Source organism: Neoarius graeffei, chromosome 19 (genome assembly GCF_027579695.1).
Source record: "Neoarius graeffei isolate fNeoGra1 chromosome 19, fNeoGra1.pri, whole genome shotgun sequence".
In the NCBI taxonomy this organism is placed as follows: domain Eukaryota; kingdom Metazoa; phylum Chordata; class Actinopteri; order Siluriformes; family Ariidae; genus Neoarius; species Neoarius graeffei.
The window spans coordinates 9856739-10000917 of record NC_083587.1 but is presented as its reverse complement, the minus strand read 5'-3'; the positions used below and the strand labels follow the sequence as shown (position 1 = coordinate 10000917).

General features: G+C 43.1%; 2 protein-coding genes and 1 pseudogene across 2 annotated transcripts; all 3 read left to right on the top strand.

Moving 5' to 3' along the window:
- The first annotated feature begins 4319 nt into the window (after positions 1-4319).
- LOC132868137 (5S ribosomal RNA) lies at positions 4320-4440 on the top strand (annotated as a pseudogene).
- A 32229-nt stretch (positions 4441-36669) lies between these two features.
- On the top strand, positions 36670-43359 carry LOC132867664 (uncharacterized). The gene is made up of 2 exons (XM_060900633.1): positions 36670-37840; positions 37928-43359. Exons 1-2 carry the CDS (start codon positions 36670-36672, stop codon positions 40768-40770), a joined length of 4014 nt encoding a protein of 1337 aa, XP_060756616.1. The 3' UTR covers positions 40771-43359.
- A 5557-nt stretch (positions 43360-48916) lies between these two features.
- Positions 48917-143825, top strand: LOC132867693 (zinc finger protein 345-like). Its single transcript, XM_060900704.1, has 6 exons — positions 48917-49063; positions 96021-96192; positions 101428-101699; positions 129998-130065; positions 130235-130413; positions 140272-143825. Exons 2-6 carry the CDS (start codon positions 96033-96035, stop codon positions 141873-141875), a joined length of 2283 nt encoding a protein of 760 aa, XP_060756687.1. The 5' UTR covers positions 48917-49063; positions 96021-96032; the 3' UTR covers positions 141876-143825.
- The last annotated feature ends 354 nt before the right edge of the window (positions 143826-144179 follow it).

Genomic DNA, 144179 nt, shown 5'->3' with positions numbered 1-144179 from the left:
TAGGCTGGCCAGCTCACTTTTGTTAGAGATTACAATGCTGTATGTCTTCATGTTATGCCTGATTTTCTACAGGAGTGGCAGAGTGTTTCTGGTGGTGTGACTGAGTTTGATTTGAGTACCCAGAACTATTGTGACCACTTGTGAAGCGGCTACTATTGAAATGCATTGTGTTGCAACCCAGAATACAAGTCAATGGAATTGTACACGTAAAGTTATTCAGGCAATTCGTTGTGACGACAAGATGTATGTTTAGATTGCACATACCAGCGTGAGGACGTGGAGCGCTCACAGCCAGCACTTGCGGTTCCGACGCCGGTGTCGAAACTCCTGCAGGCGTGAAGTCCGCAGACAGGGAGGGAGTAACGTTTTCGGACTGTTCCGAGGTAGGCGCCAGTTCTGGGGTGGATGCCAGTTCCGAGGCGGACTCCTCCTCAACCAAGTCTGGGGGGAGAAAAAAAGGTGTATGAAAATAAGGCAGAGCAAAAGACACACGTAGTTCTCACACGGCAACACTGCAATACTGCTTGGTATGTACTATCCTATGCATTCGTTGTTGTGTTAAAAACCACACCAATGTGTCCCATACTAAAAAGAACAGTAAAGGACTTATAAGAATTTACCACTGTCTTAGTAGTAAATCCTTATAAGGATTTATAAATAATATATGCCATGTATGATTTACTCCTGAAAGTGGCCCCTTTTGCATTTTCCTCATACAAATTTATGAAAATCTAGTATGTATGAAGTGAACATTGTGCATGGTTTTTACAGATAATGTGTATGATGAATTACACCGTCTTTGTATGCTTCATGTAATGTTTGTAGTTTTAAATTATATTTTACAGTTTAAAATGCATATTTTACATTTTAAACTGTAAAATATAATTTAAAACTACAAACATTACATGAAGCATACAAAGACGGTGTAATTCATCATACACATTATCTGTAAAAACCATGCACAATGTTCACTTCATACATACTAGATTTTCATAAATTTGTATGAGGAAAATGCAAAAGGGGCCACTTTCAGGAGTAAATCATACATGGCATATTTATTTATAAATCCTTAAGGATTTATCCTTATTTATAAGGATTTACTACTAAGACAGTGGTAAATTCTTATAAGTTCTTTACTGTTCTTTTTCGTATGGGGTAATAGCTATTGCTAACTCAAATGGCAGAGCAAAAGACACACACGTAGTTCACACATCACAACACTGCAATACTGCTTGGTATGTAGTATCCTATGCATTTGTTGTTAGTGTTTAAAACCGCACCAAGTCTAGCAGCTATTGGTAACTCAAAATAATTGAAACGTGACTTACCATTATCTATCGCCTCCAAAAAAGACATTGTGGTGTCAAGACCCGTGTCCCTCTGGTTCGCCGGATGGTGGCCGTAGATAGCGTCCATCTGGTCGTACCATTTCCACCGCTTTCGGCTGGCCCCACTTCGTCCGTTGTGGTCCTTCACTTGCCTATATTCACTTTTTAGTTTCTTCAGTTTATCCCGGCACTGAACCACGGTGCGGGGATAACCGTGTTCCGACATCAGCCGGGATATCTCCTGGAACACCCTCTCATTACGCGTAGCACCGTCGATTTTTCTGGATATGCCCCTCAGCCACAACACAGAGAAACGTCTGTGTCTCCACGATGGACCACTGGCTGGCCTTTCCTCGCTTGGGTTGGTCTTCCATCTTCTTTTCTTGCTAATCTTCTTCGTAATTCTTCTTCTTCCGGGTTTACGGTGTTTACAGATGGTTGTTTATTTTACAGATCCCAGCGTGCTCGCAGGGCGTGTGTGGGCGTGTGAGGACACTCCTCCTCACCAATCAGTGCACAGGGGAGTGTCTGCTCACGCCCCTAGCCCCACTCAGCACGGTTTGGCTCGCTTCAGCCCTACCCCAAAACCGTGCGAGTTTTGGGTGCCCAGTAGGGCTGAAGCGAGCTGAGTCATGCTGCTTTGGGCTAGTCGAAACGCGAGCCGTGTCGAGCTGAAGCGAGCCGAAAAAGGGTAGTGGAAAAGGGCCATAAGCTATGGCGGAATGTTGACTCTAAGCATTCAGTTGCCTGATCAAATTCTGCAGGGGCTGACAGTGATCCAATCAAAGTTAATAACTCTGGGAGATCACTGACATGAATGTATGTTTAATACAGTAGCGTGGTGTAATGGAAATTTCTAATAAACACTTCAGAACACTTAGCAGTTGTCTTTTCAGCCATTTATTATGGTAAATCATAAAAAGAAATTTAAGACAGGAAAGAAAGAAAATTAAAGCAGAACATCACCTCTAGTGATGAGAGTACGCGCGTGCTCTGAGTTGTTTTTTTTTGGCTGTTATCTATTATACTTTAAAGGCATTCGCTCACTGCTTGTCTTCACATGATTGGCTCAAGATTTTTGATGAAGCTTTGCTAATGAGTGCACCTGGCATGCTTTGGTACGTGCAGGCAGATGCAAGCAGGGAGGACTCAAGCTCCCTGCTTATCACCACTGAGGTCAGGAGAGGTGGTTACATCATGAGATGTGTAGTTAGGATGAAAAGCACCCTGCTCATTACCACCAAGGTCACAGAAAGGCGATTACAACATTGGAAAAACATCTTTCTCAGTACACTAGGCCAGGGGTTTTCAAAGTGTGGGAGAGTCAGCCCCCCCCTCGGAGAGCAAATAAACAGCGCCCCCCCCTTACAATTTTTGTTGCTATACTTAATGTTCTATTCGTATTTTTTAAAAAATGGTTGTTGTACACGTTATTTTTTTTTCTTTTTCACATTTTAAACATCTGTGCTTTTTAAAACATCTTGTTTTACACATTTTAAACATCCCATAGCATCGTTAGCTAGCATCTCTTGGCAGACAACACACTGTGGCAGTGGAGCATCTTCAGATCCAGTCCATGAAAATCCAAACTTTAAATAATCGTGGTCATACTTCCTTCTTTTTCCAGTCCCCCAGGATTCCGCGGGCCTTTTTTGTGATTGTTGTGGGCTAAAATGTCTGATGTTGCAGGGGGTTTTCCAAAAAAATTGCGATGAAAGTTGCGGTGTTTTTTAGGTTTTTGTTGCGATTACATTGCGGGAGGAAGTGAAAGTTGCGAGAAATTGTTGCGATTCTCTTTTTGTGATTAAAATTGAGTGATATGTTAAATATTAAGTTATTACTGAAAAACTATTGATAAAAAAAAAACAGAGAAATGGTCCTATAAACAACTTTACCAATATAAGATTACCAGGACTACAAAAATGCAGAAAAATAGGCTTTACATATCCAAATGCACCTGTTGGTTCAAAAGTTAAAGTGCATAGAACCTCACAGCACAACATGAAGTTACCTTAAAACATAATATAAATGCCTCAGCTTTTATGTAAGAAAAAAAACCTAATACTAGTACTGTGTGCAGGCAGTCTCTCCTGAAGACTAAATTAAACAATAATTATAAACTAATAAAATAAATGGCTCAGGCTTCATAGAAGAAAAAAACAATTTGAACAGAATCTCACAGTATGATGCTGAAGCTGCCTAAACAATGGAAAATAAAATACCATTTTAGCAAAAATGTTGGCATCCATTAACTTCTTGTATTAAGTAAAAAAAAAAGTGCACACAGTCCTTCACTGTAAACATAACACACTTTCAGTGTTGCCAGATACTGCTGACGTTTTCCAGTCCAAAATATGTTCAAAACCCGCCAAAATGCACTTGAAATCGCCCAATCTGGCAACACGACGCGCATGCTGCTTCTCTTGAACACACGGAAGTAAGGCGGAAGGTAGTTTGTCGACGTCACCTCAAGACGACGCCAACAATTGGTCAAATTTGCGGGAAAGTTGCGGTGATTGGATATAATTGCAACACCGCCCTGAATTTGCGGGGATTGGTTGAATTTGCGCTGAAGTTGCAAATCGCAACATCCTGGAGGCTCTGTTTTTTTGCTTGGCCCAGACTTTGTCTCCTCACTCACTGTAGCTTTAGGTACTAAAAATCGATCCATTTTGTCTCTCACGTTGTGCCCCCCTGAAGAACTCTGGCGCCCCCCAGGGGGGGCGCGCCCCACACTTTGAAAAGCCCTGCACTAGGCCACTTAAGCTCAACACACAGAAACACAGAGAATAGGAATGTTCATCCACTAAATTTCCCCCACAGTGGTGAGGTGGATACATGATTACTCTGACATATTCAACCCTAACCCTGCCTAGGAATACCAGGTGCTGTAAGCATTTTATTTTGCCTTCATGCAGATATCTTTTTGAATTTCCCCTCAGGGTGGCACAAGGCAACCGTTGAAAAAAGCCACATTTCCAGTGAACTGCTGCTTACGGCCAAACCACTCTGATGACGTCTGATCCCGTCTGATCTCACAAGCTAAACAGAGTTGGGCCTGGCCAGTACTTGAGTGGGAGACTGCCCAGGAATGCCAGGTACTGTATAAGCATTTTATTTGGCCTTCTTGCAGATATCTGTTTGAATTTCCCCTCTTGGTGGCGCAAGGCAAGACAACTGTTGGGAAAAAAAAAAGCCACATTTCCAATGAACTGCTGCTTACGGCCAAATCACTCTGAAAGCAGACGGCTTTAATAATGGCTATATTCTGCTGGGTTGTGAGACCTTAAAACATGCTGTATGTCTGACCTCCTTTACAGATCTTAAACTGCCTTGAACCCAACATATAACACACCAAAATAAAGCTCAGACTATGCCCTTTCCAGCAACATCAGACTTGGGCGTACACCAACTCATACCGCTGAGTAATTAGACAATACGTGTTGGCCTAATTAATGGCATTTATAAAGCCCAGCTCAGAGAACTATTTACCCCCGTAGCTCAGGCTTGGAGGAAATTATTTACTGTACAGTTAGGTCCATAAATATTTGGACAGACAACAATTTTCTAATTTTGGTTCTGTAAATTACCACAATGAATTTTGAGCAAATCAATTCAGATGCAGTTGAAGTTCAGACTTTCAGCTTGAATTCAGTGGGTTGAACAAAATGACTGCATAAAAATGTGAGTAACTAAAGCATTTTTTTAAAAACACAATCCCTTCCTTTCAGGGGCTCAAAAGTAACTGAACAAATTAAATAATTGTAAATAAAATGTTCATTTCTAGTACTTGGTTGAAAACCCTTTGCTGGCAATGACTACCAGAAGTCTTGAACTCATGGACATCACCAGACGCTGCGTGTCCTCCTCCTTAATGCTCTGCCAGGCCTTTACTGCAGCGGTTTTCAGTTGCTGTTTGTGGGCCTTTCTGTCTGGAGTTTAGTCTTTTCATGTTTAGATTGAACTTTAGATTGTGCCACTCCTAATATTGTAGCAATTTCTCGGATGGGCTTTTTCTGTTTTCGCAGCTTAAGGATGGCTTGTTTCACCTGCATGGAGAGCTCCTTTGACCACATGCTTTCTTCACAGCAAAATCTTCCAAATGCAAGCAACACCTCAAATCAACTCCAGGCCTTTTATCTGCTTAATTGAGAATGATATAACGAAGGAACTGCCCACACCTGCCCATGAAATAGCCTTTGAGTCAATTGTCCAATTACTTTTGGTCCCTTTAAAAACAGGGTGGCACATGTTAAGGAGCTGAAACTCCTAAACCCTTCATCCAATTTTAATGTGGATACCCTCAAACGAAAGCTGAAAGTCTGGTCTTTATGTCCATTATATAACTACAACTTGAATATGCTTCAGTAAACAGGTAAAAAAAATAGTTTGTCAGTATCCAAATATATATGGACCTAACTGTATCTATAAACCAGATTAAAGGGTACCTTAAGGCTTACCTCGGAGAACATTCTTGTTCATATAGCCCTTCAGAGATCTGAAAGCAGACAGCTTTAATAACTGCTATATTCTGCTCGGTTGTGAGACCTTAAAACATACTGTATGTCAGACCTCCCTTACAGATCTTAAACTGCCTTGACCCCAACGTATCACACACCGAAATAAAGCTTACAATAAGCTTTATTTCTCATATGAGGGGAAGGTCAGCAATAGTGCTGAACCATCCCCGAATGAGTAAATTTGAGTTCCTGGCTTTAAGTGGCTAATTTTTGATTCATCTAAACATATTATTTTAAATGCATTGAGACCATTTTCATTGATCCAGCCCTTGACTTTTCTTAGTGTGGAACACACCTCTTAAACATAAGTGATGCGATTTTTTTTTTTTTTTCTGGCTGATGGCTGTGTGTGTGTGTGTGTGTGTGTGTGTGTGTGAGAGAAAAGCCTTGCTTTCACACTTAACTATTTTTTGTTTTCATCACAATCCCATTTTGCTGTTTCTTTAGTTCATTAAACATTTTTGAAATATCTTGTTTTTCTGATTGAAAGATTGATCGAGGAGCTGGAGCGTCATCACTTGATTGTGACTGGATGCCTGTCCCCTCTGCCCAATGCTGAACCATCTACCAGAGAGCTGCCTGGAGCTGCTCACACACTGCCCAGTGCTACTACAACTGGGTCATCCAACAACAAAACGCCACCAGGATCTCATCACTCACCGCTTAATGCCACTACAGCTGGGCCATCCAGCGACAAAACGCCACCTGGCTCTCCTCACTCACCGCCCAATGCCATTGCTACTACTGGGCAATCCAGGACCACTGACAGTCAAGAGCATGTCAAACACGTAAAGTATTCTCAACCATTCAAGCAGCTCTTAAACAGTTTTTATAAGGAAATTTATATGCAGGTTAATAAAAGATGAAGCAAAACAGTCATGACCAGAAGGTAATGTAACATGATCTCTTTTATTTTCAAGTTGAAAACGTTGCTCAGTATGATGTCAACAGTTTAGTAACTTGTTTGTAAATTAACCTTTCAGCCAAGCTTCTGTATTGTTAGTACATATACATAATTATATCCTTGTACTTTCTCTGACAGATTCCTGGTTTTCCACGCAGTCCAAACCAACCTGAGAAATGAGGATGTGACACTCCATAGACAGTGCATGAACTTCATTTCCTTCATTGGTGCTTTGCAGGAAATGATTACCAAATCTGCATCGGTATTTTCATTAACCTAGCCCACTATTGCCATCTGGTGGTCAGAGCAGGTAAAGCAGGGCCACCTCAGCTTCTTCCCTGGAATGGTCAGCAATGGTGCTGAACTTCCAGACTTGAGTGATCTTAGATTTATTAAATGACAATGTAAAAAAAAAAAAAAATCATATTCTATTTGGGCTAACACTGTACATACTAGGTCAGCAGGTATGCTGAACTTTTCGACTTATGTGAGCTGGGATTTATTTAATGACAATGATGTTTTTTTGTGAGTTTTCTGTCAACATGAACCACTTTTTTTCCCGGCCACTTTGACCAATTGGACACTTGGACTTCTCAGTGTTGGTACTAGCATCGGTAGCGTGCGCTGGGGAAAAATTTTTGATTTTCTGAAAAAAATCATTCATAAATCATATTCATATTCTTTGTGGGCTAACACTGTGACCCTTGGGCCCACTGAGCAGCACCTGTATACTGGCCAATATTCATATAACAAGTTTGGAGGCATTGGGATAGATTTAACTTTTAATTCCATTTTTAAATATTTTTTTTTACCTAATCAGGTCATGGAACTTCAACCTAACTTGCTAACCCAGGCTGCAACCCAACCCCCCACTGTCATATGCTATATTGCCCTACTATACTGTCAGACTGCTGTTCCCATTTACATTGTTCATTCTGTTTATATTGTCACTCGTCACATTTAAATTTATACCGTTAATTCTGTTCACCCTGCCACATTTGCACTTTCTGGGTTGCCACTGTCTTAAATAGTTTTAGCTTGTGTTTGTAAATAACCCCCCCCCCCCTTTTTTTTTTTTGTAAAGTTATATCTTGTACCCATATTTTATATTTCATTTTTATTACTGTTTGCACTGAGGATAATAGGGAAACAATTTCAATTCTCTGTATGTCCTGCACATATGGCATTATTGACAATAAAGTTGACTTGAACTTATTTTGGGCCCTCTGGTACATCAGTCTGCCTGCAAAACCTCACTTTTTTTCCCCCAGGTTAAGTTTATCTTATACTGCTTTGAACCCAACTGTGGCAGTGGGGGCATGGTCAAGCGTCAGTCTGTGACCGGAGGGTGGAGTTAGGGAAGGTAAGTGGCAGAATCACTGCACCTGATGTCTATTAACGTGTTTGTGTGTGTCTTCCCAGTGACCGTGCCCTATATAAGGAGTGAGAGAGTAGAGGAAAGGAGCTCCCCAACCAGACAAGTGTGTGCGCGCGCGGATGACTGGGAGAGTGTGGTTGCAAAGCTGAAAAGCAAAAATAAGTTTTGAGAACTCCGTTCTGGCCTGCCGTCCTAATATGCTCCACCCACCCCTACAGAGTGCAACAGTGGTGCCGAAACCCGGGGCGGAGCACAGAGAAGAACCGCCCCATGGAGTCCTCCCCCTTCGCGGACCTGGTCCACGCCCTTGCCATGGCCCAGCAGAGCCAGCACCAGGCGCTAGTTGCCCTCCTCCAGGAGCAAAGGTTCGAGGCCCTGGTGCTGGCACAGCAGGAAGATCGACAGGCGTTCTGGCACTTCCTCCACTGCCACGGGCCCTTCCCACCTCACCCTAACGAAGATGGGCCCACATGACGACCCTGAGGCCTTCCTTACGTTCTTTAAGCAGGCAGCAGAGGCTTCGGGCTGGCCGGTGGAACAGCACATGGCACGCCTCCTCCCCCTGCTAACGGGCGAGGCGCAGCTGGCCGCGCTACAGCTCCCCACCGACAGCCGGCTGGTCTATGCAGACCTCCACCGGGCCGTCCTCCAGCGTGTGAGGTGCACCCGTGAACAACACCGACAGCGCTTCCGCGCTCTGCGCCTGGAGGAAGTTGGCCGGCTGTTTGCGTTTGGCCAGCAACTCCGGGACGCCTGCTGGTGGTGGCTGAGGGCTGACAACCGCGACGCCAAGGGAATCATCGATCAGGTGGTACTGGAACAGTTCATCACCCGACTACCCGAAGGGACCGTGGAGTAGGTCCAGTGCCATCGCCCGGCGTCGCTGGATCAGGCCATTGAGCTGGCGGAGGACCATTTGGCGGCTGTTCCGACAGCAGGGCGGCAGATCTCCTCTTCTCCCCCTCCTCTCTCTCTCTCACCCTCCCCTTCTGTGTCTCGACTTCGTGGTGGTTCGGATCCCCGACACGCCAGGAGCTGCCCTCAATTGGGCCGGAGCGTATCGCATACCAGTGAGTGTCCAAGGGGATACATATCAGGCGTTGGTGGACTCTGGCTGTAATCAGACCTCAATCCACCAAAGCCCGGTGCAAGACAAGACATTGGGGGGAGCACAATTGGTGAAGGTGTTGTGTGTGCATGGGGATGTTCACAACTACCCTTTAGTGGCGGTCCACATTTTTTTCGAGGGGAAAAATTTAGTGTAAAGGCGGCGGTTAATCCCCGCCTTACCCACATGATAATTTTGGGGACTGATTGGCCGGGATTTCGGGAGTTAATGAGGTATTTAGTGAAGAGTTGGTCCTGCCGTAGTTCAGTAGGGGGAGGTCCCAGTGTGGCATTGGCGGGAGCAGCTGTCACAGAGCCGTCCACGTCATCACTGCGTCCTCCTCCTCCTCTCGGGGAATCTCTTGCAGATTTCCTGTTAGAGCAGTCGTGGGATGCAACTCTGCGGCATGCATTTGACCAAGTGAGAGTAATCAATGGTCAAACGCTCCAGCCAAACGCCACCCCATCCTTCCCCTATTTCTCCATTATGAGGGATAGGTTCTATCGAGTGATGCAGGACACTTAGACTAAGGAGCCAATTACACAGCTTTTGATTCCAAAGAGCCGCTGGGAATTAATATTCCAGGTGGCTCACTTTAATCCCATGGCTGGACACTTGGGGCAGGATAAGACACTAGCCCGAATAATGGCCCGGTTCTATTGGCCAGGGTTTCGTGGCGATGTCCATAGGTGGTGTACAGTATGCCACGAATGCCAGTTAGTAAATTCAGCGGCCATTCCAAAAGCGCCTTTGCACCCTCTACCATTAATCGAGACCCTGTTCAAAAGAATTGGGATGGATCTCGTTGGGCCATTAGATCGGTCTACACTAGGGTACTGCTTTATTTTAGTTCTGGTGGGCTATGCAACGCGATACCCGGAAGCAGTGCCTCTTCGCAATATCTCAGCATGCAGTATTGCGGAGGCGCTCTTCCGCGTCATCTCCCAAGTCAGAATCCCCAAAGAGATTCTGACTGATCAAGGCACCTCGTTTATGTCACACACTGAGGGAACTGTATGGGCTATTGGGAATTAAGCCGATCCACACCAGCGTTTAACAAGTGGACGGTTTAGTCGAACGGTTCAATTGCACACTCAAGAACATAATTAAAAAACTTGTTCGCGAGGATGCACGCAATTGGGATAAATGGCTCGAACCCTTGTTATTTGCAGTGTGAGAGGTCCCACGAGCCTCCACAGGGTTCTCCCCATTCAAATTATTATATGGGCGTAAGCCACACGGCATCCTAGATGTACTGCGAGAAAATTGGGAGGAGGGACCTTCCCTGAGCAAAAATGAAATTCAATAAGTTATTGATCTGCGCGCAAAACTCCACACACACACACACACACACCTAACCCAGGAGAATTTGTGGCAGGCCCAAGAACGGCAAACCCGCCTGTACGACAGGGGTACGCGCCTTAGGGAGTTCACACCGGGATATAAAGTACTCATACTGTTGCCCACATCGAGCTCCAAATTAATCACCAAGTGGCAAGGACCCTTTGAGGTCACATGGCGAGTCGGGGACATCGACTATGAGGTGAGGCAAATGGACAGGGGTGGGGCACTACAGATTTACCACCTCAATCTGCTCAAACTCTGGAACGAGGAGGTCCCCATGGCGTTGGTGTCTGTGGTTCCGAAGAAGGCAGAGCTGGGGCCGGAGGTTCAAAAGGGAACATTGACATTGCGTACCTCTCTGGTCCCCTGTGGAGACCACCTCTCCCTGATCCAACTCGCGGAGGTTGCCCAGTTGCAGACCGAATTTTCAGACGTGTTCTCGCCCCTGCCCGGCCGCACCGACCTTCTAGAACACCACATCAAGATGCCCCCGGGGGTGGTAGTACGCAGCTGCCCTTACAGGCTACCCGAAGACAAGAAAAAAAGTGGTTCGGGAAGAACTCGAGACCATGCTCGAAATGGGCATCGTTGAGGAGTCCCGCAGTGACTGGAGCAGCCCGGTGGTCTTGGTGCCCAAGGCCGACTGGTCAGTCCAATTCTGTGTAGATGATAGAAAAGTCAACGCGGTGTCGAAATTCGATGCGTACCCAATGCCTCGTATTGATGAGTTGCTGGATCGACTAGGCACGGCTTGCTTTTACTCGACACTGGATTTGACAAAGGGTTATTAGCAGATCCCCTTGACTCCACTATCACGAGAAGAAATGGCCTTTTCCACACCGTTTGGCTTACACCAATTTTTACACTTCCTTTTGGGCTGTTTGGGGTGCCCGCTATGTTCCAGCTGCTTATGGACAGGGTCCTCCGCCTCCACGCCACCTACGCGGCAGCATACTTGGATGACATAATAATCTATAGTAATGACTGGCCGTGGCATCTGCAACACCTGAGGGCCGTCCTTAGGTTGCTGAGGCAAGCGGGTCTCACGGCCAACCCAAAGAAGTGTGCAATTGGACAGGTGGAAGTACGGTATCTGGGCTTCCACTTGGGCAATGGGCAGGCGTGTCCCCAAATTAACAAGACAGCAGTGATTGCGGCCTGCCCGAGGCCCAAGACCAAAAAGGGGGTGAGACAGTTCCTGGGGCTGGCTGGCTACTACTGTAGGTTTATACCTAACTATTCGGACATCACCAGCCCACTGACTGATCTCACTAAAAAGGGGGCACCAGATCCGGTCCAGTGGACGGAGCAATGCCAGTGGGCTTTCTCTGAGGTGAAGGCTGCACTGTGTGGGGGGCCTGTTACACTTCCCTGACTTTTCTCTCCCCTTTATGTTACAGACAGATGCGTCGGGCTGGGGGCTGTTTTGTCCCAGGAGGTGGAGGGGGAGGACCGTCCAGTGCTGTATATCAGCAGAAAGCTGTTGGTGCGTGAAGGGTGCTACAGCACCATTGAGAGAGAGTGCCTTGCCATCAAGGGGGTGGTCCTCATCCTCCGCTACTACCTGCTGGGACGCCCTTTCACCCTCTGTTCAGACCACGTGCCCCTCCAGTGGCTCCACCGCATGAAGGATGCCAACGCGCGGATCACCCGTTGGTATCTGGCACTCCAGCCCTTTAACTTCAAGGTGATCCACAGGCCAGGGGCACAGATGGTCGTTGCAGACTTCCTCTCCCATTGGGGGGGGAGTCGGCTGTAGGCCGGACAGCCGCCCAGCCTGAGATGGGCGGTGGGGGTATGTGGCAGCGGGGGCATGGTCAAGCGTCAGTCTGTGACCGGAAGGCGGAGTCCGGGAAGGTAAGTGATAGAATCACTGCACCTGATGTCTATTAACGTGAGTTTGTGTGTCTTCCCAGTGACCGCGCCCTACATAAGGAGTTAGAGAGTAGAGGAAAGGAGCTCCCCAACCAGACAACTTGTGTGCGCGTGCATGGATGACTGGGAGAGTGTGGTTGCAAAGCTGAAAAGCAAAACAGTTTTGAGAAATCAGTTCTGGCCTACCATCCTAATGTGCTCCACCCACCCCTACGAAGTGCAACACCAACATATTAGACACGAAAATAAAGCTTAGACTATGCCCTTTCCAACAATATCAGGTGTAGAGCAGCTCATGTGGCTGAGCAATTAGGCAATATCTGTAGGCTTAGTTATGGAATTTTGAGAACCCAGAAAGTGCCCAAACTCATGGGGGGGGCTTCCCCTGGTGCAATTGGGACGAAATTCGGTGTGGAGGCTCCCAGTGTGTCTTGAGATCACTACTGAAGAAGAAATTCACTTTTGACCTCGTTTCGGCAACTTGTGTGCAATGGCATTGTTGAACTATAGGCTCAGGCTCACGTTTTTGGCAAATTCAAAAAATCATAAAAAAAAATCAAAGGAGCGTCCTGCATGATCACGGATGGATGCGTCGTATTCGGGGCCTCGAGCCACACGTGGATATGCATTTTATGTCAGTGCATGAAAAATTATGCCCTATTATGAAGGGTAAAAAAAAAAAGCCCAAGCAGTGCTCAAAGTTGTGGAAGGTTGCCCCCTGGTGCAATCGAGACAAAATTTGGCACAGAGGCACTAAATGTGCTAAGGAGACCACCACTGAAGAGAAAATGCTGTTTTGACCTCATTTCAGCAATATGTGTCGGCTTAGCTATGGAATTTTGAAAACCCAGAAAGTGCCCAAACTCGTGGGGGGGGGCTTCCCCTAGTGCAATTGGGACAAAATTCAGTGCAGAGGCTCCCAGTGTCTCTTGAGATCACTGCTGAAGAAGAAATTCACTTTCGACCTTGTTTCGGCAAGTTGCGTGCAATGGCATTGTTGGACTATAGGCTCAGGCTCATGTTTTTGGCAAATTCAAAAAAATTATAAAAAATCAAAGGAGCGTCCTGCATGATCACGGATGGCTGCATCGTGTTCAGGGGCTCAAGCCGCACACGTGGACATGCATTTTGTCAGTGCACAAAAAAATGATGCCCGATTATGAAGGGTAAAATCAAAAGCCAAAGCAGTGCCCAAAGTTGTGGAAGTTCGCCCCCTGGTGCAATTGAGACGAAATTTGGTGTGGAGGCACTAAATGTGCTAAGGAGGAGACTACCACTGAAGAGAAAATTCAGTTTTGACCTCGTTTCGGCAAGTTACGTGTGACTCTACTATCGGAGGAGAAAATATAGATGTGATGAAGGCCATTTCAGAAAATCATAAGTCAAAAGAGCGTCCGGCATGGTTGAGGATGCATGCATTACGTTTGGGGGCTCGACCTGAATGTGTGGATGTGCACACGATGTTGGTGCATGGAAAACTACGCCCAATACGGCCGGTCAAAAAAAGTGCCCGAGCTGTGCCTCAGCCCTAAGCCTCGGGCACAGCGGTGCCGTGGAAGGGCGCCCGCCGGTGCGATCAGGACGAAACTCGGCGTGCCGGCTCCCGACAGGCCCAGGAGACAAGCAGCGAAGAGAGAATCGGGTTTCGACCCCCTCCCGGCGAGTTACGGCGGCCGGCCTTCTCGGGCGCAACAGCACGTGCTGTTCAGGGCCAGTGTTAGCAAAAACTTTTCATGTCTGTAACTTGCGGGCTCATCGTGACAGGCGTGACGAGATGAGCAAAATGGTCTATGGGACCCCGGGGCACCCCTGGGGCTGCGAAAGGCTGTTGAGAGTAGTAAAGGCAGCACAGAAGATCATCGGCTGCCCTCTCCCCTCCCTGATGGACATTTACACCTCTTACTGCCTTAGCAGAGCTAAGAACATTATCAAGGACAGCTCCCACCCTGGCTTTGATCTGTTTGACCTGTTGCCCTCAGGGAGGCACTGCAGGTGCGTGAGGGCAAAAACAAATGGATTCAAAAGCAGCTTCTTTCCAAAAGCCATAACCACCCTGAACTCGAATATGCTCTGACTTTATAGTCTAACTCCCTGTGCAATACTACATAATGTGCAATACTTTATTTTATAATTTGACTCTCTTCGTGAAATAATTTATAATGTGCAATACTTTATAATATGCCTCAGGACTGTGCACCTTATACGCTCACCTTTTTTTTTTTTTCTTTTTTTTCTTTTCTACATGCTGTTTGCACTGTTATTGGAGTTGCTTTTAATCTCATTGTACATGGGTATAGTGACAATAAAGGCACTCTACTCTATTCTCTATTTATATTTTGTTGCTGTTATTTTCAATGTTTTTTTTTAAAAAAAGAGCGCACTTGTGTTGCAGGGATAATTTTAGAGTGCAGGCAGCTGCTCCACTGTGTTTAGCAAGTTAATACCCAATAAAAAAGTAGCTTGTGTGGCCATTGCCATGCTACTTGATCAATAAAAGAGTTAAGCTACTGAAAAGCAATTTGATTCAGGAAATAGTGATGTTACTGAGAAATGTACTTAAGTTACTAATGATGCTACTTGTAGCGACATACTGCCCAACACTGAATATCCCCTTGGACAGACACTTTTTGTAGACATCAACAAGATTTTGACAGAAAGCTTCTGGGGCAGGGGGTGGCACGGTGGTGTAGTGGTTAGTACTTATTCACCTGAATAAGTAGGAACAGTATACATATTGCATTGATTACAAGCAGGGACTCTGGCGACTAACTATGACCGCATAACGAAAAGGAGAGAGCCCCGGGACATAAAGCAACAGCCACTACACCATCAACAAACTCGAGTGAGCAGGTGAGTGGGGGACTGACAGCATCCATATATCCCAGCGTACCAAAACACTATGTCTGAGGACCCTCCAGATCTACACCTTTACCTCAAACACCATTAACAAAAGGCTTGACTAAACAGATATGTTTTCAGCCTAGACTTAAACACAGACTGTGTCTGATTCCCAAACACTACTTGGAAGGCTGTTCCATAACTGTGGGGCTTTGTAAGAAAAGGCTCTGCCCCCTGATGTAGCCTTCACTATACGACGTACCAGCAGATAACCTGCACCTTTTGATCTAAGTAGGCGTGGCGGGTCATAGAGGACAAGAAGTTCACTCAGGTACTGTGGTGCAAGACCATTCAGTGCTTTAAAGGTCAACTGTAATATTTTATAATCCATACAAAATTTGATTGGAAGCCAATGCAGTGTGGATAAGACAGGGGTGATGTGGCCATATTTTTGAGTAAGGACTCTTGCTGCTGCATTTTGAACTAACTGGAGCTTGTTTATGCACTTCTTGGAACATTCAGACAGTAAAGCATTACAATAATCCAACCTGGAGGTAACAAAAGCATGAACTAGTTTTTCCGCTTCATGTAGTAACATTAAATTTCTTATATTAGCAATATTTCTGAGATGAAAAAAGAAAGAAAGCTATCTGGGTAATGTTATCAATGTGAGTTTTGAATGAAAGACTGGGGTCAATAATCAGTCTGAGGTCTTTTACTGCTGCATGTGAAGAAACAAAGGCCATCCAGAGTTACTATGTAATCAGAAAACTTACTTCTAGCTGCATGAGGTCCAAGTACAAGTACTTCTGTCTTGTCAGAATGAAGCAGAAGGAAGTTAATAAGCATCCAGTGTCTAATGTCCTTTACACATTCCTCAATTCTATTAAGCTGGTGTCTCTCATCAGGTTTTGCAGAAACATACAACTGTGTGTCATCAGCATAACAGCGGAAACTAATACAATGTTTACGAATAATATCACCGAGAAGTAACATATATAAAGAAAAAAAGCAGTGGACCCAAGACAGAACCTTGTGGAACACCAAACTTTACCTCAGTATGTCTAGAAAAATCACCATTTACATCAACATACTGATAACCACGGGCGCAGATAGAGGGGGGGACGGGTGGGATTCGTCCCACCCAGATTTAAATTCACTTCGTTCGGTCCCCCCCACTTATAGGGAGGAAAAAACATCTATGCTGTCTTTCTTTGCATAAGGCAAACCTCACGGAAAAATCAAAAGACTAATTACCATTCGGTTTATTGAGGTGCACAGCAGTGTATACATAGTTGCAACAACTCACATAAAACAAAACAAAGACTGATATTCGGTTGGTTGAGCTGCGCAGACTGCACAGGTTGCGAGCTCGAGCTTGGTTGCTATGGTAACCCACAAGTTTGACAGGCATATCAGGGTTGGGGTTGGTTTGCTGGCAGCTTTGTCCCCCCCCCCAGTTCAAAAAACGTATCTGCGCCCCTGCTGATAGCGATCAGTTAAATAAGAGCTGAGCAAGGAGAGGGCCATTCCCTTAACTCCCACAACATTTTCTAGTCTATCCAGAAGAATGGAATGGTCAGTGGTATCAAATGCTGCACTAAGGTCAAGCAACACAAGCAGCGAGACACAGCCCTGATCAGACGCCAACAATAGGTCATTTACTACTTTAACCAGAGCTGTCTGTGCTATGATGAGGTCTAAATCCTGACTGATACATTTCATGGATGTTATTCCTATTTAAATATGAGCATAACTGCTGTGCCACAGCTTTTTCAAGGATCTTGGAGATAAAGGGGAGGGTTGATATCGGCCGATAATTGGACAGCTGACAGGGATCAAGGTCGGGTTTTTTAATCAGGGGTTTGATAACTGCTAGTTTAAAGGATTTGGGTACATAGCCAATCCTAAGAGAAGAATTTTATTATTTTTAGAAGCGGTTCACTTCAGGTATTATCTGTTTGAATAGACGTGTAAGTAAGGGATCTAGTACACAAGTTGAGGCTTTTGATGCCAAGGTTAATGAAAGTAATTCAGTTTCTGTAAGGGGAGTAAAACATTCTAATTGCTGATCTGATACAGTTATATTGTTAACTACAGGGTCACCTACATTGTCTGACCTTAAATTAGTAGTTTGAATTTGTCGGATATTCTCAATTTTGTCATTTAAAAAATTCATGAAATTGTTGCTACTACATACTACAGGTGTGCATGTGTCTATAGTGGACTTATTCCTCATTAATTTTGCTACAGTATTAAATAGGAATCTAGGATTATTTTTGTTATCTTCTATTAGGGAGGAGAGATACTGTATGTTGATCTAGCAGCACTAAGAGCTTTTCTATACTTCAGGAAGCTCTCTTTCCATGTGAATTTGAACACTACCAATTTTGTTTGATGCCATTTACGTTCCAATTTTCGAGTGGTCTGTTTTAATGTGTGAGTGTCATCATTATACCAGGGTGCTAATTTTTTGTCTCTGACCATTTTCTTTTTAAGAGGAGCTACATTACCTAAGGTATTGCAGAACGTTGATTAAGCATTCAGTTGCCTGATCAAGTTCTGCAGGGGCTGACAGTGACCCAATCAAAATTGATAACTCTGGGAGATCATTTATAAAGCTCTGTGCAGTAGTTGATGTGACTGTATGTTTAATACAGTAGCGTTGTGAGGTGCATATATTATTACTCAGACATATTTTGAACGAGATGAGATGATCTGAGAACTTCAGACTGTGGAAGTATGACTATATTTTCTACATTTAACCTGAATGTTAGTATTAGATCAAGGGTGTGACCACCATTATGGGTCAGTCCTATGACATTCTGATTAATCCCTACTGAATCTAAAATGGACACAAACACTTTTCAAAGGGCCTTCTGGGTTATCGAAGTGAAATATTAAAATCTCTGACAACTAAAGCTTTGTCTAAGGAAATAACCAGATCTGAGAAAATCTGCAAATTCAGAAAGAAACTCAGAATATGGATAACTATCTTTGAGAACCTGTGCTTGCCTAGGACCCTAAGATTACCTGCTATGTCTGGCACCCTGGCTTCCAGTATACACCTGACTAAAGCTGCTGGTGCTTCTAAAGGCTGAGCTAATTTCATGTGCCGTATGATAGTCCCCTATAACCAGAGCTCTTTCAGGTTTCTCAGTGGGTGCATCACTAAGGAGAGCAAACCTGTTTGACACGCGACATGGAGAGGAGTGGTGCTCCCGTGGGCGAGCCTCAGCGGTAGCTTTGGCTCTACGCTTATGCCGCCGAGTCATCACCCATTCGCCCCGCTGTACGGGCTCTAATGCCGGAGTTGGGGGATTGCTAACTCCACCTAGGGCATCCAGAGTTTCCCCTACAGAAACTACACTGTTCTCATGCTCACTGGCCTTCTCTAAAGCTTGGACATTTGCTTCTAGCACTGTAATCTTCTCCATCAGAGAGCTAACTAATCTGCACTTATCACAAATAAAGCTATTGTTCGCAACGGAGGAAGAATGACTAAACATCCTACACTCAGCACACTGAACAGGCTGACGGTGTGCCATGATGAAAAGATTCATGTACCTTAATCGAAGATCTGTTGATATTAAAGCAGATTTAATGTGGATGTCCTCCACTTTTGGTCTTTACACAGGAGGAGAAAAAAAAGAAAGCTTCCGGTCTTGGCGTTCTTCCAAAAAAAGATAGAGAAAAAAATGGAAAAGTGAAAGTGGAAAGTACAAAAAGGAATGCGACAGTACAATAAAAATGCAGAGGATACTGGAAAATTATTTGTAGAATTTTTTTTTTTTAAAAAGATTAGAAAAGAAATCTGTCCATCTGAGTTATGTCAGTCCTGGGATTGAGATGCTGACCTCTTCTGCTCCTCAGACCTGCCTGATCCATCCTGGTGCCCTGTGTCTGTCTGGTTGGAGTCTCATCGCATCACTCCTGTGGAGGGCGGCCCCATGTGGACAGTTAGGGATCGCGCCTGGAGGACGCTCTGGACTCTTGCAGTGGTGCTTTTGCGGCTGGGGACTGCAGTTGACTTGGGGACTGCAGTTGACTTGCTGACTCTAGGGCTGCGGTTGACTTGCTGACTTTGGGACTGCAGTTGTCGTGAATGGTTTTGCGCTCGAGTTTCCGTCGGTGGGGGGTTTATAGCATCAACGAAACTGACTTTATATTAGGACTGTTAGTCATGTTGTCTGTTGTTGCCCAAATGAGGATGGGTTCCCTTTTGAGTCTGGTTCCTCTCGAGGTTTCTTCATGGCGTCTGAGGGAGTTTTTCCTTGCCACCGTTGCCACAGGCTTGATCATTGGTGATAGATCAGGGATAAAATTGGCTCATATTTTAAGTCTTTCGAATTCTGTAAAGCTGCTTTGCGACAATGTTTATTGTTAAAAGTGCTATATAAATAAAATTGACTTGGTTAGCATTGTTGCCTCACAGGAAGAAGGTCCTGGGTTCGAGCTCAGCGGCTGATGGGGGGCCTCTCTGTGTGGAGTTTGCATGTTCTCCCCGTATCTGCGTGGGTTTCCTCTGGGTGCTCTGGTTTCCCCCACAGTCCAAAGGCATGCAGGTTAGGCTAATTGGGGACTCTAAATTGACCGTAGGTGCGAGTGTGAATGGTTGTTTGTGTCTGTGTCGGCCCTGCAATGACCTGGTGACTTGTCTAGGGTGTACCCCGTCTCTCGCCCATAGTCAGCTGGGACAGGCTCCAGCTTGCCTGTAGAAGGATAAAGCGGCTACAGATAATGAGATGAGATGGTTAGCATTGTTGCCTCACAGGAAGAAGGTCCTGGGTTCGAGCCCAGCGGCTGATGGGGGCCTCTCTGTGTGGAGTTTGCATGTTCTCCCCGTATCTGCGTGGGTTTCCTCTGGGTGCTCTGGTTTCCCCCACAGTCCAAAGGCATGCAGGTTAGGCTAACTGGTGGCTTTAAATTGACCGTAGGTGTGAATGTGAGTGTGAATGGTTGTTTGTGTCTATGTGTCGGCCCTGCAATGACCTAGTGACTTGTCTAGGGTGTACCCCGTCTCTCGCCCATAGTCAGCTGGGACAGGCTCCAGCTTGCCTGCAACCCTGTAGGACAGGATAAGCAGCTACATATAATGGATGGATTGATGGAGCTTCTTGGGCAGTGGTTCCTAATTGGTGCAACAGAAAAGCATTCACCCTATCATCTAGAGATCGTGAGTCCAAATCCTGATGTCAAAAGTCAGGAAGGGAGAGGTGTCAACTGCAACTAACACTAGCCAAATGTCTATGAGTTCATACATATAGAAATTGGTAGACAGCAGGTGTGTGATGCTGTCTGAGCAGCAGTTCAAATAGATGCTGGCTTTATGTGCCTCAGAGGAGTCTTTATGGTGGGGTTTACATTAGACCGTATCAGCAGATCATCAGATTAACGTTTTTAAAACGATTAGTGTGCACACAGCAACGCCAATACACGATTCGCGTGCACATAGCAACGCCAATACACGGATACGCTCGGCTCCGCAGGCATCCTGCGTTCCAAATCACTCCGCCTTGAACAGCGAGTGCCCTCTGGAGGGTGCGCACTCCGGCCCTGCGCAGCTCACAGAGCGCGCGAGTATAGCGCACGAGCAGTGATTTGGGACTGAGCCGCTGTGTGTGTGATCTCAGTGCATGTCGGGCATGCGCGTCACTTACCACTTGCAAGTGGAAGGATGGCAAGCCTAAAGACAATCATAACTACACAATGGGCAGTATTTGCATCAGTATTTTCATACTTTTATACTCTTTAATGAAAGGTGATACAAGGTGGAAGTCCGCGCTGTTTTTCAGCAGTCGCGTCACATGACCAATGCCAGCGAATCAGGAAGGTGGATGTCACAGTCACGTTGTCCAATGACGACGCCAGCTAGAGCTCAGCACAGCGTATCCGCGTATTCTCAATGTTTACACAGCACCGGACCAGACACGATCTGGATTGAATACGTGGACCCTGGCAGATTCCCGTTTCCAGGCGTTTTAATGTAAACGGACAGTGCATCCGCGAAGAAAACAAGACAGATACGGTCTAATGTAAACTTGGCCTATGATTCCAGCCCCAGAGAATTTTAGCTTCTGGCAGAAAAAACAAACAAACAAACCAAAAAAAAGAACCCAATCTGGACATGTTCAGAACAACCAAATGGGTCCAGGCATGCAACGTTACACTATAGAACTCAGAGCGGGTGGGTGGAGCACAGAAGTACGGCAGGCCAGAACTGAGTTCCAAAAACTTTTTTTTTTTTTTGCACTTTTGAGTACCAGCATATACTTTCCCAGCCACATATATATATATATATATATATATATATATATATATATATATATATATATATATATATATATACACACACACACACACAAGTCATCTGGTGCGGGAGAGAGCTCCCTTCCTCTGTCCTCTCTCTCCTTATATAGGGCGTGCTTGCTGGGAAGACACACAAACACAGGTTAATTCACATCAGGTGTAGTGATTCTGCCACTTACCTTCCCTGACTCCGCCCTTCGGTCACAGACCGATGCTTGACCACGCCCCCACTGCCACATACACTTTTTAAAATTACATTACAGTATAATTGTTATTAGTAGAAGTGTGTGAGGGTTAAGCCAGTATTTCACTGGGCTGTGACAGCCTGCGACTAGTTGGAGACACAACAACTGTGATAAAATATGTGAATTAGCGACAATTTTCACTTGGAATCACACTGAACTGATATTCACATATTTTATCGCAATTGTTGTGTCTCCAACTACTCGCAGGCTGTCGCAGCCCAGTGAGATACTGGCTGAAGAACTTGCACTTCCTGTCTCACGGAAACTGACTTGAGAAGGGTTCATGACTGCTTTGTGACACCAGCAATGCATTTGCAGCTAGTTTGAGAGAAATTTTGTCGCACTAATTTTTTGAACATGTTCAAAATATCAGCGATGAAGGAGCGACACTTTGCAACTCATGCAAGGAAATTGAGAAGCCCCGCGAATGTTTCAAGACACTTTTGAAACTCTCTCGCGCATGACATTCGCAATTTGTCGCAAGCTGTCACAGCTCAGTGAAATACTGGCTTTTGGGTTAGGTTGGGATGGGGGGGAGGAGAAACCAGTTGGAGGAGCGTCTGCTTCCATGGAGGGCGATGGCGGATTGTTGGCATAAACTGATTTGTGACTGGGTCTGGATTAGCCTTAGATCATGGGTGATGAGGATATGGAAGAGGATATTGGTGGGGGGAAAGGAAGAGGGAATGGAGTTAGTACTCTGTGGTTAGGTAGTTCTAAAGAGGAAAACGAGGAAAGAATGTGAAAATGAACTGGGAGAGAGGAGTAGAGATCCTGTCTGACTTGAAGGTGATCACTAAGTTTTTAAGGAAGGTAATGATGTTAGAGATATTAGTTTAGTTGCTTTAACTACAGGGTTGAAGAAGGCTTGTGGAGAGATTGAAATGGCGAAGGTGTTGAGGGATGGTAGCCTACTGGTTAAGTGTAAGGACAGTGGACAAAGGGAAAAAGTAATGAAAGCTCAGTCAATCTGTAAGAAAGAAATGGCGGAGGTAAGAAAGTTTGGTGAGCGTGGAGCAAGAGGAGTAATTTCAGGAGTGGCACTTGGTGAAAACTTGGAGGAAATTAAAAAATACATTTAAAGGAGGGTCGGTTTTGGGAATTAAAAGACTGATGGCAAAGAGAGATGGAGCTAAGGTTGAGAGTACATCACTGCTCTTGGAGTCTAAAGAACATCATCTGCCTGAAAGGGTGATGATAGGCTTTGAGTTTTAATGTGCAGGAGTATGTACCCCCTCCAATCAGGTGCTTTAAGTGCCAGCGGTATGGTCATGTAGCTGCAATTTGTAAAGGTAGTCAGAGATATGGTAAGTGTGGAGGTAACCAACGAATCTCTCACTAGAACCAGGAGATCAATGCTAGAATAGGAAAGGCCTCAGCAGTCATGTCCAAGCTCCACACCAGAGTATGGTCCAACAACAACCTCACCATTAGTACTAAAATGCAGGTGTACAGAGCTTGCATCCTGAGCACACTTCTCTACTCCAGTGAAACTTGGACAACCTACTCCGCTCAGGAAAGAAGACTCAACAGCTTCCATCTTCGCTGCCTCAGACGCATCCTCGGCGTCAGTTGGCAAGATAAATTCCCAAACACCGATGTGCTTGAGCACACAGGACTTCCATCTATCTACACGCTCTTTAGTCAACACCATCTTTGCTGGCTGGGCCATGTACGCCGCATGGATGACGGCAGAATACCTAAAGATCTACTGTACGGCGAGTTGTCAGAAGGCTCTAGATCTCGTGGCCGCCCAAGGCTCCACTTCAAAGATGCCTGCAAGCGCGACTTGAAATCCGCCGGGATCAGCATACAGTCTTGAGAGACCACTGCTGAGTCCAGAAGTTCTTGGAAAGCTGCCATTGCGAGCAGGACCAAAAAAGTCGAACTATTACATAGTGTCAACCAAAAGTGAAAGAGAGCAGCATGCAAGTCTTCCCGGCAAGATCAGGAACCATCTTTGTACATCTGTCCTTCTTGCCAAAGAGACTGCCATTCCTGCATCGGCTTGTTTAGCCATGCAAAGAAGTGCTAATCAAGGTGCATCCTATCGTCTCACGAGACGGAAGGTGGCCGACAACGACGAACCGTGAGTATGGCCAGTGCAGGGAGGGAGTGGTAAGAAAGTGTTGTAATTGCGGCTTGCAGCGGGGATCATACAGCTGCTTATGGCAGTTGTCCAGCGAGGAAAAAGGCTGCTGTTGTGCAGCAGGTTAGAGCAACTAAAAACCTCTCTTATGCTAAAACAGTGAAAGAAGTTGACAAGGAAAAAAGGCAAAATTAAACCATGATCAATTCAGAATGTTTAGTGCTATTTATAGCATATGTAATAAATTGCACTGAACAGGCTAAAAACAGGACAGAGAAAATCAGAATTATAGTGAAAGCTGCAGCAAAATTCTTAAATCTCACTAATTTATCTTGGGAAAAGATATATGCAGATCTGAATAGGTTGGGTGAACCCCCAGAGATGATATCTGCACTACCATTCATAAGTCAACCTTAGTGATCTTACAATAGAACGCTAGAAGTCTCATACCTAATGGTCAGGAATTTAAAGGTTTCATTCAAGATTTAAATGAAAAACCAGATGTGATCTGTGTTCAAGAATCCTGGTGAAAGAGTTCATTGGACTTTGTAATTAGGGGTTACTTGAGTATCAGGAGAGACAGGGTGGGGGGGTAATGGTAGAGGGTGTGTTACTTTTGTCAAGAGGGGACTACAATATAGAGAGCTAAAGAAAGGAGATGATCTGGAATATATAGAGTAGGTGTTGAGGTATGGACTAAAGAAGGGAGTGTGATAAATTTTTATAATCCATGTAACCAGATTGAGTTAGAGCATTTAGAAAAAATTTGGAGGGGTTTGGGTGAAAAGGTCATTTGGTGTGGGGATTTTAATGCTCACAGTTCACTCTGGGGAGATAAAAATGATTAAATGGTAGTATAATTGAAGAGTTTTTAGATTAAAAAGAGCTTGTATGTTTGAATGATGGTTCATATACAAGAACAGATGTAGCAAGAGGTAATGAGTCAGCTATAGACCTCACAATAGTTTCTCAAACTTTAGCTGGCAGATGTAGTTGGGAGGTATTAAATTACAGTACACTGGGTAGTGATCACTATCCTGTTGTGGTTCAGTTTGAGATAGAACTGATAAGAGATCAGGTGCTAAGAAATGGGAGATGGATTTTAAGGGAAGCAGATTGGGAAACCTTTTCAGTCATCAGTGAGAGCAGTCTAATGGGTATTGGAGCTAATGCCAGTGTTGACTCCATGTGCTATTCTGTTACAAACAACATAATTAGGGCTGCTGAACTAACCATTCCCAAGTCAAAGTCAGGTAGTAAGGGAAGGATTGTTCCTTGGTGGTCTGAGGAATGTAGTAGGGCTGTCAGGGACCGTAATAAAGCTTTTAGAACTTTAAAGCAAACTCTAAATTTTGGAAACTTGATTAAATACAAACAGTGTCAAGCTGTGGTGAGGCAAACAGTCAAGAATACAAAAAGGGAGTATTGGAAAAAGTTCTGTGATTCAGTAGAAAGAATTCAAAGTGTATGGAACATGATTAAGAAAATGAGAGGCAATGGGAGGGATTTTGAGTATCCAGTAATGATTGATGATCAAAGAGTTATTACAAATAGTAAAGATAAAGCTGAGGCCATAGCGAAGGTATTGGTAAAGGTGCATAGCTCAGAGAACTTCACTTATGAGAAAAGAGGAAGAGAAATGACAATAGGAAAGTACAGGGATGTTTTATTTGAAGAGACAGGAGATGGGGAAATTTTTAATACACCTTTCAACTTACAAGAACTGAATAGTGCATTAAAGAAAGTTGGAAAGTCTACCCCAGGGAAGGATATGATCTATTATGCAATGTTGGAGAATTTGACTGATAAAAGGAAGGAGGTGGTGTTGACCTTATTCAATAAAGGTGTGGACAGAAGGAGTCATCCCAGCAGAATGGAAGCAGTCTGTTATCATCCCTATTAGGAAACCTGGGAAAGATGCAAAGCACCCAAGTAACTACAGACCTATAGCATTAACTTCTCAAATGAGTAAAGTAATGGAAAGAATGGTTAATGACAGGCTGGTCTACTGGTTAGAAACTAGAAATCTATTACATAGCCACAAGAGTGGTTTTAGGAAGGGAAGGGGGACTATGGATCCAATAGTTGCCCTGGAGGACTCAATAAGGAAAGCTCAGGTTAATAAAGAGGCCATTTTGGCCATATTTTTTTGATGTTGAAAAGGCCTATGACATGGTCTGGAGAGAGGGTCTTCTTATTAAGTTGAAACAGATGGGAATTAAAGGAAGAATGTTCCAGTGGGTTAGAGACTTCTTATCTGGTAGGAGAATTATAGTTAAAATTCATGAAGAATTTAGTAATGAGTATATAGTTGAGAATGGTATGCCCCAAGGCAGTATTATCAGCCCAGTACTATTCTTGATCAAGATCAATTATGTTTTTAAAGATTTACAGAGATCAGTTAATGTTGCATTGTTTGCAGATGATGAGGCTATGTGGAAAAGGGGTAGGAATGTTAACTTTGTGAATAAGATGCAGCAGTTAGTGGATGCTGTCCAAAAGTGGGCCCTTGAATGGGGATTTAGAATTTCTATAGATAAGACTAAAACAGAATTTTTTACCAGGAGGATTATTCCTCTAGACTTAAAGCTGAAGATATCTGGTACAGAGTTAGAAAGAGTTGATTGCTTCAAATATTTAGGCCTATGGCTTGATAAGAGGCTAACCTGGTCTGTGCATAGACACAGAAGATGATTGAGAAATGTAAAAAAGTGTTAAATGTGATGCAATACTTGTGTGGGGTGGACTGGGGTGCAAATAGGCCAGCCTTGAAAACTATTTACATTAGCCTCATTAGATCTGTATTTGACTATGGGTGTGTGGCTTACAGATCTGCATCTAAGTCACTCTTAATGAAGTTGGATGTTATTCAACATAAAGCTTTGAGGTTATGTTGTGACGCTATGAAAACTACCCCAGTTAATGTAATTCAGGTTGAGATGGGTGAAATGCCTCTTCATATCAGGAGAGATTAGTTAACCCTAGTTTATTGGGCTAACCTTAGAGGGCAAAAGGAAGATCATATAAGTTATTCTTCTTTAATTCACTACCAAGAGAGAGATAAGTCTTAAGTTAGAAGCTTTGGGTGAATTATATCTCAGAAAGCAAGTGAAATGGGCCTCCAGTTGCTTAATGTGTGTCCATCAGTGTCTTATCCAGCTGTTCCATTGTGGCTATTGAGAGAGCCTCTAGTTGACCTAGACCTGTTAGAATTGAAAATGAATGAGGAAATCAACAGAGATATAGTTGAGTATCATATTAGAGATGTGTATGAAGATAAACTTGTGGTATTTACAGATGCATCAAAGTCAATAGAAGGTAAAGTTGGTGTTGCATTTGTAATACCTAGCCTCAAGATCTGTAAAAAAGAAAGATTGAATAATGATCTTGCAGTTTACACAGCTGAGCTAGTAGCTATTCTTATTGCCCTGTCCTGGGTTGAGAGCAACAGGCCAAGGAATGGGGTGCTAATTGCGTCAGACTCTGCATCTGCATTGATGAGCATCCAGAGTGCTATGTCTCAGTCCAGACAGGACATTGTTTTAGAAATTGTGCAGACGATAAGTAGACTATTAAACTCTGATACAAATGTCAGTTTTTTATGGGTCCCAGCTCATTTAGGAGTACGAGGTAATGAACTAGCTGATAAGAATGCTAAGAAGGCATGTGAATCTCCTGAGATCACTATGGATATTCATTATAGTAAATCTGAAATTAAAACGATAGTCAAGTCAAAGTCCAAGGAAAAATGGCAAAGTGACTGGAATAATGCTAACACTGGTAGGAAATACTACAGTATTCAAAGGTTTGTGGGCTGTACAAGACCAACTGCTAGATCCACTCACGAGGAAGATATCTCGAGGATGAGGTTTGGGCACACTGGTTTGGACAGTACTTTATTTCTTTTAAAAAAGCATGCTGATGGAAAGTGTAGTGTATGTGATGCTGCTGAGACCGTAGAGCATGTTCTAGAATACTGTAGGGAGTTTGACCAGGAGAGGCAGCAACTTATCCAAGAGCGAGAGGCAGAAAGTGTGCCTTTAAGAATAAATACAATTCTTCAGAAAAATTCAGGCGAAGTTTGCTTTAGGTTTTTGTTTCACTTCTTGGAAGAATCTGGTCTGATTAGAATAATTTAGTTTTTTTTTTTTTTTTAGTATTATTTCGATATCCAGACTCACACTCCATTTCGCTAGGTGGCGGTAATGCTTCCAAAAGTTGTTTGCCAACCGCCATTAAAAAGGAAGAAGAAGAAGGAGGTTGGGAGGATCCTGCAAGGCAGAAAACAGCTAGGCAGCAGATAGTCTGAAGCTATAAACATTCTTACTGCGTTTGATGATAAATTGACTTTTGGGACGAGGGGTTTTTTTTTCACACAAGTTTAACAGTGTTTTGAAAAATATCAGCTTATATGATGGTTTTTTGATTTTTTTTTTTTGTGGAATTATGGACGAGTGTAGTGGTGGTGGGGGAGAGGACGAGGCATTTAGGGAACAACTGGATAGCCTGTGGATTAACTCTAGGACGAATGCTAACCAGAAGCAGGGACAGGGGAAAAGATCTTTAGAATCGGATGAGGAAGACAGGGTTGTGAGAAGGAGTGTGTGGCAGGAGAATGAATTAAAAGTAGTTGTAAGGTTCAAGGAAGGGTATGACATTGGTAAAGTTGGTTTGATTTCTTTAACAAATGGATTGAAGAAGGTGTTGGAAGAAATAGAGAGGGTGTATCCAATGTGGGGTGGGAGACTGCTCATCCAGTGTAAAAATAGTGGCCAGAGGGATAAGGCGCTGAAATTAGTCAATTTGCAAGTTGGATGTGAGCGAGGTTAGGGTGTTTGGAGAGCGGGGAGTGAAAGGGGTTATATCAGGGATTCCCCTGGGCGAGAAATTGGATGAGCTTAAGAAAGCCATTAAAGAAGGGACGGTATTGAGCTTGAAAAGATTACAAGCAAAGCGAAATGGTGAAAAGGTGGACAGCACGACTGTCCTCCTGGAGTTTAAGGAGAGAGTGCTACCGGAGAGAGTAATGGTGGGATACATGAGTTTTTACGTGCAGGAATATGTCCCTCCTCCAGTCAGGTGCTACAAATGTCAGAGATATGGGCACATAGCAAAAGTCTGTAAAAGGAAGCCACGATGTGGGAAGTGTGGAGGTGAGCATGAATATGGACAATGTGGGGATAGTGAAATCAGGAAATGCTGTAACTGTGGGGGGGACCATGCGGCAGCGTATGGTGGATGCCCAGTCAGGAAAAAGGCAGTAGTAATTCAACAGGTGCGATCCTTTAGGAACCTGTCTTATGCTGAAGCGGTTAAGGTCGTTCACAGTGAGGGGAAAGAGGGAAGTCAGAAGGAAGTACGTGCGTAGGGTATGTTAAAAGAATCAGAAGGAAAGAGCAAGGGGGGGGGTTGATATCCCCTGAGGAATTGATACTGTTTATAGCATATGTGGTTAACTGCTCTGATGATTTGAAAAGCAAGACAGATAAAATTAAGATGATAGGTAAAGCTGCTTCCAAATTCCTTAATATAGGGAACGTATCTTGGGAAAGAATACAAGTAGCATTGGCTCAGAGTGAGATGAATGAAAAGTCACAACCATTACTGTAATACCTTTTTTAATATTCCAGTGGAACGCTAGAAGTCTTGTGGCAAATGGACAGGAGTTAAAAGGATTCATACAGGATATGGAGCATAAGCCAGACATTATATGCATACAGTACAAGAAACATGGTTGAAGCCGTTGCTGGAATTTGTTATAAAAGGGTATACAACTGTGAGAAGAGACAGGGGGGAAGGTAATGGAGGTGGATGTGCTACATTTGTGAGAAGGGGAACACAGTATAGAGAGTTGAAGAAGGGTGATGAACAAGAATACATCATAGAAGTATGGACAGGAATGGGCAGTGTTAAGGTCATAAACTTCTATAATCCATGCAGGCAGCTGAAGGTGGAACAGCTAGAGGAAGTCTGGGAAAATGTAGATGGTAAGGTGATATGGTGTGGGGATTTTAATGCACATAGTGCCAGGCATGCAAACTGGTCAGGGGTGAAAAAGGTGAGAAGGATGCACGGGGACACGGCACGCGCGCAAAAGTACATTTCATAGTCTACGTTACAAAAAAAATTGCAACCAGTGACATCTTGAATTTAATACAGTACAAAATAACTTTCCATAAACATGTCTTAATAAGTTACTGTTGAGTGGCCGGTAAATTGTACCATTTATTTGTCAGTGGCCGGTAAAGTTTGATATTTTGTGAAGTTAATTTTCACCCCTGTGTACAACACAGTGGGCTATTTACAAAAAGGTATATATTACTGCCTGTGCTATCTAACAGACCTACCCCAGAGGACACACCTGGCCAATCCCTGTCTGTCAATTTTCTTAAAGACATCACCTATGTGAAATCAGGGGCGGATCTAGAAAAATATTTATGGGGTGGCAAGAGGGGGGCAGGAATTTTTGAGGGGTGGCAACGTATTACAGACATGTGTATATATACTGAATTTAATCACAGTTTGACGACAAATAGTATGTACACACTACAAAAGGGCACAGACTGCCATTTACAAACTCATACAGATAAACTTAATCTCATGCTTTTATTGTTCACGAAGAACACACATTCTCAGATGAGGTCTATACCGTTTCTGGACAGTTTTATACTGTATATGCAAAAGAACAGACACTAAAAAACAACAATAACAACACTGCTTCAAGTTCAGCATGATTTAAACCATTTACACCAGTGTCACATTTTATAGTTTTTTTTCCTCACGCTTTGTAAAGGCTCACCAGTGAGCATAACATGAACTTGTCATGCCTACAACAGCTGAATGCGGCGATTTCCATGTTGCTCAGCAAAACGCTTCACAAATTTATCAAGATCTAATGCTTTTGTGCGCTTTGATTCAATGCTGAGTACAGCCAAACTTGATAGTCTCTTTTCTGTCATAGTCAACCGCAAATAAGTCTTTATGAGCCTGAGAGATGAAAAACTTCGTTCACAGGATGCACTGCTCACAGGCAAGACAACCGCTATTTTACACAACCTGAACAACTCAAAAAAAAAACATCATCTTGGTATGGGTCCAAAAACAGTGAACTCCATGAGAGTGGTAGGACTCTCCTGTTCCCCCTTTTTTCTGTCTAGTACTCTCCTCGTCTGATGTAACTCATGTTTAAGATCCTCAATATTTGAATCATAAGCTTCAGCCAATAGCAATGTTTTCCTTCACAGACGGTGAATCAATATTAACTTTTGTGGCCGACTTTACACAAAACTAATGTCAGACCTAGCTAACATTAGGCCAAAAAAAAAAAAAAAAAAAAAGTGTTTCAGGTAACATGAAATACTAAAATAAGGTCGGTAGGTAGGAAATTTTTTTTCTTAATTTGTTTTATTTTGTTCGAAAAAATTAACAAAAATTAACACAGAACTCTATCTTACAAAATAGTATTTTGGCACAGAATCCTTTATACCACACATCATAATAAAATAAGTGTTTTAAATCTTTAAACGAATAAAAAAAATATCGCAAGAGTTCGAGTTATGATCTGCGGAAGCGTATTGCTGCCACACTCAAAAAAAAAAAATTGGCTTAGACTCAAGTAATTACGTGAAAAGATATTGTTAACAGAGTTATCACGTTTTTACAATATATTTATCATGTAATAACATCACGTAATTTCATGATACGAAATTATCACGTTATTTCATGATATTTCCATGTGATAATGTGAAAACACCTTATCAAGAAATAACGTGAAAATATGGTTTAACGTCCTAGGCTAGGCTACTTCCATTAAAAGCAGACGGCCTCGCCTAGCCTACTGTAGAACTTGGGTCGAGCAAAAACATGGCTGAATCCTGAATGACTCCTATTTGTATAAATAGGGGACTACATAGGCGGCAAAATGTAGTGTTTTTCCCTGCCATGGAAGTGCACTTGTATACTGAAGAGGAAGCAATTTGCATTACAGCCAGGAGGGCTGATAGAAGTGGCAAAACATTTTACTTTTTATCGTTTCTTTCACAACTTGAATGCGTTGAAACAAAAAATTATGACAAACTAACGCCACTTACACTAAAATATCGAGGGAAATTTGTAATAAAAATTTACGGTCGGCAATTTCGACGCGGAAATTCTCGATCGGTCGGGTTACCGGAAACACACTTTTTTTTTGGCCTTACATGTATAGTTAGCTAAATAACCTTCTCCAACCTGATTTTTATCCTCTCAAAATCAGCATCGCAACTATACTAGCACTGTTCATTCATTATAATTTCATTTTTTGATAGATAGTTAATCAGCTTTTACCCCTTTCCTCCCGTGTCTCCTTTCCTCGCGACTCCTGGCTCCCTCGCTTCGCGCCTCTCAATTTTCCAAAACGCCAGAGATTGGTTGTCATCTCGTGCTGCATTCGCCACAGTCGGTCCGGACATTGGAAATTCGCGCACGTAAATGTCAAATTGGCCGTAATTTTTCTTTGAATTCGTCGCTGCCAACTGGGGTAGCAGCAGGGGTGGCAAGGCTTTCTTTTAGAGTGGCATATGCCACCCCGGTAGATCCGCCCATGGTTATTCACCCCCGAGCGCGCTGGAAACTGTTCCATTGGTATTCAGATTCAGTCGCGAGATGAGGTTGCCAGATCTCTCTATAAAAAGGTGACTTTGCGGTCTGAATCTGTGGAATATTCGTAAGCGAGGACTGGCAACCAGCAGTGGGTTGTGCACCAGCTGATCAGAACTCCAATGGAAAAGAAGCGTGTTAGTAACTGTTTATCTTGATTGGCTGTAACCTTGTAAGTGAAATGTTTGGCAACAATAGCGTTGTAGCCTGCCTACCCCCCCCCCCCCCCCCCCAAAAAAAAAAAAAAACTCTTCGGATCTACACGATTCACACAAGTGACCTATTTTGGGACCAAAACGGCGAATTTCGCCGAAAGGTGAGGAGTTTGCATGTGTGTAGTGCAATCTGGGGAAATAGGGATGACCATAATGGTAGGGTGGTGGAAAGTTTCATGGAGGACAGGGGGCTGGTGTGTCTCAATGATGGTACAGGCACAAGGATAGATGTGGTGAGGGGCTCAGACACAGCGATAGACTTAACCATAGTCACAAGTGCAATAGCACATAAATTTAGTTGGCAGGTGCACACGGAAAGTGGTATAGGTAGTGACCACTTCCCTATAATGGTCAGTGTGGTTCTGGAGGTGGAGAGGGTAGATGAAGTAAGAGATGGGAAGTGGGTCTTAGGAAAAGCAGACTGGGACAAATTTGGGGAGTTAAGTGATCAAGGGCTGGTAAATATTGATATGCGCCAAAGTGTTGAAGGGTTATGCCTTAGTATTTGTGGCAGTATTATAGGTGCAGCACAAAGGGCTATTCCTATGACAAAGCCAAAAGGTCTGACTAAAATAGTGCCATGGTGGACTAAGGAATGCAGTGAAGCCATTAAACAAAGAAACAAGGCTTTTAGAATTTTAAAAAAGACACATAATTACCAGTGTCTGATAGAGTATAAGAGGTCTCAAGCCCAGGTAAGAAGAGTGATTAAGAGGACAAAGAAGGAGTATTGGAGACAGTTCTGCAGTTCTCTTGGGCGCTGTGAGGGAATTTTTAATGGATGAACATTATTATTCTCTGTGTTTCTGTATGTTGAGCTCAAGTGGCCTATACTGAGAAAGATGTTTTTTCCTATGTTGTAATCGCTTTTCTGTGGCCTTCGTGGTAATGAGCAGGGTGCTTGAGTTCAACCTAGCTTGCATCTTCTCATGATGTAACCACCTTTCCTGACCTTGGGGGTGATAAGCAGGGTGCCTGAGTTCTGATAACTACCCATCCGCCCGAACGCCAGGTGCACGCTCTAACAAAGCTTCATAGAAAATCTTGAGCCAATCACGTGAAGATGCAAGCAGTAAGCAAATGCCTTTAGAGTATAATAGATAGCAGCCACAAAAACACAACTCAGAGAGCGCGCGCGTACTCTCACATCACTAGAGGTGATGCTTAATTTTCTTTCTTTCTTATATACCTTTGTATGATTTACTTTAATAAATGACTGAAAAGACGACTGTTAAGCGTTCTGAAGTGTTTATTAGAAATTTCCATTACAATTTGGCGTCCCCTGGGTGGGCCCTATGCGTCTGATCCTCGGACGACGGAACACTCCCAAGGCTACGGTGTGGAGCTGAGAACTCGGACGAGAGACCAGACCGTCAGGGCTCACCGAACCAGTAAGTGATAACTTTGCATTCTTGTGTAAAGAAATTAGTGGAAACAGTATTTAAAATGATATAAGAGACGGACAGAAGTTTGTCCGAGCTCAGGAGGACTGCTAAACTGTGGTACCATCAATATGTTTGCAGACAACGGATAAAACACAATTTTGAGACAATAAACTGCGAGTAGTTTATTGGGTTGTGTAAGAGAATTATCCGCCTAAGTGACGACTGGGTAATCGCTCGCCTACTTGAGGAGGGGAAGTACGGGTGCGTGTTTCGACGGATTCACGTTCAGCGATTCGTGGGAATTGAATCTTGCTCCCTTTGTTCTGTGTGAACAACTGGCCCGTCTGGGGAACGGGATAGAGAGGTTCGATCGCGAAAACGCAAAGACACACCGGTGTGCACGCAAAATATTGATGAATTAACAGAGTACTGTCCTCCTCCAAATTCTGAAACAGAGAAACAGATTTTGTACACATGCGCGAGTTGTCTTTGAGGTTGTTGTGTTAAATGATACCTACTGTACTTTGGTTTAAGGCAAATGTCAGATAAATTGTTTACTAATAAGAACACACCTAAAAGATTGTGTCGCATTTTTGGACATAGTCCAACCTGTTCTTTTTGTGATCCTGATAAAGAAACTCAGCCGCTATTGTCACAGCCTATTAATATAACGGTGTACAATGGGGAACAGAAGCAGCAAGTTAGAGAAAGGAAAGGAAGGAGCAGGTAAGCCTGAAGCTACATGTGCTATAGTAAGAAGTGGCTGTTCCTATGACAGCCCAAGCATCCAGTTTATGAAAACCTCGTATGGCGAGGATTGTTTGGCACAGTTTGACATATGGGTAAAGGACTTAGGATTCCCTGAGAAGGGCAGTTTTAGTCCCAGGCAGATAGGACAGTTAGAAGAAAAGTTGAAACAGAAGGAAAAAGAAGAGTCTGCAGATAATGTTAAGTTCTTAGGGGACTGGAGGGCGTTTTCTGCATGGAAAGAAGAAACACTTAAGAGAGAGTACAAAAGAGAGAAACGACAGGCAGGGCTCTCACCCTCTTCTCAGTGTTTGAAATTTCAGATGGACCCTGACCTGGAGTCTGCCCCACCACCCCAACACACACTGCCTCTTCAGCAAGGCGGAGCATCATTCCCACAAGCGCCTCACCCACAGAGAAGGGGAGAAGTTGAGACGAAGGAAAAAACTGAGCCTCTGGAATCTCCTCCAGCCTACCAGCCGCCTCCAGCATCAGCACCTCCCCTCGCTTCTCCATCACACACGAGATCCGGTCTTACATATGGCGATGGAAAAGATACTCTCCTGGACCTGACCACGTGCTCACCAGTGGGTCCACAAGGCCATAATCTAAAGTCTGAAGTCCTTCATCTTCCAATGGTGGAAGTGGCTGGAGCTGGTGGCGTGCTTTTAGTCCACAGACCCTGGACGACAGCGGACATGAAGGAAAGCATGGCTTCTCTTCCCAATGTGAGAGAGGTAGGAGGAAAGACATTTGGTAATGAGCTGTTGATATTTTGCAGAGAATTCCGACCGACCACCCATGAACTTCGCCGCCTACTCATGGTCAAGATGGGTATAGATTGGAGCAAAGTTTCCAAAGATTGGCCGGAAGCTGACCAGCGAATGACTACACCAGACTGGAGTGCAGTTGGCAATAGTGAGTATAGAGATACCATCACTGCTCTCTGTGCTCGTCTGGATAGTGCTTTTCCTTTGAACATAGACATGACTAAGATCAGTATGTGTAAGCAAGAAGATGGAGAAGGGGTGTCAGCATTTCTCACCCGTCTCACTGCTGTGCATGAGAAACACAGTGGCCTGACCAGACCCGCGACCCTGGCTGGAGTGGAAGGCACTCCTGAGGTCTGGGAAGCGCACCTGCGGAACAGTTTCATGAGCGGTATGGATCCAGCAGTGGCCAAGTTAGTAAAGCAGCTCTGTCTCCTGTGGGAAACCACCAGTCTCACCAAGATCGAGCAGTACGCTGTGCATGCAGAAAAGCTGCTGAAGGAGAAGACAAAGTCGACACAGAGACCAAGACCTACACGCCGCCACTCTCACTCTTTTCCAGATGGTTCAGCCTGGAGAAGGAGGAAGAGGAAGAGGTCGAGGTAGGGGCCGAGGCGGGACGACCTGGGGCGACCCGTCCTGGATTAAAGGCGTAACCTGCTACAACTGCAATCGGAAGGGACACATTGCTCGAAATTGTCTCCACAGAAGCAGCCAGAAGCCTTGTGAGGAGTACAGCAAAGCAGACTGATGGGCGGACTCCGGGAACGGGCCCCACACAGAGAACAGGGGAGGTAACACACACACACCTGATGATACACATACACATGGACAGGAGCATTCACATAACGTTAAACACATTAGTAGCAGCACCTGCATGCAACAGCAAGATTACACAGAAACGCCCGATATACCAGTCCAAATAAATACACCTGAAGTTGCATTAAGTTTGTTAAAATACACAACTACTCCCTTGTATGCCCCTCACTGTGTGTGGGCATGTGTTAACCTTTTTAGTAGATTCTGGAGCAGCACACTCAGTGATACAACATGGGGTACTTCCAGTAGACCCACCGCTCAGCTCAAATTCTATTCAGACAATGGGCATCTCAGGACGACCTGTAACCGAAACTTTCTCAGTCAACCTCCCGTGTGAAAGCGAGGGAGGAATAGTTACGTCCCACTCATTTCTCATCTCACATACATGTCCAGTAAATTTGTTAGCACGTGATTTAATGTGCAAATTAGGAGTAAATTTCATGTCCACTCCAGATGGGCTAACCATTGAAGTAAGTGAAATGTGCGGTGTGCAGTATGGGTTTGGAAGCCCCCTGTATGTGTATGTCTGGCGGCTCTGCTCAGATCAGCTCACACAAACTCCAAAACACCTTGTACAGCTCGCACGCTTGAACACCTCATCAGTTGACACAGATTATATGAAAGAGGAAGATTTGCATTGTACAGCACATGTTCACCAAGGGCAAGATGTAGAGTTTGAAAAGACTTGGTTTGCAGACCCCCACACGTGTGAAAGATTGACCCTCAAAACTACATATTGGTCTAAACATTATTGTGCTGTGCAGGTCCATTTTACTCGTTGTCCAAACAGCTGCATCAATGCTAATCGCAGTGTTCTCAAACATGTTATGCACGGCCTCAGAACAGAGGACTCTGAGGTTGACTGCTGCCAACATGATTTCTTTGACATCATTGATTCTATACCCCATGTCTCATTAGCAAAACCGCGAGCCGCCCATTGGAGAGACGTGGGGAAGTGGGTCAAGAAGTGTGCAGCCAATGACAATGAATGGTCCCAAACAGAGGACCCTAGTGTGCTGTTTTGTCAAAGGCTTGGGGTCTACAAGCAAAGTCAGGCTGTGTGTGTGCATGTTAAGCGCAGCGTAATACTAGCCACTGATGACCAGGGTCCTGGAGACCCCAGCCGTAGTGGCCTGTTTGTCTCTGTTTCCACAGGCATAACTCCAGCAGAGGTGCACCCCAAATTGGCGGGAGTTCCAAATTCCGTTTGGGCAAAGGGTAAACATGATGTGGGCCTAATAAAGAATGCTGAACCAGTGGTGATCACCCCCAAATCGGATTTCAGGCCTAGGCAGACCCAGTATCCACTCAAACCAGAAGCAATTGCAGGTATAAAACCAGTCTTTGATTCGTTGCTGAAGGCAGGTGTAATTGTCCCTTGCCCGGACTCTCCAGTGCGCACTCCTATTTTTCCAGTTAAGAAGGCAAGAAAATCGTCTCAGCCCGATGAGTGGAGGTTTGTCCAAGATCTGCAAGCAGTCAATGCTGCGGTTGTTCCGCGCGCACCTGACGTCCCTAACCCATACACCATTTTGGGCCAGGTGCCCGCTGACAGTAAGTGGTTTTCAGTGGTGGATCTAGCAAATGCGTTCTTTTCTATTCCTATACATAAAGACAGCCAGTATTGGTTTGCCTTTATGTATGATGGTCGTCCATACACTTTCACTCGTTTGTGCCAGGGTTACTGTGAGTCCCCAACCATATACAACCAGTGCCTTAGAGACAGCCTCGCTTCGTTAACTTTGTCACCGAGATCAGCTTTGCTGCAGTATGTTGACGATTTAATGATTTGTGCCCCAACTAAAGCTCAATGTGAGGATGACACCATAACGCTACTGCGACACCTCGCTAAGGAAGGTCATAAGGCTAGCCTCACAAAATTACAGTTTGCAAAACAGAAGGTGCATTTCTTGGGGCATGATATCACAGGGGCGGGAAAAACGCTGTCTGCGGACAGAGTCTCAGCTATTCAGAAAATTCCCAAGCCGATCACTGTGAAACAAGTTTTGTCATTTTTGGGTATGTGTTCCTATTGCAGAGCATTCATTCCGAATTATTCCATCCTGGAAAGTCCAGTGAGAGAGCTCGTGCACGGTTCGTCCCTCACTGCTTCATCACCTGTCGTATGGACACCAGAAGCTGAAGAAGCATTCCTGGCCCTAAAAGGCGCCCTGCAGACCACACCCACACTGGGACTGCCTGATCCCAATAAACCATTTGTTCAAACTGTAGATGAAAAGAAGGGCTTTATGACCTCTGTTCTTTTGCAGAAACACGGGGATAGATTGAGACCTGTAGCTTACTTCTCCAGCAGGCTGGATCCAGTGGCGGCTGGACTTCCTGTTTGCCTGCGTGCAGTTGCTGCAGCTGAAAAGGCGGTAACTGCCTCCAGAAATATTGTGGGGTATTCTAACCTCACCCTTTTGGTCCCACATGCTGTCTCCCTGCTTCTGTTGGAGAAAAAGACGTCACATTTGTCAGCACAGAGATGGTTGAAGTATAACACAGTCATACTTGATATGCCTAACATCACTGTGAAACGTTGTACTGTTCTGAATCCTGCCTCTCTTCTCCCTACAGAGGACGATGGAGAGCCACATGACTGTGTTGCTCTCACTAACGATTTTTGTTCCCCCAGGGCAGACTTAAAGAGCGACCCTTTGGAAAATCCAGACATGATCCTCTATGTGGATGGTTCAGCCTCCAGAGACCCAGAGACGGGAAAGAACAAAGTAGGTTTTGCCGTAGTCTCAGATCACGAGGTCCTCAAGGCGTCACGTCTGCCCTCGAACCTGTCGGCGCAGGCTGCAGAGCTCTGTGCCCTCATTGAGGCATGCAAATTGGCGGCAGGGCAATCTGTCAATATTTTTACGGACAGTAGGTATGCATTTGGCGTTGTGCACGATTTTGGCACCATTTGGAAACATAGAAATTTTCTCACTAGCACAGGATCTCCCATTGCACATCATAAATTGGTCTCTGAGTTGTTGGATGCTGTTCTACTCCCTAGAGCTATTGCTGTGTGTAAGTGTGCTGCCCATACTAACAATACTGATCTTGTGTCTCAAGGGAATGCCAGGGCGGACGCGGCAGCTAAGTGTGCAGCCTCGGCTTCCAGTTCACCCTCTAACCTTGCCTTTCCTCAGGTTTCTACCCCTTGTTTACAGCTAGCGGACCTTCAGAGCACTGCCACCCAGGACGAGAGACGAGTCTGGAAACAGGCAGGCTGTATCCTTGCAAACTCGGTCTGGGTTTGTCCCTCGGGCCGTCCCTGTCTACCAAAATACATGTTCCCTTTCTATGCAAAATTGGCACATGGGCTCACCCATGTGTCAAAAGGGGGGATGGTAGCAGAAGTAACAAAGAGATGGTTCACAAAGGGGTTTTCAAATTATGCTGCAAAATTTTGCAAGCAATGCTTGATATGTGCACAACATAATGCAGGTCAAGGTATCAGACTAACTCAAGCAGCACACCCAATACCAGACAAACCATTTGATCACCTCCAAATGGACTTTATTGAACTGACACCTAGTGAAGGGAAAAGGTACTGCCTGGTAATAGTTGACATGTTTTCAAAATGGGTAGAAGTATTCCCCACAGCTAAACAAGACTCAGAGGCAGTAGTCAAAGCACTCCTGAGAGATGTAATTCCTAGGTGGGGTATACCTAGCAAAATCTCAAGTGACAATGGAACACCCTTTGTTAATGCAGCCCTAAAGAAAATAGGAGCATTCCTAGGGATAGACCTGAAACAACATTGTGCCTATCATCCTGCCAGTGCAGGAGCAGTAGAGAGGGAAAATGGGTCACTTAAAAATAAACTAAGCAAAGCTTGTGCAGAAACAGGGCTAGGATGGACAAAGGTCCTCCCTGTAGCACTCACACAAATGAGGATGCAAACTAGGCCTAAACATGGGTTAAGCCCATTCGAAATTCTGTTTGGACGAGTACCCAACACGGGGATAGGGCTAGCTCAAGGAACACTGCCGGACACCACACTGTGTGATGATGCAATGTTGAATTACTGTGCAACGTTGTCCTCTGCTTTGAAATCTATCCACAAACAGGTAAAAGAAGCACTTCCCAAACCCGCTGAGGGACCTCTGCACGATCTACAACCAAGGGGATTGGATCGTGGTGAAGGATTTCCGACGAACCAAGTGGAACAAGCCACGGTGGAACGGCCCATTCCAGGTCCTGCTCACGACCCCAACGGCAGTGAAAGTCACAGGCAGAGTGACGTGGATCCACGCTAGCCACTGCAGGAGGGTTCCTGAACCGGCTAAGCAGGAGGGAAAAGAAGGCCTAAGTGACCCAGATGCTGACTAAAGCTCGAGGAGAAAGAAGTGTTAATTAAGTACATCTGAGGACAGAACCCCAACCATAAGGTGGGACAAGTGGTAACCCGAGACTCAGGAGGAGAGATAAGCGATTATCATTCAGAAGGTGCCTTACATGACCGCTTTCCTGCTTTGATCTAAACCACGTGGCGAGCAAGTTCCACGGGACTGAGCGTGACAGCACAGTTACGCTGTTGCACCCTCAATAGAGAAGAGTATTTAGTATCTAGTCAGTAAAACTCGTTTCAGAAGTCCCGAGTTTCTCCAAGCTCCGGTGAGGTGGGACGAGGGCTGATAGGGCATGCTCGCCCTCTGAGCACCAATACACGTCAAGAAGGGCAAGGGTTAACTCGGAGACCCAGTTAACACAAAATGAAGGGGGTAAATCATTATAAACTAGGTCCAGTTGTGGGCCTGAGTATCTTGATCCTAATGGGGCTCATGGGAGGATTCGTGTGGTGGTCGATACAGGGAACCCAGACTGACACAGAATCAAGACGAGGGAGACATCCAACTCATAATTTGTATTGGCAGTATGCTAATTTCACAGCTAAACAAGCTAACAGGTCAAATTGTCTAGTTTGCTCAACTCTGCCACACACCGTTACACAACCATTCGTGTTCGAGATCGCCAACACAACGGATGAAGACACTGCGCAAGCATGGCGAGCTGTGATGGAAGCTGTCTGCAATGATGTAGAAGACTGTAGTGTCATGTATCAAGGTGGGGGAGACGACCCAAGGGTAGAAATTAGTGTAAATGAATTAGGAAAGGGGATAAATTATACCTTATGCGCAGGGCGAAAGGGTGATCCAAACTCAAACCTCGTAGGGAAGGTCAAGGAAACTAGGTGTTCAACCATTTGCACTGTGCAGGGTTCAGTCCCAAATCCAAATGTGACTTGCACAGGACGAAGTGGCACTCTGTACAAGCAAGGCAGAAAAGCGATAACAGGAAGTGACTTAGGACCAGGAGGGAATCTAACTCAGTTAGCGGGTCCAACCTTCTATTACCCAGGCTGGCAGTGGAAGTGTGGTCACTATGTGTATAACTTTCTTCCGGTAGATTGGAAAGGCACGTGTGCTCTGATCCAATTAGATGCCCACCTAATAATAGCAACCCCTGAGACGAGTGGCAGACGACGCAGAAGTGTCGGCGATGATTTTCCTCCTCCGGAACATCAGCTGCAACCCAAGGTGAAGAAATTCTTTCAGGCACTGTTTCCACAGTACGGGATAACACAACTCTGGAATGAACTTGAGGTGGTGCATTATAGGCTGGCGCAGTTTGTGAATTCAACCATAGAGGCCATGGAGGGTGTGAGAACTGAATTGACCGCACTCAGATTAATGACGACACAGAATCGCATGGCCCTCGACATCCTTTTGGCAAAGGAAGGTGGAGTGTGTGTCATGATAGGAGAACACTGTTGTACGTACATTCCTGAAAACGACGGAAATCATGGTAACATCACTGAGGCACTGAACAAGATGCGCAAGGTTGCTGAACAATTACGAGCAGACGAACATGGAGGAGACAAAGACAGCTGGTGGCATTGGTTTAGTGGATGGAAGACCCTAATTCTATCCACCATACCGGTCCTGGGCTTAGTGATTCTGATGCTATGTTTGCTCCCTGTTCTCTGTCAATGTTGTATGTCTGTGTTTCAGAGGCAGCTGACAAATATCGGTTACCAGATGGTGAAAATAGACTCCGATGACTTGCCTGACTGGCCTCCAAACTCACACGAAGACTATAACCCACCGTTCCATGACATCAGCACAGTTGAAATGAAATTGGTCCTGACTTAAAACACTTTCATTATGATTGTTTCCTGTTCTATTATTCCTGATCTATGTATATGGCTTGCTAGCATTTATTTAAGATGTCTATGTCTTATAAAAACAGCCTTAGCATTATCCTTGTACACTCAATGACGTGTTAAGTCGAATCTCTCTGAGAACTCTTATCACTGAAACTGTGTACAGTTCTTTTCTTTCCTTTAGCAATTTATCCTATAGGATAAAAAGGGGGGAATGTGAGGGAATTTTTAATGGATGAACATTATTATTCTCTGTGTTTCTGTATGTTGAGCTCAAGTGGCCTATACTGAGAAAGATGTTTTTTCCTATGTTGTAATCGCTTTTCTGTGGCCTTCGTGGTAATGAGCAGGGTGCTTGAGTTCAACCTAGCTTGCATCTTCTCATGATGTAACCACCTTTCCTGACCTTGGGGGTGATAAGCAGGGTGCCTGAGTTCTGATAACTACCCATCCGCCCGAACGCCAGGTGCACGCTCTAACAAAGCTTCATAGAAAATCTTGAGCCAATCACGTGAAGATGCAAGCAGTAAGCAAATGCCTTTAGAGTATAATAGATAGCAGCCACAAAAACACAACTCAGAGAGTGCGCGCGTACTCTCACATCACTAGAGGTGATGCTTAATTTTCTTTCTTTCTTATATACCTTTGTATGATTTACTTTAATAAATGACTGAAAAGACGACTGTTAAGCGTTCTGAAGTATTTATTAGAAATTTCCATTACAGGCGCACAACTCCTATTGAACAAGTGTGGGGAATGATTAAGAAGATGAGGGGTAACAGAAGGGAATATGAATACCCAGTAATGGTGGAAGAAGGGAAGGTTATGATAAACAGTAAAGACAAGGCAGAGGCAACTGTGAAGACCTTAGTTAAAGTATATAGTTCAGGAAACCTAAGCCTGGAGGAGGTAAGGGCTAGACAGAATACAATGGCAAAGTATGAAATGCAGGAGAATGTAGGGGAAGAAGGAGTGTTGAATGGGTTATTTACACTTCAGGAGTTAGACAGTGCTCTGCAGAAGGTAGGTCTACTCCAGGAAGGGATAGAATGTTATTCTATGCTAGAACACCTGAGTGATGAGGGTAAAGGAGTTTTGCTTCATTTGTATAATAAGGTGTGGGAAGAGGGAGTACTCCCCCAATCATGGAAGGAGTCTATCATTATTCCAATACGGAAACCTGGAAAGGACCCTAAAAATCCTGGCAGCTATAGGCCAATAGCATTGACTTCCCAGATGGGGAAAACACTTGAAAGAATGGTCAATGAAAGAATGGTATATTTCCTAGAGACCAGAGGGTTGATACAGAAATATCAGTCTGGTTTTAGGAAGGGCAGAAGCACAATGGACCCAACAATAGCATTGGAGGATGTCATAAGAAAGGCACAAGTCAATAGACTGTTGTAGCAGTGTACTTTGACATTGAGAAGGCGTATGATATGTTGTGGAAGGAGGGATTGCTTGTTAAACTGTGTCAGCTTGGTATAAGAGGCAGAATATGGCAATGGGTTAGAAATTTCCTATCAGACAGGAAAATCAAAGTCAGAATCAATGGTGTTTTTAGCAATGAATATGAGGTTGATAATGGAACCCCACAAGGTAGCATAATAAGCCCATTATTGTTTACAGTAATGATAAATGATGTTTTTAAGAATATAGACAAGTCCATAGATGTTGCTTTATTTGCTGATGATGGTGCTATGTGGAAAAGAGGAAGGAACATAGATCATATTGTACATAAAATGCAGCAAGCAGTGGATATGGTACAAAAATGGGCTCTTGAATGGGGCTTTAGGATATCTGTGGAAAAGACAAAAGTTATGTTCTTCACAAGGAGAGCAATACATCAGGACTTGAGAGTAACAATGGGGGGTAAAGAGTTGGAGAGGGTGAACCACTTTAAGTACCTTAGTATATGGTTTGATAAACAGTTAACCTGGGCAGTGCACATCCAGAAAATTATAGAAAAGTGTAAAAGAGTATTAAATGTTATGCGATGTCTGAAAGGTATAGAGTGGGAGGCTGATAGGCAGGCATTGAAGTCTGTTTATACAGGGTTAATGAGGTCAGTGATTGATTATGGGTGCATTGTGTATAGGTCTGCTGCTGAGTCTACACTAAATAAGCTAGACATTATACAGTATCGAGCCCTACGACTGTGTATGGGAGCTATGAAAGCCTCACCTGTGGCAGCCTTACAGGTGGAGATGGGGGAGATGCCTTTACACCTGCGGAGAGATCAGTTGTCACTGGTATACTGGGCTAATCTTAAGGGTCACCAGGAGGGTCACATAGGCCTAAATACACTGTTGAATTGTCGAGAGAGAGGAAATGAGAGAGTCAGAAGCTTTGGTTGGATTATTGAAGAGAAGGCAAGAGAAATGGAGATCAACAACCTAAACATTTGTCCTACAGTATCATATTCTGCAGTTCCTTTGTGGACCTTAGAGATGCCTGCAGTTGACCTAGGCCTCCTGGAGGCAAGAGAGGAGATAGTAGACAAATTATATGTTGCATGGTATATTCAGAGCCGGTATGGGGATAGACGTATTATATATACAGATGCATCCAAGAGAGAGGATAATCAAGTAGGGGCTGCATTTGACATCCCTATGATAAAAGTTGCTGTTATGAAAAGACTGAGCGACAACTTGGCTGTATATACAGCGGAACTAGTGGCTATTTTATTAGCTCTATCCTGGGTGGAAAGTAATAGGTTAAGGCCACTGAATATTGTTATTGCCTCAGATTCAACTTCAGCATTGTACAGTATTAAGAATGTACAATCACAGTCTAGACGAGATATTGTAATAGAAATAGTCCAACTGGTCAGCAGTCTGCAGAGGTCAGGAGTCAGAGTAACACTCTTGTGGGTGCCAGCACACATTGGAGTGGTAGGGAATGAGCTAGCAGACCAGCATGCCAAGGAAGCTGCAGATCGACCGAGTGTAGACATGAACATTAAGTAGAGTAGAGTGGGGGAAAAGCCCCCCTTAAGGAAAATTCAGTTTTTCTCCAAGTTGAAATGAACCATGTGTTGTTTTAATCATAGTTTTTGACAACAGTGACATGAACAATAATGCCACCTAAAGTTTGCCTAAAGTTAATACTTATTTTTTTAACAAAAACAAACATTGTGCCAAGGGGGCCTTTTACCCCCCGGCCTGTTTGTCTGTGGGGTAAAACGCCCCCTTAATGGCGGGGTAAATGGCCCCCAGGGGGCATTGTTTCCTTTTATCATAATTAGAGTAGAGTGGGGGAAAAAGCCCCCCTTAAGGAAAATTCAGTTTTTCTCCAAGTTGAAATGAACCATGTGTTTAGTTTTAATCATAGTTTTTGACAACAGTGGCATGAACAATAATGCCACCTAAAGTTTGCCTAAAGTTAATACTTAATTTTTTTTTTAACAAAAACAAACATTGTGCCAAGGGGGCCTTTTACCCCCCCCCCCCCCCCCAGTGGGGTAAAAGGCCCCCTGAGGTGGGGCAATAGGCCCCCTCACTCAAAAAAAGCTGTTTGGATAGCAAAAGTGTTTACTTAAGCCTATAATGTGAAAGAAACAAGAAAATATCCCTGAATTAATGAATAGATGCATTATTTTATTATATTTTGCATTTTAATTTCAATATAATTTTGTGTGGATTGAACATGAATTAACAAAGAAAAAGCTATTCATTAATTCAGGGATATTTTCTTGTTTTTTTGAGTGAGGGGGCCTATTGCCCCACCTCAGGGGGCCTTTTACCCCACTGGGGGGGGGGGGGGGGGGGGTAAAAGGCCCCCTTGGCACAATGTTTGTTTTTGTTAAAAAAAAAAAATTAAGTATTAACTTTAGGCAAACTTTAGGTGGCATTATTGTTCATGCCACTGTTGTCAAAAACTATGATTAAAACTAAACACATGGTTCATTTCAACTTGGAGAAAAACTGAATTTTCCTTAAGGGGGGCTTTTTCCCCCACTCTACTCTAATTATGATAAAAGGAAACAATGCCCCCTGGGGGCCATTTACCCCGCCATTAAGGGGGCGTTTTACCCCACAGACTACACTTTTACAAAAAAGGGTCTTACTTTCAAAATGTGATTCAACTTTTTATACCTAATGTATTTTTTTAACATACTGACTTGTCTACTCATACCACATACACAGCTGTGATATCTGACGAAATAGCAGCTATCTAAATAGTTTTACTGATATCTGAAAATTATATCACTTACCATGAAATTTGATTTCTCTCCGCTGCGTTGCTGATATGTGATCCACAGTGGATATTTGTATATCCCCGTTGTCAAGCCAGTCCATAGCAACAATAGAAATGTAACTTTGCGCCATCTGGTGGTTATTTTGGGTAAAACAGGCCGGGGGCCTTTTACCCCACGGGGGCATATTACCCCACTCTACAGTAAGTCAGAACTTAAGAGCATTATTAAAGATAAACTGAGGCAAAAGTGGCAGGATCTGTGGGACAGTGGGCAAACTGGTAGACACCTTTATAGTATCCAGAAGACAGTGGGGTGGGGCAGAATGACGCACAGAAGCACTCAGGAAGAAGACATGGTTTCAAGAATGAGGATAGGCCACAAAGGATTGAACAGCACATTGTTTTTAATCAAGAAACGTGTAGATGGCAACTGTAGTACCTGTAAAACCCTAGAAACCACTGAGCATGTCATTGAATCCTGTGTAAAATATCAGTGAGAGACAAGAGCTACTCAGAGGCCTTGAAGGAGAGAAAGTTAAAGTGCCCCTAAGGCTTAAAGAACTACTCCAAAGGCAATCAGGAGAGCCATGTTTTTGTCACTTATTCCATTTCATACGGGAAACTGGACTTTTTTTGGAGAATATAGTCTACAACCCCCTTCCTTTTTTTTAAAAAAAAAGTCTAGAGTAGGTATGGACCCTTTTCAGTCACGTGACCTTCGTAAACGCGACCGCCATTTTGGACATGTAGTGGACTTCGGCTCGAATCAGTTTGAATGCGAGGAAGGCGACAAACGAAAAACATAAAAGAAAAAGGAGCGAGATGCAGAAAACACCTTCACTATCCAGCGACATAGGGCATTTACAGGGCGAGCAGAGGGAGAGAAATTTGCAAAAATTGAGGTTAGCAGGCTTAGAGAACGACGTTTACCTGCTTCCACCAGGATTGTTCACTGACGTACGGAAGTACACGAAGCCCTTGTCTTTACCTGACTTCGGCCCACATGATCTGTATACCTATGTCGTTAAAAACCCATCACCATACACATACACGCCAACGTCCGAGGTTCCGGAGCGCGCTCCGGCTTGCTCCCGGAGTGCTCCGGCCGAGGTTCCGGAGGGCGCTCCGGCTTCCTCCCGGAGTGCTCCGGCTGAGGTTCAGGAGGGCGCTCTGGCTTGCTCCCGGAGTGCTCCGGCTTGCTCCGGAGCAAGCCGGCGCGCGCTGCTTAATTTGAGGGGAACCGCGGCCGGAGCACTCCGGGAGCAAGCCGGCGCGCGCTGCTTAATTTGAGGGGGAGCAAGCCGGCGCGCGCTGCTTAATTTGAGGGAGAGCAAGCTGGCGCGCGCTCCGGAACCTCGGACGTTGGCTCCGGCAACTATTTACACTGGATCCGGTGTAAATAGCTGCCGGATCATAATTACAGTAAACTAGTAAATACAGTAAAGGAAAAACTTGAGACTGAAAGGTTTTAACAGTCATCCAAATGACTGAACGTAAACATTGCTACAGTAACATACCAGCTACTATGTTGTTGACATTAGCTAGTCAACAATAGCTACTACAGAAGAACAAAGAGGTTACAATGGGTTATTTTAACCTATTTGGTTACACACTCGCCGCCACAGAATGTTAACAGCAATGTAATGCCTTTTCTGGCTAATTTTATTCGTCTTACCTCCAACAAAGTGGTCACTGCACAAGCGTTGGTATGCCGAGGGCTGCCAATCTGTTAATGGCCGCTATCCATCTTCTCCGTCGGGATCCGATAAAATGATAAACCTTGCCTTGTTTGTTGATGGTTACTACATCCAGGTGCACAACAATATAGTGGCATGATGGAAATCTTACTGAAAGTAAAAACTTTCTTTGCTGCCGTTCCTCAATGTTGGCTGTGGTAAACTACTGGTAGTACACGTCCAAAATGGCGGCCGCGTTTGTCGTGACGTCACGTGAAAAGGGTCCACACTCCATTTCAGAAGGTGGCGGTAATGCACACCAATCGTTGCTTGCCAACCGCCAATAAAAAAGAAGAAGGTAGGGCTAGGCGTCCTACAGTCCAGTAGCTGCTTCTCCAACCGCCAGTAAACACTGGAGAAGAAAAAACCGCTGCTCGTCTGAGCCGCTTTAGCCCCTCGAGTTATAAAAATACGTTATTGTGTCTGGCTCTGAGGATTTAAAACCCTGAGGTAAGTTAAACTGAAGGTGTGTGGTCAAATCCCAAATATCTCCATTTTACTGTTTTAGGAACTACGTTCACTATGAAATAATGCCGTGTGCACCCTAGATAGTGCACTGTTTATCCAAGGAGAGAGTTGTAGTTTGGCTAACCTGTTTAGTTGTATATTGAAAGTATTTAAATCTTCACTTAAAGTTTATTTCCATCACGGGTTGTTTTTTCCCCCTCTTTCTCTAAATTGCGACTTCCTCGCAATTCCAACTTTTTATTTCTCCGAGTTCCAACTTATTTTTCCAAATTCCGACTTGATTTCTCACAGACTTTTTTTTTCCTCGGGGTTTTTATTTATTTTTTAAAATTATTATTGTTATTATTAAGCTAATCAGGTAGAATCACCCCCTCTGCAGTGTGTTGAGCAGAAAGCTTTACACACTGAAAATGAAAATGGATGAAATCATAGGGGACTGTTTTAGGCATGGTTTCCCGAACCGGGAGGTCTTGTTGGAAGAATCGTATGGTGTTGAGCTCGAAGCCTCTGATCCCTGGAGAGGGAGAACTGTGTCTAACAATTAGCTCTGGCAGCAATGAAACCTCTTACTTTAACTCGGGGCTAAAGGCCCAACTCGCACAGCTCTGCATCCTGTTTTCGCTCTGGTTTTATACACAGAGCCTTTATTTTAAATACATTTCTGAGAGGATAGTATCTCCATCCTTGACTCTTGTATGCTGCATAAATGGGCATTTAAAAAAATATATTTTTGAGAGTTAAAATCGACTGCAAAGTTGACATTCCAGCTGAGCCAGCCAGCCCTGAGTGCGTGACGTCACAGCAGTAGCCAGTTTTAAAGTGCACATCTTGGGTAAATTCAGGAGCAAGATCAATGTAATTCTCCTATTTTATATTACTCTTTTGTCAAATATCTGTCACATTTTGCGTTTTGTGCAATTTTTTTTTTTTTTTACCATGCACAATACCAGAAAAATTCAGTTGAAATCAAGCCATTTGAGGCGAATTGGTCTGCCTCTGAAAAAACTTGCCATTTGGATTTCCCGGGAAACATTGATTTTTCATGACGTGGCGTGCGGGACGCCTCCACCTGAATCCTACGTCAGCGCTGGTTTGTTTATGAGAAAACGACCTGGTGGTTTTCTGCAAATTTCTTCGTTATCGTGTAATTATTAAAATGGTTAACAGATGTATCGTAGGAGGGTGTAGCAACACCAATCATGATGGGATTAGTACTCATCATTTTCCAAAAGACCGGACAATGAGAGAGAAATGGGTGCGCTTCGTGCGAGGCACCCGGAAAAAGCCGAGGACTAAAGCAGAGCCGAGAAAAAGACCAAGAAAATCAGCAATTCGCAAGTCGATTGTTGCCAGGGTAAGAAATAAGAGGGACTATACTCCAGTCCCCCCAGGATTTCGCGGGCCTTTTGTGTGATTGTTGCGGGCTAAAATGTCTGATGTTGCGGGGGGTTTCCAAAAAATTGCAATGAAAGTTGCAGTGTTTTTTAGGTTTTTGTTGCGATTACATTGCGGGAGGAAGTGAAAGTTGCAAGAAATTGTTGCGATTTTCTCTTTTTGTGATTAAAATTGAGTGTTATTACTGAAAAACTATTGATTAAAAAAAAGACACTGAGAAATGGTCCTATAAACAACTTTACCAGGACTACGAAAATGCAGAAAAATAGTAGCCAGACTAAATGTGAATATTTAGTCTGGCCTCGATCCGTAGACATTTCCGAAGGGGGTAGGAGGAACAAACCGCTGTCTTTCAAACTGTCTGTGCGTATAGGCCGACGCTCTGACCAATCAGCGCAACAGTGACTGTGACGTAGTCAGAGCGACAGAAAGCAGTGGGGGAGACCTTGAAATAAATAATTTTTCAAAATGCGTATTAACAGGTTCTAGATATTAAGAAGTTTGGCGATAATGACCACAAGTTTGGAGTCTGTACCACATACTTAACATACACTTATTTTTTTCAAGTGTTTTTCAAGGGTTTGCTTAAACTGTGAGTTTTTATTTAGTGGTGTTTGAAATAATTAACCTTAAATTTAAAATAACGGGAAAATAAGAAACAATCCAAGTAATGTTTCAAAGCTGTTTGTTAATTCTTCGTACTGCACAAACTAGTCCCGGGCAATTCCATGTAAATGTCAACCTCACCATGCAAAAATAAAGCAACATGTAATACATCAAAACCACTCCCAGAGATCTCACCTAGGCCTGTATTTTACAGATGTGAATAAGTTGAACCAATTTGTAACCAACCTAATATGTCACTGTCAGTCTTTCTTATAATGTAAACCCCAAGCTAAAATCAACTTTGATCATGTACAATTCTATATTATTGCCACAAGCCACAGAAATGTATGCTAAAATCCACAAAACAGCAAAACAATAGCCATCCTAAATATTATTTAAGAACTTTGATAGTTTTAGCTGATATTTAGAGAGTTTTTCAAAGGGTTATGGTGGTTAAATTGCTGATTTTCTAAACATATGCCATGTCTATTTCAGACGCGTCACATCCATAACGGAATTTCGTCACATCCATAACGCTGACTTTTCCTTCCGAAACTCTGCATGAAATACAAAATATTTTAAACAAAGATTTTTTAATATTCACCTTGGACCCCTCTATCAAATGGATATCTCCATTTCGACATTAGGTTTACGATTTCACAGAGTTTGATAAAAATGTACAGTCACCCAAGAAAAGTGATACTTTTTCTGTCACATCCATAACGCATCTTTTATTGGCATTTTCTGGCATGCCCTAGATGTACTATGGGAATTGTTCTTGTTCTATCACTTCTCCAGTATGGTACAGCCTTAAAATATGCAACACCTGTTTAAATACTGGGAGACAATAAAACATGCACTGGGTCATTTGTTGCCATTTTGAGTTCAAGTGTCACGTCCATAACGCTGGAATTGCCCTTCCATCCTTTTGGCTATGACCGGAGCCAGCTGGTAGATCAGACTTTTGCCATAGCCGGTCGGCAAAACAGCGAAAACGTCCTTCTTGAAAAGGAATGAGCAGAGAGCCTCTCCCTGCTCATGTTTCAATGAAAACTCCAAGTCTAATTCTTCTGAAACTGATTCCAAAGCGGAGTCAAACGCGCACTGTTCACTAGCCGTAGCCATCTTTCCTGTTGTGCTTTCTCAAGCGTCACGCAGCTTTGTCGTCACTCCTGCAAAAGCCTGCCCAAAGAATCCAAACAAAAACCTTGCATTGTGATTGGCGGGCACGATTTGATGCCCGGGATGTTTTTGTTTATATGGTGCGAGGCTAGACCCATTAGCTAGGCAAAAATATTTTGGGCCGTTAGGTGGGTGGGTCTAGTTTACTAGGCTAGCAAAATAGGCTTTACTTATCCAAATGCACCTGTTGGTTCAAAAGTTAAAGTGCATAGAACCTCACAGCACAACATGAAGTTACCTTAAAATATAATATAAATGCCTCAGCTTTCATGTAAGAAAAAAAAAACTATTAATACTAGTACTGTGTGCAGGCAGTCTCTCCTGAAGACTAAATTAAACAATATAAAACTAATAAAATAAATGGCTCAGGCTTCATAGAAGGGAAAAAAACAATTTGAACAGAACTTCACAGTATGATGCTGAAGCTGCCTAAAGAATGGAAAATAAAATACCATTTTGGCAAAAATGTTGGCATCCATTAATTTCTTGTATTAAGTAAAAAAAAAAAATAAAGTGCACACAGTCCTTCGCTGTAAACATAAAACACTTTCAGTAACAGAATTTAAGCCTATATAAACACTGACTCGCGCATGCTGTTTCTCTTGAACGTATACACGGAAGTAAGCAGTGTTGTCATACTGCTGAAGTTTTCCAGCCCAAAATATGTTCAAAACCTGCCAAAATGCACTTGAAACTGCCCAATCTGGCAACACTGGAAGTAAGGCGGAAGGCAGTTTGTCGATGTCACCTCAAGACGACGCCAACGATTGGTCAAATTTGCGGGAAAGTTGCGGTGATTTGGATATAATTGCAACACTGCCCTGAATTCGCGGGGATTGGTTGAATTTGCCTTGAAGTTGCAAATCGCAACATCGCAAAATCCTGGAGGGTCTGGTACTTTAAATTAGGTGTTCCTGTGTTTGTGTGGTATACGGATAATGTTATTTATTGATGCACACGAAAGCGCTAGGCAATAATACACTTACTTAGATTAGATAGAACTTTATTGATCCCTTTGTGAGGGTTCCCTCAGGGAAATTAAAAAGATACAGTCCACAGCCTGGTAAAAAGCAGCCAAAGTAGAGTCCAAAGTAGCATGGTTAAAGTCCCCAGAAATGATGATAAATGCCTGAGGGTGCTGTGTCTGCAGCCTTGCTGTGACAGAGTGAATCCCCTTACATGCTGTGGCTGCCCTCGGAGGGATGCAAACACAGATGGTGATGCTAGCGGCTCCAAGCCCGGGCAACATAAGACTGTCTTTACAGAGAAATGTCCCAGGTTACACTAGCGGTTGCTCACGTAAATGAGGAGTCTCCCACCTTTGCCTTTCCCGCATGCTTTAATGTCTGTCGGCTCTCACAGCAGTGAATCCCTGCAGGTCCATGTTAGCATCCAGTACAAGGTGTGTTAGCCATGTCTCCGTAAAAATAAGCTGATTTCCCAGTAAATCCGCTGGTTGTTCAGTGCGGATAGCTCTTCGACCTTATTCGTCAGCGAGTTCACATTCCCCATGATAATGGAGGGAATGGATGGTTTGTAGCACCACCAGTTGTCCGCTAGCCTTTAGCTTAGCCCCAGCTTTGCAGCCCCTGAGTTTCCTCCTCAGCTCTGCCAGGAGGGGGTATCATATCCCAGCTCATCCCATTTGTTTTCAGGGCCAGCAGCTCCTTTATCGAGTAAGCGAGAAAACTGGCTCCTGGTTGCGTGTTAAAGTTAAAAAATATCCATGGGATATGAAGAAAAACACACTGTCTTCATAAGAAAAGCAGAAAAGTAAAAACATGGAAAAAAAGAGGTTTAAAGAGCTAAAAATTACAGAGCTACTGGAGAGGCAGCTGTCTCACAGCACCCAAGGTCACATTTTCTTTACATTTTACTTCACATGTATCAAGGGATATATGGCGTGTCAGGGCTTGAGATCTTGGGACCTGTCAAACACATTAAATGTATATACAACCCTGCTTAGCTGATTCCATGTGTGTGTAGCTTATGAAATCTTTTTCCTATAGTAGCCAGTACTCTTCTAAATGAAGAAATGTATAAATACATAATAGTAAATAGAAAAAATGATTTATGTAACAATAAATAGATGAGCATTGATACATGAATCCATGGGTTTAGAAGCTCAGGTGACAATTCCATATTTCAATGCAAAATCGCTAGCTGCTAAACTTGGTCTACACAGACTGTGCACTGAACCCATGCAAGCTCTCTCAGCCTGCTGGCGGATCTGCACGTGACGTCATGAATCTGGCTCCAGACTCCCTTTCCCTTGGGATTTTTCCAGACGTGCTTTTTTTTTTTTTTTTTTCCCTTCTGCTGTAGACAGATGGCCTTGTGCAAAATTACCCTTCTGGATGAGTGTGTCAAGGGACATACTTTCATATTTTAAAAAAAAAAAATCCGCGAAATTGGTCCAGGATATGCACTTTAAGGTCGAGGTCTTTGACAGCTATAGGCCAAAGCCAGACTCTGCAGGCGAGAGTGGTTGCAATGGCCTCTTCGTTTGGATTTATTATAGATTCTTCAGATCCTCAGATAGTAATACATCTGACTGCGATAGTCCTGAAATTGGAGTGTGTGTACATGCTACTGCTATACACGTAGACCCGTATCAGTTTGAACCATCTGAAAGTGAATCCGATAGGAACGCCTCGGCCACGGAGACCCTCACCTTACGAAATAAAGCCAGAGAACAAGGCCGTCTAGAGAACTGGATGGAATTGAACTGACAGTCTTATGTGACTCTCATTAAAACAGGATAGGTGTTATAACTTATGCAATGTACATGCATGCATTTTCACTGAAAACGTAAAAGGCTAACTAAATAATCAGATGGACTGAGACAATCACATTCTGAAGCAAATTAAATAATCTTATACCGGTAACTTAAACACAATACAAGTTACATGGATTAATCTAAATGCAGGTAAACATGTTATGAGAATGAAATGAGTCGGCGCTTACCCATCTGTGTTCTCGCTTCTTGAAGGCCGATCGTTTCAAAACAATCTGACTTTCAGTTCTTCGTTCATTTGCTTCTTCCACACAAGGGTAAGAGATTGCTGCTGAGGCAAGTGTATCCAGTGGAGAAATCTGACGACGGGTCCACTCGTTCTCCATTTTCTCCATGCTGAGTATTCCGCCATTACTGCTCGGCTAACACTCCGGGAGAACTGGTGCAACTGAACTTACTTTCCTTTTCTTGTAGTTTTCTTTTCCTTTAATGGAGCACTTGCATGTGACGTCACAGCCGATCCAGATTGTGACAGACGCCATCTTGTCAGTCAAACGCCATATTCCGCCTTCTACTTCTGGTTCTACTTCTGCTTTTACTTCTACCTTTTCTTCTGGAAAACCCTACTATATACAATTCTACTACAACGGCTGCGGCTACAAGCTCTCCCTACCTGTGCACGTTTTTTGTTTTTTGTGTGTATTTTTGCGTGTTGTTCGTCTGTACCGGACTTCAATATCCACTACAACCGTATGGACTTGCTGGACATTGGTTTCCAGCAGAAAATGACGGTTTGTAGCGATTTCCATCACATGCACAACATTCCGGACGAGATAGCGAGACCAGCAGGGTCTCCATGGATTGTTATCGGAAGCAAAGCGAAGGAGACTGCGTCGGGAGCGGAAGCAAAAGCGAGGCTGTAGAGCCGGCCTGTTGACTAAGCTCAGAAAACAGCCACTCAAACCTCCACTGCCAAGCCTCTACCTCTCCAACACCAGATCCATGTAAACAAGATGGATGATTTGGAATTACAGCTGGAATTACCTTATTCTATTTTACCCATCCAGTGAGGATTCTTGTTTACAAGATGCCACATCTGAGTCGCTGACAAATCCTGAATTTCTGTAAAGATAACTGGCCAGAGATTTATAGGCACGCAGTGCTTCACCACTGAACAGCGAGGGAAAGTTAATGAGGTAACTAGACAGGGACACTCTAACGAGTGCAAACCCCGCCTTTTCCCTATTAAAATACATTTGGCAAAAATTTCGAAGTTCTGCCATGACCTTGACCTTTGACCTCCAAAATTTAATGGTTTCCTTCCTGGGTGATTGGCAACACGGACAAAATTTGGTCCAAATTGATCCATTGGTTCTTGAGATATCTTGCAGACAGACAGACAGATACACACACGCACGCGCGTGCGCGCGCACACACACACAGACTGACGCAGGTGAAAATAATAACCCCTCCGACTACTGTCGGCGGGGTTAATTATACATGTCCGGGTATTCCGCTGGCAGTTCAAAATCCGGTCGTGAAAACTCCGTCCGGTAAGCCATAAGGGTCACGAATCTGTAGATCGTTTATTTTAGACATGTATCTAGTTATCTGTTCATTAGAAAAATGAGCCGTGTAGTCCGTCGGTTGAAATTGATCCATTCTGTCCATGAGTGCAGCAGTATTCAGCGGTGTTTTTGACTGACAAGATGGCAGGTGTGTACTTTCCGGTCACGTGACTGCAAGATCTCTATTGTTGGTACTGCACCCTCTTTCAATACAGGCTTATAGCCAACGCTCCTCAACAGATCAGAGGTTTCGTACAAGTCATCAGTCAAATGTGCCCGTTAATTTCTTGCAAAATGCGTCCAAATCATTGCTGTTTGAACATTCTTGGGCCATGAATGCAACATAAATCCACCATCTGTCGTGTTGCTGCACCTGCCAGCAACACATCTATTTGGCATGGCGATAAATGAGCTCAAAATGGAGGATTGAAGTTGGTCAGCTCGGTGTTTTAGTATAGCGAAAATGGCGATGAGCCCGATAGCCTTCCTGCTGTGATGTCACAGATGTCAAGGTCGTTCACTCAGACCGCTACCGATATGAATCCTTTTAATTGTAAAAATTACTAGTTTAGATTTATTGTTAATGCTTAAAGATCATAAGCAACGGTTTTCAATTTATGCACATTTGAAGCTTTATATGTAAAAAAAAAAAAAAACTGTCATTTTCTTTTGGTCCCAAGAAGTATTGTTAATAATTAAAATAAGTTAGTGCGGGTTGCGGCGAATTTCTGTTTGGTAATTTTCGTGACCACTCGGTGCATGACGTCATTCAAGATAAACAAACCGCTTGAGTTGAGTCCACTTCCATTTACTTGCATTGCCGTTTGGCTTGAGTGCAGACGTACATTCGGGAATTTCCAAAGAAAACCCATGCCTTATTGTTGTGCAGTGAACTGTAACAACAGGACTGGCTCAGGAAGAAGTTTTTACTTTTTTCCGAGACAGGAGAAGAGGTGGAGCGAGAGGATTGGCTTTTTCCGAAAAAGAAGAGGCGGAGCGAGTCAAGTTTATTTGTATAGCGCTTTTAACAATGAACATTGTCACAAAGCAGCTTTACAGAATTTGAATGACTTAAAACATGAGCTAATTTTATCCCTAGTCTATCCCCAATGAGCAAGCCTGTGGCGACGGTGGCAAGGAAAAACTCCCTCAGACGACATGAGGAAGAAACCTCAAGGGAACCAGACTCAAAAGGGAACCCATCCTCATTTGGGCAACAACAGACAACATGACTGACATTAACAGTTTTAACATGAAGTCAGTTTCGTTGATGTTATAAACTCTTCATTGATGGAAACTTGAGTGCAAAACTCTTCATGACAACTGCAGTCCTAAAGTTAGCAAGTCAACTGTAGTCCTCAGCCATAAAAGCATTACTGTAAGTGTCCAGAGCGTCCTCCAGGTGTGACTTTCAACTGTCCTCATAGGGCCATCCTCCACAGGAGCAATGCAATGAGACTCCAACCAGACACGGAGCACCAGGATGGATCAGGCAGGTGCAAGGAGCAGAAGAGGTTCGGCATCTCGATCCCAGGGCCGACGTAACTCAGAGGGACTGATTGAGGAGAGTGAGGGGAAAAAAAAAACCATAGGTTGTTAGATATGCCCAATGTCACTTGAATAATTAGGAACAGTATATATTTTGCACTGAGTACAAGCAGGGACTCCGGCAACAAACTATTACAGCATAACTAAAAGGGGAGAGCCAGAAGGTAACACAGGCATGAGGGAGTCCCCGGGACATAAAGCAACAGCCACTACACCATCAACAAACTTGAGTGAGCAAGCGAGTGGGGGACTGACAGCATCCATACATCCCAGTTTACCAAAACACACTGTCTGAGGACCCTCCAGATCTACTCCTTTACCTCAAACGCCATTAACAAAAGGCTTGACTAAACAGATATGTTTTCAGCCTAGACTTAAACACTGAGACTGTGTCTGATTCCCGAACACTACTTGGAAGGCTGTTCCATAACTGTGCGGCTTTGTAAGAAAAGGCTCTGCCCCCTGATGTAGCCTTCACTATATGAGGTACCAGCAGATAGCCTGCACCTTTTGATCCAAGTAGGTGTGGCGGGTCATAGAGTACCAGAAGTTCGCTCAGGTACTGTGGTGCAAGACCATTCGGTGCTTTAAAGGTCAATAGTAGTATTTTATAAATCAATACAAAATTTGATTGGGAGCCAATGCAGTGTGGATAAGACAGGGGTGATGTGGTCATATTTTCTAGTTCTAGTAAGGACTCTTGCTGCTGCGTTTTGAACTAACTGGAGCTTGTTTATGCACTTATTGGACCATCCAGACAGTAAGGCATTACAATAATCCAACCTGGAGGTAACAAAAGCTTGAACTAGTTTTTCTGCGTCATGTAGTGACATTAAATTTCTTATCTTGCAAGTATTTCTGAGATGAAAGAAAACTATCCGGGTAATGTTATCAATGTGGGTTTCGAATGAAAGACTGGGGTCAATAATCACCCCGAGGTCTTTTACTGCTGCACGTGAAGAAACAGAAAGGCTATCCAGAATTACTGTGGAATCAGAAAACCTACTTCTAGCTGCATGTGGTTCTAGTACAAGTACTTCAGTCTTGTCAGAGTTAAGCAGAAGGAGGTTAATAAGCATCCAGTGTCTAACGTCCTTCACACATTCCTCAATTCTATTAAGCTGGTGTCTCTCATCAGGTTTTGCAGAAACATACAACTGTGTCCTCAGCATAACAGTGGAAACTAATACAATGTTTACAAATATCATCCAGAGGTGTAACATACATACATACATACATGTGTATATAAAAAGCAGTGGACCCAAGACAGAACCTTGTGGAACACCAAACTTTACCTGAGTATGTCTAGGAAAATCACCATTTACATCAACATACTGATAGCGATCAGTTAAATAAGACCTGAGCCAGGAGAGGGCTGTTCCCTTAACTCCCACAACATTTTCTAGTCTATTGCAAACAGTGTTTTCCCCAGAAAAAAAGTTAAAGCCCTAAATTCTGGCATGGTAACACAGACAATTGAGTGCCAGTGGCGCGAAGTGAAACTAGAGTGGTTTCAAAAAATTTTTTTGAAAATAGATGCTCTCAGGTGCATTTTCAGGGTCTCTGAGAGGTTTTAGATACATGATTATAGGATAGATTTTGCCAGTTTTTCAATGATTTCTGACCTAAATAGTATTAATGTATACACATTTTAAATTTCACCTTAAAGTTCAATATGCAAGTTAAACTGTTTTTTGTTATCAATTACTTAGGTATATGATAGATTGGAAATTTACGGGACACCTTAATTATCTATGATTGAGTAGTGTTGTAACAAAAATGTGCATGAAAATATGAACAGTGATTTGCTCCATCTTATGCAGTCCAATGAAGAGAATCGATCGTGACCTCCTGTTGATCACAAAGGGATCTGAACCCAAGAACTGCCACCTTAAAATAAGTTGCTGTATTATAACTAATGATTTAGAATGTTTCTGATGCAATTACCCTAATATGGACCCTTTTCACGTGACGTCACGACAAACGTGGCCGCCATTTTGGACGTGTACTACCAGTAGTTTACCACAGCCAACATTGAGGAACGGCAGCAAAGAAAGTTTTTACTTTCAGCAAGACTTCCATCATGCCACTATATTGTTGTGCACCTGGATGTAGTAACCATCAACAAACAAGGCAAGGTTTATCATTTTATCGGATCCCGACGGAGAAGATGGATAGCGGCCATTAACAGATTGGCAGCCCTCGGCATACCAACGCTTGTGCAGTGACCACTTTGTTGGAGGTAAGACGAATAAAATTAGCCAGAAAAGGCATTACATTGCTGTTAACATTCTGTGGCGGCGAGTGTGTAACCAAATAGGCTAAAATAACCCATTGTAACCTCTTTGTTCTTCTGTAGTAGCTATTGTTGACTAGCTAATGTCAACAACATAGTAGCTGGTATGTTACTGTAGCAATGTTTACGTTCAGTCATTTGGATGACTGTTAAAACCTTTCAGTCTCAAGTTTTTCCTTTACTGTGTTTAGTAGTTTACTGTAATTATGATCCGGCAGCTATTTACACCGGATCCAGTGTAAATAGCTGCCGGAGCCAACGTCCGAGGTTCCGGAGCGCGTGCCGGCTTGCTCTCCCTCAAATTAAGCAGCACGCGCTGGCTTGCTCCCGGAGTGCTCTGGCCAAGGTTCCCCTCAAATTAAGCAGCGCGCGCCGGCTTGCTCCCGGAGTGCTCTGGCCGAGGTTGCCCTCAAATTAAGCAGCACGCGCCGGCTTGCTCCCGGAGTGCTCCGGCCGAGGTTGCCCTCAAATTAAGCAGCGCGCGCCGGCTTGCTCCGGAGCCTCGGCCAGAGCACTCCTGGAGCAAGCCGGAGCGTGCTCCGGAACCTCGGACGTTGGTGTGTATGTGTATGCCGATTGGGTTTTTAACGATATAGGTATACAGATCATGTGGGCCGAAGTCAGGTAAAGACGAGGGCTTCGTGTACTTCCGTACGTCAGTGAACAATCCTGGTGGAAGCAGGTAAATGTCGTTCTCTAAGCCTGCTAACCTCAATTTTTGCAAATACCTCTCCCTCTGCTCGCCCTGTAAATGCCCTACGTCGCTGGACAGTGAAGGTGTTTTCTGCATCTCGCTCCTTTTTCTTTTATGTTTTTCGTTTGTCGCCTTCCTCGCATTCAAACTGATTCGAGCCGAAGTCCACTACATGTCCAAAATGGCGGTCGCATTTACGAAGGTCACGTGACTGAAAAGGGTCTATATGTATAACTAAGATATACACTGAAAAGAAAAGTAAGGCAACTGCATATTAAAGTTTAAATTTTGGCACTTTATTAAATTTATTAAGATTAAAACATATTTAATGGAAAAGAAAACTTAATACATTTAAGTTTGCAGAAAGGTTATGTACAACCCTGATTCCAAAAAAGTTGGGACAAAGTACAAATTGTAAATAAAAACAGAATGCAATAATTTACAAATTTCAAAAACTATTGTATTCACAATAGAACATGGACAACATATCAAATGTCAAAAGTGAGACATTTTGAAATTTTATGCCAAATATTGGCTCATTTGAAGTTTCATGAAAGCAACACATCTCAGAAAAGTTGGGACAGGGGCAATAAGAGGCTGGAAAAGTTAAAGGTACAAAAAAGGAACAGCTGGAGGACCAAATTGCAACTCATTAGGCCAATTGGCGATAGGTCATTAACATGACTGGGTATAAAAAGAGCATCTTGGAGTGGCAGTGGCTCTCAGAAGTAAAGATGGGAAGAGGATCACCAATCCCTCTAATTCTGCGCCAACAAATAGTGGAGTAATATCAGAAAGGAGTTCGACAGTGTAAAATTGCAGAGAGTTTGAACATATCGTCTACAGTGCATAATATCAAAAGATTCAGAGAATCTGGAAGAATCTCTGTGCGTAAAGGTCAAGGCCGGAAAACCATACTGGGTGCCCGTGATCTCCGGGCCCTTAGACGGCACTGCATCACATACAGGCATGCTTCTGTATTGGAAATCACAAAATGGGCTCAGGAATATTTCCAGGGAACATTATCTGTGAACACAATTCACCGTGCCATCCGCTGTTGCCAGCTGAAACTCTACAGTTCAAAGAAGAAGCCATATCTAAACATGATCCAGAAGCGCAGATGTCTTCTCTGGGCCAAGGCTCATTTAAAATGGACTGTGGCAAAGTGCAAAACTGTTCTGTGGTCAGACGAATCAAAATTTGAAGTTCTTTATGGAAATCAGGGACGCTGTGTCATTCGGACTAAAGAGGAGAAGGATGACCCAAGTTGTTATCAGCGCTCAGTTCAGAAGCCTGCATCTCTGATGGTATGGGGTTGCATTAGTGCATGTGGCATGGGCAGCTTGCACATCTGGAAAGACACCATCAATGCTGAAAGGTATATCCAGGTTCTAGAGCAACATATGCTCCCATCCAGACGATGTCTCTTTCAGGGAAGACCTTGCATTTTCCAACATGACAATGCCAAACCACATACTGCATCAATTACAGCATCATGGCTGCGTAGAAGGGTCCGGGTACTGAACTGGCCAGCCTGCAGTCCAGATCTTTCACCCATAGAAAACATTTGGCGCATCATAAAATGGAAGATACGACAAAAAAGACCTAAGACAGTTGAGCAACTAGAATCCTACATTAGACAAGAATGGGTTAACATTCCTATCCCTAAACTTGAGCAACTTGTCTCCTCAGTCCCCAGATGTTTACAGACTGTTGAAAAGGGAATGTCTCACAGTGGTAAACATGGCCTTGTCCCAACTTTTTTGAGATGTTGTCATGAAATTTAAAATCACCTAATTTTTCTCTTTAAATGATACATTTTCTCAGTTTAAACATTTGATATGTCATCTATGTTCTATTCTGAATAGAATATGGAATTTTGAAACTTCCACATCATTGCATTCCGTTTTTATTTACAATTTGTACTTTGTCCCAACTTTTTTTGGAATTGGGGTTGTACATCACATTTCATGAAGTGTCAAATGTCGCATAATTTCAAATAATAATAAGCGTATTTGGCAGTGTGATGTCACTGTGAGCCTTTAACAGAAGAATAATCCGGAGCCGCCTTTTGTTAAGTGGATCCCAGTGACGACATGCTGCCAAAAATTCTTATGGTTATTATTTGAAATTATGCTACATTTGACGGATTTGGACTATTTCACTTCATGAGAGTGTTTATTAAAAAGTACATAATCTTTCTGCAAACCCAAACTAATTAAGTTTTCTACTGCTTTAAAGCAGATTAATTCTCCTTGGCTTTTGCTTGGCCCATTGTTGGGCAACGCACTCGTAGTTCATTTCGCTGTCATCCATGCTGCTGTGGATCAGATTGTCCAGTGAGTGCTTTTTGAGCCAGTCGCTGTGATCAGAATTGACAACGTTTTGGTTGTCGTGACAGTTGTCTGGTTTTGTGCACCGTCACTCACGTGGGTTTGTTGACGTTTAATCAACCAATCTTTGATCGAAGCCATAATGATAGACTAGGTCAAACTTTTGTGATTAAAATCAGTAGGCTTTGTCCGTCTGGTGGGAGACAACATCGGCAGCCAATGAGATTGTTTGTTTATAATGAATTGGAAAATTCCGGGATGTCTGACGTTTTCTTTCGATATTTTTATGGGCGCGTTCACCAAACTAGAGCATGACATATTGCTTGGCAAGAACCATTCACAATCGCTGACAAAGTTGCATCATCTCCTAGTTTTCGTGGCGATTTATCGCAGTATGCAAGTTCGTTGCCAACTGATGCTAAGCAAAGATATACAGCAAAGCTTCTGTACTACAATGGCACCCAAGTTTTGCCTGATCCTTACGCAGTTACGGACAAATGGGACCCAAATCCAAGCACCTGACCTGACCTTCAGCGATATCTACCTGTATGTGATGGACACGCCTTCAATTAGGGCTGTGTGATGTCCCCTTAATTGGCATCGACGATGTTTACAGTGCAAACATCGTGATGGACGATGATATCGTGGGGGGGATTTTAATACCACGTTATTAAATTTATTATTATTATTATTATTAAAAGTATTAGATACTCATCCGAGGCTTTGGCACGTAAAGAAAAAAAAGCGCGAGGTGATGTGGAATATTTGGCCTTGACAACAGATATGTGGTCCAGCTGCAACATGATGCCCTATATGTCAGCTACCGTACATTATGTGGACCGAGAGTGGGCAATGCAGTCCAAATGCCTGCAGACGAGTTTCATGCCAGAGACACATTCAGCGGACAATTTAGAAGACGCGTTGCGCGAGACACTTGCCGAATGGAAAATAGAGAAGAAAAAGATCGCCTGCATAACAACGTGGCGAATATTGTCACAGCCATCAGGCAATTGAAATGGCCGTGGTTAAGTTGTTTTGGGCACAATTTGAACCTGGCCATAACCAACTCGCTTGCACAACAGAGGGCCAGTACAGACCGAGCGTTTGGAGTTTGCCGAGCAGTCAACACTGCGTTTGCGCACAGCTGGCTTCGGAGAAATGAGCTGCGCAAAGCGCAGGTGGAAATGAACCTCCCCGAGCACTCACTGATCACGGTAAGATATTAATCTGCTCTAACAATGAAAGACTAGTATTCAAACTATGAGAAGAAACTACACTTAAGCTATTACTCATTGTTTATTTACACCATATCAATTGAAGATGCGTTTCGGCCTTTAGTGCGCACTTGAACGCGCTAATTTTTCCAATTTATTAGTGTTTGAATTATTGCACCAGCTTTTAAAATCATGATTTAATATTTTTTTTTTTTTTACTGTCTTTACATTTGTCAGAATCACCTTCATTCTTCCATTTGGTTTGACATTATGGCTTAGAGTGGACCATTTTGTGTCTGAAAGTAGGCCTATTTACCAGATTAAAGTTATTTGACTTCTGCCGAAGTCTGCGCTTCACTGCCGTTTGATAAGGTGAAATATTTCCCGACTGAAGTCGTTAATAGTGGCTATTTGTTTGAACAACATGACAAATTTTACATAAGTATAGTGTAGGCTAAAAAATGAAGTCGAAATTTATTATTAGTAGCATACTGTATTTGTGTAACCACGTTATGTTCACTAGCACGTCCCTGCACCATAGCCTACGTGAACAAGCGGTAATAGGATATTACTTTATAATGATTTATATAATTATGTATTTATATATGTTATATAATATATTTATATATTAAACAAAACTAACTAAACTAACAAAAAACTAACTTTTTAGGTTAAATAGGCCCAGATGATACCGTATATGCATGTTTATGACAGGAGGGGGCGTGGTATCACGATGGTGGCTCTCCATCGTGATGGATGACCACCATCGTCGATGGCATCGTCTATCGGCACAGCCCTACCTTCAATATACACAAAAGAATCGATGAAGGCCTACAATTCTCTTGATGCACACAAGTGTTAATTATTCAGTTTTATTGAAATACTCATTTTATATTTGCTTTTTGTGCCTAAAAAGACAGATTAAATAGGCACAATATAATCTTTGAAACATAAGTTAATGTTGTTGCTTCAGACGCACACATCAAAGATATACAGTACTAAACTTAAGCAAGTTCTACATTTAGAATGCACAAGCAGTGTTTTAAATCCAGGCTATGCTATTTATCTTCAAATACATATATCAAAAGTTCAACCAATCTTCTAATGTCAAATATTTATACTGCAAAAAGTACATAAATTTGCCGTGAGCGCGTTTGTGGAAATCGTACTCGTGTACCGCATACAAATCAGCTGTTCGTGTGTTTTTACTCCTCTTTTGGTTGATATCTAAGCAATGTCATAGCACAACAAATTATTTCTGATGAGGAAATTTTATCTAACATCGCACGGCTCGAAATTTGCAGTGGTCCGGTCGCCCGAGGCGACTTTGTCGTTTGGCGGGTAATTCCTGTCACGAGCCAGCCTGGCTGGCTAGTTGGGAAGGGGGTAAAAAAAAAATATATATATATATATATATATATATATATACACACATGTGTGTGTGTGTGTGTGTGTATATATATATATATATATATATATATATATATATATATATATATATATATATATATATATATATACACACGTGTGTGTGTGTGTGTGTGTGTGTGTGTATATATATATATATATATATATATATATATATATATATAATATACACACACACGTGTATATATAATATGTGTGTGTGTGTGTGTGTGTATATATATATATATAAGAAGCGAAGATTCAGACACACCGTCAACTAAGGCCACCACATATTAAACGTGTGCCGTGTCTGTGTTTATCGGCAGGACGGAAAATACTGAAGAATTCTGAATCATATTGTGCCAGAAAAGGCATTACATTGCTGTTAACATTCTGTGGTGGCGAGTGTGTAACCAAATAGGTTAAAATAACCCATTGTGACCTCTTTGTTCTTCTGTAGTAGCTATTGTTGACTAGCTAATGTCAACAACATAGTAGCTGGTATGTTATTGTAGCAATGTTTGCGTTCAGTCATTTGGATGACTGTTAAAGCCTTTCAGTCTCAAGTTTTTCCTTTACTGTATTTACTAGTTTACTGTAATTATGATCCGGCAGCTATTTACACCGGATCCAGTGTAAATAGCTGCCGGAGCCAACGTCCGAGGTTCCGGAGCGCGCTCCAGCTTGCTCCCCCTCAAATTAAGCAGCGCGCTCCGGCTTGCTCCCGGAGTGCTCCGGCCGAGGTTCCCCTCAAATTAAGCAGCGCGCTCCGGCTTGCTCCCGGAGTGCTCCGGCCGAGGTTCCCCTCAAATTAAGCAGTGCGCTCCGGCTTGCTCCCCCTCAAATTAAGCAGCGCGCTCTGGAGCAAGCCGGAGCACGCTGCTTAATTTGAGGGGGAGCAAGCCGGAGCGTGCTCCGGAACCTCGGCCGGAGCACTCCTGGAGCAAACCGGAGCGCGCTCTGGAACCTCGGACGTTGGTGTGTATGGTGATGGGTTTTTAACGACATAGGTATACAGATCATGTGGGCCGAAGTCAGGTAAAGACGAGGGCTTCGTGTACTTCCATACGTCAGTGAACAATCCTGGTGGAAGCAGGTAAATGTCGTTCTCTAAGCCTGCTAACCTCAATTTTTGCAAATACCTCTCCCTCTGCTTGCCCTGTAAATGCCCTACGTCGCTGGATAGTGAAGGTGTTTTCTGCATCTCGCTCCTTTTTCTTTTATGTTTTTCGTTTGTTGCCTTCCTCGCATTCAAACTGATTCGAGCCGAAGTCCACTACATGTCCAAAATGGCGGTCGCATTTACGAAGGTCACGTGACTGAAAAGGGTCTATAGGGTTGGGGGTGATGTGTTTTTGGACTATCTCGGAGTAGGCGTGGAAGATATTGGTCCAGAATGTGTTAAGTTTAGGGCAGGACCACAGCATGTGTATGTAATCCGCTGGTTTGCCTTTACAGCGAGGGCAAGAGGGGTTTATATTGGGGAAGATTTTTGCCAGTCTTGCATTAGTCAAATGTGCTCTCAACACAATTTTAAGTTGAATTAAGCCGTGTCTGGCACACGGGGAGGAGGTATGTATCAAGTCAAGTGCTACGTCCCATTGGTCATCTGTCATTTCCTCTACAATATCGTTCTCCCAGAGTTTCCTAACATCTTGCAATGAATGAGGGACAATATCACAAATATTCTTATATATTGTGGAAATTAGACCTCTACAGTGAGTAGACAATGAGAGAATATCTATAGCACCGGCTGTTGTAAGGTCTGGAAACGAAGTCATGCTTTTTTGGATAAAATTTCTAATTTGAAGATACCTAAAGTCTGATTTTGGTAAATTGAATAATTGAGAGTTGTGCAAATGAAGCAAATCTGCCTTTCACATATAAATCAGAAATAGATTTCACACCCTTTAGTGACCAGACTCTATAAAAGTGGAGTCCAAGAGGGAAGGAGGAAAGTTGTAGTTACTATGAATGGGAGAGTGCACCGATGTTGTCTGCAACTTGAAATGCCTTCTAAATTGCGACCAGATTCTAATTGAGTGAAGGATCACAGAGTTAGAGCAAAGTTGGTTTTGGTGAGGGAGTGAGGGGGCACATAATATAGACGCCAGGTTGAGTGTATTACAAGCATATTCCATTTGCACCCACGCCTCGCATTTACTAGGAAGGTCTCGTATAATCCACTGTAACATCATCTTTATATTAAATGGCCAGTAATAGTAAATAAAATTAGGCTGGGCCAGACCTGCAAAATGTCTAGGTCTTTGAAGTGCACTACTTTTAATTCTTGGTGGTTTGCCATTCCAGATGAACGACGATATGCTCGTTTCCAGCAAATTAAAAAGTCATTCTTCAATCAGAATGGGAATGTTTTGAAAAAGGTAAAGGAATTTTGGCAGCACAATCATTTTAATAAGATTAATTCGTCCAGCCACTGACAGTGGAAGATTTTTCCATTTGGCCATATCGTTTTTGCATTTTTTTTTTTTTTTTTGGAATAAAATCCCAAAATTTTTAGTGAAAAGTTGTGGGAAAGAGGATGTGACTTCTATCCCAAGGTATTTAAAGCCTTTTCTAACAACTCTGAATGGAAAGCGTGAGGCTGGGGTTAGATTAGCTGTTGGATTAAGTGGAAGCATCTCACTTTTTTCAAAGTTGATTTTGTAACCTGAAAGTTTTCCGAATTGAGCGAGAATGTTGAGTATGGGGGGGATGGATTTTAATGGGTCTGTCACATATAAAATATCATCTGCATTTAAGGACAATTTGTGTGTAAGGTCCCCTCAATTTATGCCCAGAAAGTTATCGGAATATCTAAGAGCAGTGGCCAAGGGGTCAATTGCAATGGCGAACAGGAGAGGGACATATTGCAGCCCTGGCAAGTGCCTCTGCCAAGTGGGAAGTATTCAGACTGCTGACCATTAGTAATCACAGCTGCTAGAGGTTGAAAGTAGAGGAGTTTTATCCAGGATATAAAGGATTCCTCAAAGCCAAATTTCTCTAGGGCTAAAAACAAATATTGCCATTCAACGCGATCGAAGGCTTTTTCCGCATTGAGTGATATGGCCATTTCAGCAGATTGAGTTAAGGGGGCGGTACGGTGGTGTAGTGGTTAGTGCTGTTGCTTTCCAGCAAGAAGGTCCGGGTTCGAGCCCCATAGCTGGTGAGGGCCTTTCTGTGCAGAGTTTGCATGTTCTCCCCGTGTCCGCGTGGGTTTCCCCCACGGTCCAAAGACATGCAGGTTAGGTTAACTGGTGACTCTAAATTGACTGTAGGTGTAAATGGTTGTCTGTGTCTCTGTCAGCCCTGTGATGACCTGGCGACTTGTCCAAGGTGTACCCTGCCTTTCGCTCGTAGTCAGCTGGGATAGGCTCCAGCTTGGCTGCGACCCTGTAGAACAGGATAAAGCGGCTAGAGATAATGAGATGAGTTGAGGGGGGAGTAGACAATATTAAGGAGCCTTTTAATATTAGAACTAGAGTGCCGATTCAAAATAAACCCTGTTTGATCCAGTGAGGATTATTTGAGGAGCAATTTTCTCCAGTCTTGTTGCTAGAATTTTTGATAAAATTTTGTAATCTACATTTAGCAAAGAAATTGGCCGATAGGATGCACACAGAAGAGGATATTTTGCCTGGCTTTGGTAGGAGTGTTATTACAGCTTGTCGCAAGGTGGGCGGGAGATGCCCAGCTGACAAGGACTCGTTAAACATGGTTTGGAGAAGGGGGCAGAGCTCAGAAGCAAGTTTTTATAAAATTCTGAGATATACCCATCTGGGCCTGGCGACTTATTACCATTTAGAGATTTGATTGCTGTTAGAATTTCTGCACTGGAAATTTCATTTCTCAGTAAGGAGTTTTGGTCATCTGAAACAGAAGGTAAAGTAAGGTTATCAAAGAAATGATTAAGCTGGGATAAGTTATCACATTCTGAGCGATATACAGGTCCTTCTCAAAAAATTAGCATATTGTGATAAAGTTCATTATTTTCCATAATGTAATGATAAAAATTAAACTTTCATATATTTTAGATTCATTCCACACCAACTGAAATATTTCAGGTCTTTTTATTGTTTTAATACTGATTATTTTGGCATACAGCTCATGAAAACCCAAAATTCCTATCTCAAAAAATTAGCATATCATGAAAAGGTACTCTAAACGAGCTATTAACCTAATCATCTGAATCAACGACTTAACTCTAAACACCTGCAAAAGATTCCTGAGGCTTTTAAAAACTCCCAGTCTGGTTCATTACTCAAAACCGCAATCATGGGTAAGACTGCCGACCTGACTGCTGTCCAGAAGGTAGGGCTGCTCGATATTGGAAAAAATCAATATCACGATTTTTTCAGTAAATATCAATATCGCGATTTTTAAAACGATATTTATACACCTTTTTTTTAAAGCCCTGATCATCAACACCTGAGGCACCGGGCCACATTTTTATAGTACAGGCCTCATAGGCTACCTGTCAACCCTTCCCGTTGTACCCTGAAACGCCTTTTACTTAAACTATTTACTGTGCAAGCGCGTACTTTGCATAGGTCCTATCGCCTGCACAAGGCTCACGTTCTCCTCACTCAACATTTCCGATCACAGAGGATGGAGCCAGCGCTGGTATTACCAGTGATTACTGCGTAACGTCCACACTGGCTCGTAGCCAGCCAAGGATAAAATCTCTCTCACACACACTCTCTCTCTCTCACACACACACACACACACACACACACACACACACTACAACGTAAGCTTGTGTGTTGTTAAGACACCAACATTAAACACGCACAATATAGAGACAAGTCCTTAAGAATTAACATAGATGAAAATAGGCTTCTCTTCCTTCATCTTCCAAATGTGGACTCCGCTATCTTTTTGGCATGTCAGCATTGAAATACCATTTGCAGAGATATTTCACTCGCCATTAAGAAAAGTAAAAGTAACACATGATTAGGGCTACATAATTAGCAGGGGGACACCGTTTTAAGCGCACGGAATTTTAAAAACAATGTAATTACATCTGAGTCTGTCTACATCGCACAATAAACCCGTCCTTAGCAGAACCTACTTCAAAGCATGATGCTAGCTGCAGATGCACAAGTCAAATTCAAATGAACCCAAGTAAACATGCCGCGGCGGGCAACATTAATAACCAAATTGCCTTACCTTAAAACGCTGCCTTGACCACAGGACGACTCACAATTATTCCACTTAAATCCACACGGTTTAACACATCTAACACAGCTAGCAAGCTGGATATGTGCTAATATTGTTGTGCTTGTTTTCTTCCGTAGATGCAATTTTTACATTACCCAGTCCCACATCCAAAAATATGATGTAAATATATGTTAATTGTATTATTATAACTATTAGCAAGCAAATCAAACAACATATTAAGAAATCAATATATCAAATCACCCGACACGTATGAAAACAGAAGAACTGATTTTTTTACTGTTGCGGAGATATCGCGGGAGTAGAATGGATGACGTATGCAAGGCTACGGTGTGCCTTAGGGGACAGAAGGGTTCGTTTTACCTTACTGTCACGTCAATGTTATTGTTGTTTTATTGCCATTGTAGAAATATTGTGCATGTCCCTTTCGACAAATGACAAAATCGTTTCATATCGATATTATGAATTTTGATATCGTTTGACACCAATATCGATATCGTGATAAAAATACGATATATTGCACAGCTCTACCAGAAGGTCATCATTGACACCCTCAAGCAAGAGGATAAGACACAGAAAGAAATCTCCTGAGCGAATAGGCTGTTCCCAGAGTGCTGTATCAAGGAACCTCAGTGGGACGTCTGTGGGAAGGAAAAAGTGTGGCAGAAAACGCTGCACAACCAGAAGAGGTGACCGGACCCTGAGGAAGATTATGGAGAATGGCCGATTCCAGACCTTGGGGGACCTGTGGAAGCAGTGGACTGAGTCTGGAGTAGAAACATCCAGAGCCACCGTGCACAGGCGTGTGCAGGAAATGGGCTACAGAGAAGCAGCACTGGACTGTTGCTCAGTGGTCCAAAGTAATTTTTTCGGATGAAAGCAAATTTTGCATGTCATTTGGAAATCAAGGTGCCAGAGTCTGGAAGAAGACTGGGGAGAAGGAAATGCCAAAATGCCTGAAGTCCAATGTCAAGTACCCACAGTCAGTGATGGTCTGGGGTGCCATGTCAGCTGCTGGTGTTGGTCCACTGTACTTTATCAAAGGCAGGGTCAATGCAGCTAGCTATCAGGAGATTTTGGAGCACTTCATGCTTCCATCTGCTGAAAAGCTTTATGGAGATGAAGATTTCATTTTTCAGCATGACCTGGCACCTGCTCACAGTGCCAAAACCACTGGTAAATGGTTTACTGACCATGGTATTACTGTGCTCAATTGGCCTGCCAACTCTCCTGACCTCAACCCCATAGAGAATCTGTGGGGTATTGTGAAGAGGAAGTTGAGACACCAGACCCAACACTGTGGATGAGCTTAAGGCCGCTATCGAAGCATCCTGGGCCTCCATAACACCTCAGCAGTGCCACAGGCTGATCGCCTCCATGCCATGTTGCATTGAAGCAGTCATTTCTGCCAAAGGATTCCCGACCAAGTATTGAGTGCATAACTGAACATAATCATTTGAAGGTTGACCTTTTTTTTTTTTTGTATTAAAAACATTTTTTTTTTTTTTTTTTTTTTTTTAATTGGTCAGATGAAATATGCTAATTTGAGATAGGGATTTTTGGTTTTCCTTTACTTTTTTGCCAAAATCATCAATATTAAAACAATAAAAGGCTTGAACTACTTCAGTTGTGTGTAATGAATCTAAAATATATTAAAGTCTAATGTTTGAGTACATTACAGAAAATAATGAACTTTATCACAATATGCTAATTTTTTGAGAAGGACCTGTAGGCTGCTGTAATACTGTTTGAAAGTGTTATTAATTTCCATATGCTCTATGATCATCTCACCTGTTGTGTCACAAATTTTAGGAATGAGACATGAGGATTGGGCTTGACGGGCTTGCTGAGCTAGCAACTTGCCAGCCTTATCGCCTGAGTCATATATTACATTGAGCCTTTGTAAGTAAATATGTGGCTCTGTCAGTGGAAAGGTGGTTATATTCTGTCTGTAGCTGTAGTCTGTCTTTAAATAGTGCTGGAGAGGGAGCAGTTGAGTATTGGCTATCAATCTCTGCGATGGAATGTGAAATGTTAATAAGCTTGGATTCTTTCTTTTTTTTAAGCCCTGGCGGAGTATTCAATTATTTGGCCACGAAGGTATGCCTTTAGGGTCTCCCATAATGTTGAATGAGAAATATCTGGAGAGGCATTAGTTTCTAGGAAGAAGCGAATTTGAGTGGAGACATGATTTACAAAGTGTTCATCAGCTAGAAGGAGGGGGTTAAGCCTCCAGCTGCTAGAGGGCCTAAAGCAGGGGTCACCAAACTTTTTTCTCTGGGGGCCACATTGTCGTTCCTGACTGTGATGGGGGCCGGGGTCGGGTCAGCTATATCACACAGAATTGTATGACCCAGACAAATATGACCACCAGCAGGCCTCATTGTGTAGTAGAGATTACTAGCCTGGCACAGCCATCCCCACTACTATATCCACACTACTATATCAACACTTGATTCCTGGCACATATTTTGTTTATCTTTACTAGTGGTTTGCAAAAGTAGTAATTGAGTCTTCACACTTTGTTTTAATTTGAAATACCACTGATATCTCATTATCTCTAGCCGCTTTATCCTTCTACAGGGTTGCAGGCAAGCTGGAGCCTATCCCAGCTGACTACAGGCGAAAGGCGGGGTACACCCTGGACAAGTCGCCAGGTCATCACAGGGCTGACACATAGACACAGACAACCATTCACATTCACACCTACGGTCAATTTAGAGTCACCAATTAGCCTAACTGCATGTCTTTTGGACTGTGGGGGAAACCGGAGCACCCGGAGGAAACCCACGCGGACACGGGGAGAACATGCAAACTCCACACAGAAAGGCCCTCGCCGGCCACGGGGCTCGAACCCGGACCTTCTTGCTGTGAGGCGACAGCACTAACCACTACACCACCGTGCCGCCTACCACTGACATTCCATTTATTTTCTAATTAAAAATAACATCAAAGCTGTCAAGGTAAGAAACATCTGCCTATTTGAAGTGATTGACACTGGCAAAGGTGAGTGGAAAATTATAAATTGTAGGTAGGCCTGTTGATATTATTAATAATATTAATAATAATTGTATGCAGCACTTAATAAAGGTCAGATAAATAAGCCTATAAAATACATTTTAAACAGTGAAATTATAATATGAGCAATAGATCACAGCAGTTGTGCTGTGTCCTGCACGCCATTGCTCTCATCCATGGCCAAAGCAAAAAACTCGAATTCTGATGCTTTCTCATTCAGCTGGTCATACACATTGTCCCCCAAATCTTCGGTTCGCCTGGTCATAGTAGGTGTGGAGAGACTCGCCGTGTTGAGCGCATCCTTCTTGTTGGAACACACTTCCTCGGCCACAGCAAGCATGCATACTTTAACAAAGTTCCCATCAGTAAACGGCTTTCCATGGGTAGCTAGTAGGTGAGCTACCTTATAGCTAGCTCGGACAGCAGCCTGGTTGATCTGGGTTTGGCGAAGGAATACATTCTGTTGTGCAGCCAGTCCGCGTTTCATCCTCCGAATCCTGTCTTCTCTTGTTTGCCCTCGCAAACTAGCATACTCTTTGTGGCGGGTTTCGTAGTGACGACGCAGATTATATTCTTTGAAAACCGGCACACTTTCTTTACATACAAGACAAACTGCACGGTCCTTACACTGAACGAAAAAATAATCGGTGGTCCACTGTTCTTTAAAAACTCTGCGCACTCTGTCAGCTTTTCACTTACCGCTAGCCATTTTGCTGTCCTGAACACTGACCGTTCTCTGCGCATGCGCTGCCTGTCACTGATCGTGAGCATATTATGATAAATTCGGAAAATGTGAATAGTTCATTTTATAACTAAATATCAATTTTAATTGATAAAATCAACAAAATACAAGATGCAGACATGTTGTTATTTGCCAAAAAGCAATTTAAATAAATAGGCCATGACCACTTTTGGGGATTGCCTCATAGGGCCGGTTCAAGTGGTGGGGGGCAGAGGGGCTGGGGGGCCGGTCAAAGGGGGGTGGCGGGCCGGATCTGGCCCGCGGGCCGTAGTTTGGTGACCCCTGGCCTAAAGCAAGTTGGCAACATTACCTGAAATGAGAGGGCCCCATGATCCAATATAGTAATACTATATGAGCAGGAGTTTACATTTCCAGTCAACCTATTATTCACAAGAAAGTAATCAATGCGTATGTATGTATGATGTACATTGGAGAAGAAAGAGAATTACTTTTTTGTTGTATTTAAATCTCCATATATCTGAGACACCACTCTGTGTAATATATTCGTTGATGACTTTTGCAGGTTTGGTAAGAGACTGTGGTCTGTTTGATGACCTGTCTAATATGGTATTGAGCACACAGTTAAAGTCGCCTCCTATTATCAAATTGTAATTATCATCTGTGGGTGTGGTGGAGAAGAGCTTGTTAAAGAAATTAGTCATCATAGTTTGGAGCGTAGACATTGACTAGAACGACAAAACTGGCGAACAACAGACCCGAAACAATGACAAACCTCCCGTTAACATCAGAGATGATCTCCTTGGCTTGAAATGGGATGTCTTTATGTATGAGAATTGCTGTCCCTCTGGCCTTAGCGTTGAACTGTGAGTGATATATTTGCCCAACCCAGCCTTTTTTAAGGTAATTGATGTGATCATTCTTAAGGTGAGTTTCCTGTAGAAAGGCTATTGAGGTATTTCACCTGATGTCACAGGGTCATGTGACGCCCCGGTGTCCGCCATTTTGGACGGCAAGCTAGCTAATGTCAACAACAGTAGCTGGTATGTTACTGTAGCAATGTTTACGTTCAGTCATTTGGATGACTGTTAAAACCTTTCAGTCTCAAGTTTTTCCTTTACTGGATTTACTAGTTTACTGAGCTAGCGCGCCGGCCGGCTAGCGCGCGCCAGCTCCGTAAACTAGTAAATACAGTAAAGGGAAAAACTTGAGACTGAAAGGTTTTAAGTCATCCAAATGACTGAACGTAAACATTGCTACAGTAACATACCAGCTACTGTTGTTGACATTAGCTAGTGCTAACAGCTAGTTGCTAATACACTGCTACAACTACACCGACCCTAATAATACAGTTCTTAGTCATTGCCTGGTAACAGCAAATTTATAACGGGCCATGTCTCAACAGACTAAAGTTATTTCAATGACATAACATTTTGTTTATCCTGAGGTCCGAAAGTAAATGAAGATGTGAACAAACATTAGCTGTAATCAGATGGCGACCACCGGCTCCAGGGACGACCCACTGATGTAGGCATGTTACCCAGCCTGACACAAAATATTTGTAGGCATCCAAACTCGTATACGCTTTCAGATCAATACCTGTGTATGGCGATGGGTTTTTAACGACATAGGTATATAGATCATGTGGGCCGAAGTCAGGTAAAGATGAGGGCTTCGTGTACTTCCGTACGTCAGTGAACAATCCTGGTGGAAGCAGGTAAACGTTGTTCTCTAAGCCTGCTAACCTCAATTTTTGCAAATACCTCTCCCTCTGCTCGCCCTGTAAATGCCCTACGTCGCTGGATAGTGAAGGTGTTTTCTGCATCTCGCTCCTTTTTTATGTTTTTCGTTTGTCGCCTTCCTCGCATTCAAACTGATTCGAGCCGTGCTGTCCAAAATGGCAGCATCACATGACTTGGTCACGTGAGCGAAATGCCTCAATATCGGCATCCAGTTGTTGTAAATAGGACATTTATTTTTTTGTCTTCACCCAGGTATTCATGCCTTTGGCATTCAAAGAGACAAAATGGATGGACTGATTTTGATTACAATTTGATGTAGGTGTCCTATTCTAGGAGGAAATGTGATAGATGAGTGGCAAAGGTGATTGGGGGGGACACAGAAGAAAAGGGGAAAAAGAAAAAAAGAAAAATGAATTGTGCTCTTAACTGCCAGCGTGGAAAGAACACCTAACTTACTTGAACTCCGTTTTTACAGAAAGGGATAGGGATAAATTTAACATGAAACTGCGCAAACCTGTTGATAATGACAGCTGGAATTACAGATGGCCCAGTAAAGTCAATATACACATTAGTATACAGTGTATATACATATGTTTATGCACGGGATCAATCAAGCTTCAGCCTGCATTACACTCATTTCTTCACTAATGACCATTTACCTTCATTCAGAGTTAGTGAGTTAGTTAGTTAGTGAGTTAGTTAGTTAGTGAGTTAGTTAGTTAGTGAGTTAGTTAGTTAGTGAGTTAGTTAGTTAGTGAGTTAGTTAGTTAGTGAGTTAGTTAGTGAGTGAGTTAGTTAGTGAGTGAGTGAGTTAGTTAGTGAGTTAGTACCCAAAGGTAGATTTGGTTTGCAGTCAAGTGATCTCTGCTCATACAAAACACCCAAACATCTTGGACACACAAACATTCCACACTAAACACAAGACATAACATACAAGCAATTCACACTAAACACTTTTAGGAATAGAAAGCAGTGTAGTAGTGTACATGACAGGAGCAGCAGCAGTATAAATGATGTGTTATGAGTCTAGCTGACATTTCTTTCAATGCCAGTCTGAGTCAGTGCCACATCCTTCAACCACTTGTGTGGGGAGCGGGAGTGCAACAACATTTAACGGGGAGCGAAACCATGAGCTCGTACACTATGAACTTTACAACTGTAAAGCTATATCAAATTTGAACTAACCTCGATTCTTTTTACATAATCACTTTTATTTCAAACTAGACCGAAAAGTGAATAGCAATAATGGAGAGAGGGTATTACCTAAAGAAGCAGGCACCTTCGGTGAATAGCATTACCGTTAGATATGGCTGTACTCAGGCAGCTTTCGGACCGCTACTGCCTCATGAAGGAGGTGAAGTGGGATGTGAATCTAACCTACTGTTTTGGAGAAAAGCGGAAACTTCACCGGGCAAGAAAAACATCAGTTTTTGTCCGTTCTTATCGGTGACTTGGAGCTTAGCGGGGAAACGCATCCTGTAGGCGAAACTGGCGCTCCTCAGCTGCGACTTGACCGTGAAGTATGCTGCTCATTTCTTGGAGACATCGACACTGTAGTCAGGGTAGATGTGCACTTCAGACCCGCGGAAGGAGAGGGATCCACCGGCCTCTCTTGCCAGCTTCAGGATACGCTGCTTGGTCTGATAGTGGTGGATCTGTGCAATGAGCGGGTGTGGGGGGTCCTCTTCTTGCGGAGGGTGGCGATTCTGTGGGCTCTGTCGACAGATGGAGGAGTAGGAAAAGCCTCTGGGCTGAACATTTCTCTCAGAAATACCTCCATAAAAGCAGTTGGATGGGTGCACTCAACTTTTTCAGGTAACCAGTAATGTGGATGTTGTTGCGTCTCGATCTGTTTTCCAAGTTGTCTATCTTAAATTTGAGGGCATCGTTGTCCTTAGACAGGGCGATGCAGGTGGACTCGAGGGTTGCCAGTCTAGTCTCCATGTCATTAAGTGACATCTCCAATTGATTGGTCATGGCGATCAATGGTTGCTCGGTCAGCAGAAAGTTGGTCGGAGAGTTTGGCTATGATGCGGTCTTCCATTGATTTGAAAAGTTTTTCCATGTCAGCCAGGGTTAGCAGCGAGTTGCTAGTAGCATCTTCTTGGTTTTGGCTAGCTTGCGTTCCGTCACCTTACCTATTTTCAGATGAGTGTTCGTCTGCTTGTTGGTTTGGCTTTTTCGTAGGTTTTCCCATGTTTAACAGTCTTTTTTTGCACAAGTTTGCATAGGTTTGTCACAGCAATAACTCCCTTAAATTAAGGATTAAGGCAGGATTTTAACAGAGCTCTCCTGGCGTGCGACTTACTCCATCCTGTGACAACCCGGAAGTCCTCATCACCCATTTAAACACGTGTTTTTTGTTGTTTACATCTGCCAAAGCTATGTTGCGATGTGGAATTTTCTGAAAGGTGTATGGAAACCGCCAGAGACGGGGACAAAGCGACCTCGGTCTGAAGAGGAGAAAAAGGCCGCCGATAAAGCATACGAGAAGGAGAAACGACAAAGGACTTACAACCCCGATTCCAAAAAAGTTGGGACAAAGTACAAATTGTAAATAAAAACGGAATGCAGTGATGTGGAAGTTTCAAAATTCCATATTTTATTCAGAATAGAACATAGACGACATATCAAATGTTCAAACTGAGAAAATGTATCATTTAAAGAGGAAAAATTAGGTGATTTTAAATTTCATGACAACACATCTCAAAAAATTTGGGACAAGGCCATGTTTACCACTGTGAGACATCCCCTTTTCTCTTTACAACAGTCTGTAAACGTCTGGGGACTGAGGAGACAAGTTGCTCAAGTTTAGGGATAGGAATGCAGGGGTGATAGCGTTCTGGCGCCGCGCCGGATTTCCGGCGTACCGTGGCTGGGGAAAAAAAAAAAATCTAGTTCGCCCATTGTCCTGTGTCATTCTGAGATGCGCAGATAAACAGTAAAGGGAATTCGCATGATATGGAACTAGTGGGAAAAAAGTGCCGTCACGGCACGAATTAGACCCTCGAGGGTCATATATATATATATATATATATATATATATATATATATATATATATATATATATATATATATATATATATATATATATATATAACACACACACACACAATAGGCTTGGCAGTGGAGATTTGAGTGGCTGTTTTCTGAGCTTAGTCAACAGGCCGGCTCTGCCTGTAGCCTCGCTTTTGCTTTGGCTCCCGGCGCCGCCTCCTTCGCTTTGCTTCCAATAACAATCCACGGAGACCCCGCTGGTCTCGCAATCTGGTCTTGTCCGGAATGTGGTTTTTTTTTTTTTTTTTTCCCCTCGTCCGGAATGTTGTGCATGCGATGGAAATCGCTACAAACCGTCATTTTCTGCTGGAAACCAATGTCCAGTAAGTCCATACGGTTGTAGTGGATATTGAAGTCCGGTACAGACGAACAACACGCAAAAATACACACACAAAACATAAAAAACGTGCACAGGTAGGGAGAGCTTGTAGCCACAGCCGTTGTAGTAGAATTGTATATAGTAGGGTTTTCCAGAAGAAAAGGTAGAAGTAAAAGCAGAAGTAGAAGGCGGAATATGGCGTTTGACCTACAAGATGGCGTCTGTCACAATCTGGATTGGCTGTGACGTCACATGCACATCTCTCTCTCTCTCTCTCTCTCTCTCTCTCTCTCTCTCTCTCTCTCTCTCTCTATATATATATATATATATATATATATATATATATATATATATATGTGTGTGTGTATAAAATTTTTTTTTTTTTTTTTTAATACACACACAACTGGGCGTGTTGAGTTGCAGATCAGGGTTCTCCACGAGGGGTTTTAGAGGTGTGGATCGCCCCCCTTTCTGTGATTCCCGCCCCCGTTTAATTTCTGCCACCCCTTTACAAAAGGAAGCATACCTGCCAACCTGTACGCATCTTGTGTAGCCGCTACGAATTTTTACCTCATTGTACGACTGTACGTTTTCACATTAAAAAGTACGCATATCGTCCGAACTCGCATTTCAGTCAAGTTCTCACTGAAGTTGATACCGCTGATCTGTGAGAGAACTCAAAGCCAGAATGGAACGCTTTGCCCAATCCCCCCCACCCCTCTTCCAGAGCGTGTGGCTCTGCCGCCTTCACCCCCTCCCCTTCCTCCTTCGCGTCTCTAACTTGAGTGCAGCGGTGCAGCCAGGTGGCTAGAGCGAGTCGGGGATTGAAACGTCAGTTAGAGACGTCGTTTTTATATTTGTAACAGAAATGGTTGTGTTTGACGTGTACTCGAGCTTCCTAGCCGTTATTTTGTGCATTTACAACACCAACAGTACAGGCTAGTTCTTAACTTCGAAGCTGTCACTCGAGGTTGCATATTCGATGCGGTAACCAACGAAACCTGATTACAATTCCTCTCGCGCTCTCGTTGAATCACTATGATAAGTACCACTTTATTGATGTGCTCAACAAAACGTAGCGTGTTGTATATCTTAAGGGCAGTCGGTAACTTCTGTCAGTGGTAGCCTAGAATGTTTGCAGATGATGTGAAGTCAAAAATTGGTCATCCCTCTTATGAAAAAAACCTGCGTGGTACTGCAGTATCAAATGCTTTTTTTTTTTTTTTTATACAGTATTACTGCAGTAAATGCAATATTTCAAATGCAAATGTAATAGTTTGCACATGAAAAAGGCATACTACAAAATACTGCAGTGTACTGTATAATGCAATATTTTTACTGTATAATGCAATATACTTCCAACATATTAAAAAATGCAAAAGTCTAAACCTATTGCATGGGAAATTTGTGCATACCATGTTTTGTGTTGAATGTGCCTTTTTTACATACTGTATTAATTTAATGTTATTTATTTTGAAAGAGTGGCTCTAGTTTAATTACATTTCATTTGCACATGTATTTAATGTTGTGCTTTTCAAAACGGAAGGAAGTTCCCAAGAGCCATCAATAACAGTTTCCCAAAGTCTATCAATAGGAATGTTTTACAAAACTGGACTATGTTCCCAAGGTCAATCAATAAAACTGGATTGAAAGTGTGTTTTTGGTCTGCTGGTTGTGGTCTGTGGGGGTGCATGCGTGCCAGGTTGGGGTTAGGTTGACGCGAGGGGGGGGGTACTCATGAAATTGTAAAATTGTACTCATAAAATTTTTTTTTTCAAGGTTGGCAGGTATGAGGAAGAGATGTCCCTTTGTTTTCTTTGTGACAGATATCCTTTCTCTGTTGGAGTACCGACAACGCGACAACACCCAAGTGTGAAACTCATTTACCAGCAGTTAGTTTAGTCAGTCTGACGATTATAGTCTAAGCAAAGTGTTTCACGCTTCGGCGTTTTTGACACATTGTTCTTGCGCCGGGAGATAACACGCCTTTATAATAACGTGTGAATTGACACCAAGTTCGAGATAACTGATTGTTGGCAGAGAAATAAAGGATAAAAACAAGTTCAAAGTTGGTGCGGCAAGTGTGATATTGCCTATAAAACCGTGAGGATATAACCTGGCTGCCAGTGTTATTGTAGCTCTTGAAGTGCGTACACTCTGTCGAAATGTCTCTCGAGCGATTCGGTTTTACGCGTAAGCGTTCCACTGTCGACATCGAAAACATCGATCCAAATTGATTTTGTGCTGGTCCAATTGATTCCTCTATTCTAAATGATTACTATTTGAGAGTATTTTATGCAAATTTTATGCAAACGTCACATGTAAATTTATGCAAATTTGTTTCAAGGATTGACCCCCACCCCCCTATATTTTCAATCCGTGGGGAACCCTGCAGATGTTAATTGCACATTAGTTATAGAAACTCAGTTCAGCTACAAAACTCAGGATATTGCACTGTATTTGGTATTGCATTGTATTGGGTATGGATGTAAAAGTGTAGAAATATAAAATATACAAACTATAAAAACTAAAAGCTATAAAAACTAAAAAGTTGCTCTGTGAGGTTACACTGTAAGTATTGCACTGTATCAGGTAAGTGTGAGAATATTGTCCTTTTAGGTCCTTGTTAGTGCATTGCTGCACCTGCCAGAAGTGGCATCAGTCAGTGCATGTAATTAGCCTTTTTCACATTACGTCACTTGCAGAAGAACCTCACATCCGTTTTCAGCCTTTTGAATGGAAGAAGAGGCGGCATGCTAATCTGCTGGCTAACAAGTAGCAACCATAGAAAGTCAGTAAACTTCCTTTCCAAAACAAGGCAGATAGGTGACTGGAATGGTTGCTAACAATACGTAATGATAAACAACAATCCGCAATATTATCAATCTTATCTGTGAATGACACAGTTTTGTTAACCTATGTTGCCGCCGTATACCTCTTCTTCCATTCAAAAGGCTGAAAACGGATACGAGTTCCCCTGCAAGTGATGTAATGTGAAAAAAGCTAATTGTTCAAGGTGGTTATGGCCTGTGGGGAAAAAAATGTTTTTGAGTCTGTTGGTCCTTGCTCTGATGCACCTGTAATGCCTGCCTGAGGGCAGCAAGTCAAAGAACTCAGAGCCAGGGTGGGAGCTGTCCTTGATTGTTAGCTCTGCTGAGCTCTGCTCTCTGTTTAGCTACTGTTTGTTCATTCATTCAGTTGTTTGTTATTCATTTGTTCATTCATTCTTAATTGAATTTTGCGTTTTGTTGGTGTGTCTAAGGTTTGCGCTGCAATAAACCTTTAAAATGAAAACCTGCTTGTGCCCCCATTTTTTTCCCGTGTTCCTAAAATTTTTAACTTGGGAGCACGTGTGCTCCTGAAAAAAAAAAAGTTAGTGTAGAGCCCTGATTAGTCATGAACAATGGTAACTACTCTCTTTTGTGTTATTTTTGACAGAAGTAAAATTCATACATGAACAAATTTTGGCGAGTTGATTCTCTGTTTAGCTAGTTACTTTGGAAGGTAACTAGTCCGGCTTGCTGGTGGGGGAAAAAAAAAAAATTTCTAGGCCTGCATCATAATATTAAACTGCAAAACAAAATAAGAAGTCATGTGTCTTACCAGATATAAAGTGTCGAAAGCAAACACGGTCATTGTCAGTAGGTTCCCACTTGTTACGCTTAATTGCTGTGATCCAAAGCTTTCAGCGAGCTTCAGGTTTTTTTGGAATACGGTAAAAGCTCTTGATCATTCTTATCAAATCCGTATGTACAGCTGATAACACGACACTACCGTAATTAATGACCCGATAACTCCGATCGGCCACTTATAAATAGCCTCTTGCCAACCAAAACATCACGTGACCATTTCATGACATCATGGCGAAAGCTACCATAGGACAGTTTGAACACGTGATCTTGACATAGCCAACAGATTAGTTTGTTTACATCATACCACGCGGACATATTACTTTGACAATCAACACAAACATTGGAAAAAAAGACCGCTTGTTTAACACGCATATCAAATCAATATGTAAATGGATCTGTTACTTGCTTTCCTATGTATCTAGTTACTTGTGGGTAGGAAATTTAATGTATCGGATTTTAACCCTCCCATTATCTTTGGATTAACCCTCAACGGTAGCTTTGGCTCTACACTCATGCTGCCGAGTCGTTACCCATTTGCCCCGCTATGAGGGCTCTCATGCCAGAGTTGGGGGATTACTAACTCCACCTATAGCATCCAGACTTTCCCCTACAGAAACTATACTGTTCTCATTCTCACTGGCCTTCTCTAAAGCCTGGATATGCACTTCTAAAACTGCAAATCTTCTCTGTCAGAGAGCTAACTAATTTGCACTTTTCACAAACTGTCACTCATGATGGAGGAAGAATGACTAAACATCCTGCACTCAGCACGCTGAACAAGCTGAAGGTGTGCCATGATGAAAAGATTCACGTACCTTAATCGAAGATCTGTTGATATTAAAACAGATCCCATGTGGATGGCCTCCGCTTATGGTCTTTACGCAGGAGGAGAGGAAAAAAAAAGGGAGCCTCTTGGTGTTCTTCCGAGAGAGAGAGAGAGGGAGAGGAAAAACAGGAAAGCGAAAGTACAATAAAAATGAGAGGATACTGGAGAATTATTTGTAGAAAGAATTAAAAAAAAGATTCATGATTAACGCCAACACTCGTGGAAAAAAGACTCCTTGCAAACAACTTGGAAACCAAGAAGTACGTAGCACAGAATGCGCATGCGCCAACTCGACCAACTAATCTACCTGTGTGACTATTCTGAAAACTACATAAACAATATCTATAGCAAATTAGTTTCATCTGTTCATTTTTCATTGGTCTACTATGCAAAATTTAAAACTAATGCAACAAAAGTATGCCAGTATAATTTATTCATAATTACTCATTCACTTACCAGTATTAACTTATTTTTATTGTGATAACCTTTGATTAATATATTCATTATTTTGTTTACCTTTTTCATGGGCATGTTCTACCCTGGGAAAACACGACAAAGAGTTTCGTAGATGGTAGCTGTCTGGCCAGCCTCGATTTGGATTTTTTTTTTTTTTTTAAAGTTAGTTGTTTTCATGCCTTCCTTTGACAGGTACCAGACTATGAAGATGTCGTGTTTCTCCATAGTTCTATCTGTCAACTCGTCAAGGCCAACTCCTATAAAGGGGCTCTTCTGGAGTTCTTTGATGAGACGAGTAACGAACACTTGCAATGTAAAAATAATTCAAAAATCTTAAGGGTTGTATATCTAATACTTTTTTTTTATAGGATTCTTCTAGTCAGCTGAGTTGTTCATTGTCCACCTATTGTCAAAATAAACCACCTATAAAACCTAACCCCCCCCCCCAAAAAAAAACAATAGGTTAGTAATAAATTGGATATCCTCAAACTAACCTTATCCAAGGAAGCAAAGTTGAATACCATAGGGGATTCTTTCGTGCAGTTTCCACCCCTCCTTAGGTTGATGGACTGCACTCCATGGTTTTGCTGAAATTTTAGGAAGGATGGATATTTCCTGAAAGAAGAAAATGCATTTTCTTCTAAGCAGTGAGCACAAAATAAGCAATGAGCACGTACTCATACCCAGAGCAGTGGGCAGAAATGCTACAGCACCCAGGGAGCAATTAGGGGTTAGGTGCCTTGCTCAAGATGGGTGGGAAGATGGCGCCTGTGTGTTTGGCTGGCCATCTCCCTCTGAGTGTGTTGCTGTTTTTCTCAAGTCTGTTGTTTGTTATATGGAGTGTCTCACCACTGCAGGTGTATGATCGACTGACACTTCTTAATATTCATGAGTCTTTGGAAAAACTGTCGATCTGCGGCTCTGATGGACATTCAAAGATGCCTCAGCCTTTTCTGGTGTTCATATCGCCACATCTATGGCAGCTTTCCTGCTGGCTACCTCACAGCAGTCGCCGCAGAAGACGTGGAAAGCGAGGAGGAGTTCTCATTGAACTTAAATCTTACCTGGCTTCTTCTCGTCACGATCTCTGTCGTTTTATTAGCCGGATCCTCCATGCACTGCAGGGGCTACGATCTGTGGAGTTCCACGGAGTACAGGTATCGGTGGCTCTGACCGGTTCTCCATGATACTGGGGTGCTGTTCCCATGTTGGCTAATGCGGACCTGTCAGCGGGGCTGTGTGCTGGGGAATCTTCGCTCGCTCACCCGCTCCTCTCAGTCTGGCTGTTGCTCAGCTCATACTGCGCTGATTAACACCAGATCTCTCACAAATAAGACATTTATTCTGAATGACTTCTTTGCAACACATGATCTGGATTTCCTCTTGCTGACAGAGACCTGGTTGAAACCAGGTGAGAACAGTGCCTTTTCGGCACTCCTCCCTCCCGGCTGTTTTTTTTTTTTTTTTCAGCACCCCGCGAGCTGCTGGTCGTGGCGGCAGTCTGGCTGCTATATTTAAGGAGAGTTTCAGATGCCGAATGTTAACCGCTTATAATTATTCCAGCTTTGAACTGCAGCTGTTTGATCGACCTCGCCTGCCCCGTGTTGTGTGCCACAGTCTATTGTCCTCCCAAATTTAATAAGGACTTCATTCAAGAGTTCTGAGTTTTTGTCTGATTTTATTGTAAAGTTTGATAAACTATTGATTTGTGGAGACTTTAATATTCATGTTTGTTGTGCAGCAAGTCAACTGGCTAATGAGTTTAAAGGCCTTTTGGATTCCTTTGGTCTCACCCAGTCTGTTAATGCACCAACACATGAGCATGGGCACACTATCTTATTTCTCACGGGCTTTCAGTTTCCCTCAGAGAAATAGTGGACACTGCCATTTCAGATCACCTCCCCATTGTTTTTGATTTTGCTGCCCCCCACCTGCCAATAAGCCTGTTTCCCCAGCTCGCAGATGTCGTATCTTTACTTCGTCGATGGCTGGAGAGTTTGCTGTTGCCTTTAGGGGCTCTCAGCTGCATGCTGACAGTGGGCTGGTTCCTTCCCTTTGCCCAGAGAGTCTACTCTCCACTTTCCATTCTACTTGTTCTACGATTCTGGATTCTGTTGCCCCTTTTCGTCAAAAAAGCATCAAAACCAAGATAGATCCCTGATTGAATGACCACACCCATCTGCTTAGGCAACAATGTAGACAGGCTGAACGGCAGTGGAAAAAGGACAAACTGCATATATCCCTGGGCTGGTTAAGGGACAGTTTAGCTGCTTACCAGAGATCTCTGAAGGAGGCCAAGTCCAAATATGTCTTCCATTATAGCCAATAGCTCTCATCATCCAAGACTGTTATTTAATACTATCGACTCTGTTATTAATCCACGCCCCACTGTTCTGTCTGATGCCTTCGCCGCAACCTGTGAAGAGTTTGTTTTTTACTGACAAAGTGGCATCAGTCAGACAGAATATCAGTAACATTGGTACTTCCCTTGATAATGTGGATGCTCCTCCTACACAGTCTGCTGTTTTTGACCAGTTTGAGACTATTTCTCTGTCCTTTTTCACGAAGGTGGTTAGTGGCATGAAACCCACTAACTGCCCCTTAGATGTCATTCCGGCCAAGTTTTTGAAGGTTTTAAATTCTGTTGGGTCAAGTCGCTTGTTTTTATAAACACTTGTCTTAATTCAGGGTCTGTCCCAGCTGCCTTCAAACATGCTGTAGTTAGGCCCCTCCTTAAAAAAAAAACACACATCTTGACCCCTCTGTTCTGTCCAATTTTAGGCCTGTCTCCCATTTGCCTTTTCTTTCTAAAGTCTTTAGAAAAAGTTTTTATTCAATTAGTCATTTTTAGAGAGAAATTCTAGTCTGGTTTCAGATCCTGACATAGCACTGAGTCATCACTGTTAAAGGTGCACGATGATATCGCTCTGTCTGTGGATGCCAGGAATCCTGCCATGCTGGTGCTGCTCGACCTCACAGCGGCCTTTGATACAGTCTACCATACGGTCCTTGTATCTCGCCGAGAGCAGTATGTCGGCATCCGTGGCGCTGCTCTCCAATGGTTTAGGCCATACTTGGCAAATTGGAGCTTTGCTGTGATGATTGGTGACCTCTGTTCTTCATAGGCATCCCTCTCTTGTGGGGTACCACAGGGTTCTATTCTCAGCCCTATTCTGTTTTCATTGTACATGCTACCTCTGGGATCAACTATAAAAAAAAAAAAAACCCACAATCTGTCTTTTCACTTTTATGCTGACTTGCAGATATATTTGCCCATGAGACCCACTGAAAATACGGCGCTTACTAAGTTACTGGATTGTATTACTGATGTAAAGCACTGGCTGGCACGGAACTTTTTGCACTTGAATGACAGCAAAACGGAATGCATTTTATTTGGCATGTCACCCATGTCAAATATTCTTACAACAAACTCTGGTACTCTGGCCCCCTTTTTTTTAAACCATTTGTACAAAATCTTGGTAACGTTTGACAGTGGGCTTTAAATTTGATAAACAGATTAGTTCTGTTAGAATGAGCTTTTTTCAGCTCCGTCGCTCGGCCAAAGTGAAGCCGTTTCTCAGTCAGCAGGATCTCGAGAAGGCAATCCATGCATTCATCAGTTAGAGACTGGACTACTGTAATGCCCCTTATGTTGGCCTCAGCCAGTCTTCAATTTTACGTCTTCAACTTGTACAGAACGCTGCAGCCCGATTTTTAACAAGCACATCCAGACGTGAACACATTACTCCTGTGCTGTCGTCACTCCACTGGCTTCCAGTCCGTTTTAGAATTGATTTTAAACTTTTGTTTGCTTTTAATGCCATCAATGGCCTGGCTCCCTCTTACTTGTCTGAGATTTTAACTATCCGTGATCATGGTAGGGCCCTGCGTTCTTCGGGTCAGCTTCTGTTCGAAGTCCCAAGGTCGAGATATAAACAGTGGGGTGATCGTTCTTTTGCTGTCGCTGCTCCCAGACTGTGGAATAATCTGCCCCCCGACATTTGCACCACTATTGTTCTTGGCCTTTTTAAATCGAAGTTGAAGACCCACTTTTTTAGATTGGCATTCAATCCTGATTAGGAGTCTTGTTTTTGAGGGGTACTTTGTTTTTCGTCTGTTCTATTTCATGCATTTCTGAAAGGCTTTTAATAACCTGCAGCACTGTAGCACCTTCTGCAGTCAAAACCTGTTATGTACGGTGTGTGGGATTTTTTTTTTAATGTATTGTTTTTGTATAAAACATTGTTTTGTGTGTTAGTGTTATGTTTTATGGCTTTGATGTAAAGCACTTGGGGTACCTTTTGGTTATTGTAAAGGGCTATATAAATAAAATTTGACTTTAAATAGCAAAATGTATTAAATACCAGTATTCATCTATGTTTAAACAAAAAGGAAATAAAGATGTCATTCTATTTACATGCAAAATAATCGCTTGACATTTTCTAATAAGCAGATTGTGGTTGACAATTAGGAACAAAGACACACTGGAGCAAAAGAACATTTTAAAAAAGGGATCATAATTATATTGAAGAAAACATTATATATACAATTCATTGTTTCATTTTGTTTAATCAGGTTTGTATTGAACATTCTTAATAAGATAAAGGTTAAAATGAAGGTGGTATCCTGAAAAAAGGGTTTATTAAAAATCATTGACAGTTCAAATACCCATTTGGTATCTCCTCTGTTGCAAGCCAGTATACAGATTTCAGGGCAGTGGTGTAAGATGCTTTCTGATCCTCCTCCACCTGCTTGTTGGACTCAGTAATGCTTCTCTGCTATGGCCGCACAGTGGGCTTCTGACACCATGTGTCTTAAGAGTCTTGGTGCTATAAAATTTTAAATATTTAAGAAAACACAACTTTAGTCATGTAATAACATTTTATACTGATAAAACCAGTAAAATTGAGTTCCAGCACTTATTTATTTTTTAACAGCTGATTACTTCATATGTAAAGATACTGAAAACAAGGTGCACACATTAATTAAATGAAGTACCTTCATTAAATAATGCCATTTGGCTTGTGCTTGATAATGACAACCTGAAGTTTTTCTTTCCATCAGTCTGCCTTGGTCTCTTGGCAGAACTTTGCTTTTCCAATGGTTTCTTCTATTAAAGCATATATAAAACACTTCTTAGTAATGCAGGGTTGGACTTAAAGCAGTCCCCATTGGGAAAATGCACTACAAAATCATAAAGGACTCCATTTTTGAAAGACCATGGAGTCCAGGGACTCGAAAATTTGAACGTCTTAGTCAAACCCTGTACCTACTGCATGGACAAAATCTTGCTGTATTTGAATATTAATCAAAAGCAACACAGTACATCTTTCACAAACAAAATACTCATTGTTAGTTTGAAATTTAGTTAAGTTCCTTTTTGATCAAAGGATTAGTGTTTTTCACAACCCATTATTTCATCTAGATTATAACGTAACAAATATAGGCAGTGTTCTCCACGGGCGCTTTTAAAGTGGCACACCGCCACATTATAATTCTGGCCTGCCACCCTTCCCTTGGCCAAAAAAAAGCTTCATCAGTATGCACCAAATAAATCGTAAAGTATTTGCTTGATTATAATTTAACTATTTAACATGCAGAAGACCATTAAATGAATGCTTATGGGCAGGGCTCGAAATTAACTTTTTTTTTTTCTTTGTGTCCCCCAGTGGTCCCGAATTCTGTGTTGTACTGTCCCGAATGGAAGCAATAGTGTCCCCATTTTTTTTCCTCTCTGAAATAACCAGTGGTTAATATTATCATATGAAGTTACTATTATATTTGTAACTATGCGATTTTGAACCCTTTATATCATTTTTACAATAAGTCACAAAACACAAGTGACACATGTCCTATACATCATCTACTTCAAAATTAGTTATTGCATTTTCAGTTTATTAAACTTTGGCGATCTCACTGTATGAATAGATACCCGTTTTATTTAAAGGGGCCAACTAGCTCATTCAGAAAATGTTTCAACTCACTACATCTGCAGTACACTTTAGTTGAAAATAAGACCCCTTTTATGTTCATTTCATCTATTTATACCTTGAATATCTGTTGGCATATAGAAGGCCAACTTATCATTTTCACCATTACCGTTATCCATTTTTATGAACTTTCCGTTATCCATTACCGTTATCCATTTTTATGAACTTTCGCTGCCGAAACGTGGGTGCAAATGTTAGCAACATCAACATAGTGCCAGGTCCTAGCCTAGTTGTGCTGCTGACTGACTAAACTTTCTGAACGAGAAAGACACCAAGAAAACTCACTTATTCTGTTGAACAGTATCTTCCATCAATATCATCCACATCATTCCTGTTGTATTTTATAACATGTCTAACAGTGTTCATTAAGTTCATTCAGTTGCTAGCGTTGCCTGCAGACCAGCCCTATCCACAGTAGTTCCTACCTAACCATAGCATCATAAGTCATAACGTAATAATCACAACTTACCACATCGACAGGCGATGACGCTTTGGATCCTGAAGGTCCCGGAGATGTTATGTCTGGGCTTTCAGTTTCTTCCCCGCAGTCGGTCCGCTTCAACCACTTAAGCATTTTTGTTCTGGCAAGAGTCGGCGCAGCGTGTGCGGTAGCAATTCCATTCCAAGTCCATATAATGCGGACTCCGGCTGAAGATTCTAGAACAGAATGCGCTGCTCTGTAGCCTACGGATGCAGGTGCATCGAAAATGTAGCTACTAATGTATTTTTCGCTGTTAATGTTTTAAAATTGACAAATTAGGTGAATGTCTACGTATGGTTTACGGCTTTGTAAATAATATTAATGTAGAACTTTTTTTCTAGATCTATTTTTTTTTTTCCATTGTCCCGGGATTGTCCCAGATATGATAATTGTGTCCCGATGACACTTTTTATGGTCCCCGGGACGTCGGGGCACCGTTAGTTTCAAGCGCTGCTTATGGGGCTACGTGAAGTGGCTACGCGATTGCAATAGAAAAGCAGTCAGCTGGCTGCATACAGATTGTGACGCAGCTCTGCAGATTGAGATCTATCCCTGCATTACACTACACTGCAACACATTACACCATACTGACGCATAGTAACGTTGGAAGCTACAAGCTGCAGCTAGCCAGCAGCTAAATAACTTTGCAGTGCACACGCAGATTGATGTTAGCGTTATTGTGCAATGGTTATGCTTATCTAGCGTCTTTTCTGACCATACACCGTTCCAGTAATCATAACGGCGCACACGCACGCGCGCAGACAAGTTAAGTTCAGGTCTTTTATTTTACATATCTGTGATTGTGTAGGCGAGAACTGCATTTCCCTGTTGCTTCACTGTTTGTTTACTGCAGGACTTCCAGGTTCCTGAGTCAAGGGACCCAAACTATGGAGGCCAGGGTGGCTTTGTAGTGCCAGTCTTGGGCATGCACAAGCTGGTGCGCATGGACTGTAGTGGTTTCACCCCATTTAATATTGTGTATTGTTAAAAAAAAAAAAAAAAAATGCATTTATTGTAACTGGGTATTTTGTTTATGAATTGTAGAGATTATTGGCATGCACTTAGACCCGAGATTATGTAAATGTATGGTTGATGTGATGTTGGTAATATAAAGTAATTGGTATCTTCCAGTGGGTGGGGACAGGCCATTATATCTAGCCCTCTGAAGGGAGGTGGATTAGTTGGGTCATGGCGCTGTCTGTTATGTAGTAGTCATGTAATGTGCATGTAATCAGGTGATGCAAACATAGTGCAATACAGTGTTCTGTTTTGTAGACAAAGTATTTTTTTTGTTGTAATAATTACTTGAACTTTTATTTTATTATAATTTTTGTGTTAAATTTCTGCTGCTACTTTGGGAAACCAGACCCAATAAAACATCTTGTATTAAAAGTTCTATCTTTGGCCATTGTCCATCAGATGATATGTACAGTAAAAGTGTGTTAATTTTTTATAAAATGATTAACAATGATTTAGCAATTCCTATCCATTATTGGCCAGTTTCACTGTCAAAAAAGCCCAAAGTCCGTCAGCTTCATAGGGGGGCTTTGCCCCCCAAACCCCTGCCACCACCTTTTATTTTTGAAAAGTGGAGAACCCTGATAGAGGTCACAAAAACGTATATATTTTTGCAGTACATAGGTACTTAGTGGTCACATTAAAATAAATAAATAAAGCCACTAATGATTTAGACCAGGGCTTTTCAAAGTGTGGGGCGCGCCGTGAGAGACAAAATGGATCAGTTTTTAGCTGTCTATGGTTTTTAGTACCTAAAGCTACAGTGAGTGAGGAGACAAAGTCTGGGCCAAGCAAAAAACCAGAGCCTCCAGGATGTTGCGATTTGCAACTTCAGCGCAAATTCAACCAATCCCCGCGAATTCAGGGCGGTGTTGCAATTATATCCAATCACCGCAACTTTCCTGCAAATTTGACCAATCGTTGGTGTCGTCTTGAGGTGACGTCGACAAACTACCTTCCGCCTTACTTCCGTGTGTTCAAGAGAAGCAGCATGCGCGTCGTGTTGCCAGATTGGATGATTTCAAGTGCATTTTGGCGGGTTTTGAACATATTTTGGACTGGAAAACGTCAGCAGTATCTGGCAACACTGAAAGTGTGTTATGTTTACAGTGAAGGACTGTGTGCACTTTATTTTTTTTTACTTAATACAAGAAGTTAATGGATGCCAACATTTTTGCCAAAATGGTATTTTGTTTTCCATTGTTTAGGCAGCTTCAGCATCATGCTGTGAGATTCTGTTCAAACTGTTTTTTTCTTCTATGAAGCCTGAGCCATTTATTTTATTAGTTTATAATTATTGTTTAATTTAGTCTTCAGGAGAGACTGCCTGCACACAGTACTAGTATTAATAGGGTTTTTTTTCTTACATGAAAGCTGAGGCATTTATATTATATTTTAAGGTAACTTCATGTTGTGCTGTGAGGTTCTATGCACTTTAACTTTTGAACCAACAGGTGCATTTGGATAAGTAAAGCCTATTTTTCTGCATTTTTGTAGTCCTGGTAATCTTTTATATTGGTAAAGTTGTTTATAGGACCATTTCTCTTTGTTTTTTTTTTAATCAATAGTTTTTCAGTAATAACTTAATATTTAACATGTCACTCAATTTTAATCACAAAAAGAAAATCGCAACAATTTCTCGCAACTTTCACTTCCTCCTGCAATGTAATCGCAACAAAAACCTAAAAAACACCGCAACTTTCATCGCAATTTTTTGGAAAACTCCCCGCAACATCAGACATTTTAGCCCACAACAATCACAAAAAAGGCCCGCAGAATCCTGGGGGACTGGAAAAAGAAGGAAGTATGACCACGATTATTTAAAGTTTGGATTTTCATGGACTGGATCTGAAGATGCTCCACTGCCACAGTGTGTTGTCTGCCAAGAGATGCTAGCTAACGATGCTATGGGATGTTTAAAATGTGTAAAACAAGATGTTTTAAAAAGCACAGATGTTTAAAATGTGAAAAAGAAAATGTGTACAACCATTTTTTTAAAAATACGAATGGAACATTAAGTATAGCAACAACAAAAATTGTAAGGGGGGGGGCACTGTTGTTTATTTGCTCTCCGAGGGGGGGGCTGACTCTCCCACACTTTGAAAACCCCTGATTTAGACTAACCCGTTGTTGGGTCCAAGTTTGGTTTGGGGTGGAATCTTTTTCTACAGAATCCTCGTTGTTGTGATGAGGGTGGTGGTTGTTGAGCTCCATTTCTGCGCATTCATCATCCAAAGTGAGATCTGTTGATAGTGAACTACTAGAAGTTTCTGTAACTGGAGGATTCTTGTTAGGCAGGTTGTCTGTCTTCTTGAAGAAAGATGATATGCTTCTTTGTGCCATCACGAGAAGAAGAAATCATGCAGTGTGAATTCTTGCATCAGTGTGAAATTAGTGTGTGGGACAGCGTGGCTAAAATATTTGGGGCATGTGGCCAGGACCCGTCTGGATAGATTGGAGACTATTTTTGAATCATAATAGTCCATAAATGCCTACATTTTATATATAAATGTTTCTCATTTATATTTCAGATCACTCCAGATTAGCATTTTTATCACAAGAATTTTCCATGGTCTGTTAACTCTGGAAAAATTTTTCCTGTGCATGCACTATCAACCGATCTGCTCATCAGAAATAGAAGAAATATTTACACTTACCTTTTGATCTTTGGCTGGATCGAGTTGAAGTTTAAAAATAAAGGCACTGTTCATCAGGGTTACAGTTCTCAAAATTGAATTGAATCGCTGTCCTGAATCATCCGACGTGCATAAAATCTGCGTGCCGTCTTGCAACAAGTTTTATCTCCAAATAGCCTGAACTATGTCTGACAGCATGGCAGGCGAGAGATGACGTTCACACACACTTATGTTTTTCAGCTTTAATGTCCATTTAGGTACCCAGACATGCGTGCATACACAGTTGTGTTTTGGTCTGGGGAAATCTCTTCTCTCTGCTCTCCCTCCTTTTCTGTTCTCCAGTCACTGCAACAAACGCGCACAACGTTAACTCACAACAGGTGCATTGACTTTGCCACTCACCTTCCCTGGCCCCACCCTACATTCAAAAACCGATACTAAGCCACACCCCCACTTCCACAAATACGTTTGAAGTTCTTCATACTAACTGTCCAGGTTTTTGTGTCATGCCGAGATAATCATTATAAAGAATCGCGATGCCTCCTCTGCCAGTTAGACGAGGCTGGTGTATATAACTGCAACCAGGAGGACTAGTTTCATTTAATGCTACAGACTCATTTGGTTTAATCCATGTTTCTGTTTAAACACAGTACATTAAACTGATGATCAGTAAGAAGTTCATTAACAGTTCATGCTTCAATGTAATGGTACCTGTGTGATGACTCTGTGCAGGTAGCAGACAGACAGTTTAGTCTGTCCGTCTGCTCCCTGGCCTTGGCTCTGGATTGTCACAGATCAACTAGGCCTGTTCTGAGACTATGAGCTATGCTGCGAGAAATGAGAGCGGCACCTTCCCAAGTGGGATGGATACCGTCCCGCCCTAACAGATTATTTGTTTGATCTTTAGCTGTGTGAGGACATGAAAACCGAGACATCCATGGATGGAGAGACCTCAGAAGCCTGTGTGAAGAAAGAGGAGACCCTGGAGCTGAATATCTACAACTATGGAGACGATCTCGACAACCCACCTGAAGGTCTCTCTGTTAAAGTGGAAGATCCTGACGATAAAGACCATCTCTGTAAGATATTAGGCCACTCTGGTGCTCAGTAAAGCTGGGCATACACTGATTTTTTTTTTTTTCAGTCGCGGTATTCAGCTGCTGCTCACACTGAGTGAATCGCAGGGGTAAACAGCATGCAGCTTATGATTCCTGTTCTCACACCTATACGATCTGATGCTCAGATGCAATGCTCAGGATTTCAAACAGGTTTGATTTTCATCCGATCGATCGGGAGGAGGTTGTGAGGTGTTAATTGCTTGTCGTTACCCCATGTATACTACACGATCCGAGACGCATGATTGAGCCAAAACTCGGCCCGATCTCCAAAATAGTCGCACGAGTGAAAATCGTGTCAAAATTGGGCCAAAAATCGCACAGTGTATGCCCAGCTTAACACTCACTGTTTATTCTACCCTGCACACTATCTGGTGCACTAAAAGTGCAATACAGTACATTTGGGATGTAGCCTCAGTCTCTCCTTATTTTAATCAACAAATTGTGACATTGAAATTTAGATTTTTTTTATTGATTAAAGTATGAACTTTGTTTATGGAGCGTGTAACATGGTAGCGAGGAGTAAGAGAAACCTTATTTATTTAAAATACTTTAGTCATTATAAACTGATAACATGAAGAAAAAAAAGTATGGAATATCACACGATGGGTGTGTGCAAAAATCTATGCCACGTGGTTTTATTTTCATATAACAGCATGGCCCAAAGTGTATGATTCCCCTCAAACCATAGTGATTTGCTTGCTATTGCAATTTTGAATTTATTAATGAATGACACATTAAATGAATGTTTAATTTGTTTCTGTTTACATTTAATGTGGCATAAAGTCTGTCATTCTCTCCAGCCACTCCTGTGTTTTATTCTGAGACAAAAAAAAAAAAAGTGGGATGTCGTGTGACTGAGAAACCAGAAAGCACAAAGTCCTCTGTCCTGAAGACACTTCCATCTTGGGAAACTTACTGGCTGATACCTGGGTCTCCTTCCATAAATGTTAAATAAATGTGTCCTAATGTCTTCATCACGTTAGATTATAGTATTCCCCCCCCCCCCTTTCTTCCACCTGTTTTTTTTTGTCCAGTGTGGTCACCTGCTAGTATCCACCCACTAGCCAGGTCTCTCTAACCATGTGAGTGAAGGCTAACATGTACTTCCTCCAAGACATGTTAAAGCCATCAAACTCCTCTTTTTCAACTGAAGCTCATGCTGTGTGTAAATGACTCTTATTGACGGTGTATATAAGCAAGTTAACTACTTCCTGTAAGTTTTATTTTTGTTAGTGCCTTTTACGTTTTCGGGTCTTTTTATTTTGAAGCCCTTCTGGCGTACTCTCATCTGAGAGTCAGCAACTTGCCCATAGGCGTTCACACATGAACGGCAGCTAATTGAAGAGTGGACGGAAGGAAAAGGTGTTTTGAAGACGTTGCATTGCAATGTAAAGTTTCATTATGGATAATTAAGCGCCTAGCTGGAAATGGGGAAAAAGGTATTGTGTGTTTCAACTTGTTTTATAACTGTTTGCTGTGACGTGTTATCCTAATTAACTGCTGAAAGGGCGTTTACGTATATCGTTGTTGTATTAGCCATGCTAAGGTTAGCTTATGCGAAAGGGTGCTACATGGATAAGCTGTAATGTCATGTTAATGCTGGTTTTCTAGCTTTTCATGTGCTTTGACCGATTTATATGTGAGTGAATACTAGGGATGTTCCGATCCGATCACGTGATCGGAAATCGGGCCCGATCACATGGTTTCAGACTCGATCGGAATCGGGCATTGCCTCCCGATCAGGGATCGGATATATATCTATATAATATATTCTCATTTTTAACACATCAATAACTATGTGTTGGCACAGAGTGAGACCAGACCTCTTGTCTCAACACAGCAACATCAACGCGTGCGGCATGACATCACTTTGTAGCGGAGACGCTATTGGTTATTGGCTGCCTGTTGCCGGCAAAGTTGAACACGGAAGCAGTTCGAAGCGGAAAGCAAAGCATGAGATCATTTTTTTTTCATTGGATGACAAAAGAAACGGGCTCAAACCTGAAAGGGTAGAAATGCTTGTTTTCATCAAGAAAAACGTTCATTTCCTTAATTGAAATTACTGTACACCACTGTGAGATGCATTCTTAAAAGCAAATTACCGGCACTGTGGCACTTTATTTTTTTTATTTGTATACATTCCTGCCAGGTATTTTAAGGTTATTTTTTTTAAATGTGTTATTTATTGTTCAAACTGCCTCACGTAAGTGCTCTGTTTGCTAACAGAGTTGTTGGATGTTAAAATAAGGTGTTAAATAAAAAATGAGGAACATTCTGGATCCGTTTCTTTCCTCGTCTTTATTTTTTATGGATTATAAGAAGTATCGGATCGGGACTCGGTATCGGCAGATACTCAAAATCAAATGATCGGTATCGGATCGGAGGCCAAAAAAACCTGATCGGGACATCCCTAGTGAATACTTGATAAATGTCCACGTGTGGTTAACTGGCATTATGGAAATGTTTATGCTTGTAAGAGCTAACTTTATTTTATTTATCCATCTGCAGCTCTTGCGGTGTTTGTGAAGAAAGGTTGTGAAGGAAAGGAAGTATATTTGTGTTTAAATTAAGGATGACGGCTGAACATAATAAATGCTTCTTGAAACATCAGTAAGCTTCATCATTGTCTGGCTGGGGTTCGCTATACTGTGTCATATGATAGCAAAACACACCTGGAGGGCAGTGCTATGTGCTCTGTTCCCCACATGCATAAGCTTGCAGAAGATCTCAACCAGCTGTGATTTAATGGGGGACAGAGAGTATGCCCCTGGAATGGGATGTTCAATAAGAGACAGTGGGTGTGAGAGACAGGAGTCCAAATATACGGATTTCGGGGCATCACCGTGGTGCAGCTCCAGGGTCCTGGATTCGATTCTAAGCTCGGTTTGCTGTCTGTGTGAAGTTTTGCAAGTTCTCCCCCTGTCAGTGTAGGTTTCCTCTGGGTCCACTGGTTTCTTCTTCAGCAAATTGGTTATGCTTAAATTGCCATTTGGGGTGTGGGGGGAGTTTGTGTTTTTTTTTTTTTTTTTTTTTTTTTTTTAATTAAATATGAATCCTATATGTATGGCATTGGGGGGGGAAATGTCTAGATTTAGAAATGCCATAATTGTCAGCAAGCTCAAATAGAGATGTGCATTGGACTATTTTTATTTATTTACTTACTTTCTTACTTGGTGTGTGGATAGTTAATTTTGTTTGTACCTGCATGTGATTTTCATAACAAATTTGGGAAATTCTGTTCCCCAGAAGATAAGCAAACAAGTAACTGAATTTAAAATAACCCTGACCAGGCAAGTCCTAAGAGAATACTGTAAATACATCATGCAGTGCCACAGTCATGTTAATGAACATTCGTTTTATTTTGCCCTGCAAGCTTCGTATCTGACCATTTTGTTTACTCCCACAAAGAAGTTAAAAAAAACCTCATACTCGTATCCAGTACTGGCACAAAATATGGAAATGCCTAGGAAAAGATCGATTTTGCATACTTAATCCGTGCAAATGACAACAGAATCTGCACTGAAGGCAACTGAAATACATTGTGAAAATACAGAGACCTCTTTTAACCACAATTTTATACTTTAACCAGAAAACACTAGCAGTTTTGGCCATCGTTGTGTGATAAACATCATAAATATTGGAAATAGTATCTCTTTGTTTAGTTTAGCCCCAAAACCAACCTTAATCACTCCTTGTTGGGCAATCCTACCCTGATATGCTAATTATTCCACAGGTGAAAACCATTAACTAAATCATGTGGTCTCTACAAATAATTCATTAGAAAAAGTATTTATCCTCTGACTACAGCCAGACAACAGGCAGAAATGGCATCAGAGAGAGAAACTACAGAAGAGCAGCGTATTAGGATGAAAGTTTTGCGGGAGGAGGGCCATTCATAATGAGCCATAGCAAAGAAACTGCATGTGACCCACAGTGCTGTCTGGAAATGCCTCATGCATCACCAGAAGACTGGGAACTTCAAGAACATTTCAGGCAGAGGAAGGAAGAAAAAGTTGACTAAAGCTGATGTCCAGTACCTCAAGACTACATCCCTACGAGAGAGGAAGAAATCCAGCAAGGAACTGGCACAGGACCTCCAAGATGCTACAGGCAAGGATGTCTCTCCACACCTGGTTAGGAAGACGCTCTCAGCAGAAGGCCTCAAAGGTCATGTGTCAGTGCGCAAAACTTTTGTTGACAGGTGGAAATAAGCAGAAGAGACTTAACTGGGCAAAAATTCACAGGAGTTGGACTTCTGAGCAGTGGAAAAGGGTCATGTTCTCAGATGAGAAGAAATTTGAATTATTTGGCAACGCTATGCAACAGTAAGTCAGATGCAGAAAGGGAGAAAGATGCAAGGCAAACTGTATTTCTCCCACAGTAAAACATGGCGGAGGGATCCTGCAAGTATGGGGAGCCATCACCTACAGTGGAGCTAGTCATCTCTACAAAATAGATGGGACCCTCACTGCTGACAAGTACAGACAAATCCTTATCCATCATGCTGTGCCTTCTGGAAGAGCTCTCATTGGCAACAAGTTTATCTTCCAGCAAGATAATGACCCAAAATACACAGCCAGGATGGTTAAACAGTATTTACAAAACAAAGAACAAGATGGCAGCTTGACAATTCTTGATTGGCCAGCCCAAAGTCCTGACATGAATATAATTGAGCAAGTCTGGAATTACATGGCGCAAGAGAAGGTGAAAAGGGCTCCTTCAAACCTGCCACAGCTCTGGGAAGTGTTGCAAGATATATGGAGATCAATTCCACTTGATTTTATTCATAAACTTTGATAGCATGTCTGATCGTGTCAGTGCACTTCAGTGTCGAGGGGTTCCATACCAAATATTGATATTTTAGAATGATTTACTCTGGTTATTTGTAACATTTGTTTATGATGTAAATGTTTAGTTTATTAAGAGAACTTGAGAACAAAAGGTCAAATTGTTGTTTTGTCATTTTGGTAGGTGTTTCCATATTTTTTTGCCAATACTGGTACCTTGTGTCCTGTTTGATCCCAGTCCTGATGGACACCTCTAGTCTCAACCAGATGCTCAGTGAACCTTACTGGCAAGCTTTCTTAGGATAATCTTTATACAGTACTAATGTACCGTAAGTGGTCTTGGATAGACACACAGATTGCACACACACTTGGGCCACATTTCTTCCTGTTGTGTTTTCTCTACTCCTAGACTGTGAAGTTTGCAAATCCTTCTTCCTTAACAAATGCGAGGTTCATGGACCACCTCTCTTCATCCCTGATACTCCTGTTCCCATGGGAGTCCCTGACCGAGCCAGACAAACACTTCCTCCTGGGCTAGAAATCCAGAAGTCCAGTATTCCTGATGCAGGCCTGGGAGTATTTAATAAGGGGGAGACTGTTCCAGTAGGTGCGCACTTCGGCCCCTGCCAGGGAGAGCTGGTGAACCGAGAGGAAGCCAAGAACAGTGGAGACTCCTTGGTTGTGAGTTTGTCATAAATTTTATTATAAAGATTGTATATTTTTATGTAACAAAATATGATCACTAGATGAAGGTAGCTCCAATTAATATCAATTTCTTCTCGCCGATATGTGGAGTAGTGGTGTAAATCGCAAGTTTGAGTACAATGCGGTCCGACATCGGTTCTTTTAGCTAGTGTGGTGGAACTTGCCTGTTAATACTAGTAACACCTCAGTGCTCAAGCAAATATTTCTTTATTGTATAATTATTCATGAAAGTCCCATAAAATCACAAACCCAGGTAGTCCCCAACATGGGTCCTCCCATAACGACTCCTAAACATGGTCAGCTTCCTGTATTACACAAATTATTAGTTGTCATCAACATTGTTATAGTCTGTTTTCCCAAGTGCAGTTGAGAAAAACTGTACCAAGTTTTCCTTGACTGTGCTGCATGCACAACATGGTAGCTTCTCTCTCTCTCACAAACACACCCACACCCAAAAACAAGAAACGTATTCATTTACACTTAGTTTGTTTCTTTTCTAAATGTCGAGGATAAACAGAGAAGCATGACACTACAGGATTTGAACAGATACTGTTAACTATAATTAATGCTAAAGTTAATATAAAACTTGTTACCACACCGTGCCAATGGTTTTCGATGCCACAAAATTTGCCACCTATGCGAGTTGGTTTGTTGCTGGGGTCAGCAGTTGGTGTGACGTTGTTTCATTTCCGTGAATTCACAAATGCAGACAAAATATAATTTGAACATCGGTTCAGTGAGGGTTGATTTAAATATGTACAGTATATACCTGGTGTGCTGTGAGGCAAAGCGAAGTGTGCTGTGGAATTTTGAGCAACCCCATGCATTTTTATGCAGGCTCGTGTAATAATAATTTTTAAAATACAACGACTGTACTTTTTCATTAAAAATGTTTGTAGGTAGTCACTTTTTTTTTTTAATCTAAATGGCCTTTAATCCCATTTTGAAAATAAATTTGGGTCCAGGGAGGAGGATTATTATTGTAGTGACCAGAAAAGGCAGTCGCTTTAGTTGTTGCCAGTTCCACGGAACCATGCCAGAGTGCAAAGGCTCAAGGGGCTGTTAATGTTTAAGCTTGGAGAACATTAGGGGCTAAATAGCAGTGAGCCACCTTGACCAAGACTCCTGCAGTAATTGACCACCTCTGTCCAGTATTTCTGATAGGCATGTATCTTTGTAGTAAAATAAAACATCTAGAACCATGTTATGTACAGAGCATAGGATGTCACATAAGTCAATCAGTCCCTATTCCAGTCCACCATCCCACCTTGCCTGAAGTCCTCTACCATCTTCCATTGCCAAAAAAAAGACCATTCGCAGCCTGAATGACCACTGACCAGTGGCACTTACTCCCGTCATCATGAAGCGCTTTGAGCTAGCTATATATATATATATATATATATATATATATATATATATATATATATATATATATATATATATATATATAAATAAAAAAGATGAAGAAAAATGCAGTGGACCCAAGACAGAACCTTGTGGAACACCAAACTTTTTACCTCAGTATGTCTAGAAAAATCACCTTTTACATCAACATACTGATCGTGATCAGTTAAATAAGAGCTGAGCCAGGAGAGGGCCATTCCCTTAACTCCCACAACATTTTCTAGTCTATCCAGAAGAAATGGAATGATCAATGGTATCAAATGCTGAACTAAGGTCAAGCAACACAAGCAGCAAGAGACAGCCCTGATCAGGCGCCAACAGTAGGTCGTTTACTCCTTTAACCAGAGCTGTCTCTTTGCTATGATGAGGTCTAAATCCTGACTGGTACATTTCATGGATGTTATTCCTATGTAAATATGAGCATAACTGCTGTGTCATGGCTTTTTCTAGGATTAAAAAGGTAGTTCTTCTACACTTACTACTGCACCCTGCTCACTCCCATAATGGCATCATATTTGCTGATGATACTACCATAGTGGGGCTCATCTCTGGGGGGAAGGAGTCTGCTTATCAGCGCAAGGTGGAGCAGCTGTGGGGGTGGTGCTGAGACAACAAACCTGGTCCTCAACCACCAAAACCAAGGAGCTGATCATAGACTTCAAGAAAAAGAAAACGGACTTTCAGCCTATTCTCATCAGTGCGCAATGTGTGGAGTGGATCCTGGACTTCTGATTCCTTGGGGTGCACATAGAGGAGGAGCTGACCTGGAGCTCTAATGCCACACAAGTGATAAAGAACGCACAGCAGAGACTTTACTTCCTGATGATCCTCAGGATGAACGACCTCCCTCAAAAACTGCTTGTCCTTCTATTGTTGCTCCATAGAGAACATACTTACATACTGCATCAGTGTGTGGTTTGTCAGCTGCACAGGAGCAGAGAGAAAAGTGCTCCAGTGGGTTGTCACCACCACCCAGATCATCATCGGATGCCCTCTTCCCTGCCTGGAAGAGCTTTACAGTTCCTGCTGCCTCAAAAGAACCCTCAGTATATTAAAAGATCCGTCCCACCCCAGAAGTTCTCTCTTTGAACTGCTGCCCTTGGGCAGGCAGTTCACGTCAATTAAAGGAACAGTCCACCGTACTTCCATAATGAAATATGCTCTTATCTGAATTGAGACGAGCTGCTCCGTACCTATCCGAGCTTTGCGCGACCTCCCAGTCAGTCAGACGCAGTCAGACGCGCTGTCACTCCTGTTAGCAATGTAGCTAGGCTCAGTATGGCCAATGGTATTTTTTGGGGCTGTAGTTAGATGCGACCAAACTCTTCCGCGTTTTTCCTGTTTACATAGGTTTATATGACCAAAAAAAAAAAGACTAAAATGTAACTACTATTTTCAGGACACAAAACTAAAAATAAACTTAAAATCATTTAAATTAAAGATGAACACTGCTACACTGAACTAAAACAACATTGGTGCCCAAATAAATATTACTTGTACAGATAAAAAAATATTTTATATAAAACCCATTTAGAGACGGAACTGATTTTTAAAGGAACAGTCCACCGTACTTCCATAATGAAATATGTTGTTCTCTGAATTGAGACGAGCTGATCCGTACCTCTCCGAGCTTTGTGCGACCTCCCAGTCAGTCAGACGCGCTGTTACTCCTGTTAGCAATGTAGCTAGGCTCAGCATGGCCAATGGTATTTTTTGGGGCTGTAGTTAGATGCAACGAAACTCTTCCACGTTTTTCCTGTTTACATAGGTTTATATGACCAGTGATATGAAACAAGTTCAGTTACACAAATTGAAACGTAGCGATTTTCTATGCTATGGAAAGTCCGCACTATAATGACAGGCGTACTAACACCTTCTGCGCGCTTCGGAGTGACAGCGCGTCTGACTGCGTCTGACTGACTGGGAGGTCGCGCAAAGCTCGGATAGGTACGGAGCAGCTCGTCTCAATTCAGATAAGAGCATATTTCATTATGGAAGTACGGTGGACTGTTCCTTTAAGAAATGGACAAATGGACCCCTTGCACATGACGTTGCACATCATGTGATAATTGACCCCCAGGTGAAAAGGCACCAGTTTTCGTGTGAGCAAGGCTTAACCAGTCTTAAATATGGTTCATTTTTGTGCAGTTTTTGTTTGTTCCAATCATTTAAATCGAGGAATAGATAAGATATTACCATTTCCCTGCTATGAAGAAAAATTTTAACAAAGAGAAGCAAATGCTTCAAGAACAATGAAGAAATGAGTGGTTAAAGAGAATACAGCGAGAGGAGCTAACCCTGAAATTTCTCTGGAGTGTTGCGACTATTTAAAATGTATTTTTTTAAAAATAGACAGACGCAACAGAGTATGGAAGAGTTTAAGAATCTCCTTTTATTTCTGCTCACATTTGAATTAGCTTCTTCATGAAAGTGTTCAGACAAAATCAAATTATTTTCTTCCAGATGAACCAACTTCCTTATTCGACATGGAAAACCCAGATTGGGCACCAAACAAACAACGCTGACATAATTTGTTAAAAATCCCAACAAGGAGCGACATGCTCCTGATGCATCCTGAAAGAACAGAAAAGATTAAGAGCAAAAAGCACTGAAGCTTTGCTTCTGTTATCAGAGGAACTCAGTCCTGTGCAAAATGTCAACCTGGAGCCAGAGTGTAGTTATGAACCTACAGTTTGAGAGAGTTCTACACAAATGCACTGAACTTTACAACAGCTGCAGGCATGTGAAATGGAAATAAATTGACTAAGGCAGGAAAAACTATTTTGGATAAAACTTTTTTTTTTTTTAAACTGTTCTTCCATGTCCGGATTCTTCAGGAAAAGGAAAGTACATTCCAACATGTAGCTAACACTTGGCCACAAATCTGCACCATCACTCCATTGGTTTTGAGGAATTTTGTACAGATCATAGCCACTAATAAACTCTAATTTCCATTTCTCCTTCACTTCTTTATAACTAAGATTATCTAAGTAATCCATTAGTAGAGCTTTTTAAGCTGTAGTTTTCTTCAGACAACAGCAACAGACGTCTGACATTTTTGCTTGGCTTCAGTATGTGAACAGTATGTAAACAAAGTTTGCTTGTCCCCCAGGTATAGGGTAGGGTAGTGACCGTTGCTAACGTAAATGTGATGTCAGTGTAAGGGGTCTATTGAGGTATTTCACCTGACGTCACAGGGTCACGTGATGGCCCGGTGTCCGCCATTTTGAACGTCAAGCTAGCTAATGTCAACAACAGTACTGTAGCAATGTTTACGTTCAGTCATTTGGATGACTGTTAAAACCTTTCAGTCTCAAGTTTTTCCTTTGCTGTATTTACTAGTTTACTGAGCTAGCGTGCCGGCCGCCGGCAGGCTAGCGCGCCGGCCGCCGGCAGGCTAGCTCAGTAAACTAGTAAATCCAATAAAGGAAAAACTTGAGACTGAAAGGTTTTAAGTCATCCAAATGACTGAACGTAAACATTGCTACAGTAACATACCAGCTATGATGATGTTGACATTAGCTAGTGCTAACAGCTAGTTGCTAGTACACTGCTACAATACAGACACCGACCCTAATAATACAGTTCTTGGTCACTGCCTGGTAACAGCAAATTTATAACGGGCCATGTCTCAACAGACTAAGAAGTTATTTCAATGACATTTAATAACATTTTGTTTATCCTGAGGACCGAAAGTAAATGAAAATGTGAACAAACCTTAGCTGTAATAAGATGGCGACCACCGGCTCGAGGGACGACCCGCTGATGTAGGCATGTTACCCAGCCTGACACAAAATATTTGTAGGTATCCAAACTCGTACGCTTTCAGATCAATACCTGTGTATGGCGATGGGTTTTTAACGACCTAGGTATACAGATCATGTGGGCCGAAGTCAGGTAAAGACGAGGGCTTTGTGTACTTCCGTACGTCAGTGAACAATCCTGGTGGAAGCGGGTAAACGTCGTTCTCTAAGCCTGCTAACCAATTTTTGCAAATACCTCTCCCTCTGCTCACCCTGTAAATGCCCTACGTCGCTGGATAGTGAAGGTGTTTTCTGCATCTCGCTCCTTTTTCTTTTATGTTTTTTGTTTGTCGCCTTCCTCGCATTCAAACTGATTCGAGCCGTGCCGTCCAAAATGGCAGCATCACATGACTTGGTCACGTGGGTGAAATACCTCAATAGACCGAAAAAGAGCTTCTACCCAAGAGCCATAACTATTACTATAACAGATACTATTGTTACTATTTATTTTTTATTTTTTTCCCTTTTTGTTTCTTTCCTTAATTCCTTTGTCATAAAAAAATGTATTTATGAAATGTAATAAAGGTAGACGTAATAAGCTTTTGCTTCAGTCGAATCCTTTTCAGTCTTTCTTGCTGACATGTACAGTGGGGCAAAAAAGTATTTAGTCAGCCACCAATTGTGCAAGTTCTCGCACTTAAAAAGATGAGAGAGGCCTGTAATTTTCATCATAGGTACACTTCAACTATGAGAGACAGAATGGGGGGAAAGAATCCAGGAAATCACATTGTAGGATTTTTAATGAATTAACTGGTAAATTCCTCGGTAAAATAAGTATTTGGTCACCTACAAACAAGCAAGATTTCTGGCTCTCACAGACCTGTAACAACTTCTTTAAGAGGCTCCTTTGTCCTCCACTTGTTACCTGTATTAATGGTACCTGTTTGAACTCGTTATCAGTATAAAAGACACCTGTCCACAACCTCAAACAGTCACACTCCAAACTCCACTATGGCCAAGACCAAAGAGCTGTCAAAGGACACCAGAAACAAAATTGTAGACCTGCATCAGGCTGGGAAGACTGAATCTGCAATAGGTAAGCAGCTTGGTGTGAAGAAATCAACTGTGGGAGCAATTATTAGAAAATGGAAGACATACAAGACCACTGATAATCTCCCTCGATCTGGGGCTCCACGCAAGATCTCACCCCGTGGGGTCAAAATGATCACAAGAACGGTGAGCAAAAATCCCAGAACCACACGGGGGGACCTAGTGAATGACCTGCAGAGAGCTGGGACCAAAGTAACAAAGGCTACCATCAGTAACACACTACGCCTCCAGGGACTCAAATCCTGCAGTGCCAGACGTGTCCCCCTGCTTAAGCCAGTACATGCCCAGGCCCATCTGAAGTTTGCTAGAGAGCATTTGGATGATCCAGAAGAGGATTGGGAGAATGTCATATGATCAGATGAAACCAAAATAGAACTTTTTGGTAAAAACTCAACTTTTTGTGTTTGGAGGAGAGAGAATGCTGAGTTGCATCCAAAGAACATCATACCTACTGTGAAGCATGGGGGTGGAAACATCATGCTTTGGGGCTGTTTTTCTGCAAAGGGACCAGGACGACTGATCCGTGTAAAGGAAAAAATGAATGGGGCCATGTATCGTGAGATTTTGAGTGAAAACCTCCTTCCATCAGCAAGGGCATTGAAGATGAAACGTGGCTGGGTCTTTCAGCATGACAATGATCCCAAACACACCGCCCGGGCAACAAAGGAGTGGCTTCGTAAGAAGCATTTCAAGGTCCTGGAGTGGCCTAGCCAGTCTCCAGATCTCAACCCCATAGAAAATCTTTGGAGGGAGTTGAAAGTCCGTGTTGCCCAGCAACAGCCCCAAAACATCACTGCTCTAGAGGAGATCTGCATGGAGGAATGGGCCAAAATACCAGCAACAGTGTGTGAAAACCTTGTGAAGACTTACAGAAAACGTTTGACCTCTGTCATTGCCAACAAAGGGTATATAACAAAGTATTGAGATGAACTTTTGTTATTGACCAAATACTTATTTTCCACCATAATTTGCAAAAAAATTATTTAAAAATCAGACAATGTGATTTTCTGGATTTTTTTTTCTCATTTTGTCTCTCGTAGTTGAGGTATATCTATGATGAAAATTACAGGCCTCTCTCATCTTTTTAAGTGGGAGAACTTGCACAATTGGTGACTGACTAAATACTTTTTTGCCCCACTGTATGTAATCAGTGTGTATGTTGTTGAAATGACCGAAATAAATAATTAAATCTAAAATAAGCAGATGTTGCACTGGTAGGATGGTGTCCAATTTCGTTGTACGATATGCAATGACACACTTTTTTTTATATTCAAAAGCGGAGCTCTCTGTCTCATGATTTCTTCTTCCACACACACTTGCCACATTAGTTCACTACCCGTCAAGTTTATTTTTGAACATCAACATGCTTCTAGGATATGTTGCATAATCACAGTCACCTACTTCTACGTTTGAGTTGAGAGATTTCTTTCACAGCTACCCTAACTTGCAAAAGAACAGGTAGCTTTTCCACTGGCAGTGGTTATTAAAAAAAAAAAAGAGAGAATAATAGTGTTTCCCTCAGGATTTTGTGAAACTAGGGTCAGTGGACCTCGCTCTGGGGGCATGCTCCCCTGTGAGATAATTGTTTATTTTAAAGTTAAATGTATCAAACTGGTGCACTTTGAGAGCAAAATTAAGAGTTTTAGATCTATGATAGGGCTGTGCCGATAGACGATGCCATCGTCCATCGACGATGGTGGTCATCCATCGCGATGGAGAGCCACCATCGTGATACCACGCCCCCTCCTGTCATAAACATGCATATACGGTATCATCTGGGCCTATTTAACCTAAAAAGTTAGTTTTTTGTTAGTTTTGTTTAATATATAAATATATTATATAACATAATTATATATAAATACATAATTATATAAATCATTATAAAGTAATATCCTATTACCGCTTGTTCACGTAGGCTATGGTGCAGGGACGTGCTAGTGAACATAACGTGGTTACACAAATACAGTATGCTACTAATAATACATTTCGACTTCATTTTTTAGCCTACACTATACTTTTAATGTAAAATTTGTCATGTTGTTCAAACAAATAGCCACTATTAACGACTTCAGTCGGGAAATACTGCACCTTATCAAACGGCAGTGAAGCGCAGACTTCGGCAGAAGTCAAATAACTTTAATCTGGTAAATAGGCCTACTTTCAGACACAAAATGGTCCACTCTAAGCCATAATGTCAAACCAAATGGAAGAATGAAGGTGATTCTGATAAATGTAAAGACAGTAAAAAAAAAAATATTAAATCATGATTTTAAAAGCGGCTGCAGTAATTCAAACACTAATAAATTGGAAAAATTAGCGCGTTCAAGTGCGCACTAAAGGCCGAAACGCATCTTCAATTGATATGGTGTAAATAAACAATGAGTAATAGCTTAAGTGTAGTTTCTTCTCATAGTTTGAATACTAGTCTTTCATTGTTAGAGCAGATTAATATCTTGCCGTGCTCGGGGAGGTTCATTTCCACCTGCGCTTTGCGCAGCTCATTTCTCCGAAGCCAGCTGTGCGCAAACGCAGTGTTGACTGCTCGGCAAACTCCAAACGCTCGGTCTGTACTGGCCCTCTGTTGCGCAAGCAAGTTGGTTATGGCCAGGTTCAAATTGTGCCCAAAACAACTTAACCACGGCCATTTCAATTGCCTGATGGCTGTGACAATAATCGCCCCGTTGTTATGCAGGCGATCTTTTTCTCCTCTATTTTCCATTCGGCAAGTGTCTCGCGCAATGCGTCTTCTAAATTGTCCGCTGAATGTGTCTCTGGCATGAAACTCGTCTGCAGGCATTTGGACTGCATTGCCCACTCTCGGTCCACATAATGTACGGTAGCTGACATATAGGGCATCATGTTGCAGCTGGACCACATATCCGTTGTCAAGGCCAAATATTCCACATCACCTAGCGCTTTTTTTTCTTTACGTGCCAAAGCCTCGGATGAGTATCTAATACTTTTAATAATAATAATATATTTAATAACGTGGTATTAAAATTCCCCCCCCTGCCCACGATATCATCGTCCATCACGATGTTTGCACTGTAAACATCGTCGATGCCAATTAAGGGGACATCGCACAGCCCTAATCTATGAAGTACTTGCACAAAACAATTTTGTGCTTTAGTAATTTAAGCATAAACACACTGTATCAATATGAATGGTGATGCCACACCCGCAAAGCATGGTTAAGGAGTTTAACGGTTCATAAACGGTTAAAAAAAATGACTAGAGCATACATTTCAGCCCTCAAAGAAATGAAGCAGATACCCGTGTTCAACTGGTTTATTTATTTTTTTTTAAATTTGAAATATTGTATAGAGAACATGCAGAATAATTTCATTTTAGCCAAAAATAAACCTATTTTGAACTCTGGTTAGAGCATGCACTTGTGTTTTGAATGACGAATACATGCTACCAGATGTGTTAGCAGCTTTTCTGACTCAAATAAGCTAAAACTCTACAGATTTAACCGTGCACTGTTTTTTAAAGTGAGATGAGAGTCGGACATGCTGATGTTAACGTTCTCTAACTAAGCTCAAGTTTGATGAATGCTGATTATCAATGCTAACTTCTCCATTGATGTTATCTGTTTGTTTTAAATTGATAACCATAGTATTGTGTTTGGACTAGTGGATGACTGGAGTGGACACTGTAAAGTCAATGTTATCAGTCTCAAATCAAATGGTGTTTGTGTTCTGAAAATGCTTCCGTCATTACCAGGCCTGGAATTTTGTCATTTTAGGGGCAAGGCCACTTGGCCTTTTGTGCTGTCAATTTTTTGAGGGCACGAAAGCCAAAAGCCAGGGCACCAAGGCCATAAAATAAAACAATGATTTTAAGTTCACGTCTATAATGAATTTAATTTAAGGACTAATGATTCTTCTGAGGAAGATTGGCATCTCAGTTGAAACAATCAAGCAGGTAAAAACATCTACACTATGTCTGAAGATAAGAAAATATTGAACACATCTAAACTCATCGATCCATCACTCACTTCAAAAATTGTAAAACTTAAACCTATATCCTCCCATAAATTTTGTTCAATTGACACCGAATGTACAAGAGTATCTTCAGACTGTACTACTACGCAGATTTTTGATTAATCAAAATTGAGCCTGGAGTACACCAAAATGTTTGACTGTAAATGGAACATATACTAGCATGCAGACTACTGATTAACCCATAAGAGCCCAGACCGATTTCTCAATCAAGGAAAATTATTGAGGAAATAAAATGAACTAAATAGACGACAAAGAAAACATTTCTGACCTTTTATTTTTTAAAATAGCACTTTCATGTCTCAAGATCTGCAAATTTGCAATTTAATATTTCAGAACACTGCAACACTATTACACTGTTAACCCGAAAGTTCATTCTATGCAAACAGTTTGAGTAAATACCACTTTTAAAGATTAGTTTATTGCATTACTTAAACAGTATGAGTATATGAAGAGTATATGAGGCAGTCATTGGGTGTACTCATTTTTGTAATTTAAACAAACTTAATCATGTTTTACCTCAGGCCACAGTGCTGCCCTGTTGTTATTGGCTCAAAACTCAAGACAAGTCTGTGTTTGTCCTTTGACGGCTACAGAGGAAGTTGCGCCATTTTCTAATTTACACAGAGCAATTTAAGGTCTTTGCACTTTTGACAGCAAGCTAATTAGCATTTGTTACTGGCTACAGTCGGTACTCGGCACGTTAAAAGTGGGTCAGCGTTGTAACGACCTAACGTTACTGTACAAACAATGCTTATTTAACGTTAAACTTAAGCCCTATATGTTGAAATTCCTATCTTATTCGTTCATTAATTTATCTCACAGTCTTACCTCAGTCAACTTCTTCCCTCCTTCTGTGAAAATTCAACGTCTCAGACGCGGACACAAGTGGGTGGGGGATGCGTTTGATTAAGTCTAGTTGCAAGATGGTGGCGCGCACACGCAGCAGCTCCTCTCTGTCCTGACAGAACGGTGTTTGTGTTTTTTGTGTTTTAAAACAGCATGCATCTGTTCGTCTTTGTCGCGTCCATTAGTCTGAAGGCGCACATACTCCCGTGAGTTTCTGCTCGACATCCGCAGAACTTTATTCACGGATATAAATCCAGCAGACGCGGAAGTACTACACGGCTACGGTTTGCTCCGGAGGCCTGCTCAAGCACCGACCCCCACTCCTGCATCCAGCCCGCAGTGGAAGCGCCACAAGCGGAACATGCGGAAGCAGAAGGGAGGCAAATGCGGAGGTGTCTGAGCTAGGCTAGCGGCTAACCCTCACCAGCCGGCTATCCCTACCATCACTCTGGCCAACTTGCGCTCGCCGGACAACAAGCTGGATTATGTCCGCCTGCTGCACTCATCTTTTAAGTCTGTGAGTGAGTGTTGTGTCCTTGTGTTTGTAGAAACATGGCTTAACGACAGCGTCCCGGACTGTGCCATTCAGCTAGCCCGGCTAACATGCTACCGGTCAGACAGAGCATGAGTCGGGGGGAAGACTCGCAGTGGAGGACTCTGTGTTTACATCAGTGATGCCTGGTGCCGTGATGCTGTTGTAGTCCTGCAAACACTGCTCACCACTGGTGGAGTTTATGATTATTAAGTGCCGGCCGTTCTATCTGCCGAGGGAATTTACAGCCATACTGCTGGTAGCATTATACATCCTTCCCGGCTCCAATAACAACAGGAGTGAAGCACTGAGTGAACTCTATCAGCACATCAGTGAGCAGCAGACAGCCCACCCAGATGCTTTCCTCATCCTGGCTGGGGATTTCAACCATGCAAACCCCAAAAGCGTGTTTCCAAAACTCTATGGACATATCAACTTTCCTACACGTGGAAACAATACTCTGGACAATGTTTACACTATGCATAAAGACGCCTACAAAGCCCTACTCCTCCCCCACCTTGGGGCCTCAGATCACTCCACCGTTATGCTAATGCCAGCATACAGGCCGCTGGTTAAAGTCACCAAATCAGCTAAAAAAACAGGCACGTGTGTGGCCAGAGGAGTCCTCAGAGGCACTCCAGGACTGTTTTTCCACCACTGACTGGAGCATGTTCAGACAGGCGGCCACCTACAACACCACCACGGATCTCCAGGAATACACGGAGACCGTCACTGCCTACATGAGAGTGCATGGACGACATTACGGTCACCAGAACCGTCTCCATTCGGGCCAATCAGAAGCCATGGCTGACAGGGGAAGTCTATAGGCCATGGCTGACAGGGGAAGTCTATAGGCTCCTGTGGGCTCGGAACGCTGCCTTCAGAGCTGGGGACAAGGTGGGCCTGAGGACAGCTAGGGCCAATCTGTCACGAGGCATCAGGGTGGCCAAGAGACAGTATTCCAGGCACATTGCTGACCATTTCAATGACAGCAGAGACGCCAGGAACCTGTGGCAGGGGATTCAGACCATCACAGACTACAAGCCCTCGCCACAGACCTGTGACAACTCCACGTCTCTGCTGAATCAGTTGAACGACTTCACTCGCTTTGAGGCAGACAACAGCACCACGGTACAGAAGACCCCACCACCTCCCAGCGACTAGGTGTTGACGCTGTCCCCAGACAGCGTGAGGAGAGCTCTCAGGACAACAAATGTACGAAAAGCCCTGAGTCCTGATAACATTCCTGGTCGTGTCCTGAGAGACTGTGCCGAGGAGCTCACAGATGTCTTTACAGACCTCTTCAACATCTCGTTGAGCCAGGCTGTTGTCCCCACGTGCCTCAAAGCCACCACCATCATCCCGATCCCGAAGAAGCAGTCTCCCCCCTGCTTCAATGACTACCGCCCTGTCACACTCACTCCCATCCTCATGAAGTGCTTCGAGCGGCTAGTCATGAGGCATATCAAGTCTGCCCTCCCCCCCGCCCTGGAGCCTTTCCAGTTTGCATATCAATCCAACCGTTCGACCGATGACGCCATCTCCACTGCCCTCCACTCAACCCTCACCCACCTGGAGACAAAAGACTCGTACATCAGAATGCTGTTTATAGACTTTAGCTCAGCATTCAACACAATCATCCCTCAGCAGCTCATTCACAAACTGGACCAGCTGGGACTCAACACCTCCCTGTGCAACTGGCTGCTGGACTTCCTGACGGGGAGACCACAGACTGTACGGGTCGGCAGCAACTCCTCCAGCACCATCACACTAAACATGGGGGCCCCCCAAGGATGTGTGCTAAAAGGATGTGTGCTAAGCCCCCTCCTCTTCACTTTGCTGACCCACGACTGTGCACCAACATCCAGCTCAAATCTCTTCATTAAGTTTGCGGATGACACGACTGTGGTGGGTCTCATCAACAATGGCGATGAGACAAGCTACAGGAGTGAGGTGAGCCGCTTGGCCATGTGGTGCAAGGACAACAATCTCCGTCTGAATGTGGAGAAGACGAAGGAGATTGTTGTGGACTTCAGGAGAGAGCACACCCAGCATGCTCCACTATCTATCGACGGTGCTGCAGTGGAGAGGGTGAGCAGCACCAAGTTTCTGGGTGTGCACATCTCTGAAGACCTGTCCTGGAGCAACAACACCGCATCACTGGCCAAAAAAGCCCAACAGCGTCTGTACTTCCTCTGCAAACTGAGGAGAGCAAGAATCCCAGCCCTCATCATGCACACATTCTACAGAGGCACCATCAAGAACATCCTGACCAGCTGCATCACCGTGTGGTACGGCACCTGCACCGTGTCCTGCTGCAAGACTCTGCAGCGCATCGTGAGAGTAGCTGAGAAGATCATTGGTGTCTCTCTCCCTTCTCTTATGGATATCTATAACTCCCGCCTCACCCGCAAAGCCATCAGAATTGCAGGTGACCCCAACCACCCATCTCACAGCCTCTTTAGCCTGCTGCCATTGGGGAGGAGACTGCGGAGTCTCCGGGCCAAAACCAGCAGGCTCAAGAACAGTTTTTTTCACCAGGTGGTCAGGAGGCTCAACTCCCTCCCTGTTCTGCCCCTCCTCCCCCCTCTGCCCCCTGCCACAGATTCTGCTTGCACACCCCCCTTTAGCATCTTACATGTCATCCACAGATTCCCCCTCCCAACACACACACACACACACACACACACACACACACACATCGTTCATTAACACACTGAACTCCGGGACCGCACATCTCACTTTACCTCGCCCATTTGCACTATTCCGCACTACCTCATCTTAACAGCTGCTAGTTTGTTTATACTGCTTATTTCATGTTTCATGTTTACCTGCTATACCTCAAGTGCCCTTGACTGTTTGGTTATTTGTACCAATTTATATATACGTGTGTGTGTGTGTGTATGCATGTATGAGTGTTTAGTCTAGTTACTATCTAGTGTTTATACTGTTTATATTGTCTGAGTGTTTAGTCTGTCTTGTTATCTAGTGTTTATACTGTTTATTTATTGTTTATATTGTTTGAGTGTTTAGTCTGTCTAGTTCCTATCGAGTGTTTATACTGTTTATATTGTTTGTTTTTTCAATTATTCTATTTTTATTGCATTGCTAGTTTGCACCGTGGGTCAGAGAGGACTGATATTTCATCTGTGCTGTATGTCGAGCATGTATAGCATATTTGACAAAGTTGACTTGACTTGAAGTCTCCTGGTTGGCTGGTGATGGATTGATGTCATTATAGCACGTTGGAGCGGTTCATGCTAGGCTCGAGTCCGATCCACCACTGATGAGTTGCCCAATAAGAATCCAGAATGTCCTCAAAAGACTTTTTTTTTTTCCTTCAATAGACGCAGGTGGTGATAAAGCCTATTGGCAGTCACGAGGCAGACTACAAAACCGCAGGGCATCAAGGCCACTGTGGCCTTATGGCAGATTTTTTTTTTTTTTTCCCCAAGGGCACAAGGCCAAATTGAGAGGGCATGAGGGCCATGGCCCTCGTGAAATTCCTGCCCTGGTCACTACAGTCTAGGTAACTCATGGAAAACACTGTAATGAATGTTGCCTCACTTTTTTAATAAATTATACAATTGCCTGTCTGATTTACCTATCTATTTTAATAATTGACAATCTGCTGTAGTGCAATCTGGGTCAAATTTTGCAAATGACCTTCTAGCCCATCATAATGTGACATTCTTCATAATTGATAGCCAACTTTTAATTTGGTGTGCCTTGACGTTCTGATTTGACCTTGTAATGGAAACTTCTAATAAACACTTCAGAACGCTCAGCAGTTGTCTCTTCAGTTATTATAGTGTATCATATACAACAGATATATAAAATTGGAAAGGAAAGAGGAAGAAGAGAGAAGACGACATTACTTCAATGATGCCGAGAGTATGCGCAACTCTGAATTGTTTCTTAGGAATGTTCTCTATTATACTCTGAAGATATTTGCTTACTGCTTGCATCCATGCATGATTGGCTCAAGATTTTCTATGAAGCTTTGTTAGTGTGCACCTGGCGTGCTCTGGTATGTGCAGGCAGATGCGTAGCTATGCAGAACTCAGACACCCTGCTGATCACCACCAAGGCCACAGAAAGGCGATTACAACATAGGAAAAAACATCTTTCTCAGTACACTAGGCCACTTGAGCTCAATACACAAACACAGAATAGGAATGTTCATCCACTAAATTTCCCTCACATTTCCCCCCTTTTTATCCTACAGGATAATAATTGCTAAAGAAAGAAATGTACACAATTTCAGTGGTAAGAGTTCCCAGAGAGATTCGACTTAACACGTCTGAGTGTACAAGGATAATGCTAAGGCTGTTTCTGTAAGACATAGATGTCTTAAATTAATGCTAGCATGCTATATACATAGATCAGGAAACAATAGAACAGGAAACAACCACAAATGAAAGTGTTTTAAGTTTGGGCTAATTTCATGTCAGCTGTGCTGATGTCATCGAACGGTGGGTCTTCACATGGGTTTGGAGGCCAGTCAGGCAAGTCATCTGGGTCTATTTTCACCATCTGGTAACCAATATTTGTCAGCTGCCTCTGAAACACAGACATACAACATTGACAGAAAACAGGGAGCAAACATAGCATCACAATCACTAAGCCCAGGATTGGTATGGTGGATGGAATCAGTCTTCCATGCACTAAACCAACACCACCAGCTGTCTTCGACTCCTCCATGTTCATCTGCTCGTGATTGTTCAGCATTCTTGCACATCTTGTTCAGTGCCTCAGTGATGTTACTGAGTTAACCCTTGCCCTTCTTGACGCGTATTGGTGCTCAGAGGGCTGGCACGCCCTATCAGCCCTTGTCCCACCTCACCGGGACTTGGAGGAAACTCGAAACCCTAAAACTTATCTATCAGCTAGACACTGAAATAATCTTCCCTATTGAGGGTGCGTGCGTGATTGATGTGATACTCGCACTGTTCCATGCAGTGATTTCCTTTCTTCCTCACATGCTTTAGTCAGCGTCTGGGTCACTTAGGCCTTCCTCTTCCTCCTGCTCAGCTGGTTCAGGAACAGTCCTGCAGTGGCTAGCGTGGATCCACGTCACTCTGCCTGTGACCTTCACTGCCGTTGGGGTTGTGAGCAGGACCTGGAATGGGCTATTCCACCGTGGCTTGTTCCACTTGGTTCGTTGGAAGTCCTTCACCACTGTTCAATCCCCTGGTTGTAGATCGTGCAGAGGTCCCTCAGCAGGTTTGGGAAGTGTTTCTTTTATTTGTTTGTGGATAGATTTCAAAGCAGAGGACAGCGTTGCACAGTAATTCAACATTGCATCATCACAGTGTAGTGTTCGGCAGTGTTCCTTGGGCTGGCCCTATCCCCATGTTGGGTACTCGTCCAAACAGAATTTCAAATGGGCTTAACCCATGTTTAGGCCTAGTTTGCTTCCTCATTTGTGTGAGTACTACAGGGAGGACCTTTGTCCATCCTAGCCCTGTTTCTGCACAAGCTTTGCTGAGTTTATTTTAAGGGACCCATTTTCCCCCCTCACCAAGTGTCAGTTCAATGAAGTCCATTTGGATCAAATAGTTTGTCTGGTATTGGGTGTGCTGCTTGAGTTAGTTTGATACATTGACCTGCATTATGTTGTGCGCATATCAAGCATTGCTTGCAAAATTTTGCAGCGTAATTTGAAAACCCCTTTGTGAACCATCTCTTTGTTACTTCTGCTACCATCCCCCCTTTTGACACATGGGTGAGCCCATGTGCCAATTTTGCATAGAAAGGGAACGTGTTTTGGTAGACAGGGACGGCCCGAGGGACAAACCTAGACCAAGTTTGCAAAGATACTGCCGGCCTGTTTCCAGACTTGTCTCATCCTGGGTGGCAGTGCTCTGAAGTTCCGCTAGTTGTAAACAGGGGGTAGAAACCTGAGGAAAAGCAAGGTTAGTGGGTGAACTGGAAGCTGAGGCTGCACACTTAGCTGCCGCGTCCGCCTTGGCATTTCCTTGAGACACAAGATCAGTATTGTTAGTATGGGCAGCACACTTATACACAGCAATGGCTCTAGGGAGTAGAATAGCATCCAACAACTCGGACCAGTTTATGATGTGCAATGGGAGATCCTGTGCTAGTGAGAAAATTTGTGTTTCCAAATGGTGCCACAGTCATTCACAACGCCGAATGCGTACCTGCTGTCCGTAAAAAATATTGACAGATCACCCTGCAGCCAATTTGCATGCCTCGATAAGGGTCCAGAGCTCTGCGGCCTGCGCCGACAGGTTTGAGGACGGACATGACGCCTTGAGGACCTCATGATCTGAGACTACGGCAAAACCTACTTTGTTTTTTCCCGTCTCTGGGTTTCTGGAGGCTGAACCATTCACATAGAGGACCATGTCTGGATTTTCCTAAAGGGTCGCTCTTTAAGTCTGCCCTGGGGGAACAAAAATCGTTAGTGAGAGCAGCAGAGTCATGTGGTTCTCCATCGTCCTCTGTAGGGAGGAGAGAGGCAGGATTCAGAACAGAACAACGTTTCACAATGATGTTAAGCATATCAAGTATGACAGTGTTATACTTCAACCATCTCTGTGCTGACAAATGTGATGTCTTTTTCTCCAACAGAAGCAGAGAGACAGCATGTGGGACCAAAAGGGTGAGGTGAGAATAGACCCCTTCGCATGTTTGTAAACAAACCGACCTTTGCCAGGATGCGCGCGCAGCCTGGACCCAGAAACAATGGCGCTGCCCATAGACCGGCATTATGAGCTGTCAGATTATGCCAAACAATTGTCGTTACAAGATCGAGAATGCTACATAAATAAGTTAACTCTAACAAGTGGACATCGCCTACCGGATCCGTATTTAATTAAAGAGTGGACGGACGATGTTGGTAAGTTCCCTGGTATACAATGGCCAGATATATACTCGTACCTTATTGACACGACTTCAGTGTACACCCACGAAAAACGTCGTGCCTACAAGTCTTTACACGCATACGATTGTTATGTGCGGGCATGTACAACTTGATTAACAATGGGATATTCATTTTGTTTTAATCAAATTATGCCAGTGATGTGATGGCAATGTGGCTTTAGCTACAACAGCAAATACCAACACTAAACAGCAATTTGCAGGAGGTAATGGCATGAAAGGAATGATAGTGTAAAGAGTGCAGCTAAGAGAAATCAGAGCTGCGTAAAAAGCGAGAGGCAGAGACCAGAAATGAAACTGAACGGGGCGGGAGCTAGGTTAGAGCAGTCAACACAAGTTGGCATTTAGAGTGAGGGCACACAATTTTACCTTTACATCCTTGCTTTAAAATTGTGATTTTCGGCATACGCAAATAATGATGGCACAAAATCTGGACTGCTGGAGTCAAGCGAGACCTCTCCTACAAACAAAATTGCATGCAAAGCTAAGTTAACATGCTAACAATATTTATTACATTGTGTAACTCTGACCCAGCTAATCAGACAAACGTTACCAAAGTATTTTGCTACATCAGTAAACGAAGACTAGAAAGAATAAAAAAGAAAGATTTAATAAATAGCCTGATCTTACCTGTGATGAAGTGGGCGCTGCAAACCCGCGCATTTTTGATGGTGCTTTCATCCCAGTCTACACGCTTGTAGCCATAGACGTCGGTGATTTTTTTTTTTTTTTTTTTTTTTTTTTTGGAATGGGTGAGATCCTGCTGGAATTCTGAACATTTTAACCCCATCACTGCTACGATTCTGACAACACAACAACTAGGCATTTCTGAGTCTTTTTTGGGTCCAGGCTGCGCGCGCAATTTCCGCTTGCGTATGAATGACGTTTACTGCGAAGGGGTCTATACCCCCCAATATTTCTGGTAGGAGTTACTGCCTTTTCAGCTGCAGCAACTGCACGCAGGCAAACAGGAAGTCCAGCCGCCACTGGATCCAGCCTGCTGGAAAAATAGGCTACAGGTCTCGATCTATCCCTGTGTTTCTGCAAAAGAACAGAAGTCATGAAACCCTTTTCATCTACAATTTGAACAATGGTTTATTTGGGTCAGGCAATCCCAGAGTGGGTGTGATCTGCAGGTCGCCTTTTAGGGACGTCAGGTGCGCGCGGGACAGCCGCAGCATTGACTGCTTGCAGATCTTGGACAAACCTCCACTCATCGGGCTGGGACAGTTTTCTTGCCTTCTTAACTGGGAAAATAGGAATGCGCACTGGAGAGTCTGGGCAAGGGACAATTACACCTGCCTCCAGCAATGAATCAAAGACCAGTCTTATGCCTGCAATTGCTTCTGGTTTGAATGGGTACTGAGTCTGTTTAGGCCTGAAATCTGATTTGGGGGTGATCACCACTGGTTCAGCATTCTTTATTAGGCCTACATCATGTTTACCCTTTGCCCAAACGGAATTTGGAACTCCCGCCAATTTGGGGTGCACCTCTGCTGGAGTTGTGCCTGTGGAAACAAACAGGCCACTATGGCCAGGGTCCCCAGGATCCCGGTCATCAGTGGCTAATATTATGCTGCGCTTAACATGCGCACACACACAGCATGACTTTGTTTGTAGACCCCAAGCCTTTGGCAAAACAACACACTAGGGTCCTCTGTTTGGGACCGTTCATTGCCATCGACTGCGCACTTCTTGACCCACTTCCCCATGTCTTTCCAATGGGCGGCTCGTGGCTTTGCTAACGAGACATGGGGTATAGAATTAACGATGTCAAAGAAATCATGCTGGCAGCAGCCGACCTCAGAGTCCTCTAACACGAGGCAGCATATAACATGTTTGAGAACACTGCGATGAACATTGATGCAGCTGTTTGGACAACGAGTAAAATGGACCTGCACAGGGCAATAATGTTTAGACCAATACGTAGTTTTGAGGGTCAATCGTTCATGTACATGAGGGTCTGCAAACCAAGACTTTTCAAACTTTACATATTGCCCTTGGTGAACATGTGCTGTACAATGCAAATCTTCCTCTTTCATATAATCTGTGTCAACTGATGAGGTGTTCAAGTGTGTGAGCTGTACAAGGTGTTCGGGAGTTTGTGCGAGTTGATCTGAGCAAAGCTGCCAGACATACACATACAGGGGGCTTCCAAACCCATACTGCACACCGCACATTTCGGTTACCTCAATAGTTCGTCCATCTGGAGTGGATGTGAGATTTACCCCTAATTTGCACATTAAATTGCGTGCGAACAAATTTACTGAACATGTATGTGAGATGAGGAATGAGTGGGACGTAACTATTCCTCCCTCGCTTTTACACGGGAGGTTGACTGAGAGTTTCGGTTACAGGTCGTCCTGAGATGCCCATCGTCTGAATTTAATTTGAGCTGAGCGGTGGGTCTACTGGAAGTACCCCATGTTGTATCACTGAGCGTCCTGCTCCAGAATCTACTAAAAAAGTTAACACATGCCCACATACAGTGAGGGGCATGCAAGGGAGTTTAGAGAAGGGAGTAGTTGTGTATTTTAACAAACTTGATGCAACTTCAGGTGTATCTATCTGGACTGGTGTATCAGGCGTTTCTGTGTAGTCTTGCTGTTGCATGCAGGTGCTGCTACTAATGTGTTTAACGTTATGTGAATGCTCCTGTATGTGTATCATCAGGTGTGTGTTACCTCCCGTTCTCTGTATGGGGCCCGTTCCCGGAGTCCGCCCGTCAGTCTGCTTTGCTGTACTCCTCACGGGGCTTCTGCCTGCTACTGTGGAGACAATCTCAAGCAATGTGTCCCTTCCGATTGCAGTTGTAGCAGGTTGGGCCTTTTATCCAGGATGAGTCACCCCAGGTCATCCTGCCTTGGCCCCTACCCCTCCCTCTTTGTCCAGGCTGAGCAGTCTGGAGAAGAGTGAGAGTGATGGTGTGTAGGTCTTGGTCTCTTTGTTCTGACTTTGTCTTCTCCTTCTCTTTCAGCAGCCTTTCTGCATGCACAGCGTATTGCTCGATCTTGGTGAGACTGGTGGTTTCCCACTGGAGATGGAGCTGCTTTACTGACTTAGCCATTGCTGGATTCATACCGTTCATGAAACTGTTCCGCAGGTGTGCTTCGCAGACCTCAGGAGTACCTTCCACTCCAGCCAGGGTCACGGGTCTGGTCAGGCCACTGTTTCTCTCGTGTGTGGCGGTGAGACTGGCGAGAAACGCTGACACCACTTCACCATCTTCTTGTTTACACATACTGATCTTAGTAATGTCTATGTTCAAGGGAAAAGCTTCAATCAGATGAGCACAGAGAGCAGTGAGGGTATTTCTGTATGCATTATTGCCATCTGCTGGTCAGCTTCTGGCTGCTCTCTGGAAATCTGTACCCATCTTGGTCATGATTAGGCTGCGAAGTTCATGGGTGGTCGGTCGGAATTCTCTGCAAAACATCAGTTCGTTTCCAAATCTCTTTCCTCCTACCTCTCTCACGTTGGGAAGAGAAGCCATGCTTTCCTTCATGTCAGCTGTCGTCCAGGGTCTGTGGACTAGAAACGCGCTGTCAGCTCCAGACACTTCCACCATTGGAAGATGGAGAACTTCAGACTTTAGGTTACGGCCTAGTGGACCCACTGGTGAGCATGTGATCAGGTCCAGGAGGGTGTTTCTTCTGTCGCCATATGCAAGATCGGATCTCGTGTGTGATGGAGAAGCAAGAAGAAACGTTGATGCTGGAGGTGGCTGGTAGGCTGGGAGAGATTCCAGATGCTCTTTTTTTTTTTTTTCTTCTTTGTCTCGACTTCTCCCCCTTTCTGTGGGTGAAGCGCTTGTGGGAGTGATGCTCCGCCTTGCTGAGGAGGCAGTGTGTGTTGGTTTTGGGGCAGACTCCAGGTCAGGGTCCATCTGAAATTTCAAACACTGAGAAGAGGGTGAGAGCCCTGCCTGTCGTGTTTCTTCTTTCCATGCAGAAAACGCCCTCCAGTCCCCTCAGAACTTAACATTATCAGCAGACTCTTCTTTTTCCTTCCGTTTCAACTTTTCTTCTAACCGTTCTATCTGCCTGGGACTAAAACTGCCCTTCTCAGGGAATCCTAAGTCCTTTACCCATATATCAAACTATGCCAAATAATCCTCGCCATACGAGGTTTTCATAAACTGGATGTTTGGGCTGTCATAGGAACATCCAATTCTTATGATAGCACATGTAGCCTCACACTTACTTGCTTTTTTCTTTTCTTTCCCTAACTTACTGTTTCTGTTCCTCATTGTACACAGTTATATCAATAGGTTATGACAATGGCTGAGTTTGTTTGTTTGTGTGTGTTTGTTTGTTTGCTTGTTTGTTTGTTTGTTTGTTTTAAATCAGGATCACAAGAAGAAAAAGTTGGACTATGTCCAAAAATGCGACACAATAATCCTTTAGGTATGTTATTAGTAAACAATTTATCTGATATTTACCTTAAGCTAAAAGTAGGTATCATTTCGCACAACAACCTCAAAGACAACTCGTGCATGTGTACAAAATCTATTTCTCTGTTTCAGAGTTTGGAGGAGGACAGTACTCTGTTAATTCATCAGTATTTTGTGTGCACACCGGTGTGTCTTTGCGACTTCGTGATCGAACCTCTCTATCCCGTTCCTAAGACGGGCCAGTTGTTCACACACAACAAAGGGAGCAAGATTCAATTCTTTCCAGTTACGAATCGCTGAGCGTGAATCCGTCGAGACACGCACCCATACTTCCCTCTCTCGAGTAGGTGAGCCGTTACCCAGTCGTCACTTGGGCAGATAATTCTCTTACACAACCCAATAAACTACTCGCGGTTTATTGTCTCAAAATTGTGTTTTATTCATTTTTGCAAACACAGTCTTCCTGGGCTCGGACAAACTTCTGTCCATCTTTTATATCAGTCTTTAAATACTGTTTCCACTAATTTCTTTACACAAAAATGCAAAGTTATCACTTACTGGTTCGGTGAGCCCTGACAGTCTTGTCTCTCGTCCGAGTTCTCAGCTCCACACCATAGCCTTGGGAGTGTTCCGTCGTCCGAGGATCAGACACATAGGGCCCACCCAGGGACACCAAATTGTAATGGAAACTTCTAATAAACACTTCAGAACGCTCAGCAGTTGTCTTTTCAATTATTTATTATAGTAGATCATATAAAACAGATTTATAAAAAAGGAAAGAGGAAGAAGAGAGAAGACATCAATGATGCTGAGAGCACGTGCACTCTGAATTGTTTCTTAGGAATGTTCTCTATTATATTCTGAAGATATTTGCTTACTGCTCGCATCCAAACGTGATTGGCTCAAGATTTCTATGAAGCTTTGTTAAAGCGTGCACCTGGCGTGCTCTGGTATGTGCAGGTGGTTGTGTAGCTATGCAGAACTCGGGCACCCTGCTTATCACCACCAAGGCCACAGAAAGGCGATTACAACATAGGAAAGAACATCTTTCTCAGTACACTAGGCCACTTGAACTCAACGCACAGAGAAACAGAGAATAGGAATGTCATCCACTAAATTTCCCTCACAACCTTTGATGTGCTTCAGCCCCAACAAGCTTGGAAATCTCTGGTACATATGATAATCAGTTATGGTTGGGCAAGTTACAGCAGTTTTAAATGAACATGCAGCCTAGCCCATCTCCTTCCCACTCCATGCAGTCAGGCACATTGGGCGGCGCTGACCTTCGTTTCCATAGCCCTCGGCCTCTCAAGTCAAGTAAACTTTATTGTCAAATATGCTATACGTGCTCGACATACAGCACAGATGAAATTTCAGTCCTCTCTGACCCACGGTGCAAACAGACAATGCAATAAATAAAGTAGAATAATTGAAAAAGCAAACAATATAAAACACACTCTAGATAAGAACTAGACATAGACTAAACACTCATAAACAATATAAACAGTATAAACACTCTAGATAGGAACTAGACCTATAGTCTCACCTATACAGCGAGGGTTACAGGGGGGCTAGTCCTCTGGTAACCGCGAGAGGCAACAGCCTAGTGTATAGCTGTTTTAATGTCCATTTTAAGCTCTTCATTCTGGTCCTTGAAAATGGCATTGCAGGCCAATTCAGGGTGCTGATGCCCAAACAGTATGTAGATTTTCTTTTTTTAGAACATTTAGAAGCCTATGCCTCTAATGCCTGCCTTTTTTTTTGGCCCCTCCTTTAATTTTTGACCTTTCCATGGCTTTTGTTTCACTGCTGCACACTGCTTTTGCCTTAGTATAGAATGTTAATGTGCATTAGCTAACTTGGTTGTGATTGACCGGTGAGAACATGTATGCTGTCATGTGAACTTGAAATGACAGGCCCACAGAGAGGGCCGGTAAAAGCACGGCAAAACAATCTCTGTTCATTATGCCCTGACGAATAAACGTGACCCAAGATAGCTGGTTTTGTTCAGTCAATCATCCTAGTTTACTTCTCAAGGGAATTTTTACAGCTAGGGGAAATATCCTTAGCAAAATCCATTCCAGTATGTTGCCTTCCCTCTTTTTCACGTTCCTGACCGTAGTTGGGAAGCGGGAGTGAATTCGGTTTGCTAGATTCGCTGACTTCCCTGCTCACATGGCTTTCATAATGCTCCTGGATTCTAACGGGTATATGAGTCAGGACACACACGGCATTGGTCTGAACAAAGTAACGTCTTCATATGAAAATAGCGCTCATCACCATTACAGTCGTGGCTAACTATACATACAGTGCTCAGCGTAAATGAGTACACCCCCTTTGAAAAGTAACATTTTAAACAATATCTCGGTGAACACAATTTCCAAAATGTTGACGAGACAAAGTTTAATATAACATCTGTTTAACTTGTGTGAAAGTAAGGTTAATGATATTACTTGGATTACACATTTTTCAGTTTTACTTCAAATTAGTGTGGTGCAAAAGTGAGTACACCCCACAACAAAAAGTACTGCATCTAGTACTTTGTATGGCCTCCATGATTTTTAATGACAACACATCATCTAGGCATGGAATGAACAAGTTGGTGACATTTTGCAACATCAGTCTTTTTCCATTCTTCAACAATGACCTCTTTTAGTGACCTGGATGCTGGATGGAGAGTGATGCTCAACTTGTCTCTTCAGAATTCCCCATAGGTGTTCGATTGGGTTCAGATCAGGAGACATACTTGGCCACTGAATCACTTTCACCCTGTTCTTCAGAAATCCAACAGTGGCATTAGATGTGTGTTTAGGATCATGTTAAAGTGCACGACGACCAAGGGCATGGAGTGATGGTAGCATCTTCTCTTTCAGTATAGAGCAATACATCTGTGAATTCATGATGCCATCAATGAAATGCAGCTCCCCAACACCAGCAGCACTCATGCAGCCCCACATAAGGACACTGCCACCACCATGTTTCACTGTAGGCACCCTGCATTTTTCTTTGTATTCCTTGCCTTTGCAACACCATACAGTTTTGAAGCCATCAGTTCCAAAAACATTTATCTTGGTCTCATCACTCCAGAGTATAGCGTCCCAGTAGTCTTCATCTTTGTCAGCATAGGCCCTGGCAAACTCTCAGCGGACTTTTTTGTGCCTGGGCTTTAGGAGAGGCTTCTTTCGTGGACAGCATCCATGCATGCCATTCCTCTGCAGTGTACGCCATATTGTCACCGGAAATAGTCACCCCAGTTTGGCTTTCTACTTCTGTAGATAACTGCAGTGAACTTGCATGCCGATTTTCTTCAACCCTTCTCATCAGAAGATGCTCCTGTCAAGGTGTTAACTTCCGTGGACGTCCTGGACGTCTCTGTGAGATGGTTGCAGTTCCATCTTTCTTAAATTTTTGTACCACTTTTGCTACAGTATTCTGACTGATAAGTAAAGCTTTGCTGATCATCTTGTAGCCTTCACCTTTGTGGTGTAAGGAAATTATTTTCTTTGGGGAATTCTGAAGAGACAAGTTGAGCATCACTCTCCATCCAGCATCCAGTCACTAAAAGAGGTCATTGTTGAAGAATGGAAAAAGACTGATGTTGCAAAATGTCACCAACTTGTTCATTCCATGCCTAGAAGGCTTGGTGCCGTCATTAAAAATCATGGAGGCTATACAAAGTACTAGATGTAGTAGTTTTTGTTGTGGGGTGTACTCATTTTTTGCACCACCCTAATTTGAGTAAAACTGAAAAAAATGTGAAATCCAAGTTATATTATTAACCTTTCACGTTATAAGTTAAACAGATGTTATATTAAACTTTGTCTTAACATTTTGGAAATTGTTTAAAATTTTACTTTTCAAAGGGGGGTGTACTCATTTACGCTGAGTCATGTAACTTCTGCATAGTGACAAAACCAGCCATATGCTGGGGGGGGAGTCCAGCTAAACCCCTGCTGCAGCAGGCCCTCTTAAAACTACAGGGCATATCTTACAAGTACCATGCGACTATCTGAGGAAATTATGATTAAAGCATTGATAGAATTAGACTAAAATTAAAATTGAGTTCCATTGATGAAATCTTGACCAAAAAAAAAAAGACTAAAATGTAACTACTATTTTCAGGACACAAAACTAAAAATAAACTTAAAATCATTTAAATTAAAGATGAACACTGCTACACTGAACTAAAACATTGGTGCCCAAATAAATATTACTTGTACAGATCAAAAATATTTTATATAAAACCCATTTAGAGACGGAACTGATTTTTAAAGGAACAGTCCACCGTACTTCCATAATGAAATATGTTGTTCTCTGAATTGAGACGAGCTGACCCGTACCTCTCCGAGCTTTGTGCGACCTCCCAGTCAGTCAGACGCGCTGTTACTCCTGTTAGCAATGTAGCTAGGCTCAGCATGGCCAATGGTATTTTTTGGGGCTGTAGTTAGATGCAACGAAACTCTTCCACATTTTTCCTGTTTACATAGGTTTATATGACCAGTGACATGAAACAAAGTTCAGTTACACAAATTGAAACGTGGCGATTTTCTATGCTATGGAAAGTCCGCGCTATAATGACAGGCATACTAACACCTTCTGCGCGCTTCGACAGCGCATTGATACCTTATGTGCTGTCGAAGCGTGCAGAAGGTGTTAGTACGCCTGTCATTATAGCGCGGACTTTCCATAGCATAGAAAATCGCCACGTTTCAATTTGTATAACTGAACTTTGTTTCATGTCACTGGTCATATAAACCTATGTAAACAGGAAAAACGTGGAAGAGTTTGGTTGCATCTAACTACAGCCCCAAAAAATACCATTGGCCATGCTGAGCCTAGCTACACTGCTAACAGGAGTAACAGCGCGTCTGACTGACTGGGAGGTCGCACAAAGCTCGGAGAGGTACGGATCAGCTCGTCTCAATTCAGAGAAGAACATATTTCATTATGGAAGTACGGTGGACTGTTCCTTTAAAGTTGTGTATTTTTGTAGCTGTCTGTTTAGTGACCAAAACACAAGGGACAGATATTTATCAGAGAGGTCTGATTCGCAGCACAGCTTTGCCATGTCAGAAGTAAAGCCTTTTATGAGAGAACTTTCCTCTGCCTAAATTCTGATAAAGCCTTGCCTGCATTTTCCTATAGTTACTAAATTCATCTCCGAGCTTGTCAGCTGTTTTGTGAATCTTACGATAGTCAAAAACCTTTAATTCAGCCTTCATGAGGCTTAATAATATTGGCATGTGCCATTGTTCTTGTTTCTGTAAACTCCATTTAAAGCCATATTTTGATTTCGTGTAAAAAAAAAAAGTAAATGTGGTATTTTTCTACAGGTATACAGGAGCATGCAGTGTGAAGAATACATTGATGCCAAAAGAGAGACGCATGTGAATTGGATGAGGTGAGCAGTACACCAGCTGTTGGGTTGTTTTAATGATTTGATTTTACAGCTCCTCATTTGTTGGAAGAACTTTATCTTCATGTCATTGATGTCTCTGCCATGCTTTCTCCAAGTCTATAACTCTGATCTGATTTTTACCTTTTTCTGAAATGTTGCCTCACTCTTTTAGGTATGTGAACTGTGCCCGTAATGAAGAAGAACAGAATCTTGTGGCATTTGAGTATCAAGGGGGAATTCTGTATCGTTGCTGTCGATCCATTAACCCAGGACAGGAGCTCTTGGTGTGGTATGAAGAGGAGTACACCAAAGAACTCAGTCCTGCACCTACAGGAACAACCAGACAGCAAGGTGTTACTTTTGTCTAAGAGGTTATAGAGGTTATTTTCTGCATCATTTCGTGATGTTTCTGGGATGAAAGCTGTTGTACAATGCAGTCTGCAATAACTAGAGCATTCCCCAGAGAACTCATTTTGGCCTGTTCCACCAACCAGGTAGGTCTTCTCGATCATATGACCGTGACCAACCACAGGGTGAAGTCTATCAGCTTCCTTTGAGACATGTGAAGTCCGCCCACTGCATATCTTGCTATTGCGAAACTGACTACAGTGGTGCTTGAAAGTTTGTAAACCCTTAAGAATTTTCTATATTTCTGCATAAATATGACCTCAAACATCATCAGATTTTCACACAAGTCCTAAAAGTAGATAAAGAGAACCCAGTTAAACAAATGAGTCAAAAACATTATACTTGGTCATTTATTTATTGAGGAAAATGATCCAATATTACATATCCGTGAGTGGCAAAAATATGTGAACCTTTGCTTTCAGTATCTGGTGTGACCCTCTTGTGCAGCAGTAACTGCAACTAAACGTTTCCAGTAACTGTTGATCAGTCCTGCACATTGGCTTGGAGGAATTTTAGCCCGTTCCTCCGTACAGAACAGCTTCAACTCTGGGATGTTGGTGGGTTTCCTCACATGAACTGCTTGCTTCATTTGCTTCATTCATTTTGATTGGATTAAGGTCAGGACTTTGACTTGGTCATTCCAAAACATTTAACTTTTCTTCTTTAACCATTCTTTGGTAGAACGACTTGTGTGCTTAGGGTCGTTGTCTTGCTGCATGACCCACCTTCTCTTGAGATTCAGTTCATGAACAGATGTCCTGACATTTTCCTTTAGAATTCACTGGTATAATTCAGAATTCATAGTTCCATCAATGATGGCAAGCTGTCTTGGCCCAGATGCATCAAAACGGGCCCAAACCATGATAGTACCACCACCATGTTTCACAGATGGGATAAGGTTCTTATGCTGGAATGCAGTGTTTTTTCCTTTCTCCAAACACAATGCTTCTCATTTAAACCAAAAAGTTCTATTTTGGTCTCATCCATACAGAAACACTTTTATTTCCAGGTATGTGGACACACATGAGGAATTTGACTCCGGTTCACTTGGCTCTCATAGTTCAAAACAGATAGTGTATAAGCAAACAACAACAAAAATAGGTGCATAGTGCAAAGTAATCCAGGTAAGTCAAGTATGGAATAGTTAAATATAAAGTATACAGTGTGCACAGAATGACGGTATAAGTGTGCAGATATTTTACAAGTGATATTCCTGATATATGAATCTGGATTTTAGCTGTTCATCACAGAAAGGATTTCCCTTTTGGTGCAATATGGTGCATAGTGCAAAGATGAATAGTAAATTTAAATAAGTATAAATATAAGTAACAGTGAGCACAGAATGACAGTATGAGTGTGCAGATATTTTGCAAGTGATATTACTGATATATCAATCTGGATTTTAGCTGTTCATCACAGAGACAGCCTGAAGGAAGAAACTGTTCTTGTCTGGTTGTTTTTGCATACAGTGATGTATATCGCCTCCCTGAGGGGAGAAGATGAAACAGTTTGTGACCAGGGTGTGAGGGGGCCGCAGAGATGTTATCTGCCCGTTTCCTGACTCTGGACAAGTACAAGTCTTGGATGGAGGGCAGGATGACACCAATAGTTTTCTCTGCAGACCTTATTGTCCATTGCAGTCTGTTCTGTTTGGTGACCGATCCAAACCAAACAGTGACTACGTTTACATGCACATCCAAATCGAGCTGCTGTCGGTAATCGAGCTGAAGGTCCCAGCAGGGTGCCAGAGAAATCCAATCCTACATGCACACAACTGAAATCGGGCTATTGTGTGAGGTGCATTGTGCACCCGAGCCACAGGTGGCGCAACACGCCCCATCGTGTTGGTACACTTCCGGTTGTCGTCATGAAGAAGAGCTATTCAAGAGTGTAAACAAAGTTATCAGTTCCGTGTTCTCCATTGCGCGTTTTTCTCCCGTCCATGAATTTTAATATATTCAACTCCTTAAGCTGAATGAGCATGAAGTCTGTCTCCTCATTGCTCCAGAAGTGCACGTTTCTGCTTGCCTGTGGCAGTGGGGGCGTGGTCAAGCGCCGGTCTGTGACAGGAGGGCGGAGCCAGGGAAGGTGAGTGGCAGAATCACTACACCTGACGGTAATTAACCTGTTTGTGTATCTTCCCAGTAACCGCGCCCTATTTAAGGAGGCAGAGGGAGAGCAGAGGGGACAGCTCATCCTGGGACTAGAACACAGCGCGCGCGTGTGTGTGTGTGTTTTTTTCTCTCAAGAATAAAAGTAGGCTGTTAAACTGAAAAGTCTGACAATAAAAAGCCTATTAGTACCAGAAGCTTTGTCCTGCCGTCCTCTGTGCTCCACCCACACTTCAGAGAGCTCTACATCGCCATTTTCTCTTCTTCGTTTGTTCCTCCTGACCTCTTCTGCTGCTCGCTACTACTGTTGTCATGCCGACCGAGGCTGTTGTGTTTCCCGCTTGTGGTCTCGTCACTCGTCACTTCTGGAAGTAGCTCGACAACTAGCTCGATAGGGTATACATGCACAAAGTAGCTCGGCAGAAATCGCATAAACTAGGTCATGTAGCTCGATTCCGAGAAATCAAGTTCGGTTCAATTTCAGCCGAATTAAGGTGTATACATGGTATTTTGAACTTTGATTTCAGTCGAGCAACGGCAGAAATTCGATTCTCTCTATGTGCATGTAAACGTAGTGAGTGTGTTTCTGGCCTGTTTGTACAGGACTCTGTTCCCACTTCTATAGGCCTCCTACTTGGCCTGGCAAAGCTGTCTGAGTTTTGCGGTGAACCAGGGTTTGTTATTGTATGTGTGGAAGGTCTGGTGGGCACACATATCCTCACAAAAACTGATGTAAGATGTCAGTCAGTTCATGCAGGTCTGAAGCTGCAGCCTCAAAAACACTCCAATCAGTGCAGTCAAAGCAGGCTTGTAGTTCCACTTTGGCCTCATCAGACCATCTCACCATCTTAACTACAGGCTTAGCAGATTTCAGCTTCTGCCTGTAGGACGGGATAAGATGAACCATACAGTGATCAGATAGTCCTAAGGCTGCACGGGGGACAGAGTGGTACGAGTCCTTTAAAAAAGTGTAACAGGGGTCCAGAGTGTTGGAGTCCCTGGTGGGACACTTAATGTGCTGTTTATATTTTGGCAGTTCATGGCTGAGGTTTGCTCTGTTAAAGTCCCCCAAAATAATGAGCAAAGGGTCAGGGTGGTTTTTCTCCACATTGTTTATCTGGTCAGCCAGGTGTAACGCCTCATTAATACACGCCTGAGGGGGGATGTAAACTCCAACCAGAATAAACGAGGAAAACTCTCGCGGAGCATAAAACGGTTTGCAGTTTATGAATAATGTCTCCAGATGAGGACTGCATGATTTATTTAGAACTGTGACATCAGTACACCAACCTTCGTTAATATAAAAGCAGACTCTGCCTCCCCCTCATTTTCCCCATGAGCTCCGTTTCGCGGTCCGCTCGGTGAAGGTGAAATCCAGGCAGATGGACAAGAAGAGTCTGGGATGTGCTCACCGAGCCAGGTTTCGGTGAAGCATAAGGCAGCAGATCTGTTAAAATTTGTGTTGTGTTGAGCAGCAGTTTGTCCATCTTATTGGCCAGAGAGCAGACGTTAGCCAGGTGAATAGATTGGGAGCGCAGTGCGAAAACCCCGCTGCCTCAGTCTGACGAGCGTGCCAGCTCGCTTCCCCCAGTGTCTCTGGCGTCCACGGCGTAATCCATAGAGAGCTGCTGCTCCCCCAACAAGCAACTCTGGAAAAACTTTCCGGATTGATGAAAGCCGATGAAAGAACTTTACTGGTGGTTAATCCAATGTTTGAGTTCTTCTCTAGAGTATGTGACCAGTGAAGAAATGCAAGAAACACAACAAATGCACAAAAACGTAGAAAGTACGAGAGAGCGAAGTACTGAGGCAACTGTCCATGGCGCCATCTTGGAACACTTCTTTTTGAAACAAAACATTTTTCCTATAGCTTTCTGGCTTGTCCACATGATCTTTAGCAAACTGCAGAGGAGCAACAATGTTCTTTTTGGAGAGCAGTGGCTTTCTCCTTGCAACCCTGCCATGCACACCATTGTTGTTCAGTGTTCTCCTGATGGTGGACTCATGAACAGTAACATTAGCCAATGTGAGAGGGGCCTTCAGTTGCTTAGAAGTTACTCTGGGGTCCTTTGTGACCTCGCCGACTATTACACGCCTTGCCTTGCTCTTGGAGTGATCTTTGTTGGTCGACCACTCCTGGGGAGGGTAACAACGGTCTTGAATTTCCTCTACTTGTACACAATCTGTCTGACTGTGGTGGAGTCCAAACTCTTTAGAGATGGTTTTGTAACCTTTTCCAGCCTGTTGAGCATCAACAACGCTTTTTCTGAGGTCCTCAGAAATCTCCTTTGTTCATGCCATGATACACTTCCACAAACGTGTTTTGAAGATCAGACTTTAATAGATCCCTGTTTTTTAAATAAAACAGGGTGCCCACTCACACCTGATTGTCATCCCATTGATTGAAAACACCTGACTCTAATTTCACCTTCAAATTAACTGCTAATCCTAGAGGTTCATATACTTTTGTCACTCACAGATATGTAATATTGGATCACTTTCCTCAATAAATAAATGACAAATATAATATTGTTGTCTCATTTGTTTAACTGGGTTCTCTTTATCTACTTTTAGGACTTGTGTGAAAATCTGATGTTTGAGGTCATATTTATGCAGAAATGTAGAAAATTCTAAAGGGTTCACAAGCTTTCAAGCACCACTGTATATAGTAAACCACAAGATATTGTTGTAGTTTTATTCATCATGCCCAGTTTAACCAGAAGTAGCGTAAAATGCATGCCCTGTGGATCCCGAGTGGCACAGCAGAAAAGTGTTGTCCCCGTCATCCTCCCCATCATCCAGATATTGCCACTTTTGAATCCTGATGACGCCACAATCATCTGTGGTTGGGAGCTCAAGAGAGCAAAATTGTCTGGGCTCTCTGGGAGGGAGCGATGGCATGCTCTCTTCTCTGCCCCGTCAGTTACACTGGCCAGTCATGGGTGGTGTGAGAGCACATTTAATAGGAAGTAAGTGGATTGGGCTTTCGTCAGTGTGCGCTTTGCAGCCCCCTGACATTGTATGAGTAAAATGTGGTCAATTGGTGTTTCTTGTCTTGGAAGAAGCACATGATGGCCCTCCCTGGCTGGTAGCTGTTATGTGATACTGGAGAGGAGTCTGATGGGTGGGAATTGGCCATGGCTAAATTGGGGAGAAATCGGGGGGGGGGGAATGCCCTGTCACAGCAAACACATAATATAGGATAATGTCAAACCTCCCCATATTACAGAAACACTGGGGGGGGGGCGGCATTATAATACCTTCAGTGCAATATAACCAGCTGGCTGGAAAGAAGTTAGTTGAACACACACATGCAGTGTGTCTGAACCAAGCGAAGTTGTTAATTGGATAATGCAGATGTCAGTCAAACCCATCAACCATTATAAAAATCAATTGCAACACATTTGCTTTGTTTCAGGAGCATAATGTGATGGTTATATTACCAAGCAATTTAACAAACTAACAATTTTAGTATTTTTATGGAATTCAATAATTCCACAAGAGTCATACCATGGAGAACTTATCTTTTTAATTATGTTAAATTTTAGCTCCTTAAAGTGCATATCACGGGTAAATTCTGGAGCAAGATCAATGTAATTATCCTATTTTATATTAAACTTTGGTCAAATATCTAACATTTTGTGCAATTTTTTTATCTTGTGCAATACCAGAAAAATTCAGTTGAAATCAAGCCATTTGAGGCGAATTGGTCCGCCTCTGGAAAAAACTTGGGCATTTGGATTTCCCGCCAAACATTGATTTTCATGACGTCGCGTGCGGGACGCCTCCCTCTGAATCCTATGTCAGCGCTGGTTTGTTTGAGAAAACGACCTGGTGTTTTTCTGCAAATTTCTTCAACATTATGTAATTTATTAAAATGGTTAACAGATATATTGTAGGAGGGTGTAGCAACACCAATCATAATGGGATTAGTACTCCTTCGTTTTCCGAAAGACCGGACAATGAGAGAGACATGGGAGCACTTCGTGCGAGGCACACACTCGCACAGACTGTGCACTGAAACCGTGCAAGCTCTTGCAGCCTGCTGGCGCTTCCGCAGGTAATGTCACGAATCTGGCTCCAGACTCCCTTGGGATTTTTCCAGACGCATTTTATTTTTTTTCCCTCCTAGAACTGCCACCTTATTGCAGTGGAGGGGTTTGTGTGCTTGAATGATCCTCAGAGCTATGTTGTTGGGGGCATTACGCCCCTGTTGGGGTCTCCCAAGGCAGACAGGTCCTAGGTGACAGGCCAGACCAAGAGCAGTTCACCAAAACCCTTATGGATAATAATAGATCAAGGACCGTGATGTCACCTGGTATGGCGCAGCCGGGGCCCCACCCTGGAGTCAGGCCCGGGGTTGGGGTTCGTATGTGAGTGCTTGGTGGCTGGGCCTTTGCCCACTGGGCCTGGCCGGGCTCAGCCCGAAGTGGTGACGTGGGCCCGACCTCCTGTGGGTTCACCACCCACAGAGGTAGCCACAGGGGGCCGGTGCGGTGTGGATTGGGTGGCAGTTGAAGGCAGGGGCCTCGATGACCTGATCTGCGAGCACAGTGGCTAGCTGTTGGGCCATGGAATGTCACTTCACTGGGAGGAGTGCCTGAGCTTGTGCGGGAGGTTGAGAGGTACCGGCTAGAGATAGTCAGGCTCACCTCCACGAACAGCTTGGGCTCCGGAACCCAGCTCCTCGAGAGGGGCTGGACTCTCCACTTCTCTGGAGTCACCCATGGTGAGCGGCGGTGGGCTGGTGTGGGCTTGCTTATAGCTCCCCAGCTCAGCCGCCATGTGTTGGAGTTTACCCCAGTGAACGAGAGGGTCTCCTCTCTGTGCCTTCGGATCAGGGAGAGGGCTCTTGCTGCTGTTTGTGCCTACGGGCTGAATAGCAATATAGAGTATCCGGCCTTCTTGGAGTCCCTGGGAAGAGGTACTGAGAGGTGCTCAGACTGGGGACTCCATTGCTCTACTAGGGGACTTCAATGCTCCCGTGGGCAACGACAGTGACACCTGGAGGAGCGTGATTGGGAGGAACGGCCTTCCTGATCTGAACCCGAGTGGTGTTTTGTTATTGGACTTCTGTGCTAGTCACGGTTTGTCCATAACGAACACCATGTTTGAGCATAGGGGTGTCCATAAGTGCTCGTGGCACCAGGACACCTTAGGTTGGAGATCGATGATCGACTTTGTCGTTTCATCTGATCTCTGGCCCCATGTCTTGGACACTCGGGTGAAGAGAGGGGCTGAGCTGTCGTCTGATCCACCTGGTGGTGAGTTGGATCCGCTGGCGGAGGAGGAAGCCGGGCAGACCTGGCAGGCCCAAACGTCTGGCCGAGCACTCTGTCGGGGAGGTCTTTAACTCCCACTTCCGGGAGAGCTTCTCCCAGTTTCCAAGGGAGGCGGGGGACATAGTCTGAGTGGACCATGTTCTCTGCCTCCATTGTAGACACGGCTGTTCGGAGCTGTGGCCGCAAGGTCTCCGATGCCTGTTGTGGTGGCAATCCCCGAACCCGGTGGTGGACACTGGAAGTAAGGGATGCCATCAAGCTGAAGGAGGAGTCCTGTCGGGCCATGTTGGCCTCCAGGACTCCTGAGGTAGCTGATGGGTATCGGCAGGCCAGGTGTGCCACAGCTCGGGCAGTTGCGGAGGCAAAAACTCTGAACTGGAAGGAGTTCAGTGAAGCCATGGAGGAGGACTATTGGTCGGCCTCAAAGAAATTCTGGCAAACCGTCCGGCACCTCAGGAGGGGGAAGCAGTACTTTCCCAGTGCATGTTGGATTCCGTCAGGGCTGCCCTTTGTCACCGGTTCTGTTCATAATTTTTATGGACAGAATTTCTAGGTGTAGCCAGGGGCCGGAGGGAATCCTGTTTGTGAACCACAGGATTTCATCTCTGCTTTTAGCGGATGATGTCCTGTTGGCTTCTTCAAACCAGAACCTTCAGCATGCACTGGGGCGGTTTGCAGTTGAGTGTGAAGCAGCTGGGATGAGAATCAGCACCTCCAAGTCCGAGGCCATGGTTCTCGACCGGAAAAGGGTGGCTTGCCCCCTCCAGGTTGGTGGAGAAGTCCTGCCTCAAGTGGAGGAGTTTAAGTATCTCGGGATCTTGTTCACGAGTGCGGGAAGGATGGAGCGTGAGATTGACAGGTGGATCGGTGCAGCCTCCGCAGTGATGCGGTCGCTTTACCGGTCCATTTGTGGTGAAGGAGGAGCTGAGCCAAAAGGCGAAGCTCTCAATTTACCGGTCGATCTACGTTCTGTCTCTCACCTATGGTCATGAGCTTTGAGTAATGACCGAAAGAACAAGATCATGGATACAAGCGGCCGAAATGAGTTTCCTTCGCAGGGTGGCTGGGCACTCCCTAAGAGATGATGTGAGAAGCACAGTCACTCGGGAGGAGCTCGGAGTAGAGCCGCTGCTCCTCCACATCGAGAGGAATCAGTTGAGGTGGCTTGGGCATCTCTTTCGGATGCCTCCTGGATGCCTCCCTGGGGAGGTGTTCCAGGCATGTCCTCCCGGGGAAGACCCAAGACACGTTGGAGGGACCACGTCTCTCGGCTGACCTGGCAACGCCTCGGTGTTTTTCCCGAGGAGCTGGCCGAGGTGTCTGAGGAAAGGGAAGTTTGGGCTTCCATGCTCAGACTGCTGCCTCCGCGACCCGGCCCCAGATAAGCGGACGAGACATTTTATTTTATTTTTTTCTGCTGTCGACAGATGGCCTTGTGCAAAATTACCCTTCTGGATGAGTGTGTAAAGGGACATTCTTTCATATTAAAAAAAAAAAAAAAGAAATTGGTCCAGGATATGCACTTTAAACTCTTGCAGCTGAAGAACTTCATGTTAAGGAACAAATAGCGTCTGATTTGAATTAATGAACAATTAAACACATGGAGGTTTGGCTGCTTTATTACTACAAACCACACCATTGGCATTCTTCAAATACTGCAGTAAGGAAATTCCTACTGCTGCAGACCTACTTGAATGCCATCTGAACGGATGCAGTGTTTTTTTGTTTGTTTGTTTTTTTTTTAAATATACGCCAAATTTAAATTAAATGACTGTCTTTAATTTATGGATGTTGGCTTGCTTTCATCAATTACATTAATATGAATCATGGGGCTTCACAAAATCCCACAAAACTTAATTTCATGAAATTTGTGTGTAATTGAAATTAAGTGTTTTAAAGTTGACAACCTAATCCATATAAAAAAAATCCAGATAGAAAATACATATTTGCTTGTGTAAATGCTACTAGAAACTATTTGCAAATAAATCTATCCATATCCAGTTTGATAAATAAGGCCCATTTTTGGATCTTTCAGAACCTTGAATGTGAGGGCTGAGTTTCCTTCTCAATCCTGGATGAGATGTAAATAAGGCTAGGCTTGCCATTACCTAGACTTGACATGATGTCCAACAGGAACCAACAACTCCCCTTTGGTCACTCAGACCCATGAGGCTATGGCCAATGCTGTGCATAGCTGCTGTTCCAGGACCTTATTGAATCTCCTAGTATTCCAAGCTAGAGGCTGCTATGTCTTAGTCTGCAACCTTTTGTTTTTGTCTCAGTCTTAGTTCATGTAGAATCTTGATTAAGTTTCAGTAAAAGCACTCCTTACATTGGGTTAGTGTTGTATTTGATAATCTTGTTGCATTTCATGTTCAATTTTTATTTTTGTCCTTTCATTTCTCCAGAAGTAAAGAACACTCTGCTGCAAGTCTTTTCATGCTCCACACGCCCTCGTTCCGATGCATCTCAAATTTACCTCGACAAGCATATCCAGAGATGCCACTATGAAGAGTACGTGAGACTGCGAGAATCAGGAGAGATTAAATGTAAGCTTCAGATCCCCTCCAAATGCTCCAGTCGTCAACCAACATCAAGTGATGATATCCATTCTGATACTTCCCATAATGATATACAGAAGGAAATTCACCACTGCTCAGATTGTGGAAAGAGTTTTAGTTATCAGAATACACTCAAGACACACCAGTGCATTCACAGAGGAGGAGATCCACATCACTGCTCACAGCATGGTAGGAATTTTACTTACCAGAGTGCTCTCAAAACACAACAGCGCGTTCACACAGGAGAGAAGCCGTATCATTGCTCACAGTGTGGGAAGAATTTTACTCGTCAGAGTGATCTCCAACGACACCAGCGCATTCACACAGGAGAGAAGCCGTATCACTGCTCACAGTGTGGGAAGAGTTTTACTCGTCAGAGCCATCTCCAACGACACCAGCGCATTCACACAGGAGAGAAGCCGTATCACTGCTCACAGTGTGGGAAAAGTTTTACTAGTCAGAGTAATCTCCAACACCACCAGCGCATTCACACAGGAGAGAAGCCGTATCACTGCTCACAGTGTGGGAAGACTTTTACTGAACGGAGTGATCTCCACCGACACCAGCGCATTCACACAGGAGAGAAGCCACATCACTGCTCACAGTGTGGAAAGAGTTTTACTTGTCTGAGTCATCTCCAACAACACCAGCGCATTCACACAGGAGAGAAGCCGCATCACTGCTCACAGTGTGGAAAGAGTTTTACTCATCAGAGTAATCTCCAAATACACCAGCGCATTCACACAGGAGAGAAGCCGCATCACTGCTCACAGTGTGGAAAGAGTTTTACTCATCCGAGTAATCTCCAAACACACCAGCGCATTCACACAGGAGAGAAGCCGCATCACTGCTCACAGTGTGGGAAGAGTTTTATTCGTCAGAGTCATCTCCAACAACACCAGCGCATTCACACAGGAGAGAAGCCATATCACTGCTCACAGTGTGGGAAGAGTTTTACTAGTCAGAGTCATCTCCAAAGACACCAGCGCATTCACACAGGAGAGAAGCCGCATCACTGCTCACAGTGTGGGAAGAGTTTTATTCGTCAGAGTCATCTCCAACTACACCAGCGCATTCACACAGGAGAGAAGCCGTTTCACTGCTCACAGTGTGGGAAGAGTTTTACCAGTCAGAGTGATCTCCAACGACACCAGCGCATTCACACAGGAGAGAAGCCGTATCACTGCTCACAGTGTGGGAAGACTTTTACTCAGCAGAGTGCTCTCCAAACACACCAGCGCATTCACACAGGAGAGAAGCCATATCTCTGCTCACAGTGTGGAAAGAGTTTTATTCATCAGAGTCCTCTCCAACTACACCAGTGCATTCACACAGGAGAGAAGCCGCATCACTGCTCACAGTGTGGGAAGAGTTTTACTTATTCAGTTCCATTTAAAACCCACAAGTGCAATAACTCCGAGACATTGCATGATTTAAAGTTGTCAAATTAAATATGTATTTTAGGGCCCGAGCACCGTATGGTGCGAAGACCCTATTGTTTCTGAAGGAAAACAGTAGGGTCAAGCACAGTTCGGTGTGGGACCCTATTGTTTTTCGAAGGATTATTATTTTTTTCTGTCGTGTTTGGCCTTATTTGAGGCATTTCCCATGCACAAAAACTCATGAAATTTGATACACACATGAGCCATTGTAACCGCTTCTCAGCCACAGACGTTTGGCCCCGGGCGTGGCCCAGGGACGTCATGGAGTCCTTGAATTGGCATATAGTTTCAGCTACGCATACCAAATTTGGTACGCATGTAGTTCGTCCCAAGACGAACAACTTTTGTATATACATTGCATTAGCCACGCCCAACAGGAAGTGAGGTAATTGGGCTTATGTGCGTTTGGACACATGGTCATTTTTAACGTACTCCTCTGAGACGGTTCATCAGATTCATGTCAAACTTGGCAAACATGATGCCAAGATATTGCTGATGTTGAATTGCGAAGGGGTTTTTGATATATTGTAATATGTTGAAATGGCAACATTATGAATTTTAATACTCGCCACATAAACAGGAAATGTGTCATGAAGTCATAATACATTTAATGATTTGGCTGAAACCTTTCAGGTTATTAGAGAATGTGATTATGATGACATCTCAATGGCCAATATGCCTGTCTGGTAGATCGCCACCAACTGGCCAAGGAAAGAATCGGGTTTTGAATATGTGTGTTTTGACGCATGATTAATTTTAACATGCTCCTCCTAGACGGTACATGAGATTCATGTGAAATTTGTGATGCCAAGATGTTGCTGATATTAAATTGCGAAGGGATTTTTGATATCTTGTAATATGTTGACATGGCCTTATGATTTTAATATCTTGCCACACAAACAGGAAACGTGTCAGAAAGCCAGACACTTTTTACTTCAATAGATATTATGATTATTCTGATAACCTGATGCCCAATGGGCCTGCCTGTTATAGTGCCACCACCTGGCCAAGCAGGAAATGTGCCAGAAATTGGCAATGCCTTAACTGATTGATCTAACACTTTACAAAATATTGTGTATTATGCTTGTGACGATATTCACATGTGTAATTCAGATGCCTAGCACAGCACCACCATCTGGCCGAGCAGGAAATGGGGAAAAATGTTCAATTCATTGATGGATTGATCTGAAACTTTACAAAATATTGGATATCGTGATTCTGATGATATTGACATGTCTAATTCACATGCCTAGCACAGTATCACCATCTGGCCAAGCAGGAAATGTGCCAAAAATTTTCAATGCTTTGATGGATTGGTCTATGACATGCCTAGACGCCCAATATGCCTGTCTGGTATAGCGCCACCAACAGGCCAAGGAAAGAATAGGGTTTTGAATGTGTGTTTTGACACATGATGAATTTTAACATACTCCTCCTAGATGGTTCATGTGATTCATGTGAAATTTATACGTGATGCCAAGATGTCACTGATATTAAATTGCGAAGGGATTTTTGATATGTTGAAATGGCCTTATGAGTTTAATATCCTGCCACATCAACAGGAAATGTGTCAGAAAGCCACAGTGCATTGACTGTATGGTCGGACACTTCTTACTTCAATAGATATTATGATAACCTGATGCCCAATGGGCCTGCCTGTTATAGCGCCACCACCTGGCCAAGCAGGAAATGTGCCAGAAATTGGCAATGCCTTAACTGACTGATCTGACACTTTCCAAAATATTGTGTATTATGCTTGTGATAGGCGGCACGGTGGTGTAGTGGTTAGCGCTGTCACCTCACAGCAAGAAGGTCCTGGGTTCGAGCCCTGGGGCCGGCGAGGGCCTTTCTGTGCGGAGTTTGCATGTTCTCCCCGTGTCCGTGTGGGTTTCCTCCGGGTGCTCCGGTTTCCCCCACAGTCCAAAGACATGCAGGTTAGGTTAACTGGTGACTCTAAATTGACCGTAGGTGTGAATGTGAGTGTGAATGGTTGTCTGTGTCTATGTGTCAGCCCTGTGATGACCTGGCGACTTGTCCAGGGTGTACCCCGCCTTTCGCCCGTAGTCAGCTGGGATAGGCTCCAGCTTGCCTGCGACCCTGTAGAAGGATAAAGCGGCTAGAGATAATGAGATGAGATGAGATGCTTGTGATATTCACGTATACTTCAGATGCCTAGCACAGCGCCACCATCTGGCCAAGCAGGAAATGGGGGGAAAATGTTCAATTAATTGATGGATTGATCTGAAACTTGACAAAATATTAGAAATCGTGATTCTGATGATATTGACACGTCAAATTCACATGCCTAGCACA

Bases quoted from the DNA above. Each gene is read 5' to 3' on its own strand.
- LOC132867664 (XM_060900633.1), top strand. From the start codon at position 36,670: ATGCCCCTCACTGTGTGTGGGCATGTGTTAACCTTTTTAGTAGATTCT. The intron at 37,841-37,927 runs GTATAAAACCAG...CTATTTTTCCAG, and splicing joins CAAACCAGAAGCAATTGCAG to TTAAGAAGGCAAGAAAATCG.
- LOC132867693 (XM_060900704.1), top strand. From the start codon at position 96,033: ATGAAAACCGAGACATCCATGGATGGAGAGACCTCAGAAGCCTGTGTG. The intron at 101,700-129,997 runs GTGAGTTTGTCA...ATTTTTCTACAG, and splicing joins ACAGTGGAGACTCCTTGGTT to GTATACAGGAGCATGCAGTG. The intron at 130,414-140,271 runs GTGTTACTTTTG...TCATTTCTCCAG, and splicing joins AGGAACAACCAGACAGCAAG to AAGTAAAGAACACTCTGCTG.